The sequence below is a fragment of the Sander lucioperca genome, chromosome 7 (genome assembly GCF_008315115.2).
Source record: "Sander lucioperca isolate FBNREF2018 chromosome 7, SLUC_FBN_1.2, whole genome shotgun sequence".
Classification (NCBI taxonomy): domain Eukaryota; kingdom Metazoa; phylum Chordata; class Actinopteri; order Perciformes; family Percidae; genus Sander; species Sander lucioperca.
This window is the reverse complement of record NC_050179.1, coordinates 2,644,278-2,770,395: the sequence shown is the minus strand read 5'-3', so window position 1 is coordinate 2,770,395 and position 126,118 is coordinate 2,644,278. Positions and strand designations below refer to the sequence as shown.

Here is a 126,118-nt window from a genome sequence, read left to right as displayed (position 1 = left end):
CTAATGCAGCACTGGCACACACTCAAGCCATACTTGTAACCTTGGCGTCATCGGTCCATTGGCCGTCATTATGTGGACTGAGCTTGGCTGCGCAACAGTGAATGCATTGTTACATTCTTGAAGAAAAGATATATGCAGTAGAGAGGATGTTAAACAAGTGTGTGCATGGAAATGACCTGTATACACATCTTCAATTCATCTTCAGTTTTTACACAGAGCAGGACAAAATGTCTGATTCAGAGGCGTTCATCGTAAACACGAGATGTAATGCTGACAAGTTGAGGTAGTGCGTATGGAGTAACAGCTGAGCAGGGTGTTGTGAGGTGAAGGTCGGTGGCTAGAAGAAACTTGTCTTGCTCCCACACAAACAGCAATAACTCTACAATATGTCAAGACATTAATCTGTATTGATTTGTATATATAAATACTTTATATTGTTCTCTTCATGGAATAGTTTGTCTCAACATGAAAAAATGAGTCAGTCCATCAGAGCACTGTGCTGTACGGAGACAAGAGCGTTGCCAGGAAGGAAAATATAGGAGAGTAAACATAAAAAGTTGAAAAGACATATTTTTTTTAATCTTGTGTGATTCCTTCCCTTCACATGCAGGGCCCAAGCTGCAACTGAGGACACTGCTCATGTCCTCAGTATTGTGTCTATTCAACAGTTACAAACAAATTACACCATGTCGGTTTGGAAGGTTGATCTTCTAAGACTAAATATTATTGCATTTAATTGTTTGTTTTTAGACATATACATATTAAATAAAAATGTAATAGAGTGAATGGATGAAGTATTTCTGGTGCCAGATTTATATTCTGGTAATGTGGAGGAGGTTTTGAAACAGCTTTTACTTTGGGAACAATATGTGTAACATAAATATATGTCTCTAATCTCAAAGGTCCACTTACTAGCTTTTCAGAACTTTCAGACACATCTCATTGGCCTTCTTCACTCTTCTTACAGTTTTGTTAACGCATGACTTAAAGTTTCACACTTCGATCAAATAATGACACCAGCCAACTCTGCACGTTCAAGAATCGAAGATGCAGTTGAAAACTCTGGAAAGCGGACAAAAGTGGACAGCATGGAACATGAACAATTCACTTTATAGCAAAAGGATGAAAGAGGCATTTTCTCTGGATTAGAAAATGAAAGGGTCTTCATTTTGTAGCTTGTAAGTTGGGACTCTAAATATAGTCAAGTTGTGATTCAGACTGCAATCATGAGTCTACTTTTACATAAAGTCTTAACTTTTGTGGCCTTACAGCTCATAAAGAGCATGTCTGGGCATTTCAAACACTAATAGCACTTCAAGTTTGCTTGCACAGCTTGATGACATGTTAACACTACTTCACAGCGTTAACTTACGGGTTTGCCCAGGTATGCGTCATGGTTCATTAAGCTCACACTTAATGAGGGTATCACTCTGCTTCCTGTAAGCCACTATCGTAGGAACTTCTATCTTTGTTTCACTTCGACCTGTTGTGTCATTTCTTCAAGCGCTTTTCCCGTCAGAGTCCAATCTGACGCCAGCAGGGCGAAACACTAGTGCTTCATGTAAATAAAAACCTCCTAAAACCCAAACAGCAGAGACTACCAGGATATTAGGCAAGGCCCCAGGAGATAGTCTGATTACTAACAGTCTCCAAGATCTGTGTCATACGTGATCTATTACTTTCTGTAACTTACTTTTATTTTTCTCTGATGAGTTTGAAATATTGCAGCTATCTAAAAAAGAAAGATGGCAGCCGTGTACCTGGTGTTGAGTTTCTTAAAACCATGGGAATGGGATTATCTCAGAGCAGTGCTATTCACTGGCTCGTCTTACCGGAAAGAACCGCTTTAGGTATTTCACCTATTGGCGCATTGCTCAGGTGAGCATACCTGAGCAAATACCTCAGCAAATATAGAGACAGACTGACTTCCTCAGGTCATGGCTGAGAGAGTCTCGGGAAACAGTGAAATGCAGTTTGACGTGATCTCTCTGCAGCCTCCCAGGAGTCGGACGCCTGAGTGGGTTCATCTATGAATGGACGGACGGATGGATGAAGGGCAGGGAGCTCGAAACAAAGGAAACAGTGAAATGCAGTTTCAGTTCAAAGGGAAACTTTGATTTATTATTACTCTGAATATATTTTCAGAGCTCCAGCCGTGCACCTACCAAAGTTAAAACTGAGATCTCGAAATGCAGTGACATGGCTAAAAAAATAAGTCCAACAAATGAGGTCACACAATTATGCAGGTTGTACATTTTAAGAAAATGAAGTTCACCAGGTTTCTACGATGAACTAAACTTCTTCGGAGTCAAAATTGGGCCACAAAATAGGAAACATTCATCTGAGTGCTTGACCAAAATCCAGCTCTCCATGGTTCTCTGCTGTTTCCCATTTATCATTCCTCCATCCAAATAAAGGTCATCTGATTCCCAGATCTGGTCTTGCGGATAAATTGGACGAATTTCCCTCCTCATCTCATCCACAAAGGCATCATTCTACTAATCGTCTGTAGCCACGACAACAGTGTTTGTTTTTACTGGGACATTCATTTCTGTCTGCTGAGTCACAGGGAAAAAACTCCCCATATCTGCATCTTCAGCTCTAATATCTGCCCATACTCTCCACCGGCTGGGATTGTCTCAGTCACAAACCTGTAACTCAAATAACCTCAGGAGCTAGGGCGCAACACTGAATGTAGATGTAGTGTCACGTACACTGGGACTGAACAATTTTTAAAACCCCTTTTCAGGAATCATGGGATGACACCCAAACATCAGCAGAGTGGCAACCTAATAGCTTTCTACGTCCAGAGCACATCCGCTCCATAAATATAGAAAGAAAAGGATACAACAAGCAAACTCAACACATGTCAAAGTAAAGCGATATTTTCCCAAACATCTGATGAGTCTCTCTCTTTTCAAGGCCCGTTTTTCAACAGAATCTTACGAATGTGGCACCTCTTATATCAAGCAAGACGTGTGTGTATTGGACATGCACAACCTCACACACACATTCTGTATATATACACACAAAGTGTCGGCAGGGGCTGCAGCGCTGAGCGGAGATCATGTTGCTTAAGACCCAGCTGTCCGGAGAGAAGCCTCAGACAGAGAGAGGAGACGCTGTCAGGAATGTCTACAAGGCAGTGAGGGGGCAGACGGCCCAGGACGAGAGAGCTCCACGTGCACTCTGGGGTCTGAGGAAGAAGGCAAAGATTAGTATCAGATGAAGTAGGTTTCAAACTTTAGACTCGAGTTGGACTTAATGAAGGACAGGACTTCAGCTTTGACTTGGATTTGAAAACATTCAAGTTTTGACCTCATTAATTAATTAAATGAAAATGTGTCATTTTACAGTTTTTTTACAACTGCTTACACACAAAATCTTTACACGTCACACCATTTTTGAAACCTCTCACTCAGAGCAAAACTACACACCACATCTCCAAGACCATAGTCTATTTCTCATCCTCTCACTTAGTTTTCAATTGCATAAAACACTTTTTTCAAAACACTACACACAAATCTAACAGGAAGTACTTTCCTTTTCCAAACACAACCAACCAAAATGCTACACTTATTCACCAGGTCACACATCCACTCCTCACATGTGCAAACAGTACTGATCACTAACCAATCACTGCTTTAGTATAGGCCTATAAATAGGTCAAAGATCAGATTGCCTGTTTTGAACCACGGATAGACAGAGGGCAAGGGTAGTAGAAGGGAGAGACAAGGGACGACAACGAGGACAAATTCAAAGAGGAAGGGTTGGAAAAAGAGGATGAAGAGGAGGAGAAGGAACAAGAGGACAAGTTGGAAGAGGACGAGGGCAAAGAAGAGAAAGAAGGAGAGCCACCTCTGATGCCATCAGGGCCACACTTAGTGATCATGTGATCAACCCCGGTTTGACCATGAGAGAAGCTGGACTGAGAGTCCTGCCCAACTTGAGTCGCTTTAATTATAATAATTAATAATTAATAATTTAATAATTCAAACCTGGTTTTGTGGTTTTGTTTTCTTGTATGCTACTGTATACAACACTGTGATACTGCTACAACAGTAATGTTTTGCCAAATAAATATTTTCTGTTCCAACATTGTATTGGTGTTTACAGTATACTTTTCAATCACTCACAGCAGATTACTTTCACTCTAGAACAGTGTTTGGAAATGTAGACATAAGCCTATGAAAGACAAAAGAGTGTGTACATGGAATATCCAAAAATTTACTATTTTGAGAGGCGTGTATGGCGTTTTGAATGCAGTGTTTCATTGAAGGAGATATGATGCATTTTGCATTTTGTGTGTGCAGTTTTGGAAATTGTGTAGTTTTGAAAAAAGGAGACAGTTTCGAAAACATGTGTAAGCAGTTGTAAAAACCTGTAATGGGAAGCATTCAGAGACCTGAAAGACATGTTTCTTACTGTAACTTGGAATTTTTCACACTTGTGATTGACTTGGACCCACCCAAAAGACACAGCTCTAACTGACATAGTGAGAGAAGACGTTTTAATCATTTTTTGGCTCAAGGTTTGAGATATCCACTACAGTAAAAAACATCTTAACAAGACTAACAGTCTGCAGCGATGTTAGCGTATATGTGAGGCTGCACTTGAAATGTTGCTTCTAAATTTGAAATGCATTTTTTGAATCCTGTAAACGAAACAAAAGGAATTCCATTCTCAATAGAAGAAGTCTATTAGGAAGTCTCAAAAGACAATATTCTTAAAACCTTGACAAATAAGACAAAATCTATCTGTGTGGCTAACAGACAGATGTGGATCACAGTGGATGATGGGACTGCGAGCAGTGGAGCAGAGCAGCTGGGGTACAGGAGTCTGAACACAGAATACTGTAACTAGGCTCCTGAGGGGGGGTTTAGTTACCAACACCTGCCTGAGTGGGTGTGTGAAGAGATAACCAAGAACAGATTACAATAACATTACATTTCCCAGCCTGGTAGTCTAATGAAAGACATTCAGAATTTAACATTTTCTTCTGTTTTGGTCATTTCTGCAGACAGTGTGTGTGTGTGTGTGTGTGTGTGTGTGTGTGTGTGTGTGTGTGTGTGTGTGTGTGTGTGTGTGTGTGTGTGTGTGTGTGTGTGAGCCAGTACAATGTCTGGAGAAAAGTTGAACCCATATCACTGGATGAGATTTATTGATAAATGACATTATTTCCAAATATCCTCCAGATCCTGTATTCATTATATATAATACAACTGTGACACAATCATTAGTACCTAGTTCATTGAAGCTTATATTTGTTTTACACAAGCTGGCGTGACATTGCGTGAAGTGATGCACTTCACATTTCTGGCAGCAGCAACAGCAGTTGGTTTGTTGGGAATAAACCGAGCAAACCAAAAGAGAAAAGACAGCAAATCTGAGGGCTGGTTTCACTGTGTGGCTGACTGCTATGTGATTTCTTCAAGGTGCCACTTAATAGCTCCACAGCAGCTGATCGTCACTCACACAAGTTACCGTAAGTTACATCAGATTGCTCGAACAGATATAAATAAATAAGGCAACAACACAATGTACTTTGCCTGACATGAAACCAAAGGTGAAACGAATGGTTGTAATAACATGTAATGATGACCCCGGGTCCACAGCCATTATCAGGGCGAGAGGAAATTAGTTCACCGTAGATATTGCACAAGAGGAAAGCGAGTGAAATAGCAAGAAAGATAAATGAGCATATAAAGGGAGGTAGGGAAAATTCCAGCACAGAGAATATTACAAGTAACAGAAGAAGAATTTGCTAAGAGGGGAAAAAATGGATGCAGGAATTCCCCCGCGACACACCAAAGCCAACAACATACCAATCTAATCAACTGGTAATGCAACAGGGATACTGCATCCTGCACCCTGACTAACAATCTATCTATCACTCGGTCTTTACGTTTAGGAAACGCTTCGACACGAGCAAAGTGATGGAACAACACACATTATGAAGAAAGACACTGACATATTCATTTGTTGAAGACATATTTACAAGTTATTGTTGAGTCATAAAGTAATATGTGACATTTCCTATTTGGTATTGGCCAGTTTGGGCATTTTGTGTACTAAACAGTAAGGGTTAGAGGTGCAGCAAATCACTATTTACTTTGGGAAAAAAACACAAACCTCAATTACTTTATAGTCAGTCTATGTTTTCAGTTCTCTCTAAGTAGAATATTTTGTCAATATTACATAATCATAGGGTATATTTTAGTTTTATAATCTGTGTGAAAACCATAAAAAGATGCTTAAAACAAAAAGTTGCCTATCATGTACCTTTGTTTTGAAAGAGAAGAGAAGGGAAGAGAGATTTGTGGGAAACATTTGGAAAACGTTGTCTCATTTGGAAAAATATCTTTCTCAGAGTGATAGGACCATAAGGAGCGGGCGGAGCAAGCTGGAAAGTCCCTTTATAAGAGTATAGGTTCTCAGACAATGCATTCCTGCAGATCCTATGTATTGTTTCACTGCTTGGCTCCAGCTCCACGATCACTCCAGCAGTGTAGTATTGACCCGGCAACAAATGTCTCCATCAATCATAACAGGACAAAACAGGAGCGTATTGTTTAAAGACACAACAGAGGGTGCTTAATCACTGCTGATCGGGGTGTGGTGTGGGCTCGTGTTTCCGAGTCGGCATACCTTCGCTGAGGTGATGTGATCCCTCTGCAGCCACCCAGGAGTTGGACACCTGAGTGGGTTGATCTATGAATGGACGGACAGATGGATTAAAAAAAAATATGACAATACTGCACCCACCAGAGTAAATACTGAGTGAGATCTCGATAATGCAGTGACATGGCTAAAAATAAGTCCAACCAGGCAACAAATATGAGCGGTCACACAATTATGCAGGTTGTACATTTTGAGTACACCCTCCATCTGAGATGTGAGATGAGAACACAACATTACTATGGCCTCATCATACCTGCTGCTGCCCGAAGCTGAATTTATGTGACACTACAGAGCTCTAAGTATCTGCTTTATAAACCCCCTATAGAAGTAGGGAAATGGGAAGACTAGAGGCTGAAATAAGAGGAAATCCTGTTTGTCATGGCTCAAGGGTCTTTCCCAAGGAGAAGGGGAACTCACAATGGTCCTCTCTGTCCACAAGCTGCCCCGAGACTGAGCACAGTAGCAACCTTTTGCCAAATGGGCTACGGTTGTATTGGAGGTCAGCATTAATCAAACTAGACAGCACGCTTAAAATGCAGCACAAGCACACTTCAGCAATGTAAATACAGGCATTGTACACAGACTGCATCTGCATGGACCTATTACAGCGATAGAAATCCAGGACCTCATCCATAAAAAGGTTCTTTAATCTTTAATATCCTCACATGCAGTTGTGTAATTTATATGCAAACGAAAGCAGAATCTTCATCTCAAGGAGGGAGAAGAAGAAATATAAATTTTTCTTCAATCACAACTTTAAAACTTTCACTCAGGAGAAAAAAAATATGTGCAAGGACTATTTGCAAAACAGGTTTAAAAGTGCTGCAAGGAAGAAAATGGAACTTTTTCTCCCATGCAATGCATCTTTCTGTGTCACTGACCCTTTTATTCTCCAGCCTGTTTCACATTGAAAAGGTCTAAAAACTGGGCACAGACTGTGAGCCAGGAATTTCACATTACATTTCATACTTATTTCAATGTATTTCATTTTATTGGAAACATTTTCCCATGAATGCAGAGGCAAATTATTCTCACGTTGTGTGAATCAGGGTGTATTGAAAATGTAATTATGCTCTTTGTGCTCCAGACAGGAAGACCGAATGATGTCATCTCCTATGGATGTCATCTTTAATGAACGCACTGCACACAGACACCCAGCAGTATGTTAAAAACATACACATCTCCTGCACCAATAGCTAAAACATGGGCGCAGATGTCTGGTTTTGTCCCTTAAGAGGTACGCAGATGTGTGTTCACACTAGTTAAAGGCGGGGGTATGACCAGTGTGAGCTGTGGGAACAGGAGTTTGCGGTGTAAGTTTACACAACCCCCCAAAAAACAGAAATGACTCCAGCAGGAGAGATGGAGGCAGAGATTAGGATGTCAGGTTGGAACATTAAATATGAAAACTGTGACATTGTCTGATAAAACTACTTCCACATGCGGTTGAAACTGAGAAATATTAGATGAGCTAGTGCAGTGGCTGTGCATGTATTTATGTCAACATACATACCGATAACAGTAAAACACACACACACACACACACACACACACACACACACACACACACACACACACACACACACACACAGAGGAGTCATTCACAGTGGTTCGGCCCACACAATCCCTGTTCTGCCTAAACAGAATCTCTTTTCTTCAGTCAACGTCGTCGAGTGTGTGTGCACGGAGCTGTGTCTGTGCCAGAGGACAAGGGGCAGGAGCTGGGGCAAGGATGGAGATGTTTGGGGGGTGTAGAGGACAAGAAGGGTGGGTGGATTGTTGGGTAATGAGTCACTGGAGCCTCCTTCAAAGCCTGCTCTCCAACCCCAACGCCCCCTCCAACACCAGAGCAGGGAGGTCCACTGGAATCTGGGCCTATGGATGGAAGAGTTGATTGGGAAAGCCACATACAGTGTGCATACACATGGATGACAGTATGCACACACATGAACACATTTCTTTTCTCTATCTAATGTCAGGATCTCGCCGCGGAGGATGTGGCCCCTGCAACAAAGGCTTCTACGGTAGAAAATATGAATGTTCAGTGGTGTACTTGTGTCTGTAAAGTTTCCAAAGTGAACCTGTTGTGTGTGTGTTTGTGTGTGTGTGTGTGTGTGTGTGTGTGTGTGTGTGTGTGTGTGTGTGTGTGTGTGTGTGTGTGTGTGTGTGGCTGAACACAGACTCAGTTTTTTGCAAACTCCCTAAATAATGTGGTTCATCAAGACAGATATTTGGTTCTTTCTGTGTCTGTAACTTTCTTATTCTAATGTCACTTTCTCTGGAGTAACAACAACAATAACAACAACAAACTCCCTTGTGTCACATCTCTCTGTTAATGCCGACGATGATCCCAGTAGTATGTATTTAATTTCAAACACACACACACACACACACACACACACACACACATATATACAACAGCTGTGACCTCTTGTCACAGCTTTCACTCTCCTGTTTATTAGATCATGAGCAACTGTTTGACTGTTGGATGGAAATGAGAGAAGAGTAAGAAGTGGTATGGAATATTAACTTGGATAGCAAATCACACTTCCCTGATCTAACTGAGCAATGCTGAAAGGACAAAACAATGAGACACACACAGACAGGAAGCAGAGATCAGTCAACAGTAGCTTTTAGCGTGTGTACACAAGACATACAGAAGAACAAGATCAAGCACTACACTCCATACACAACTATATTTAGATACCATGCATCCTCATGCAGCTGAAAAATTACAGACATGCTGTATAGGTCAAAGGTCAGTCCTCTTGTGACACCGCAGTTCATAAATGTTTAAGGGATGTACTAAAAATGAACGATTCCTCTCTTCTCAGATTAATATACACTCTATTTTTGTGTTTGACGAGACAGGACATTATGGCCTATTTTCTCCAAGCAGATTTGAAGTTATAGTGAGGTGGCGTGATATAGTGATAAATCCCCTCTGAGCGAGTGTGTGTTTGTCTCGTTAAACCGTGGGACCGGGCCGAGCGCTCTGAGACAAGACTAGACAAGAGCTGTAGCTCTGCATGAAAATCCCACAGGCGGGCAACCCTGCTGCCTTGGCAACAAATCAAAGCATGACACAGCACAACCGGTAATAACAGTGTTTAAAGGTTAAGAAAATTGCTGGTTGGTAGTGAGTTTCTTACATTAGAACTTAGTGAGAGACTGCTCATTAGCTAACCTCAGTGCTCTCTAGACTTTTCACCTCAACTGTGGATGGAAATGTTGCATCCTGGGAGGTAAAAGAAGAAGATCCTCTCTGAATCCTCCTCTGTTTGTGTTTTAACAAGTCATGTCTACCTGTCTGCACAAGAAGACCACCCCGTTCCTTTTCATCACACTTACATTACATGCTGTGGGTGGTTGGCACGGCAACAGACAGGCCGGGAATTGCTGCAGCCTCCCCAACAAATCGGTACTTGCCTTTAAGAGTTTTCCTTTTAAAGTGAAAAAAAAAAATGATTCTGGATTTGATTCCTCAAAGGCCAAATTTAATGAATCGATTAAGATGGAATCTTATCTCTTAAGGTTAACAGAGATGGTCAGGCTCAGTTAATACTAAGGAAATATGCAAAGTTAGACAGACTGTCACACACTGGAAATTATGAGTACAGAAGTCCCAGGACCCAAATTACCCCACATAAATTATTGGATTAAATAACATAAAACTGAATAAGGTTAAAATCACAAACCCAAGGGCTCCATCCTGACTCTGACATGTGTTAACACATACAGTTTAGACACAAGAAGATTCAAATCAAATCAAAAACAACTAAGGACTTTCATCAGATGACATTGAACACTTGTTCTTTCATTTGAGTAAAATTATTGTTGCCTACTGTAACTCAGTGGTTCCCAAAGTGGGGTCCGGGGAACCCTAGGGGTCCTTGAGGGGGTTTCAGGGCATCCCCAACGCAAAGGGGAATCATTTATTTTCACTATAATTCCACCCATAAGTAACACAATGACAGAATGTTTGACTAATTTGGTCAAGTTTTATACACTTTCTGTATAAATGCATCTCTCCTTGTTCTTATACAGGGTTAATGTTAACTTGTGCATTGTCCCTGTTTAAATAAAATAAATAAATAAATAAAAAATTCTATTAAAACATCTCAAAGCCCGATGAGATGGGGGCATCTAGGATGTAATCTGATCAAATGGAGTTCTGTGGTAGACTGGGTAAACCCAGCCCGATCTGCTGGCGATTTGATTTCGCCCTGCAGCTCAGGCTGGAGACCTGTACGTTTAACTCATAGACAGTTAAATAAATATAATATATAATATATAATAATAATAAATAACCAACAGATCCCGTTGCTCTGAACGGAGACCAGTGAAGTATATTAGAAGCACTTTTCCGGTGATGGCTGAGCATTACTGCGCAGCCTCCAACTGAGCTTGCTGACGTAGATGTGACGTGAGCAACCTGTCTGAAAGTTGGAAGTCTTCTGGTAGCTGTGCCAAGAGAAATCTCAATCATTCTGAATCTTACAGAGACGGAGAGCGTAGGTATATGTTAGGAGATAACATAGGCACAGGCTAATTATTGCTAACTAAAATGCTAGTTAACATTAGTAATTAAACTTAAACAGCTAATGTGAGTCGAAACTGCCCGCGAGCTTCTCCTGTACTGTACGGTAATTCCTCTACTATGCGACAGAGAGTCGCGTGGTTATGACACAATCGTTAGCCTATTTTTACAAATACGCCTGCTACGGAGCCATAACGTGAGGTACATGGTAATGGAGCCTTTTATACATTGTCGTGTTTCTTTAGAAATAAACAATGGACAAATAAAGTCTTTAAACGCTTCAGATGTAAAGTTATTCATTGTCAAAGTGACGTCAAAATGAACGGCAGTCAATGGAATGCTAACGGCGGGTGAGAGCTAGGTAGCATCAAAATGGCGCCAAATGAGGTACGCGTTGAGTAGAGAGGCTTACCCCCTTGGTTTATCTATCCTGCTTCCGTTATAAATTTGCGGGAACCAATCACAAACTGGCTTATCCACCTATCCAACTATGCCCGTGCCTCTGTTGCAGTAGAAAATACAGAGCAGACTCCCCAGACTAATCTAATTTTAATCTTAAAAAATCTTAAAAGATTGCGCTTGGTCTGGTGATAGCCAGACTAGTTCTGTGGTCTAATTTGTGTCAGTTTAGGGGTCCTTGACATGAACATTTTTTGGGAACCACTGATCTAACCAAGCTCTCTCTATATACATGTATATTGAAAGTACAAAAGTGACACCATTAATACTCAAGTAAACAAGTACAATTAAGTAGTATGTTTGTAGTTACTTTCCAGAGAAGAGTTACCTGGAGCATGGAGTTCACCTGCATGACAGGATGGTTAAAATCAATGCAATGATTTACTGGTTTACTAAGTGGAGTTAAGCTGACAACATCTGATCTTGTGCAGCACAGATAAAGAAATAGACACACATTGCCTCAGGGTGCACCATACTGCCAGACTCCCTCCCTCTGTCCTCTTCTCTGCTCTCTGAAAGGCAAGTCCAGACAGGTCCTCTGTCTCCCTCTTGCATATATTGGGGACAGGCCTGAGCTGCAACAGAGTGGCAGCCCGCAGAGCGAACATCCGACCTGACTCCCACCGCCCTTCAGCCAAAACAAGCAGGACACGCCTCGGTGCAGCTGGCCTTTCACTCACTTACCTGGGGAGAAAATACATAGGAGGAAGGGCGGGAGGCCATGGATCATAGAGGGAAAATAAAAAGATTATTTTTTGTATGGCTCAGTGCTAAAGCTAAAAAAACATGACAGCTACTTAAATTGATCTCTGAAAAGAAACATATCACCATTATAGAAAAAAAATGCATTTAGGTTAATATTATTTATTATTAGTCTTCTTAATAACATTGCATGATATGATCAGTTTCAAATATTTTAGAAATTACGTGCATTTTCTTTTTTTGCTAAGAGTTAGAAGACAATACCGATAATGCTCTCATGAATGCGGGCTAAGCGTATGTTCCCAGGGTCCTATGTTCCACAGCTTAATAACTTCTTAATATGGCACATAAAGGAGACCTTTCAATGTCTTCAGGTTTCATGTTCTCAGCAAGGTTTTTACCATGTTCAAAATGTACATGTATGGCTCCCTGGGTCAATATGTTGAAATCATTCACAGCTTATAGCAGAGATAGGGACTCAAGTTTGAGACTCGGACTCGAGTTGCACTTAAGTCACACACATAGTGACTTCAAAAATGACTTGAGACTCGTCCTCAAAAAACTTCAGACTCTACTCGGACTCAAGATGCAGGACTCGTAAACAATCTTTATTTTTAGGAAATGTCTGATGAGCTGACCATTATCTCTAACCTACCTTTGTAACACTTAATATCTAGCCTAACGTATCTGCTGTGCGCAGCCACACGGGAAAGAGGTCAACAAACAAGTCGACCGCACCAGCAGCTTCTGTGTCATTCATCATAGGCGTTGGCTTTAAAAACTTCTTACAAGGCCCAAACAAAAGAAGCGCTGAATGCAAAATATGTGGACTCAGCTCAAAGACTTGAGACTTGACTTGGACTCATGGCTCAGAGACTTGTGAGAATCTCTCAACACTTTTAAAGCTAACTAATTAACATGTTAAAAATGTTGTTTGTTGCACTAAACGTGCATAAATGTTAATTTGTGGTTTTATGAGGGCTTATCTCCCGGTCTGGACTATTTCTTGGCCAGGCAGATTAACTTCTTGGAGTCTCCACTTGTGGCTTGGCAATTTGTCATTATTACACTTTGTATATTTTGTACCTTTAACAAATAAGATATATTGTGTTAATTAATGAGCTTGTAGGCAGATGTTGTTTCAGAGCCAAACTAGCTGTTTCCCATCTTTGTGCTTAGCTAAGCTAACTACTGCTAAGCTAACCACATGTTAGGCAAGAAAGTTATTTCTCAAAATGGTTGAATTGTTCCTTTAAATTTTCAGCAATGACAAATCATTTCCCCCAGAGGCATATGAGAAACATTTCGGCTGAGAAAAGAAACGTTTGAAAAATAAATTTAGTCTGATTGATGTCATATTGCTCCACTTCCATCTGACTCAGTGTAGTTTTAATGTTCCCCTCATTGTTTTCATTGATGCTGACAGTGTGTAAATACTGTGTTTGAGTAGTTTACACCCCCTCGCTTGCCCATTGCCAGGAGAAGTAAACATACACCGACACACATGGAGACAGACAAAGAGGGATCCAGGGCAGGGAAACTCAGTCACACACATTGAAAGGAACCTCCATTGATGGAGTGCTTATACTGCTTGGAAAATAAACACACCCGCACTCAGCCCCACACATACAGTTGCACAAAAACAATGGTCCAGTGTGCACCCACTCAGACCATCCAGCTAACTCTGGAGAATAGAAACAAACAACTGGGAGGGGATTACCCCTTGATCTTCAACCTGCTACCCATCTGCCCACTCTGCTGCTTCAATAGAAAACAATGTGACTATCTTGTTAAAAGAGATGGTAGAAATGTGGATTTGCTGGTTTAGATCCATAGTTAGATCTGAGCTGTTCACTCAAAGCAAGTATATCCAGGGTGACACATTGAGAATTGTTATAATTGAGATTTGTTTTAGCAAATATCTGCAGGGTCAGAGCATAATTTAAAGCCATATCAATTTATTAATTTGCTTTCAAGGTGACTTGAAGACAGAATGTATAGTACAATGTGGCATTGCTGCAGGCTGTATGTGACCCTTGGTATAATACATGGTTGGCAGTTCCTAACAATTAAATGTTTTCAGTGACAGAAAGGGAGTTAAGTTCAGGTTAAGACTCTTATGTATAGCTACAATGAGCACCAAACCGCAAACACATACCTACATGTGCAGATTGTTCTCTGTTTAAACAGACTTGACACTTTGATATGCCAGGTATTCATCACACTTCAAAGGCTTTCTCTGTAAAGCGGAAAGGAACGAGACTCCGTAGTGCCATTGTTCACATCATCTCTCTTAGAAAGGAAGTGACAGGTTGTCGACTGTGACTGAAGAAATTTGCTTTCTGAATAACTTAATACACAATAATAAAATATCATCTCATCCCATGTGCCATTGCTTCTGATTTCTTTAAGAGAAAACTTCCTTTGTAAAGAAATTAGCTCATGTTAAACGTAGATCTGTTGTACGGTGGTACACTTGAACATCAGTCACTCTAAAGGTCTCCTGCATTGTGGAGAGGCTCCTAAACACAATCTGGGTTACCCTCGCTGGGGCTTAAATCTGTGTGTGTGGCAGAGATGTTAATCCATGTGGCGTCTACCAAGAGATTTTCACCTGCTCAGGTTTAACTCTCAGGCCTGTGACAGGGCTCTGCGGTTACTGTGTCAACCACTCATCTCAATTCTCATGTAGTTTGCACAAAAATATTGCCACCAATGTTGTTACGTCTTATGTGTGAGCTACTGTTAGGATCTTGGTTGTATTTCAGGAAAGATTGTCACCTATAATTGGCTTCTAGCTTTGTCTAGTTTCTTTCATTTATACCCAGTGTTGGAGTATTCAAATAATTTACTTAAAGTGCTCATATTATGCTCATTTTCAGGTTCATAATTGTATTTAGAGGTTGTACCAGAATAGGTTTACATGGTTTAATTTTCAAAAAACACCATATTTTTGTTATACTACACATAGTTACAGCTCCTCTTTTCACCCTGTGTGTTGAGCTCTCTGTTTTAGCGTCAGAGTGAGACATCTCACTTCTGTTCCAACTTTGTTGGGAGTCGCACACGCTAGCAGCTAGGCGAGCATTATAACGTGTGTTACAAAGTAACGCACGTTCGTCACGGAAGGCTGTGTTACTACCCGATGTGAGTCGAGTGCAGATGTGAGTTGTGCATGCATCACTTTGCGACAATGACGCCCCACACAGGTAGACTAGACCAGATTTCACAAAGATCTGTTTTGCTGTTAGCCACAGAAAAATGAGATAGGTACATTCATACCTCCAAACTCAGAAGAGCTGAAAAAGGTGACACATCATCCCCGTCCCCGTCCGTTTTCAGGGCATCAGAGAGAAGCGTAGGCATTTAAGTGGCACCTAAATAAGGCACCGAAATCCGCGTTGCTATTCGGTCTGGTAGAGAACGGCCGTTAAGGCACCGGTGCCGTATTAGCACCAGGTCTCGGACCCCCGCCCCCCCACCCCAAATAAAGACTCTTCGGATCTACACGATTCACGTGGATGACATTTTCCCATTCAAAATGGCGATTTTCGCCGAAAAGCGACTAGTTTGCAGGTATGTACATTACATAGCAGTAATTTATTATTTAGCGTAAGGCATCACATTTTTCACGGCATGATCCCTGATGTCAGTTCTAGATTAGAGGCTGAAGTAGCCTACAAGAACCTGTTAACGAGAGACTTATGTAATGTCAATACAATAAAAATGGACCTACATAACGAAGTTCGTTCACTGCTGGCTACAAGTTAGCAATCAAACACAACAAAGACTGTCACTTGAATGGCGTTTTGAGCGAACTTTAGCAATCAAACAATCAGAGATAGCTAAAACGTTTGCCGGATCCGGATCCCTTGACGTTATGCCGTAAACCATTTAAATCTGAGCATGCCCAACTCACATCTGTACTCAACTCACATCGGGGAGTGACAGGCTGGACTACAATAGAGCTGTTTGGAGCAGTTTGTGAACAGTGTTTTCTGTTGGAGATGGTAAGTCCCTTTGGGGTGGACTTTGGGCTTTTTCACTTTGTAAACCTATAACATGCACAAATAAGATATATAACACAATAACAGAAAGGAAAAAAGCCAAAAAGCATAATATGAGCACTTTAAAAGTAGCAATGCCATAGTATAAAGAACTCCATTACAAGTGAAAGTCCTGCATTCAAAATCTCACTTGAGTAAATGCATATACGTGTTCACAACGAAATGTACTTAAAGTACCCAAAGTAAAAGAACTCAAAATGTAAAGTGGCTACTGTCAGTGCTATACTATTATATTACTAAACCATAATTATTGATATATTAATATATAAGCGGTACTTTAATATGGTCATTAGTCAAGTTGGAGCTAATTTTAACTACTTAATAATAATAATATACGTTTTGGTAGTTTAATCTGTCACAATGAATCACACTTCATAAACTGATGTTTTGTGGGTAAAATTATCAATTTGAAAAGTAACTATAATTCTCAAATAAAGGTAGTACAATATGTCTATATGAAATGCGGCGAAGTAAAAGCATAAATGGAAATACTCAACTAAGTACCTCAAGATTGCACTTGCTGCAGTCTAGTTATGGAAAGGGAAAACACTTCACATACTGTATGTGACCAGTGCTTTGGTTAACAGTCCCAGTTTACCCACATCAACATCTCCCTCTAGTGGAGAATATTTGACTACAGCGGAAACCATTTTCTACGTTAGTAAAGTGTTGTAAAGCCCGGTGGATAGATTTTTTTTAATACAAGACATTAATGACAACCACAGGCAGTGACAGGGTTAAAATGTTTTACTGTAGTGCTACAGTACGCAACAGGTATGAATGAAAACATTGGGCAACATCTTGTTCTCGGTAGTTTCTTTCCATACTATGACAAACATATCTGGCATGTAGAATCCCCACAACATGGCAGTAGAGTAGAAAACAAGAAAAGAATGAAAAGAACAAACAAATTAAGGTGTAAATAAAAGCATTCAAAGAGTCGACTTCCTTCTTGTGCTCTCCGATTTTCTCCCATTGGGTAGATCAGTATACTGGCAATGGAGACTGAAATTCAAGGGTTAAAAACCAGTAAAAACCAAGATCACAGATCTGGCTTTGTATAGCACAACCTTAATGGCTTACTTGCACACATGTGCTCCCTCACACTGACACACACACACAAACTCACATACATACATACATACATACATACATACATACATACACAAAAATGACAAACCCACACAACCCTGGGAGAGCGATTGTCGGCCCTGGTCTCCGTCCTCCAAGCTGGATTAGATTAGGAAAGTCAAGGTTAATCACCCAATAAATACATTCTGAACTCTCTTTTTGAAACACAGACCTCCAGACAAATATATACAACTTGATTAAAAGAAAAAAAAAAAAAAAAAAAAAAACCTCATTACTAAGTGTTTACATCTTAAAACAGTCACTTGAACGTGGTGTGGACCAAGATGGACACATGAACTCCTATTAGGTCGTAGTATTCAAATTTTGTATTTTCACTCGTTCCCTCTGTCTCTTCTTCCCACACGCTGCTTCTCTATGTAACTGATTGTACACACTAGTGTTGTGGTCTAGACCAAAAGCAGTGCTATGCTAGTATCCCTTCTGTTACAGCACTACAGGCACACAAATACAAAGACACTCTGTTTGGCTCTCTGCCCTGCCTCATTCCCATTATCCTCCCTCCCTATGTGTCACTACAAACACACACAGTGCTCCCTGTAAACAAGTACTCTGTCCTTTCGGATTATAAATACTGTTTTGGTAAAATCATCATCATTAAAAGACGAGACGGAGTGTATTTGAGCGTACATTGATACAAAACGGACAGAATTGCACTGTTGGAAGATATTCCTTCTTCATTTGTCCTGTTTTTCTTATTCTTTTTTTTTGGCTTCAGCGTTAAGGCCCAAATCTGGAGAGAAAGGGGAGTAGGAGAAGTCCAAGTGGAGATCTGCCTGCACCCTTAGGGCCTACTGTACTGTAGGTACGAACAACACACATAATGGCAGGCACACTGACAGATATACAGTATTGCAGGGCAATATAAAAAGATACTAAGGAATGGTGAAACATCCTCTTTGTCATTTCTTTTTTTTGTAAAATCATTCTTCATCATACATTTCATCTTTTTATTCAAAATCTTTTTAGCCATGCTTGTCTCTCATCTCTCCTTTCCTGTCCAAAGTGCATGGGTGCTGGCGCTGATTCAGTCTGGCTACACTAGGTGGTGCTGTTCCTCTCTGCAGATGACTGACAGGCGGTGGCTGTGGCTGTGTTTATTGCTTTAATGTCCAGTGCTCCTCCCCTCTCAGAAGAAACAAAGGGATGAAGTTGCCCTCCAAACACTGATCTGAGGTCTCTGCCCTAATCTGCTGATTTAAATCTTTTTTTTTTTTGGAGGGATCTGATGCCAGATCAGTGCCGGAGGGAAACTCCTCCCTGAGGAGCGGGCTCAGGTGAAGACGTAGTTGAGGAGGAGCTGGGAGAGGAGCAGGACGCAGAGGATGAGACAGTGACGGCCTGTTAGCGACACGCCGTCGTCCGTCGCCCTCTGACGAGTCAGCTGACGACTCAGAGCCGCCAGGTTCCTACGGGGAGAGAGAAGGGTCAGGTGAAATGTTTAACAATCAGCGGTAATTAAGTCTAAACAATGTAGAACTATCACATAAAAACAAAACTCTGTCAAAAACAACCCTCTCACAACAGAAAACAGATTGTCTGAAGTTCTGAAATGATATCTTATTATATGATTAGAGGTGTGACGAGATCTCGCAAGATTAAACGTGACGAGATTTCTCGTCAAGGTAAAAAGTGTCTCGCAATATCAGTACACAAGTGCAGAGCAGCAGCCTTGAAATTAGGATAGACGATCCCCACGTTCTCCAAAGTTGACTGAGTTTACTTTTGCAGAGCGATAGCAGAAGAAAAAAGCTGCCCAGCGTTAGAATGTTAGAGTACCTCCCTCTCCCTCCCTTTTTTTCTTTTCCCCAATAACCAAACAACATATTTAAAAGGTCCCATGGCATGACAATTTCACTTTATGAGTTTTTTTTAACATTAATATGAGTTCCCCCAGCCTGCCTATGGTCCCCCAGTGGCTAGAAATGGCGATAGATGTAATTCTGCACCAAGGCTGAATTTTGGGAAAGAGACTTCAGATACAGTACTAGGGGACCACTAAGGCCTATATAAAAGATCCAAAAAGCAGCATGTCATAGGACCTTTAAGGTCTAACCTCTTAAGACATCATGCTACCCCAATTCCCTCTACAAATGTGTGTGTGTGCATGTAAATGTGTGTTCTTTTCACCGCTGGATGTCCTGCTGTGTCTTCTGTATGGATGTGATGGAGGCCTCCATCAGGGCGATGTCCTTCACCTCTTTACTGCACCGTGCACACTGGTTTGAGAACCCTGGGCACATTACAGACAAGAATATAAGACTATTGTATCACAATTTAAGATTTTGTTAGTTTTGAGTGTGTGTGTGTGTGTGTGTGTGTCTCACCTTCATTGTCTGAGGACTCGTGTGTGGGTTCTGGTGTGGTGCTGCTGCTCTCAGTGTTCTGGCTGCAGCTGGACGGCTGGCTACTGGCCTTTCTTCGTTTCCCATTCATCTCAGCCTGGCAGGAGGCAGAAGAGTCCTAAGTGTAAGCTATTTAAACTTCACTGCAGACAAATTGACAATAAAATGCTAGCGGATGCAGCAAAGATTGGGTTTAGCTGTCTGGGCATCACTGCAGCGAATAACAAGTGAGAAAGAAAGGGGCTGGTCATGTTTGTCAGTGCTTCTGGATGCACCTAAGGGCGTTTTCACACCTGTAGTTAGTCTGCTTTGGACCAAATCAGTTGGCGAGTTTGTAAACTTGGAGCAATTTGCCCTCGGTTTGGGACCACCTGGAAAAATCCAAGCGTACAAAATGCGCCGTTACAAATCACGCAAGAACGTCCACTCCTCTTATTGGTCGGATGTATCTGGGGGCGGGAGCATGTAAGTAAATACAGGAAGAAGGTCCTGTGTTCTGGACTAGTGCATATTTCTTGCATCTCCATGATCACACCAGCTCATTTCATTAAAATGATCAGATATTTTTTCGCGAGAGACGTTACTACGTCTGCTCTGGTTACCGAGACCAATTTTAGCGGCAGCTGGTTTGACCACGGAGATGCGAGTGACGGACGGCAAGCTTGACCGCTGTCTATTTCTGCGATAGAAACACTGCAAGCTGCTACAGTTTGCTGCTCTGCTGCATCGCAGATCGCTAAACACACCTGACTACAGGAGACATTAGCTCAGACTTGCGGAGTACGTATAGTTGGAGCGGTTCGAGTGCGGATCACGTTCTCACCACAAACGAACCGCTCCACAGTTACACTGAAATAGTTTGGTCCGCTTTTGGTGCGCACGCGAATGCCGCGTTCTCATCTGCCCTGACGAACCGCGCCAGCGGGACAAACGAACTCTTGTGCGATTCAACCGAACTAAACGAGGCAGGTGTGAAAGCGCCCTAAATATCAAGTGCAGTTTGGCTTGACAAAAAGCAGTGCAGCTTTCCTTTTGATGAAATGTCAATGACACACCCTTTAATAGTAGATCAACATAGCTCTAGTTCGGAGGTGTGAGATTGGTCTGGCTAACCTTTTGTTGGCTGGCCCAGCTGTGGCTGTAGGAGAGTCCGTTGTGTTGCCTCTGGCTTTTCTCGTGCGTCTGAACCACTCCGTCCTTCTCAAACTGAACCAGGCAGCGCTCAGGGTCCCACGGCCGTGTGCTGCCAAACAGGACAATATAATAAGCTGTGGATGCAGTGGAATTTAAATTTGTTTTTTCCTGTTACTACGTTACAGTTCAATCCTCGTTATAATGACCTCAAATCTAAACTAATAAAGGGGGAACAGTGTGTGCCATCTCCTGTGTTTTATTTGCTTGGTATGAGTAGGGTTGGGTATAGTTTTTTCCGATACCAGTGCCAAAGCAATACTTTTAAAACAGAGCCTGAACTGATGAAAAAAAAAAAAACTTATTTCACCAGTAAATTGCTGTTAAACGACAAAAACAAGTGGGAAAAGGGTATTTTACAATAACTTTGAATGCACCACAAGGCTACCAGTTTCAGTCAACGCAACACACCGTCTGTGTTGTGTTTCCGACAACGGCAGCAGCACTGTTACGTCCCGGTGTTGGAATCCTCTACGGTGAAATACCGCACAGTCACACTTTACACCTTTTAACATTAGCTGTCAGCATTTTAACCTTGTTTAATCCAGCTGCTAGCTAACGGTAGACTAACGTTACCCTGCTGTCAAGGGTAGCGTTAACTAGCGCCACGTGCAGCGATGCTTCAGTTGCCTGTAACGTTCGTTTCGGAGCACCAGAGAGCAGCGCAGACGTTTAGTTGGCACCGAAATGAGGCACCGAAATCCGCGTTGCTTTTCGGTCCGGTAGATGCCGGTTGTTTAGGCACCGGTGCCATATTAGCAACGGGTTTTCGTTACCCAACCCTAGGTATTAGTGTTCATACTCCATGTGCCTGTAGGTCCACTCGCAGGTGACTGGGTCCTGATGGAAAAGTGGGGAGGTCCAGGGTTTGTCTCCTCTCTCCCTGGCCTCTCCCCGCTGAGCTTCCTCCAGCACAAACTTCTCCTGGGTGGCCCGCAGCTGGTCCCGGTCCATGATGGCACTGGTCACATGCTGCCACAGTCTGCCAAGAGCATATTAAAATGACATGAACATGGGGCATGCATATTGTACATATAAGTGTCATTGAAGTCAGCAGTAGTTTCGTCATTGTTTATTTTAATTTCGGTGTCTGTGCCAGAGCCCTGGTATTGTGCGTGTTGGTTCACTGACCTGACATACTGACACACCTAAATGGATACCATTATTAATATCATTAATTATGCCTGTGTTTTACCTGCAAAATGCATTCTGCCAGGAATGTTTGTAGTGTTGTTTGACAAACACATGATTTAACGTGAGAAATAAGCATGGGGTGTTTACCTTTCAGACTCAAACCCTCCCTGCTGGTCTCTTTGGACCACTTGTCTTTTGAGGCGGCTGCTGCGAATGTCTGAGGTCGGGTTCCACAACGTCTCCTGCTGGCCTGAGCGCTTCTCATGAATGAACACCTCGTTGTCCTGAATACAGCAAAGGCAACACAATGTTCAGTCCCACACCGCAGGAAAAACTGCAAAATATCTTTTGCCTGTGTTAACAATTTCCAGAACGTCAATTTTTAAACCTTTCGATGCTTTACTTTTTCATATCGTTCAGCCTGCTGTGAGAGCCATCTGTCTCCCTGCTGCTCCTAAATCATTTAATGACTAATGCTGACTCTAATCACTACAGAGAATCGCGGAATACTGAGTGGCAACGAGGAAGTGGCAGAGAGAGAGAGAGAGAGAGAGAGAGAGAGAGAGAGAGAGAGAGAGAGAGAGAGAGAGAGAGAGAGAGAGAGAGAGAGAGAGAGAGAGAGAGAGAGAGAGAGAGAGAGAGAGAGATTCTAAAAGATGAATTTAAGAGGGAGATTGAGATTGCAAGTGGGGACAGAGGGATAAAAACTGGATAAAAGCTCTCACCCAGTGTCCATCAACGGTGGCCAGTAGCTCCTCTCCCGCATAGATCTTCCCGCTGATCTGATTCACAGAGCAGGAGCCTCCAAGGAAAGGCTGCAGTCAAAGTGTAAACACCTTTACTAAAACTGCTGTTATCTCAGAATATACTGTTTCAATTGCTGACTAGTCAAGCAACTATTATAATGTAAGAAAAAGTAACTAGCCAAAGTATATGATGTAAACTTGTTCAAAGATATACCTTGAGTTTAAACTCCAGCTCTGTGAAACATTTTGTTTTCTCACACTCAATGGTAACCTTCCCACCCAGCTCTAGTGTCATAGTGCCGTACAGGATACCTACAGGAGGCACAGATACAGTATCACAGCATCAGATCAACAGCACATCAATGAACAGAATGTAGATGAGGAGAACAGCTAAATCCTGTTGGAAGTCTGCAGACAAATCACACCATTCCCTGTCTTGACGTACAGTTCGGAATATAATTTATGATCTAGGCACTTGCGGTGAGCACAGTCCTTGACTTGACTGTGAGACAAGATGAAGACGGCAATTTACAACATACCCATATACTGTACACTCGGAGAATAAACGGAAACCCGACCTGACTTAGATTCTACCCGTCATCCATCTCTAATTTTGGCCCTCTGCCATATGAGAGTTCATGTTCTGAGTGCTGTTTTATTTCCAGTAGCTCAGACACATTGGCTAGGACAGATAGCTGCAAAGGTTACAGCCCGCATGATTTGTCACAGAAGACAGATTTCATCGTAACCATGGAAGATGAGTTTGTGTGTTGACCTTATGCACTGTAGCTATGTTTGGCAACTCACGTGTTACAATGAGGAGCTTGGCAACAAACAGCCAAGGTCAGTTGGTTGAGACAGGAAGTACAAACTAAAATCATCCAGGAAAAAAAGCTAACTTGTTCTATAATGATACTTTGTGGTAACACTGTGTCTACACAGGAAGTGTAGCGTGAGTGACACATTAGCAGAGCAGCAGCTTCAGTGTGTCAACACAGGATGCGTTTAGGCACAGTATTGAGTGTAGGTCACCTGCGTTTTGGTTTAGTCCAACACTCAATCAGTGTAGTTATGCGTGTCTGTTACGTGCCGTGTTTTGTTGTGTGCGTTTTCCTTTTGTGTGCTGCTCTCTCCAGGTGTGCGCGTTGTGTCGCTCCCGCAGCTGAAGCTGGTCAGCGCCCATTAGGGGAGGTGCTAAATAGCTAAGCCGAGCCAGTGGCAAGGAGGGTGGGGCTTCAGTGCAGGCCAGTGTGAGCCAGAGCGCAGAAACCACAGCAAGTGTGTGCGGACCTGCGGAAGCCTGTGTGGAACCAGAACCAGAGCCGGTGGCCAGTGGTGTTGTTTGTGGCAGTTACAATCGTCTTCCGCTTGAAGATCGTTTTGTGTTTAGTTCTTTAGTTGGTACAATGAACCCTTTAAGTTAACTTTGAAGTAGGGCTGGGCGATATGGAGAAAATCAAATATCACAATATTTTTTGACCAAATACCTCGATATCGATACCGCAACGATATTGTAGTGTTGACTATTGGTGCTTTCACAAAATATTTACACAATGATATTTTTGATAAATAATCATCAGTAATGTGGGTATAATGTCTAAGTGGGTAAAGGCAAATAATAGAACAGTTACAACGTCTGGTAAGTTCAGAAAATGACATCACTTTACTGTAATGCTGCCTTTAAAACCAGGAAAAGACAACACTTATGCGATATTACGATATCCAAAATCTAAGACGATATCTAGTCTCATATCACGATATCGATATAATATCGATATATTGCCCAGCTCTACTTTGAAGCGTTTCCGCCTTTCCTTTGTTTTTCTCCCGGGTGTATTATTAAATTGTTTGCGTCCTACACCCCTAGACACAATAGGGACGTAACAGTGTCAAACAGAAGAAAATATACTTTAAGCGTTTAAGTATGCATCAGGTGGTGTGACTGTCACGCAGCCTGTGTAGACAGCTAGATTGATTAAAGATGGAGCGCATCTGTTCTATCAGACTCACGTGAGAAGCGGCTGAAACGCCTCCTGGGCAGACACATCGCCTGCTCTGTGCAAACAGAAAACTATTTCCCGAGTTCAATTTATGTTTGACTGCTGTGTAAAAACTTTTGATTGTTCCATGTGATATAAGAATGATGGGTGTATTCTGTAGACGGTATAGACTGATTGTCTGTGAAGTCCACCTATGAAACTGAACTGAGATATCAACATCCTAAACTGTCAACAATTTCAAAGGATTTATTTCAGTTGACGAGTAGTGCCAGAGGCCTTTTTAGATGCAAGGCACCTCATAATCCACAAAGAATCTTATGCACTCATTCACTCACAATATCCTATCTGCCTCTGAGAAACTGGATGATCTTCAGTTTTCTGAGCCACTCAACAATTTCCTATCCTTCCTGCAATATCTAGTGTAATATATAGTGTACTTAATGTCTGTGACAGACAGTGTGTCCTCGTTTACATGTACTTACTTACAATTGTATTTAAATAATCTACAGTAAAGGACCCCAGAAAGGCTAGCTGGTCTTCTAGGCGTCAGCTAATGGGGATCCTTATAATAAACAAAATAAACAAAACAGTACTTAAAATATTCCAACTATGTAATTAGCTGCCAGATGGATCCAATAGTATTCAAGGGGACAGTGAAGGTGACTGTTACGTTTTAAATGAACAAAATTGCATAGCAGGATTAATAGGGACATCAACACCAAAAAGGACCTTTTGTCCCTCTTTAGAGTATCTTAAAAATTTATGACAATAAAAACCTCTAAACAACTGTTTTCTGATGAAAATGATGATGCAGTATTAAGGACATTCTGGGAACCTACTGCCAATGTTAACATAGCAACAAGGACAGACTAATGAGTGATGATGATCATCATCAATATTGACTTGAGGTCTATTACCTTTGCAGTGAGCGTACGGCATGGTGATGACATACTCCTCATCCCTGCCCAGGAAGAGCAGCCTGGCTTTGCCATCCAGAATAGCCGACAGAGAGTTACCTACAACAGAGAAGCAACTTGATTAAAGACACAATCACCAATTTCCCTTGTAGATCCGCCTTAAAAAAGTAATTTGTTGCGCCTCGAAGCAGAAAAGATATCCCGTGACCACATTGTTGTGTCCTTGCAGGACTTTAAATGTGTGTGTAAATGTGTATTGGTCACATTGGACATAAGATTACATATTGTATTATGCTGTGTACCATAGAACTTGGATTTGGCCAGGATGCTTCCACTGATAGAAAAACCATCCTTCCTATTGCAGACATAAAAGGCAGAGATGGGCGGATGGTGTGACACCTGTCAGAGGAGAGAGAGAGAGAGAGAGAGAGAGAGAGAGAGAGAGAGAGAGAGAGAGAGAGAGAGAGAGAGAGAGAGAGAGAGAGAGAGAGAGAGAGAGAGAGAGAGAGAGAGAGAGAGAGAGATATATACATATACATATATATACATATGAGCAGCAGTGTAAGGAAAGCAGGTGTCAGATACCCTCTGGCACCTTGTTACACTTGTTGCATTTCACAAGTTTGCAGAATTGTGCAAAATACATCAGACAAAGGGATGAATCGTGTCCTGTGCATATACACGTTCTAGCTATAATCTGGTTTCACCTGTTCCGCTATGTAGAAAGTGCAGCTGTCGGTTTGAGGATGAAGCCAGCAGCAGCGAAACCTTTCCCCCAGGATTGGGTTGTAAGGCTTCTTCAGACCCTGGAAAATGCAAACACATACATACACATTCGTATTAATGTAAGCATCTTCTGAGACAAGGACACTTAGCCAATACCCGATGGTGAGGACCAATTACACTGCAGATAATTACTGGATTAAACTGGCCTCACCAATGACATTTCAACAGTGAAGTCACAGAAAATAAGCATCACCATGGAACACATCACCACTTGTCTGGACTCCAGGCAGAAAACCCTACAGTAGATTTCCTAATATTGATTACAGATTACAGAGCTTAACAAGTTTCTACCCATTTATCTCCAGGGAGCCTCCTAGAGGCAGTCAGCCCAAAAAGTGTTGAGCAAGCCTAGTTTGATCTACAGGCGTTAGCTGCTGTTGGGTGTTTTGCTGCCACCAAGGAAATAAATTCCTACCGAGTGGAAACAAGTGGGAAGTGTCTCCTGACGTTTTTACTGCAGAAATCGACCCAGGACAGTCATTTGTCGAGCGGCCAAGAAATACAGTGTCACAGAATGTCATGTTAGAAGGTGGTGAGCCCAAAAAGGGCAGTGTGAAAAATGCTAAAACAGAGAAAATCACCCAGTGCTCCAAAAGCTACCACTTCTAAGGGCCAGATAGGAGAGTGTGTGACTGAGAGCTGTTAGGGTTCATTCACACTAGATCAGTCTGCCTGGCGACTCGCCGAAGGGTTGTGCAACTTTTCGCTGCAGGCCGATGGTTTGTTTTTCGACACCACCCTGCGGGCATCACTGCTGCAGCCTAAATGCACTACACCCTTTCAGAGTGATCACCGGACTGCCTGAGGAGCGCTCTGCCCTGCAAAGGCAAAAGACCTTAACTCGCCCGAGTGTGAAACTGAGAAAAATGACTTTAAAGTTTCTGTTTTGTCCAGACAAAAGTATTATAGGTAGGACTCCCAAAATTTGACAACTACTTGCTATAATGAAGAAATGTTTGAATGCAAAAAATCTTGAGCTCAAAATTGACCTTTGACCCTTTTTTGGCAGTTACTGTACTCTACTTGCCTTTGTATCATGTGCCAAAAACAAGGAGTCGTGTAAAGGCAAAAGGCAGTAACTGACATATAATCAATATTAGCTTGCTGTTCACCATACTTACATCCATTATAAGAACACCTAACCAAGGTCTAGTCATCATGGTATTAGTTTTAAATTATATAGAAGACCTTTGGTTGTTCCTATTTAGTGCTATAATGATCAGGATAGTGCAGCAACACTAACACAGTTAAACAGTATGACAGATAAGTTACTTTGCAGTACAGTATGAATACATACAATACATATTTTCCTCAATAAATATAATTGAATTATAATTGAATACAAATGTATATTTATTGTTTAACAATAAATATATTATGTTTAACACTTTTGCAAGGCACTGTATCCATGTTATATTCTCATTAGGGGCTGAGCCCCCCTAAAGGTCTGATCCTAGAATCACCCCTGGTTAAGGGTTAAAGGCCACCAAACTGCTCAAGATGCACAGTCAACGAACTTGACTTGGATTACTACTTTTTAATTCTGAGATAACACAGACAGAGTTGACCGACCATTTAGGTTAGCCTACTTTGTACGGACGTTAGCGATAACTAGCTTAGTGCTATTATGGATTTGTGTAAGATCTGACATGAACACCTGCAAGAAGGAAATATGGTTCAAACACGTATGGATTGTTGTGGATACAGCAGATGACGTGCATTGCAATGGATTATATCTTCCATGGATTATATCGGATAGCATGGAAAGGTAGGATGCCTGTGTATTTAATAATTGGTTTTCGGCGTCTGATGTGAGGCTCCGCCAAGTGAGGAGGTGTGTCAGCATCAAACGTTAGCGCTACGTGACACAGTTTAAATTTAGCTCGCTTCGGGCTGTCACTGACAGATCTGAGCCATCGCCACTTTATTTCAAAGATGTGTCGTGTGTATGTTACGTGGTTTGGTGACTGGCAAACTTTGACAGTATGACAAAGCCAGAGTACAGTAACATCACGGCGGCACAGTTAACATCTCTCTTGATGCCTGGCTAAACAAAGTCAGAACACCTTAACTCAACTTCAGTCAATAGTGAAAGAAATCTTACCTTAGGCTTCTTGTAGAAGCCAGACAAGTACCATCTCAACACCTGCTTGATCCGACCGTATGCACTCTCCTCCAGTGCAGCTCTGAGGCAGGAAAGATGGCGAAGGAGACAGACACAACCATGAGAAGAAAAGCAGACAGATAATAGTTCCAGCCTTCATCTTTCCTTTGAAGGAAAATACTAAAATGTGCGCACTCTTATGGACACACACACACACACAACACACACACACACACACACACACACACACACACACACACACACACACACACACACACAGACACACACACACACACACACAGACACACACATACACAGTGTCACAATAGTGACTTTAAGTTACTGACTGTGAGAGCAGATCAGCGTGGTAGTAGTAGTCAGACAGCTTGTCCAGGAAAGAGCGAGGCTCCAGGATGAAGGTGGGCAGCACCACTTTGGACAGGTCCATGCCCGGCCGCAGCTGCTTCAGCAGGCTCCAGATCAGACCTTTGTTCTCCTCTGAGACAGTCTCCACCTGGGAAGCCTCCCCAGCCTGAAGTGACACATACAGACATGTTTTTACATTGTCTTGCTTCCTTTTTGGACATAAAACAAGGTAAAAACTACACTGAGGGAAATGTAACTCAAACAAAACCAGGCAAAGCTCCCAACATAAATACTGTAGTCTTGTATTGCCAGCCCTTACTCCACAGCGCTGTGGAGTAAGGGCTGGCTACACCAGGCGGCAACTTCCGTGCCTGAAAAGTGAAGCCAATGCTTGCAGCATGGCGTGACTCCACTGGCTCCAAAAAGAAGTCTGTTATGGGGGAAATTACCAAACTTCTGCCTTGATTTATTACCTCAATAAACATTTTCCTAATGAGTTTATGGTCTCAATCGTTAGTTTCAAGTCTTCTTTAATATAGTATACTGTTTATTTTGTAAATTATGATCCCATTTATTTTAAAATAGATGATAAAGCAGGGTATGCTATAGGGGCGTAGCTACACGCCGACCTGTCAATCATAACAGAGCCTTAGCAATGCGTATCCATGGCACTGTGTACATTTAAATAACCGTGAACTTGTTTTTGGGTGTTGTCCATGTTTTTATCTTAAACTTTGACTCTCTCACTGTGTGTTTTCACTTCATCAAAGTTAAATGGAGCAGTTAGGTCGCCAATTAATGCTTTGTTCAGTGTTCTGCTAACCAAGCTAGCTAGCACTAGTGTTAGCTGATAACTTAAAAGAAAGTCTGCTGATTTTTAACCAGCTCTGTGTACTGCCGTACATGCTGACGAACGGCACCAGTACCTGGAGGTCTGTGGTTACCTGCCAGTAAAACTCTGCTAAAACGCTGGATTACTCTCGTCAGAAGGGTTGAAAATCGGCCATTGAAACCATACACAACTCTGGCTTAAACGCGCCATTCTCCTCAGCTCCAACCTCTTGTCCAAATATGGTCACATCTGCCTCCAAAATACCGAGACGGCGACACCCAAAATGCAAACTCCTGGCTTCCAAACGGCAGTGCACAAACCAATTGGTGACGTCAGCGATGCTACGTCCATTCTTTTATATACAGTCCATGGGTTAAAATACAGATACATTCTGGGATAGGAGAAAAAATACTCTGGGTTGTTTGCATTTCTTTAAACCAATCACAATCGTCTTGGCCGGCGCTAAGTTTCGGACGCAGCGACGGGGGCTCTGCACAATGGTCTTGGGAAGGAACTTGTTTGGGAGGAACATTTGCACCCCATAAAAGAAAACGCCACATATAATATAAAGGGAAGTTAACTGCTTACACAATAAAGTAGCATGAGCTATTTAAATTAGCTGGATACATGGTTAAACGTAATTTGCTCTTACCAGTGTATCGCCGTGTGTACTTAGTCCACAGCAATCCCACCAATCGGTCCCAAATGTCCCAGTTAGATAGTAAATGCCGTAAACATATTCTTTGTAAAACTTTACAATCATTCCCCGAAAGAACCAAGCAGGCCTGCCTTGTTGCACGCATTTTCTTTAAAACTTCCTATTTTCAGTATGAGCTTGCTACCTTGAATTTACGAGTTTCCCGTAGCGTAGTCTCGCATTGCCAGACCTTCCTCTCCAGCGCTGCAGAGGAGGGTCTAGTCCACACAGCTAAGCTCCGCACGGAGCCACAGTGCCGCTGCAAAATAGCCTCGAGAAGGAACTTGTTTTGGTGGAACACGTGTACGTTCTAAAGTTGTTTTCGTCGTGCGAGAGAAAACTCAGATTGGACAGATAGTCTAGCTAGCTGTCTCAATTTACCCTGCAGAGATCTGAGAAGCAGCTAATAACCATAGTCCTCATAAATCGACGAGTTTAAAATTCCAACGCAAAGAAGGCGGAAGGAAATGGACATCGTCCAAAAAGAGGTGCATCTGGCAGAATTTCCGGCAGCACCGGAGCAATCCCGGAAGTTGAACGTCGTGGACATAGACTGCCCGTAGCGAAGGGATTTTGAGAACGGCAACACACAGAGAGCGGAAGGTGAGGGGGGCAAAACCTGACGCCACGCGCCGGATATCAGGCTTTATCCTGGAAATTAGGCCTGTAGCAACGCGTCGATGACGTCGACGCATCAACGTCAAGATTACGTCGGTCGTATTTTCGACGTGTCGCCACACACACATGTGGGACACCAAAACATTGCAGGATGGAGGACGAAACAGCAACCTCCTCACAGAATTCCCAACAAAGCCCTGCAAAAAGCCCCATGAAAAGAAAAAGTCCTAAAAAAACAGCTCGTCCTTAATCATCAAAGGTATGGGAATACTTCAAATATAGTCCCAAGTACTAACGTTGGCTAAATTAATTTCATGTTTGTGTAGTGTGTTGTGTAGCCTGCGCACTTAGGTGGTGCTAGCTAACTATCTTAGTTCTCCGTGCAGTTTGTTCGTGCTAGGTTAGTAGCTAACGTTAACGTTAGCTAGCTACTGGCGCCTAGACAGCTGTGTTTAGCTAACGTTAGTTATCATCTAATGTTGGCTTGAATGGTAGCTAGCTTACGGCTGCAGAACACAGCTATCTATAGTAGCTAACGTTAGCTAACGTGAACGTTTGCTACTAACCTAGCACGAACAAACTGCACAGAGAGCTAAGATGCGTTGGTTAGCCTAGCACCACCAAAGTGCACAGCTGCATTAGCATGTAAACCTACAGAATAGCAGTTAAGAGAGTCAGTTTGATTATGCATCAGGTTTTATGTTGGGACTGTTATGTTGTGTTAAACACTCTCAGGAATGTCTGTACTGTGCACTGCACAGTGTTTTTCTTTTTTGCACTACAACTTGATTTTTTTTGAACAAGAGAGTTATGTTGCTACTGTAAAAGAGTAAACAGGCTGGCCTTTCATTTTGTATAACAGTAAAATAATTATTTTATTTTGTGTAAAGCAGAAGATTTTTTGCTGTGCAAAATTGTTTAATGAAATATATTATTAAGATTTTTTTGGTATTTATTTGAGATACATTATGGTTTTTGTTAATCGAGCAACAGAAAAATAATCGTTATATTAATCGTCCAATTAGTCGTTACATTAGTCGACTAATCGATAAAATAATCGCCCGATTAATCGTTTAATAAATAATCGTTTACCCCCAGCTCTACTGGAAATGTACTTCCTTTGATCCAGACTATAAATACTGTAACCATAAACTGAGCAACTCACCTCAGCCATCTCCTCTGTGCTCTGCTCTACATAGGCTGTGGCCTGTAGCCCGGGGGACAGGTCGTCCGATTGGTCCATGTCACTCTCCTCTGTTAGCCTTCCACCATTCTCATTGGCCGTAGTGTCCCAGTCATCATGAGCCTCGCGCTCCGATTTGTCTGAAAAGCCGTCATGGTCCATGTGGTGATTGCCTAGCAGCACAGTGTCATTTAACCTAACAGTAAGAGAGGAGAAGTGAACACCAAGGTTAGAATTGTATTAAGCAACCGTGATATTCCACCATGTTATTGCTACTGCATGTCCAGCTTAGACAAACCTCTTCCTGAAACCTTATAATAACTTACAGATAAAGAATAATCACAGGATTTAATGAGGTAGTAACACTGTACAAAATGGGTGTGCTGATCTTTGACAGGTTGTATCTCAATAGATTTGAACTGGTATCATAGGTAGCTCTCGAAATAAAGGTCAGCAAGTCATTACCAGGGATGATGTAAGCTGACCGTGATTAGACATTAAAGATGAGTAACGTCACATGGCATTACAAACATCTTACTTGATTTTACTTCAGTGCTTCACGCTTTGAAGATTGCCTCTCCAGTCAGGCAAAGAATAAACAGCTCAAAATGGCGCAGACTTCTGAGAGAAACAGAAATGAACCTTCACGGCTCTAAAAAGCCTTTAAATGTGTATTAAATCTGTGATCAAATGGCATCCTCCTCCTCTGGCTATGAGACTATCCACTATGAAAACCTGGCAGACCAGGAGGGCCTTATGGATTAAGGAAATCTGAGCCGCCTGGTTGCCAGGACAACCAGACCACATCACCTCATTCCCCGGTCTGAATGCGATCAGGGCGCGCGCGCACACACACACACACACACACACACACACACACACACACACACACACACAGGACCCGTCATTGACATAATGCATTCCCTAGCCCCTTACCCTAACCATCACAACTAAATGCCTAACCTTAACCCTTACCTTCACCCCAAACATAACCTAATTCTAACCCTAATCCTAAAACCAAGTCTTAACCCTCAAACAGCCCTTTAACCTTGTGGGGTCCAGCATTTTGGGCCCCACAAGGCTATGCAGATCCCACAAGTATACTGTATTCCCCGGTTTTTGGACCCCACGAATATAGTAAAACAAGCACACACACACACACACACACACACACACACACACAGCAAGAACTAAGAGAACAAAGTTGAAAAAAAGTAGGAAACACAGTGAAGAAAGTCATGCATCAACTTGTAAATAGCCAAAGAAAGGAGAAGTGAGAATGAAAGAGGGAAGGAGGGAGGGCGAAGTGAAATCGATAGCTAATAGGGAACATCATGGTACCAATCTTACAGCCATTTTATAAGTCAGACAGTGGACATCTGTGCGTCACATTCAATGGGATACACAAGCAGACAGACACATAATCATATGCATGGGATTCTAACAAATACAGTCAAATGTTAGAGCAGCGGAAGATAATTGTAGTGTGTCATGAGCTTTGAAAACCACATTCAGTGATGGGATTCTGCTCAAAGAACAATAAAAGGGAGTTCAATTTTCAAAATGCCCTTAGGGCTCGACAGGCGAGAGCAGTCACATTCCTGCTCACTCTGTGTAACACTAACCAACCAGTTGTGTTATTTATTAACCCAAACACACCCTGGAACAGAGGCGGCTTTCCTTACCTCAAAGACATACAGCACGCAGACAAACTCTTCCTCAGGAATCAAAACACCACCAATGATGTGACCAGTAAATCCAAACACAGTCTGTCCTTTTCTCCTCTCCTCTGCTGTGCGTGCATTAGTGTTTTTAATCTAATGACTAAAAGGTGCAGTTTTGTTTCCTCGACTCCGGCACACCTGCTTCCTGATTGTGTGTGTGTGTGTGTGTGTGTGTGTGTAGATTTGTGTCCGTGTGCCAGTGCATGCGTGTGTGTTTGTGTGCGGACTTGCAACCGCTGCGGTGTTGCCGTCTCCTTCTGGGCGGTGTATGGTTCTCATTCTACATCATCTTCCTGCTCCTCTGTCAGTCATGTGATTGGTACGGGCTGCTGTGATTGGCTGGGAGAGGAGCAGGAGAGGAGGGAGAGCTGGGATGGATGGCCAGAACAGTACAGCCATGAAGGAGGGGAGGAGGAGGGGAGGAAGGGGGAGGGGCAGGAAAAGGGATGTCTAATGTATAATGTAAACCGCACACTAACAGTGACGCACACTTTCAAGAGGAAATGGGGAAAACAACTATAATAGATTAAGTACCAACATGTATGAAGAATGTAAGAAAGACAGACACATTTGCATTTAAAGACTTGGTGTGGCTGATAGTTATGGAGCTTTTTTGTTACACAACAGTACTTTTGTCAACAGTTAACAGATTGCCAAAGTGGAGCATGCACACACACAAACATCCACATTATTTGCTTCCCTTGTAATTCTCCTCATCACATTCATTTGGTTCCACGTTCATTACAGGAAAAACTACTTGTTCTACTTGCATTCACATTTCCTGTCAGCATTATCACTATTTAGGCAACAATTTCAGCACTCTATATTCAATTTAAAACTTTTTTATTTAAATATACTTATAGAAAAAAATAAATGTCAGCATAATATCAAACTGACAAGTTTTTAAGGCTTTAAAAACCTCAGCAGTTTGGAATACATTTCCACGCTCTTTAAAGACTCTTCTATCCTGCTAAGATAATTCATATTCTATCCAGTGCCCAGTAAAGCAGATTTTAACCAGTTTCACAAGGTGCCACTTTATACACCCAACAAAGCAAAGGTGACTACCAGAAGTTTACTGGTTCCAATGTTCAAATGCATAAAAGATGATTAATACATGAGAGGCACAAACTAGGGCAACATCACACTATGATTACACTGTTCCAGCACAATAGAATAGACTCACACTGCTCCTATGTAATCATATGTCACCACAGCTCATCAATTAACAATGACACAGCACAAAAAAAACACAGCTAATATCTCTCTCTCTCTTTCGCTCTCTCTATGCATCACACACACAAACGCATGAACACACATACAGTATATATACACATAACATTAATGACCCATGTGGCACAGCTTTGCCAATAAAGCAAAAAAACAAAAAAAACAATGACAGGCTAATTTTGGCAGAAGCATATTAAATTTAGATTCCATTTGCATAATGGATTTTCTAGGGTAAGTTAGCTACAATAAGCAGAGTGGCTACAGTAGCTACCTCCCACAAGACGACAAGATCACATGGTTTTCAACAGAAGCCTAAATGTGAAGGTTTAACAATGGTCCAAAGCTGGTTGCCTGGGGAAACTGGGCAAACATAGTCAAGGCATGAACATGATTATTAATAGCAGGATCACCTATTTTTCCTTCATGCTGTCCCTGTCTTTGTGGTTGATGTCACAGCATCACACTCTTTACTGCTCATATACACAAGTATATATGACCGCCTTGATTATGTATACCTGCATCTAACTAGTGGTTGGTATGGTTGGTATGAGTAATGTCTACATAGATTAGTTTTTTTTTTATGCAACCTACCTATAAATTCCAAGTATGAGCGGGTATCTAAAGTAATCACTGTGTGACTGTTAATTAAACTAACACAACAGCAAACAGGGAGTAGTTTCCGGAGACCAGCTGTAAAAAGAATATGTTTATGTATGTACACACAAGTTAAATTTTCTGGCACCGCATGATCTCAAATCACCCTTGTGCATGATAAAACGCTTAACAAAGAAATCAACATTTTACTAGGCTGGTGCACCCCGTTGTTCTTCAGCTGTTATTCTAAATTGATAACCACAGCCGCAGAGAATATATTTTAGACCTCCCATCTGGGATTTTCTGACTACATAAATAAGACAGCATAAATGTGTTTGGCAGAAAACCAACAGTCCTGTGCGTGAATTGGCGAGCGCAACAACTTGGAGTATGATTACAGGAAACATAAATCATCCAATAACAACAACAACTAATAAATGTAAGATGGAGAACTATGATACGTGAGATGCTTTCAAGTGTCTGCAGCTGTGTGAGTGTTGTACTTACTGTAGCAGCTCTGCATCAGTGAGTGCAGTAGACTGCAGCAGGTGGAGGATATGGGAGGACTCTGAAGACGTGCTGATGTCTCCTTCTTTCCCGCCTTTGGGTGTCAGCTTGGAGAGACTGGAGCAGCTGAGAGCCAGCTCCAAGGCATCCATCCAGCACCGCCCTGGAGAAACAGACACATTTTAGAGACGTCTTCAATACATTCTGCTCGTAAAAACAATTCATTAGAAACGCTGGAATTACTTGGACTGCTGTACCCTGTCTGCACATCAATTTGACCGTCGGGTAATAACAAAGAAACCTGACCTAACCTAAGAATGTACAATTCCAAACAAAACAACCACACACAAGCCTAACCGTCAGACTCAGACGCTGCTCTGAAGATCAGGTAGTTGCTGGGCAGAGGCTGCGTGATGGAGCCAACGTTCTCTCCTTTGGGACCCTGAGCATATGGATGAAACGGTGAGTCACGCTTCATGCCATTTTAGTCACGTTACACCATCATATTCACATGGCTCTCTCAAGGGCTACAAGCACAATGGGGCACTGAACAGGATAATTAGCACTTAAACATCTAAACTATTGGGTGAATACAAATAAAAGGTCAACTAAAAGCACAGACAAAACTGAGTGTGCATATGCACTACAAAATGAACATAAATGAAACCTAATTACATATCAAATAGGGCTTTGACTTTTGCCCAAAAATCATATTTGAAGTTCGTTTGTTTATGAATATTAATATTCGAATATATTCGAATATTTATTAATAATATTTTGACCATTAAATGCCTTTAGTAAGGCTTATATTGGTATCAAACTTCGTATATGTTCTGTCCACCAGAGGGCAGTGTATCAGTCAGTAGGCGTGCAATGATGTTGTTAGAAGAAAAACACACTGCCACCACTGTTTTTTTTTTTAAATTAAAAGTCAGACCCTGGATTAAACACAAACAATATGCTTTCAACAGGAAGGTCGGATATTTCACCATAGCCTACGTAAGTGGTCTGATGTTCATACTTTTGCGCTGGTGTGTGCGTCGAGCCGCATGTGTATGGGTGTGTGTGTGTGTGTGTGTGTGTGTGTGTGTGTGTGTGTGTGTGTGTGTCTGGGGAGTGTGTGTTGTGAGAGAGTGACGGTGATTACCGGTAGCTTCAGAGCGAGTAGCGACTCTATAGTCTTAGTGAGAGAAACAAAGTGTCTCCTCTGTTCTTTCTGACCACGGTGGGAAATCTGTAGCAGGAAAAGTTAACCCTCTCCTTGATTTTACGTTGTTTATGGAGAAAGAGAACCAGGAAATGAGTCGGGGGAAATGCGCTACCAAGCCACGGCCGAGCGACGTGCGTCGCCGCGACGTGTAGTTACATTTTGAAATGCGTGAAAAAGCCTCGGAATCTGAATTGAAAACAAGGTTTACAAGCAAACACATTTACAAAAAAATAATGCCCATAACAGGTTCGAAATTCGAATATTAAGGGCTGCCTAATATTCGTTCGAATATCAATTCTTTTTTTAATATTCAAATTATATTCGAATATCGAAGTTCGGCGTCAAAGCCCTAATATCAAATTGCTTTTGTTTTAACCTTGCAGTTTTTTCATTTTGCTAAACCAAATTTGAATAAAAACACACCACAATAAAGCTCTCCTAAAAAACATTACAGCTTCAATGCTAGTTAGACAAACTCATGAATGGCAATTCATTTCTAACTAGTAACTGTACATCAATTTGAATGTGCATTACTACTAGCCACAGTGTCTTTTTATACTACCATTAGGAGGCACCAAAGTCTGTTTGTATAGACAAACCTCTTTTTGCATGTTGCAAAAAAAAACAAATTCAGACTTAATTGATACTACTACTGTTGAAAAGTGTAGAATTATCCGAGTGTTGATGGAATAGTTTTATTTAGATCTTAGTCATGGCTGACGATGATCGCTGACGTCTTCTTGATCATCTGTTATTTATAAAATGCCAGTGAGCCTACAAACTTGTCTGACCTTGACAGCCCAGATGGATTTGTCCAGTGGGTGGTAGAGCTTGAAGCAGAAGCCGTCCTTTTTGGAGGGTCTCTCAATCAGCTTGCATGCGCTGAGCAGGATGGTTCCCACCCAGTGGTCCACTTTGGGGGTCTTATAGATCAAAAGGACTCCAGGCTTCAGGGCACACCACAGCTTGGTCCAGCTCTTCAAAGAGCCACGGATCTAAAGACGGACAAGGAATGAAATAGGAGGGAATTTTAGTATTAGAGCATAATGGGAACACAAAAAGGGTGTATATTCTGTATGGTTGTTGTGATGTTATTGCACATGACAAGAAGGTACAGGATTGAGATGCAAGGTGCAAAACAGGCTTTGTGTTTTGTGAACTGAGCATAAACATGAATTCATTATGAGCTGTAGGTGAGTTCCATTGTTACACAATTATTTGTGAATGTGCAAATTACAACTAGGAGGATAATTAGCAAAAGGCATTAATGACAGACGATACAAAGTCTAAATAGTGTGACTGTGCAGAGTGCAGAGATATTAATATTCTGGGAGTCAAGGTAACCACTCTGTCTAACAGACAACATCCCCACACCTTTAGCCAGTTGGACATAATGACAACACTGGGATCCTTTAGTGCGCTAAACAGTTCTTTAGCTGCCCGTTTCTTCTCTTGCCTGTAATTCTGCTTCTGGACCTGTGAAGCAGAAAAAAAACAACACATGAATGAGTCATCAGTCTTGCTGGTCACAGGACTGATTCAAGAGTACCAACACTAGGTGGAAGAAGAGTCAACCAAATGGTAGCAATCACACTGTTGTCTTTGGGTACCGTTAACATTACTCACTGCTAATCAGTCCTTCCAGAAAAATGCTGAGAGTTTTTTTGTGATTGTTGCGGGCAAAAATGTTTGATTATGCGGCACGTTTTCTTAAAAAATGCGATAGAATATGCGGGATATTTATGCAATTTTATGCAATGAAATTGCGAGAACTTGCAAAAACTGTGGTTTCATCATGGCTTCATTGCGGGGTTTGCAGCTTTTCGATGACGTTCACGTCGCGTAATTACGCCACTTCATAACGTTCCCATGGCAACAGGGGAAAATGGCTGCTCTTGTGTGAAGTAAACGCAACATTTTTCAAACTTTCTGCTAAGATATATGTGACTTTTTTGCAACGAAAATGCGGGGATTATGAAATCATGCAAGCCCTGCATATTTTGCTCGGAAATCGTCAAATTACGCGGCGAAAAATTATTATAATTATTATTATTATAATTTGAAATAACTAGTGCCGACTAATACGCCCTCTATGGTAGAGGCAGAGCTGGAGGATGATGGGGGATTGTCGTCAATTTCCCTGGTGGAAGTTGCTGAGGTAGTTAAACAACTCCACAGTGGCAAAGCCCCAGGGATTGATGAGATCCGTCCAGAAATGCTTAAAGCTCTGGGTGTGGAGGGGTTGTCTTGGTTGACACGCCCCTTCAACATTGCATGGAAGTCGGGGACGGTGCCTAAGGAGTGGCAGACCGGGGTGGTGGTTCCCCTTTTCAAAAAGGGGGACCAGAGGGTGTGTGCCAATTACAGGGGTATCACACTTCTCAGCCTCCCTGGTAAAGTCTACTCCAAGGTGCTGGAAAGGAGGGTTCGGTCGATAGTCGAACCTCAGGTTGAAGAGGAACAATGCGGATTCCGTCTTGGTCGTGGAACAACGGACCAGATCTTTACTCTTGCAAGGATCCTGGAGGGAGCCTGGGAGTATGCCCAACCGGTCTACATGTGCTTTGTGGATCTGAAGAAGGCGTATGACCGGGTCCCCCGGGAGATACTGTGGGAGGTGCTGCAGGAGTATGGGGTGAGGGGGTCCCTTCTCAGGGCCATCCAATCTCTGTACGACCAAAGCGAGAGCTGTGTCCGGGTTCTCGGCAGTAAGTCGGACTCGTTTCAGGTGAGAGTTGGCCTCCGCCAGGGCTGCGCTTTGTCACCAATCCTGTTTGTAGTATTTATGGACAGGATATCGAGGCGTAGACGGGGTGGAGAGGGGTTGCAGTTTGGTGAGCTGGGGATCTCATCGCTGCTTTTTGCGGATGATGTGGTCCTGATGGCATCATCGGCCTATGACCTCCAACACTCACTGGATCGGTTCGCAGCCGAGTGTGAAGCGGCTGGGATGAGGATCAGCACCTCTAAATCGGAGGCCATGGTTCTCAGCAGGAAACCGATGGAGTGCCTTCTCCAGGTAGGGAATGAGTCCTTACCCCAAGTGAAGGAGTTCAAGTACCTTGGGGTCTTGTTCGCGAGTGAGGGGACAATGGAGCGGGAGATTGGTCGGAGAATCGGCGCAGCGGGTGCGGTATTGCATTCAATTTATCGCACCGTTGTGACAAAAAGAGAGCTGAGCCAGAAGGCAAAGCTCTCAATCTACCGGTCCGTTTTCGTTCCTACCCTCACCTATGGTCATGAAGGCTGGGTCATGACCGAAAGAATGAGATCCAGGGTACAAGCGGCCGAAATGGGTTTCCTCAGGAGAGTGGCTGGCGCCTCCCTTAGAGATAGGGTGAGAAACTCAGTCATCCGTGAGGAGCTCGGAGTAGAGCCGCTGCTCCTTCGCGTCGAAAGGAGCCAGTTGAGGTGGTTCGGGCATCTGGTAAGGATGCCCCCTGGGCGCCTCCCTAGGGAGGTGTTCCAGGCACGTCCAGCTGGGAGGAGGCCTCGGGGAAGACCCAGGACTAGGTGGAGGGATTATATCTCCAACCTGGCCTGGGAACGCCTCGGGATCCCCCAGTCAGAGCTGGTTAATGTGGCTCGGGAAAGGGAAGTTTGGGGTCCCCTGCTGGAGCTGCTACCTCCGCGACCCGATACCGGATAAGCGGACGAAGATGGATGGATGGATAATTTGAAAAAATGCGCTCCCCGCATAAATATGCGGACTTTGGCTGATTATGCATTGAATTATGCGATCGCATAATCGCATTTTTCTGGAGGGACTGGCTAATCATTTGAAAACATACAAAAAGGGTACGTATTTAAAATACAAAAAAAAAAAAGGTTCGCAAACATTTATCTCACCAAGCTAAGACTGATAATGATACTGAAGCGCTAAATCATATGCACTTCATATAATATTTCCACATTGCATAATAATGCTCAAAATTGTGCACATCTGTCTCAAGCAAGGAAGTGACACGTACCTTGAGAGACTCCTTCCGGGCCAGCTTCTCTGTGGGGGAGGGGCAGTCCTTCTCAACACCATTAAACATCCTGGACTCAGACTGGAGGGAGGAGGGAGGGAGGAGACGAGAGAGTCAGTGAGGATTAAGACGAGGGGAAATAGAGATTTAAACTAAAGAAAACCATTGTTAACTAGTGCAACTTCTGTATATATTTTTAGTTATCAAATCTAGATTAATAACCTATGATTAAAAATCACAATAGCATTTTAAACAAACTTTTGGGATCACAGCCCTATTGGACGAACAACAGACAGCTAGCTCTTGTGATGTACTGCCACAAGAGTCGACTGACTTAACTCGCTTGAAAACCGCATCGTTTTAATTGTTTCCTTTGCCAAGTAGCTCATCTGATCAGCCACAAGTTTGTATGAAGCAGGCAGGTGGCCCTTTCAGTCAGGCAGTTCTGGTATTGTGACCACAAACCCACTAACTTCCTTATTTTAAACATCAAAGGGCACTGACGGTCTCCACTGATCATAAGTAGAGATTAGAATCTCAGTGGTAAATTGTACTGTGATTTCACTAGGATATGTTAGGATATGTAATTACATAACCACTTGTCCTGTGCGGAGTAAACCAATATGACTCACAATATTTTTTGGTGAGCCCACACATGCGCTTAGTCTTATCTATTTGTGTTAAAAGAAGCCATTCTTAAAAGTGTAGTACACTGTTACAACCCTGTGTAGATGACAACATGCAAGGGTAAGGCTGCACTCAGTCTCCTGTTGTCCCCTAAGAATTTTCAGGATGGAAGGGCAATAGGCCAGAGATGCAGCTGCGCCTGTAAATTATTCCACATGTGAATAGGTGATATTGCGAGACGAGGCGAAGCGACAAGAGGAGAGTAGACAAGATGAGATTACCCAGTTGCCATTGGAAACATTTATTGACCACTCCTAATTACTATTACTAAAGAATGGAAACAGATTGTTAGGACTAATACAACACAGGCAGCACCAGCACAATAAAGGTCTGGGTCCAATACATGGCTTTTGGTGCTAAAAGACACCGTTCCCACCATGGCCCTGACATATAAATTCCCACGGCTTTTATAGGACTTACATTTGTGCAGTGTCATGACCTAAAAATGTTAAAATTCCTAATATGTTAGTGCTGATTTACCAATACTTCTGGTTTCCATTTGAAATATGCTGAATGTTTAAACCAAGGCGGTAATCATCTCATATATTTAATGAAAATAATTGTAGGTTGTCTACTCTTGTTTCAGCTAGCATAGAATACAAAAGGAAAAGGTCATTTAGAGTGAGCTGCCCAATCAGGAACTTTGTTCTTACCTTGCTGCCTGGTGATTGGGCAGGACTAAGTTCATTACTCAGCATGGAGAGACCGTTCCTGTCTGTGTCACTGCCTGGTGGGAACCCACAACACACAGTCACATACAAATGAACTCCGTAAATAAACAAGCTGACAGACAATTCCAGCATGGCAGTTTGTTGATTTGTATGGAATAATTACAGCACAGCACAGCACAATATCGCTTCCATCAATTCACAGAGACTGGCCCAATCACTGAAATATCATATTTGCTTATATTCAAATTTAATTTGACAGCTTTCACCTCTGGTCCTTTTACCTGGGCTGAGGTTGTAGAGCTCGTCTTCTCCTCCATAAGACATGTTCCGGGTGAGAGTGCGGGGGTCAATTTTGGGTGGGGAGGTGGCGTTGGGGCACAGAGAAAACCTCCGATGGAACAAATTCTCCTCCTTCATCCTGACAACCTGCTCGTCCTCTGCAGGGGGAGAAGCGCAGAGGGAAGGGGACATTTGTAAAAGGAAGGAGGAAACAGAGGAAGGGAAGAAAGAAAATTCTGATTAGAACAAAATGTTAAGATTTTTTGCATGCATGCATTTGTTCATCTAATATTAGGATTTAAAAACCGTACATTTTTAATTAATCCCGTCTTTGTAGCTCTTCGTCTTTTGAATATGATCTTACTTGTTGTCTCTTCCTGCGTCACTAACTCTGAGCTCCTCAACCCTCACTCCTTCTATTTGTGTATATCTATCGGTCTGTCTGGACCCCCGCCCTCTCTCTCATCTCTAACACTAACAAAGACCTACTGTACCAGAACATGTCAGCCTGTCCACATTTTAGCACTGTGCGTGGCAGTGACAAGCAGTTCAGACTGCACATTGTCAGTGTATACGACAGAGAGCGTCTCCCACCAAGCCCAGTCACTCTGTCCACAGAGACTCACTGTCCAAGAAAACCCCCACCACCATTGCCACTACTCCTCCATCCTCCCTCTCAGCCTGCATCAACCGGCTTCAGCCCACAAATTGCTTTGCCTCCTAAATGCTGCTTCCATTCCCTTGACATCCACAAGGATCCCATCTACAAATGAGATGCACATCTCAGCACACAAAATGGGACAAATGCAACTACTGCAGATGTGGGCAGGATCAAACTGTGGCTCTGCAGTTTCATGTTCATTTACAGCAGTGAGTGGATTAGTCATGTTTTTAGGCCATCATGCCCACATAACGGAGACAAAGAAAATACACATATCAGCATAGTGTCTACAAGTCTGCACGTACAGAGACAGAACTGTGTCAAGACTTTAATTCTTCTGTGAATCTCTGTGCTGTTAATGACACAATGACGTAGTCTCTCTCTCTCTCGACAAGTGGCAAACTATTCAAAGTATTTTATTAACAATTGGGTCTCGGCTAGCCTAGAAATCTAGACGCACCCTAGCGGCAGCCAGGGTCGTCTAGCAACTCTCCGTTGGCTTGCGAGCTGGAAAAAACAAACTAGTCAGGCCAATCACATCGTGTATAGATTTGGTGGGCGGGCTTAACATAATGACGGCAGAGTTGCGACGGTTCCGCATGAATTCCCTGCTACTTGAAAACAAAGAAGATGGCTGCTGGCGAACAGCGATCTTTCAGCTTTGGCCACGACTCTGTAAGACTTGGAGTTAAGAACGGTACTGAAGTCATTCTTTAAAAAAAAAAAAATGTGTTCGGAGTTTTGCCGACCGGATACGGCAAATGTTTAATCTATCAACTAGCGTTGCTCTGCCTGGTTGTAGCGCTATCCTATTGCGTGCAGAGAAAATTTGAAAGACAACCGTTTATCCCGCCCCTCGGATTGAGCCCTGCCAACGGTGAGTTCCCAGACCCAACATCTTGATGTGGGTCTGGCTTGTCAGGCTAGGGCACGGCTGTTTCCAGACAGATTTAAACATTATGCTTGTTCAAACAAGTGGAGAGCTGACCAGAGCAAACCGGTAAAACACTGAGGTTAATGGAGCGTATCTGTTACCACCTGGGTCTGTCTGGACGGCCACACTGTTCTCTGCTCAGATCAATATAATCCCATTCATTTTCTTTCAATGCACAAACACATTCAGTAGACAAGACCCTCTGACTCCCAGCCTACAGAGCAGTCTCGCCTACAAGACCGCAATTACAACATCCAAGAACAGTGTGTTACATAAAATTCATTCATAGAACATTTTCACAGCCTGATTCATCATTTAACTCTCCCACATCATTCAACTGCGATTACACTGGTGCATGAGGAAAGTGCTGTTTGTCAAAGTGTACATACTGGTAGGTAGGGCCGCACAATTAATACAATTTGAATCACAATCACGTTTTTGGCTCCCCACGATCAAATTATATTTAAAATTAGGGCTGTGTATTGGCAAAAATCTGGTGATACGATACGTATCACGATACATGGGTCACAATTCAATATATTGCAATATATTTCGATACTGTGTGTAAGGCAATATATTGGGAAGTATAATTTAAAAAAAACAAATATTTAAAAAAAGACATGATGTGCATAAAAGTCAAAGAAGTTTACTTTAAGTAAACAATTCAGTACACAGAAAGTCAAACTGCCAGTTTGGGATTGTGGTTTACAGGTTCTTAGTGAGCAAATTTGTATATGCTAAAGTAGGCCAAAGTTCAGCCATAGCTACATTGCTAGCTTCTAGTAAAAAGTCAGGCACTGCTAGGCAAGGACACTAGTGGTGTGTCTCAGCATAGCCATCTAGTGGTAGGGGGTTTAAACACAACATAAACGTGAACCACTGTCTTACAAGAATATTTTGGCACGTAAACAAAACAAAAAAAAACAACAACTCGATATTGTGTTTTTGAAAATCGATTAGTAATTCAGTATTGCAAAATAAAATATCGTGATAATCAAGTGTATTGATTTTTTCTTATAGCCCTATTTAAAATGCGTCATTCCGTTCATAGAACACAGTATCAAACAAACAGCATCAAAGTTTTTTTTTTTTTTTTTTTTTTTGGCAAAGCCAATCTAGCGCTCCGTAAACCACTGTCTGATCACATGCCTCCATGAGCCAATCAGAGTTGTTCCCTGCACCGCGCAGCTTAGTTTCTAGATGTAGACAGTCACAGAGGACAGAGTAACGTGAGGAAAATTCCACAACAGATAGCAGTCGGTCATAAGGCTATAAACTATCTTAACAAAGAAAACAAAAAAATGTCTAACGCAGCAGAGGGCGAAGCCGAGGGGCTTGGCAGGTCATATGTAAAGAGTGCCGTAAAGTTGTGCTGGCGCCACAAAGCAACACAACAAACCTCTTTAACCACTTAAAAAGAAAAACACCATAAAGTTCAATACGATGAATGTATGAGGGCCAAGAAATGCGTTGCAAAGACTAATTATCCCACAACGTCAACTCAGGCATCCATCGAACGTGATCCCCTCGCGCAATTATTTTTCCAAGGTGGCACTGCCTGCGATGTACAGAAAACCCAGAGAGGAAATAGAGTACCAGATATATAGCTATATATATATATAGCTATATATATAGCTATATATATATATATATAGCTATATTATATATATATATATATATATATATATATATATATATATATATACAGTGTTGGGAGTAACGCGTTACAAAAGTAACGCAATTACAGTAATGTATTCCTTTTTTCAGTAACGCAGTAATATAACGCATTACTAATTAATTTCGGTAATATTATACTCGTTACAATCTCAGTAACGCGAGTTACAACGCATTTTAACGCAACATTTAGTGGTGCATTGGTTTTTTTAAGAATTCACCAACACCGCGACACATTTCTTCACAGGAAAAAAAAAAAAAGCCGTATTATTTTCCTGTCGCTGTATTCGATGGTTGAGATGACTGCAGAGACAGATACATTTGCGAGATGGATATTATTTTCAGGAGTTATTACGCTGCGTTGAAGTGAGCTGTCCTGTTCCTGTTCCCGTGGTCAGAGCCAGAACCAGAGACGGTACGGACAGCATGTATGTCCCAACAGGTGACGGTACGTCAGCGGCTGACAGATATAAACATGTCGGGAATTAATGTTGAGGCTTGCTACACTTAAATATCATTGCATTTTATCAGCCGTGGAGAGTAACTATGCCTGTAGTGGAATGGCTTCGAATGACGACCAAAAGCGTTTGTCTTTTACTGTGACCATTTACTGTTCAATATGTTGCAGTTTTACAAACAAGAAAGTGAACAACTTCAGCCTGACAGACATGTTGCTTCTCAGTAAGCTAGCAAGAGTAGGCTACACAACAGACAACTTCCGTGTAGCTTACTTCAAAATAAAAGCACTTCCTGTGACGCTTCGCAGTAAAACTAAATTACTGTTAAATAAGGTTGTGTAGGCTACCTTTTCACAAATCAGCTGTAAATCAAGTACTGTAAATAATGTTAATAGTGAGTTTTAATCACACTATAATTGAACATTTCCTTTAGAGTGTTTTAACCTAAACATGAATTTCTTATTGAAGTGCTATAAACAAACATTTTACAACAATGCCATACTTTTGAGTATTTTCATTTTCTCCTACTTGCCTATTATATGTTTTACTTATCTATTTTGTATAGCTTTAGTTACTTTGCATATTTATATTAATTATACAAAATATGAATAATCTATGATGTATTAAAGTGGATAAAGAGGAGACTTTATTGATCCGGTGGTGAAATTCACAAGCTAGCTGCCAAATCAAACTTCCCCTGTTATTTTGGTGAAAGTAACTCAAAAGTAATGCAAAAGTAGTGTAACGCATTACAATTCAGAGACAGTAATATTGTAATATAACTAATTACTCTCAAATGACAGTAACTAGTAATCTATAATGTATTACATTTTGGAAGTAACTTGCCCAACACTGTATATATATATATATATATATATATATATATATATATATATATATATATATATGTTTTTTTATTGATTGTATATTTTTAGTGTTCTTCACATCCATTATGCAGGTGCAAGTTTATATTTTGCTTCCTAAAATATATTTACACAATGGAAAATAGTGCCCTGTTGAAGTTTTGCTATATTTTCTTTATTGTTTTTATTTATCTTTATTTATTCTTTAAGGAGATGCACTGAATTTTGGTGAATAAGAGGACCTATTTTATTTTGATGCACATATTTGTACATTAGCAGGAATGTCACAATATGGATGTGAACGCAGTTATAATTAGCCTGTGTGACAATAAAATTTGTTTTGGTTAAAATCAACAAATAATCGTGATAATTAATTGGGATCTCAATATTGATCAAAATAATCGTGATTATCATTTTGGCCATAATCGTGCAGCCCTACTGGTAGGTGACAGAAGTAGAAACCTGTGGGTTGACTATAGCATAAACTGGTAATTGGAAACCACAGGTAGTGCTGGAGGAGTCCTGGCGCTTGACGAACTGTACCCTCCCTCTACAAATACATATATGCGCATATTAAAAATACACAAGTACACTCACATCCGTCCGTATACTTGTCACACCACTCCCTGCTTCCCTCCGTTTCACCCTGCCTCTGTGACTCATTCTCTCAGCCTCCTGACTCCCTTTTCTTTTCGGATCTTGCAATCACATCTGTGCATTTCTTCCTCCTGCCCTCTGCTCCTTTGTCCTTTCAAAGAGGCAGCTATGACCAACCAAGATATGAAAGGGAAAAGGTATAATTATTCTTCCCGAAAAGGAGCCTTTTTTGTCCTTGTGAAGCAGGTCTATAAATAGCATGCTGAACCCTGAGAGCGGTGCAGGCTGCATGGAAAAGAGCATTAAGCTTCAGCATTACACAACAGTAAAAAACAGGCTGCCAAACTGTATCAGAACGGACACACACATTAATACCACTTACAGTGCAGGCCCTAGGGCGGGTCAAGATGTGGGCAGACATGGAGACTGACAGGACAAACCAATCACAGCTGCAGGGCGGAGATTTGCTGGGAGAAAGACATTGAAAGCACATTGCACAGTCTAGACTAAGCATGGGTGTGGAATCACACATGCTTAATGTGTAATTGTGTGTGGGTCTGTCAGTTGAGCATGTACGGAGGCCATTCCAATAGTGTCTGTGTGGTGTTTGTTGAATGACGTAAGCATAGAAAATGTGTGTGTGGATGACTGGATGTGCATACGTGGCCGTGAGTGTGTGTGTGCGTGCCTTGTTGCTGCAGACTGAATGGAGGATTACACATGCACAGGATGTAGCGCCAAAAGAGAGAGAAAATGCTCCTCTCCATTCCCAGCAGCAGAGGAGGAGCGGGCCGCGTTGAGTGCACATCACACGGCACACCAGCAGTTGTGCTGTGAGTTACAGTCTATACTAGTCTAGTCTTACTATATTGGAGGAGGTCTATTCCATAAATTTAAACTCAACAATATGAATTGCCTAATTGCAAAACTGATATGCATGAACACATTTTAAGTTTATATATATAAAAAACTTAATTTAAACCACTTTTTTAATGTCCAAATATAAATCATAACATTAGGCTACTGTATCCTCTGAGGTTACAGAGTTCAGTGTTGTCCTTTACAGAAGGAAGAGAAGATGCAGTATGTCAAATAGAGAAGGTGCCACTGTGAGGGGACATCAATAGCAAAAGGACATTCAGATATATCAGTGGGGCCATCATAAATACAGATGCGTGGGAAATGAAAGTGGCACGTAACCTTATGTGACCTGGCTAGGAGAAACACTGAAATAGAAGAACATTTGTTGTATTCTCAGTGAGTAAAGGTTTTTCAAGTCACATTAGATTGAAATACAGTATATTGACAAAGGAAAAAAACAAACATGAGAGGAACCGGTCCAATGAGAATCCAAGGAGAAATTCAAGCACCATTTCGCTTGCTCTAAGCAGTCCTTCTCCCCTTTGACTGACCTTCTATTACAACTGAAACACAACATGCAATCGAGCTACACCTCGGCTCTCACCACTCACTGTACACAGCACCTGCAGTTTGCCAAGCTAGGCTAACATTAACTCCATCTACCGCTGTCATGCTACACAGGCGCTAGGCCAATATTTACCCAGTGATAGGAACAACTTGAAGATAAGATAGATAACACTGAGGTGGCAGCACCAGGCCAGTCAATAACATACATACCTGTTTCACACATCGACCTCGAACTATGAGAAGAAGGACAGACAAAAAAACAAAAACAAAAGCTGTCTGACCCACAGTTACCTTGTTGTGGTGAAAGCACTGGTCTTGCTGTCACATGGCCATGAGGCATGCTCGTTTTTAGTAATCATTACACCGACTGGGAGGATGAGGGAGGGAAAACAGAGGGAGGTGTCTGGAAGGGAACATGTTTACATGTTCTAACCTGTATTTTGTTAGCATGCTTGACCGATCTAACTATGAGGATGAGGTAGTTCCAAAAAGGGAAGCAACTACAGTAGTGTGGAAGTGGTTTGGTTACAAAATATCAGATGTACAACAAATAGGGTTGGGTACCGAAACGCGGTGCCAATAGGGCACCGATTCCAACGTTAACGGTAGTAACGAGGCCGAATAAGAACGAAAATTTCGGTGCCTGACTTTTTTTTTTTACTGCCCCCTGGTGTTCCGGCGTCAACTTGCGTGACATCAGTGCCGCTACTCAGCACACTTGTCGATCAGAACTGATAGTGAGAGGATCAATGAAGATGCTGAAGGCAAAACGCTCCGAGGTTTGGCTGCACTTCACGTCTAAGGATGCAGACTCTGCGACATGCAACAGATGCCTTAAACCAATGTCATGCAAGGGAGGGAACATGTCGAATTTGATTAAACATCTGGCGACACATGGAGTTTATTTAAAAGCCGAACAATGCACCGTGTTTGATAACCTATGTGACGCAAGGCAAAGCGCTTCAACAGCAGCAGCCAGTGTCGGCCTCGCCGGAGAAATTGAAGAGAGTCCCAGCCCTGCCAGTGTGGTGGTGGACATCACAGATGATGATGATGATGATGACAGCAGCCGTTCCTCTTCAGGTAAGTCTAGTAATTTAATGCCAACCGCAAATCTTGCATATCAAGTAGGCTAGCAAACACCGTTGCCATTCAACAGCGTGTTGACAACATGTGCTATGTCCTATACTTCCACTCAGTGTCAGCTGACTTTCGGCTTAATGTAAAACTCATAAAAAGTCGTGTATGTATACTACCGGTCAAAAGTTTGGGGTCACTTAGAAATTTCCATTCCACTCCATTACAGACAGAATACCAGCTAAAATCAGTTGCATTGTTTTTTTTAATCAGGGCAGCAGTTTTCAGATTACATTATGTGCTTACATAATTGCAAAAGGGTTCTCGACTGTTGTATAAAGAAGTGGCTGATCTTTAATGCAATATCTACATTGCCCACTTTAATGCAATATCTACATTGCCCATTATCAGCAACCATTCATCCAATGTTCCAAAGGCACATTCTGTTTACTAATCTGATATCATTTTAAAAGGCTAACTGAGAAAACATTGGCGAACCCTTTTGCAATTATGTAAGCACATAATGTAATCTGAAAACTGCTGCCCTGGTTAAAAAACAATGCAACTGATCTCAGCTGGTATTCTGTCTATAATGGAGTGGAATGGAAATTTCGAAGTGACCCTAAACTTTTGACCAGTAGTGTGTGCAAAATGTTTTAAGTGTCAACACTAGATTTAGAAGGCGCAATTTTGCAATTACACAGGGACGCAACAGATAGGTTAGCTAAAGATTGTAGTAGTGTTCGAGGTACACGCAATATACGAGGCTATACTGTGTGTTACTGCTCAGTGTCAGATATTTCTCTGCTTAAAGTAAAAGTCATAATACAATATTGTTTTATTTGATATTATGTAAATGTGAATTTGTATTTTATATTGGTTTATTTATTATTACCATATGTTACTTGTATTTATATTGTTTAAAGATTTAAGTTAACGGTGTTTAATTTGGCCCTGGAAATAAAAGGGTATTGTTTTTTGACAAAGTGTGTGCGGTTTCGTTTTTTTTAAGTACCGGTTTGAGAACCGTTTAAGCACCGGAACTGTTTAAAAGAATACCGAGTAGGCACCGGTATTGGATAAAACCCAACAGATACCCAACCCTAACAACAAACTATGGTAATATGTAAGAAGTGCAAGAAAACATCAAAAGGGGGCAATACAACTAACTTATTGTACTACCTCAAAGAGAAAAACAAGGTATTTATATGTCTATCTCAAATAGGTATAGGTAAATAGGTATAGAAGTACACCATTCTTAAACAGTACTCAGTAGCTAAGTTTCCATCCACTTGTCAATCGAATTATCTGAAGTTTGGTAAAAAAAAACTCATGCGAATAAAGCTGGTGAAAGTGTGTTTCCATCCAACGGCTTTAAAGGGAATAAAAACCTGTGCATAATGACGTCACAGGCTGTTTTGCGGTCAAATTGGTATATCATTTTCGCACTGAATCGCACAACATTCAAGCAAACATTTGCGAACAAAGTTTTGCTAGACAAAATGGATCGCGCCATCTACCACCAAATGATCAATATTGCACAAGTTGTAATAGTGCTTATGTGCCAGCTGATAGCGACATATCAAGCTATAATAAGAAAACGACGACGCTATCATCACATTGCTGTGATGATGCAGATGCAGGTAAATGCCCGACGACAATGGAGGCGGCCTGTGGTGTTGGAACGACAGCGTTATATTTTGCTCGTAAATTAAATTCAAAAAGTCTCTCGTCTCCTCGTTCGTCCACTTCCATCTGTCTTTGTTGACACCCGCCATGTGTGCAAACAGAGCGGAAATACTGGGCGGAAATGAACTAAAACTTCTTCTTCTTCGTTTTGTGGCGGGTTGCAACCATAAAATGACTTGCAACCATAAAACTTAATCGTAATTCATTATTTATTCGGCAAATAACGTTTCCATCAGCGTTTATCGCATAAGCTGTATATCGATCAAGATAAAATCCGATGAGACCGAACGTATTTCCTTTGAGTCGATATTCATGAAATTTAATAAAATTTTACTGTTTCCATAAGGCATTTTTCATTCGATATCACTTAATTCGGATAAAAACGTGTGGATGGAAACATAGCTACTATCATAATCTCAACTTCAAAAGGAGACTAAGTGACCAAAACACAAATGTGGCCTTGAGTGGCTTATGTGTGAGTCTTGCAAATTGCAATACTGACAGACATCAAGCCAGCTGTTGCTAATATGAAGGCATAGATTAAGTCCAGACTCTCCCTCCATCACTCCCATCTGTCCTCCCTTTAGCACCCCCAACCCTGTTAACCCCCCCGTCTCCTGTGACAACAGGACTAATGGATGGCCAAATGGCCTAGATATACACCAATAGGGTGGCACCAGCATGTGCATCAACAATTAACACTGCAGCATCCAGTAGCAGACAGACCACTTTTTTTTTTTCTTTAAATGGTATAATGGGGAGAGTGGGGATGTTCACAAGCAGATGTGCAGACATTTGTTTTTTCATTTGGATATGTGCAGTGCATTTCAACCACGGCCTCTGCTGCAGGATTGCTCAGACATTGTTTCTATCCTAACAGCATCCACCTGTTCAGTTGCCTTCACTATTCCAGTAAAAAAAAAAAAAAAAAAAAAAAAAAAAAATCAGAAACATCATGTCATTTTTCATCTACTCTACCATCCTGTAAACTATTGCTAAGAAACACATCAAGAAATGAAGAAGCAAAAGATGATATTTATGTTCTTTGTAGTCATTATCATTTACAAAAATGAGAAGGAAATTTTAAATTATAGGTGCAAAAACTAAACCATACTTCAATGTTCTAAAAACATACAAAAGTAAACTAAAAATACTATGTGCACTACAAAACATAACTGAAACAACAAACAACGAGTAACTGGCATGTTCTTCACCCGAATCTAGGTATTAAAATTGTAATAACACTGGCCTTAGGTCAGTCCTAGTAAATGTCTTAAGGCAATAGAAATATTTGAAGTGATGGTCACAGATCCATCAAGTTGTCATAGCTGCCTAAGAAATGGGAGAAGTAGCCTTAGAAAGTGAAATTTTTAACATTCTAAAACATCGAAAAATCTCTAACTAAATAAAAACAAATGGTAAATCAAAAGATGTAACTACTGTGTCTAAGAAGACATGAAGAAGGCAGAACTAGGTCAACTTTTACAGTTTTAAAAGGAGACTAATTTTGTGACACTGTGGGAGGATGTGTGGTTTAGTTGTTCTATTCTGAGTCTTGCGGGGGAGGGGTGCACGTATATTTTAAGGAACGGGCATGGAGAAAATGCCTTCCAGACAGACTTCCCATTTAATCTTACTTAAAATAGGTAACTCCCTTTGTTGTGTGCGGACTGTGGTGGTCTGTTACCATAGTATAGTTTCACTACACTACCACATTCTCCACCCTGTTCTACCCAGCATGCCCTTCACAGATGCTGCAGTTATTTTAACAATTTGCATCATGTAGCTATTATATGACCATTTTTTAACTTTCTTTGAGGTCTCACTCATCCGATTGAGCATTTAAGTTTGTATGTAGTCCAGGAAAGTTGTCAGAGGTTATCTGAGTTCTTGCCCAGATGTGACCTGAGTATTGGGGGGAAGGAGAGGGGCTAAGGATTTGTCACGTGGGAAGAGTGCCTCCACTGTTCTCTGTGTTTCAGGTTAGACTGGAAGGAGACACAACCTCCCTTCGTACACACAGCCGGCTTCTGTCAGGGAGAAGGGAAAGAGCAAGATAAACATAGCCTGAAAACGAGACCTAGGATTCCCTACAAGGGGGTGGGAAATGAGCTCAGATTCTGGTTCAGGCTGAGGGTGGAAAGTAGGGGAGAAAAGATTAACCAACATGTATCTGAAAACAGAGCCAGAGATAAGGTTACAACAAAACACAAGCACAGATCCCATTTGGTTTATTGAACAGGATCTCATCAAGAATCTTTTTGTGCTCCCCTGCCTCTAATATCCATGTGTGAACCAATCACATACCTACTTTGAGCCCTCAACGTCCTAATACAAATGATCACACTTCACAAAATGTCTGACCTAACATGCACACTGCCTGAAATCTCAAACAAGAACTGCAGTGTCTAAAATTCCCATCGCTACCATACAATACACCAGTATCTGTATCATTTTTGTGTTGTACCATGTATCTTGACAAATATTTAGTCCTCTTAAAGTGATAAGAAAAACCCCTCTCAGTGAAAGGTCAAGCTTAGTCAGCCCACCATCAAGAACTTATTATTTATATTCCTAACTGTTTTAATAAAGCAGCCATGTCCCCCTTTCTTAAAAAAATCTCAATTCACCAATCCATTTCCATTTCACACACTAGAACCACATTTGACCTGGTAGATAGACCAAGCCAGCTGGCTGTCTGCACGGTTGGATCCAGGCCAGTGGCGGCTGTGTGTGAGAACCAGCAGGTCGAGCTGATGAATACAATGCTGCCAAGCATTGCCACTTTGTTTACATACAAATGCATCAACATGCAGACACACACACACTGATCTGACCTGGTTTTAATATCCGTCCTGAGTGATCCGATCCCAAGTGGACAGCTCTAAGTATGTTAGTTCACACCTTTGAGGCAAATTCTCTGCCTCGAAGCTTCATTTAATTCCAATCAGTCGCGTTATACGGCCCGCTCCGCTCAGTCATTGTTTCACACGGACTGTTATTAACGCCGCACACAACATTCAGTGGTGCGATGGCGGAGAGCACGGAGCTAGCGGCAGAAATGACCGAAAACGTGATAAATTATGGACATCAAGTGGATAAATCTAGGATGTAAGAGTTTGGATTTATTGCTCAACAACTCTGAAAAAAGGCACAAGTTCCAGGCTGGATAGAAAAACTCCTGTGAAGGCTAAAAAGACACCAAAGACACCCCCGTGATGGCTAACTCCTTAGCTTTTAGCAGGAAAAATCGGTAAGAAGCTACGTTTTATAACTATAAATTCTATAAGTTCTATAAATCATCTTATGCTTTGTGTGTGGGCTTAATTGAATCATGAGAGACTAAGCTTTCAATTGTTGTGTCGCATGACTGTATATTTTGAAGATTTAATGCTTTAAAGTTATAAAAACGTTCATGAGTGGAGGTTACAGCGACGCCACAGCCACAAAGTGTGCCGTCCACGGTACAGTGATCCTTGAGGCAAAATCATTTTTCATCCAATTACTCGATTAATCGATGAAATAATCGCTAGAATATTCGATTACAAAAATAATTGTTAGCTGCAGCCCTAGTCTCCACGTGTCTTGAGTGACCACTTGTGATCGGAGCTCACTTCCCTGCTCTGTATGCAATACACAAGCATGTACATAATTTCTGTATGCATATAGGCTAGTTGCGTGTGTATACGTTTCAGTTTTTATTCTCACATAACTAAATCATACATTAGAAACCTGCAATGACTAATGAAAAAGCACTTCCTACAATCTTTGTCTGTGTGCAAAACGGACGGAACCTTTCCCTACGCAAACGGAATCGCAGAATTTGATGATAAAAAATGGACTCGCACAGAACATTGTCCCAGTAACGTAACAGGTCATTCAGGTTGCCAATTTAAGATGTACAATGTGATGAATGTAGTAGAGTGTCCGTAACCAATATTTTTGAAGTGTTTTGTACAGAATAAGGGACAATTCACCACTACCTACAATTTTAAGTAATGAATGGGAAAATCTCCCTTGTAGTAGAACCACTTCTTATTTGGATTTTTATTATTGAGATTATTTAATAAGTATGCCAATTCGGAAAACAATTATTTAAGTGTTATTAGTTTACATTTATTTGAGTGTATTTGTCTTTGTATTTGTTTTTCTTAGCATTGTATACACTTTTATTATTATTTATTGGGCATTTTAAGGCCTTTATTCGACAGGACAGCTGAAGACATGAAAGGGGAGAGAGAAGGGGGAATGACATGCAGCAAAGGGCCGCAGGTCGGAGTCAAACCCGGGACAGCTGCATCGAGGAGTAAACCTCTATATATGGGCGCCCATTCTACCAACTGAACTATCCAGGCGCCCCACTGTATACACTTTTACTCAAAAGTATTACACACAGTCTGTGGGACTGGCTCAACCATTTAAATTCTCCTCATATCACTAGTGAGATAGAACAGAAAAGAAGTGGATAGTGAAGACACAACCAGAGATGGGACATGACTAACTAAAGAAAGTAGGCTGGTAACATCAAAGCTGTTGATCTGAATGTCCTGCCTGTGGGAGAGGTTCAATTTATTTTCTAACTAGGTGCCCTTCAGTAAGGCACTTAATACCAAACTGCAACAAGGAAGAGTAGGGGTTAACAGCAATTTACTTGGGGCCACCCTCAGTTTCCGTGGCATAGCAGGATGTTGCGGAGAAAGAAGAGGCGGCATAAGAAAACCTTCCGTGGTTTCATAAAGGTGAAAACAGAATATATGTCATGTGTAACACATGATTCTGCTCAGATGACAAAAAAGCAGTTTATTTATGAAAATACCCATCTAAGAGTTTGACAGTATCAACAACAAATTTCACATGTAGCTTCCCTCCAGCTCTAAATGCCATTCCCGTATTTCCACTCCTATAGCTGAAAAAGTCAACGCACAAAAACGCAATGTATCAGCCATTTTTACTTATCATGTTGCACCTTGAATTATATATAAAGGATATGCAAATTACAGTCTCTCTTGTACTCTACTTTAAGTCACTGCAGCGATTTAAAAGGCTCTGTTACATTATGATAAGACATTTTTTATAGAGCTGAAGACCTCTGCGGCAGAAAAGGAAATGATAAGATGTGGAGGTTGCGTAGAAAAAGAAATAGATACAGAAAAAAAGGAGCAGAAAATGAGCCGGTGTGTGATTAAGCCAGCACAGGCTGCGGGCTGGGCAAAGTGTGGTACTCAGGGGAGTGAGTGTGGTGAGGGTATGCCTGTCTGCTGGAGACACAGGAGGAGTAAGGGCCTGGGAGGAAGATAGCTGCCAGCTTAGACCTGGAGGCTGCCTATCCTGACTGGACAGAAGGAGGGTCATTAAGCAAGGGATAATCGATGACAAGGTGTGGGATAAATAACTTGAATTAATTATGCGTAAGCAAAGAGCAGCGCAGTGGGAGGCAGAGGATAGGAGCCCATTACAGACTCCTCAGATTGTAATATACCATTTTAATCTCACCAGCTGCCAAAGATGAATAAATTATGGCTTATACATTTTCTGAAATAAATGTTATTTGGGCATTTTAACTGGCAACTTTGAGCTAGATTGTTTTGAGTTCTGCAATGGTATCTCTTGCCAACACAAACCTGCTGCTTCTACCTTCCCATCAACTCAAGAGCAAAAATACTATGGCTATAAACATTTAAAACTGCTTTGCCAGTTAAACTGTGGTGCAAAACCTATGAGAAGTATCAAGCTATACTGCAGCTGAAGCGCAAACTGGAGAAAAAGGCAGAGAGTGTAGGGAAAATAAGCACTACTGCTCCTGGGAAGTTTTGAAATGAGTCAGAGTCTGAGCTGTCAATCACACACCTACAGATGATGTCTGTATTTTCAAAGCGTTGCAAAACATTTTAGCCGTCAAGTTAGTACAATTAATCAAACTACAAAGCACGACTTGTACTAAACAACTTTAAACATACTATCAGGTCTTACATACGTCCCTGCAAATGCTTTAGTCAAAACACTTTAAATACACATCACTCTGTCCTGCACATTAAAGCTAAAAAAAAAAAAATAAGTCACTCTTGAAATGGCCCTATTTGGTAGAAAATGTGTGATTATGGAAAGATTATGATTTGTATTTAAGCACTACCATACTATTATACGTTATCCTTTTCACAATGTCCATGTTAGTTTATCGTCTTCCAGGTTTCATCTTCCAACTAAAGAGCATAATGTGTTTCCCAACTTTCAGACACCAGAGCCTCTAGCAGTTTTTCAATGCATGCAGCATACAAGAGACATCTTACATCATAAAACTGATACTAGGGGAGATCCTCCTCCAGCCTCTGATCTCAGCACGAGGCGCGTGTATAACTATCCTTCCCAGCGAGGAACGGTGAGAGACGGAACAAGCCAACTTCACGTCACCTCTCACCAAACCCCAAGCCCCTCTTATCTGGGGGAAAAAAAAAACTTTTACCAAAGAAAAGAAAAGTTGGCTGACTGTGCGTATTGGACTGCTGGGTGCCCTCACAACCGAGATGAATGAATACTGCCACACCAAGACCTGCTCATGATTTGTAAAAAAAAAAAAAAAAAAAACAGTCAATGGGAAGTAATTGGGTCAATCTGCTTAGGGTGCAAGTTCTGCCCTTTGTTGAAGTAGTCACTTGATAGTCGTGTCACAAGCCAGCACAGGAGCTAAATTAATGTAATGTAATGAGGATAGACTTTTTCAATAGGTCTGATGACTGAACAGCCATTGTGCTCCGCTTACACTCCTGTCTAGATATATTTAAAAAAAATAAAATAAAAAAAGAACTCATTATTGTCCAGCGTTATCAAAAAACAAATGCAACCAGTGCTGTTCTGACATCATTAATAAAAATGAACAAACCTCTGGAACCGTTTTATGGAGTTATAGTTATTAGTTGTGGTGCCCATCACTCCCTTAAAGCTGCAGTAGGTATTTTGCAAATAAACGCCAGAATTTGAAGTAGAGTGAGACCTCCTGCTGCAGCTTTCTCCCTCTCGCCTCTCTGTCCAGCCCCTCCCATCAGACGAGCAGGGGCATCATGCACCGGCTGCTTCATACAGTAGCATTTACGAGTATTAATCATTCATATCAGCCCGGTGGCATATGCAGTTATATAGTGACAATTCTATGAGAATGACCATCCTGTTTTCTTTGTAAAGCCCTTTGAGATGACATACGGTACTGTGATTCAAGGCTCTAGTTAGCTACGTAAAACGTCAACTTGAACTAGCCGCAGCCGTGAGCTAGGCTTAGCAGACTAAGCCTAGCTGCCTAGCTAAGCCTAGCAGCCCAACCAAACTACTGGCTGGTAGGGTTAGGCAGTATATCAACTTTTTAAATTATATCAATATATTTTTAAACAAGATATGGGATGAGAAATTTCCATTTATATCGATATAGTTTGATGTTGCGTTACATGATCTACTTCTTCTGTAAAGCCGTGCCAGTTCATCTCTCTGACACACTCAGCATAACCCCACTCTCCCGCTGCTTCTGCCCGGCTCACTCACTCAAAACAGGGTCCAACAATGAGGATTGCCCAATGCCCCGGCCGGAGCTAGTAATAAGTTACAGCGGACCAGAAAATACAATTAGCCAGGTGCCAGTGCTCGAAGAAGTGAAAGAGCGAGCGACGTGTGTCTGCTCTACTCTCTAAGACTTCCCTCTGCTCTGTCAGACAGCGCGAAGACAGACACAGGCAGGCGTGTTTACTTCATAGACAAAATGGCGCTCAATCATAAAACAGCATACAAGTTAAAGATATGCAAGATATCATTCATTGCGTCTTTGAGAGAAACATAAAGGTTGAGAATGACGACTCTTGTTATAGGAGTAAATGGCTCCTATAACAAGATTAGCTTAGCGTGTAGCCTACTGTGTGCAAGACAGAGCCGGTGAGAGACGGTGGATGCGCCAAGAGCAGAGAGCTGTTGGCGATCGGAGCAGACGAGGAATTAACAGTGAAGTTGTCAAGTTGTACAACTTCTGTACAACTGTAACTAATGCACAGAATGAGTTTCAGATCCAACACAAAAGGTGGAGAACGCCACTCTCCAACCACCAGGGGCACAATAAATAAACATAATACTCCGTCTGGCTCCCTCAGTGTTGATCTCATTAAATTACACTTTGCTTTGCTGATCAAAAGAGACTGCTGGGTCTAAGATAACATTAAGTACCAATAAATAGGCCTATGGTAATTTAGGGAATAGCCCACACAGTATATCTCATTGTCCCATCCTATTCCTCTCATTGTCATCTCAGCATTAGAAGCTTAGGAAAGACTAAATATGGAATAGAGAGCAGTTCTGCTATTAAAAACAACTTCCATATTTATCGTGTTATTCCTGTAAGTCAAAGTCCAGGTAAATCTGTCTTCTAAATTCAATTAACAGTTAGTAAAGGCTATGAAGTCTCCTTAGTTATTATAATAATGAAGTTTAAAGTTCAGTTGTTGGAGACATTGAATAACTTGTGTAAACCAAATTGTGATCATCGTACTATTATTAAATGAAGCTGATGTGGTAAATTGGAAATGTAGAGAGAAATTACAACATCCTGCAACTGTTAAACAACAGTACATGATTTTCTTAAATTATTTGCCCAGTAGACGGACACTACATTGTGTGCACTGTACTAAGCCTTAAAATGGAATGCAGAACAGATAAGGGAACTATGTGACCAGTAAGTCACAGAGAGATAGACTATAAAAGTATTTATAACCATAATCTCAACATTGTAGTAAATCAAAGTTTGAATGTGTGTGGCTTTTGAGGCAGACAAAAAGTGAGAGAAAAAAAAAAAAAAAAGAGTAGGCCCTGGGTGTGGGCTGCTGGGTTCAGGTTGAGACATTTTGCCGGGTTAATGTGTAATTTGCAGTTAAATCTCAAACGTTTCCATGCTGCGAACACATGCCAAGATTAACAGCTTGGGCAAGGCTGAATCCAAACGCTTCCTGACTGATATGCAAGTGGTGTTTTTTTCACGGCTACCACAGTACAGTCTGTGACCATCTCAGGGCTGTACGTAATAGGAAAGCAGACACAGTTTCAGGATATCAAAACCAGAGCATGCAAGTTAATAAGGGACAGTAAAAATGTAATTCACACTATTATTATGGTTAAACTTTGTAATGGATCCTCGGTTCACATGTATTCCTAACCGCCAGTGTTGATCCGGACGGACCACGGATCACCGTTACACCACTACAAGTTAACTTAACTTAATCAGTGTGATTCAACCACACCAAAAGAAAAAAAAAAAAAAAAAAACATTTACAGTAAGAAGGGTAAATTCATTTGAGTAAGTGTAATAACAACACCTGGTTTCCATTAGTTTATCTGGTTGTTTTATCATTTTCTTATAAACGTTTGGCGCTTACCCACTGCTAGTATCAGCTCTACTCGGCTCGGCTCGACCGCGGTGCCCCGTCCTCCTTTTTCCATTGCAGATTTAGCACCGACTCATGCGTGAGGCGAGCGCTGGCTGGTCGTCATAGCGATGCCGCAGGAAACTGCCGTGACCTAACGCGACACACACACACACACACACACACACACACACACACACACACACACACACACAGAACGTCGAAGGTGTGTTGTTGTTTTTTTATGTTGCCACAGCCAGAAGACAAATTTTGTTTCAAAAGAAGCTGGAGGCGTGTGGCCGGGTTGGGCCAGTGGTGGAGCGGGCGCACATATACTGAGAGGTTTATGCCTCGACGCAGAGGTCCAGGATTCGAGTCCGACCTGTGACAATTTCTTCCGCCCCTCTCTCCCCTTTCTCACCTAGCTGTCCTGTCAAAAATTAAAGGCGGAAAAGCCCAAAAAAATAATCTAAAAATAAAAAAAGAAGCTGGAGGCAGCAAAAACAACACCGCTGGCTAAACTATTTAAAAATGACGGGTTTGTTCAGGACACCCCCGTCTGTCGCTAGCAATGATGACGCAGTGATTAGTGACGATTCTCTCCGACCAATCAGTAGTCTGCAGGTTTTCACGTCACCTTTTGGTATCGCTCCAGCTCGCTTGGAACCTCGACGGAGGTGATACTAAAAAAAGTACCCACTGGCAGGTCCCAGGGACTTTTTTTCATAATGGAAAACCAAAAAAGGCGAGTAGAATGGAGGCGAGTCGAGCAGGTACCATGTAATGGAAAAACATCATTACTTTGCCCGCATCTTTATGCCCAATGGACAGATGTGCTAGACAGCTGACTGCCTCCAGTCCTGTTTATACAACTAACCAACACGCATAAAGACACTCATACACTTATCCTTCCAGGAGAGACCAAAATACACAGTGTGCTCAGGGTGGGAGGCTGAAACAAGAAATAGTAGCTAGTCATTACACTTCCCCTGCCACTGAATGAAAGATCAACATGTACTCCAGGCAAACTGCCTGTTTTAGGCCTTTGCCTATCTCTCTGAAGTATCCTTCTGTAGCCAACTGTCCTTGTCCAACCCCAAACATTTACTCCCTTCTAACCCAAATGAATCGGACACACCCTGTAAGCTGCTGATCTTATTTCTGTCAAACCGTTTCTTTCAATGCTGCACTGCGCTACAACTTTTCAACAGTGACACCCAACTGCTCACGTGGAAATGCAGAAGAAAACAGCACAAATGTAAGCTTTAGAGCACTGACTGACATGATCAAATAGCTGCAGAAAGCAAGTATACTTAAAACGTAATAAAAACTGACATACACAGAAAGTTAATCTACTTTACACATTAAGAGACATGCCCTAATTCTCTCTTCTGCTCAAAAAGTGAGTTATCCCTCCTGGCAGCAGCACTGGGTAAAATGTACTCGCATTTGTGTCAAATGTTGAGAGTACGTTAAAAAATGAAACCATAACCTTGCGACTGTAACATGTGAACGGTGACGGCAAACCATTTGATTAACTGAAGTTAAAACAGATAGCTAGCCAATTTAACTGAGCGTATGCATTATTAAGACAATAAAGAGTGGGCCTGCAGGTGGGAGCTCAGCTTACCTTTCACCTGAGCCGCGGGAGACACCGCATCCAGAAGCCTTTGTTGGAGCAACGTGTCTCACCTGCAGAGGTACAAAAGTAAGAGTAAGGTTTCACTTTAACTCACACAGTACAAACAGACAAACTGCCTCCCGGTGTCTCTCCTTCCCATGCTCCTCCTGGTCACACCACTGTGTGAAGGAGGGTGGAGCCCCACCTGACTCAGTCCCACTCATAAGGGATCCGTTAACTCTGTCTGGGCCAAATGCACTTGTCTGTTTGCCACCTGCACACACTCTGTTGGTTACAGCTAGTCTCTAGCTAATGTAGATTTTGGAGCTAAAGAGCTACTTGAACAGTCTATCCTTCATCCAATCCAATACGAAAAAAGGTCATCGAAAGTAACAGTATAACTGATATCACTCACTGATTTTTTTTTTTTTCATGGAAAGAAACAGGATTCTATTCAGTGTGTGTTTACTGAGTCAACAGAAACACTGCAGGAGTCACAGCTAGCTAACCACACACACACACACACACACACACAACTTGTACACTAAACAAATACACACCCTATTAGGATGTGAATCCAGAAAGACTGAAGTGAATGTACATTTTCAATCCACTTCTCATTTTGATGTACATTTTGACTCTCATTCTAATTGGTTGCACTGATATTGTTTATTGTTTACTGCTAAAAATGCTGTTTTCCACACCCCATTCTGGTCTTACTTTTGTTTTCCCTTGAAATGCCTCTTAATTCTGCCAGTGCAAAGAACAACGCGTTCTCAAACAGCTGGGATGTGTGATAAGCCACAAATCCAAATACCAAGGCAAAACAATACATCAATTCACACAACAACAGACACACACATGCAAACACACAACACATACATGAATATGATTCCTAACAGATGCAGAGTCACATTCCCAGTAACAATATTGTAACCACTGTGACCCCAAGCAATTTAGCATTGCACCAGTCTTGCTGCAGGGCAACGCTCACAAGACGTTATGTTGTCACATTGCAGGACTGTTCAACACGTAGGCCTACCCTCTACGATACAGGCGATTTGCACATTAGAGGAACGTCTCTCTTAAAGTTTAACTATATTTTCACCAGGATCATATAGCCTAACATGATATTTTTTTTTGTTAAATTAATACCATTTCTTGAGTAGGAGAACTTCACTGACTAAAAAAGTATCCCCAATTCTCTGACTTTACCAAGGTGTTCAGTAAAAGACCTTGGCATGGCTCTCTGCCGATGGCACTCCAGTTAATGATCTACCGGCAAACCAACAAGTGTAAAATGGGTTGGGCAGAAGAGATGGAATCTGTGCCTTTAAGTCCTACCGCTAAGCGAAGGAGGAAGCCACAACACTTGAGTACGTCTAACCTAAATAAGAAGTGAACTGAGAGAGAATCCCTGAGCTGACGGGCGCTTGGGGGCCAAAAGCAAAAGGGGGGGAGGCAGTGCAGAGGACATGTAAGCAGAACACCGATAGCAAGTGGAGGAAAACAGAAAGACATGCGGAAGATGGAAGGAAGGGGTAGTCTAAGATTGGCTGACAGGGCCATGGCATCTTCAAAATAACCAAAACAGCGCTAATTTCTATTTACGTCATTTCTATTTACGAGAGCATCTCGAGTATTCTCCTACCGTGCCCCTCATCTTTGGAATGGCATCTCACTACATGTTAAAGAAGCTCACTCAGTTGACATTTTTGCATCTAGATTGAAATCCCACCTCTACTCATTATACTACAGCCAACCATAACACACCATCCTTTCTGCCTCCTTCACAAACCTTTTTTACTTATTCTCTTATGTTGCTGGTTTTGTATTGTTTATTATTACTGATTTAGTGCTGTTCAATTCTTTTGTTACGGTCTCTGTGTTCCTTTAATTTTAGGTGCACTGAGACCATGTTTAATGGTGATTTTACACTTTAAAAAAAAACATTTGATTGATTGATTGATTGATTTAAGCATTTCTTGTCCTACATAAAAGAGGGATTTGTATGATACGCAGGACATATGGAACAAGAGCAATACAGTAAGTGACGTAAGACACTGTGACCCATATGTGGCATGGTTGGATCATCCAAAAGTGGTGTAGTTCTGGAGTCCATCCAGGATGGAAGGACTCCAGAACTACACCACTTTTTAATACACACTCCTAGCTGTCCTACGTCTTCTCATTAGGACCAGACCGTTTAAATCTGTTCTTGCAATAAAACAAACTGCGTGCCATGTAGAAGTGCGTGAATATGAGGTTGCATTCACCACATGACCTGTATTCCTTTCTACCGCCACTATGCTGTCCAACAACACAACAATTACCCAAAAAAGTAACACGATAAACCCTTTAGTGGTGGATTTTGGTAACACCCAGAGCCAGGCATGTAGAAACTACTGGTCACTGTGACAGCAGATGTACAACACTATCACTTACTGTAGAGGCTTGTGGGTTTGCCAAAGTCTTTTATTTTCAAATTCTACTCGTTCGCTTCAAGTAACTGGGCCAAATAAAATACAGCGAGGGAACTAGGGCTGCAACTAACGATTATTTTCATAGTCGATTAATCTGTCGATTATTTTCTCAATTAATCGATTAGTTGTTTGATCTATAAAAATGTCAAAACATGGTGAAAAATGTGGATCAGGGTTTCCCAAAGCCTAAGAGGACATAATAAATGTCTTGTTTTGTCCAAAACTCAAAGATATTCAGTTTACTGTCACAGAGGAGAGAAGAAGCTAGAACATATTCACATTTAACAAGCTGGAATCAGAGAAATCTTATTTTTTTTTAATAAAAAAATTACTCAAACGATTAATCGATTATCAAAATAGTTGGCGATTAATTTAATAGTTGACAACTAATCGATTAATCGATTCATCGTTGCACCTCTAGAGGGAACGATTAGCCACAATAGGCCTCCATTGAAAACTATATGGTTATGGATGGGTGAAACCCTGCCACATACATATTGTATAACCAGTGCTCTCTCCCTCCCTCTTTTCAAGCATCGAACTAAGTAACATCTACATCAGGACACTGTGGGCCCAATTTTCCCAGCAGAGAGCCAAGACTGACTCATAGGAAGGGGACCAGGCCAGATCCTGCCCACTGATTTATAGTTGTGTCTCTGGCTCGATTAAGGGAAACAATAGGAAGGGTTTGAATAAAAACTTGAGGCAAGTAGTAGGTGCTCCAACTGGGAAAATAGTAGACTGAGGTAACACTGATAACTAATAAAAACTGGCTGACATTCTGACCTACGATTTTATTGATCTATTCAAAATATACCAACATTTCCTGACTGTGATACACAAAGTCATTGAACATCTATCCATCTACAGTTTTTAAAATTCTGCACATCACTATTCAGATTGTGCCTTCACTTCCTTAGGCAATCTTATTAAAACATTCTAATTGTATTTATGTCCTTCCTTTACCTGTCCAACTTTCCCACAGTTCTTTTACCTATTAATAATATAATATGTAATTTTATCATTTTCCTGAGGGGTAAATAGTGTACCTTCACATTGTGGGCATTTCATTGTCTTAAAAGACCAACACTTAAACTTAAACTCATACAATTAAAGGACTGTTTGGACAAAAAAAGTGTGTGCAACAGAAAATGGAAAAGGAAAAGTTTTGTTTTAAAGTGCTCATATTATGCTGATTTTCAGGTTCATAATTGTATTTAGAGGTTGTACTAGGATAGGTTTGCATGGTTTAATTTTCAAAAAACAGCATATTTTTGTTGTACTGCACGTTGCTGCAGCTCCTCTTTTCACCCTGTGTGTTGAGCTCTCTGTTTTAGCTACAGAGTGAGGCATCTCATTTCTGTTCCATCTTTTTTGGGAGTCACACATGCGCAGTAGCTAGGTAAGGACTACCAGCCAGTCAGAAGCACAGTATGAGGGCGTGCCACGCTAGCAGCTAGGCGAGCATTATAACGTGTGTTACAAAGAGTTTGTCACGGAAGTAAAGGCTGGACTACAATAGAGCTGTTTGGAGCAGTTTGTGAACAGTGTTTTCTGTTGGAGATGGTAAGTCCCTTTGGGGTGGACTTTGGGCTTTTTCCCTTTGTAAACCTATAACATGCACAAAAAAGATATATGACACAATAAAGCAAAGGGGAAAAGCCAAAAAGCATAATATGAGCACTTTAATACAGGAAACATACATATGTATGATGTGGTTCTACTGAACCGTACAGTACATAAGTACCAAATACATTTTAGTTTTAGTTCTCTCCATTCTGTTGCTCTCTCTTGCCTTTTCACTCTCTCCTGGGAGTTGGTTAAATGACATCAATATCATTAAATTAAGTTCCCAGCCCCTGATGGAGATGCCTTTCCACCAAAGTGACAGACAGTGTCTGACCTGCATTCAACCCAGGAAGGGAGAAAAACCTGTGGACCAAATTAGATCAACCACCATTCAGCTTCACTGTGTATATCTGGATGGTATAGATAAGTCAAATCACCCAGGGCTTGGAGTTTGATGTGTGTATTTGTGCTGTTACGGTACCGATAATTGGAGCAGCCAAAAGGGACAAAGGAAGACTCACATTTCAGCAATCATTCTGCTCAAAATGTTCTTGTCTATAAGCATAACTAATTTCACTGTACATTAATGTACAGGGGAAGTCAGCACAAATGATATACAATATAATTGGTGTCCACGTCCATCACCTTTTAAAGTGCTCATATTATGCTTTTTGGCTTTTTCCCTTTCCTTTATTGTGTCATATATCTTTTTTGTGCATGTTATAGGTTTACAAAGTGAAAAAGCCCAAAGTCCACCCCAAAGGGACTTACCATCTCCAACAGAAAACACTGTTCACAAACTGCTCCAAACAGCTCTATTGTAGTCCAGCCTTTACTTCCGTGACGAACTCTTTGTAACACACGTTATAATGCTCGCCTAGCTGCTAGCGTGGAACGCCCTCATACTCTGCTTCTGACTGGCTAGTATGCCTCACTCTGTAGCTAAAACAGAGAGCTCAACACACAGGGTGAAAAGAGGAGCTGCAGCAATGTGCAGTACAACAAATATGGTGTTTTTTGAAAATTAAACCATGTAAACCTATTCTGATATATAACCTCTAAATACAATTATGAACCTGAAAATGAGCATAATATGAGGACTTTAAACTAATAAATTAATAATATAAATGCTTTCCCTTAGAGGTTTGCTGAAATTTCCAATGTAATCCTCTTCAGAGTGAACCTTAACTGTGACCATGTAAAAAGTTATTTTACTGCATAGTTTTGGAGACAATTAAAGGGGAATTAAGCATAATTTACATAATAACATTAATAATTTCCACTACGGAAAATTGAATTGAGATGAACAAACAGAGAAATGTATCTTTTTAGATAAAACAGATGTTGACAAAGTTTTCATTTGGGGACATTATTTGAAGTTGGAAAAAAGTAATAAATTGCAATAACGAATAATATCGCAGTACGTTTAAAAACGCAATAATATGGTATTGTGACCCAAGTATCATGATAATATCGGATCGTGGAGCCTCTGGTGATTCCCACCCCTATCACAAACAGTGGAGGGAGGGAGCACGGAGAAATGAATGCTTTGATTAAAGTCAAAGCTAAAACCCATTTACAGTCATCCTTTATATACCGAGGGTGAGTGTTAGGGGTGCACAATATATCGACTCAATATCGTTATCGCGATATCACGTTGCGCGATATTATACCGAAAGTCTCGCGATAATTACGCGATATTTTGTTTGCGTTGCATCCCGCCCGACATGTACCCAAAGAGTATAGAAGCAACAAGAGGCGAAGCTCAATAGAACGTTGGGTTACATTCAGTCTAAGATGGCGGAGCTGCAGTTCCATTGAGTTTCTCCTCTTGTTACGTCTATACTCTTTGATGCACCTCTCGAAAAATACACATCACTTGGTAGCGTTGTATTTCCCCCGAGCAAAAAGAACACAAAAGTAAGAAAATGAGTGTTGCTCTGGGAGATGACGAAATAACAGAGATTGAAAGGAAACCTGCCTAGCCTACCCCCGGTTGCTTGGCAACAGTAAACAGAAATTCTCCGGTGCTACCTTAAACCACGTCTTAAAAGTTACTTCAGAGGTATTGTTAAGTCACAAGAACAATGTTTTTGGATTTAAAGTGCCCATATTATGAAAAAAACACTTTCTGGGATTTGGGGTGTTATGTTGTGTCTCTGGTGCGTCCACACACATACAAACTTTGAAAAAAATCCATCCATGCTGTTTAGAGTGAGATACGGTTTCTGAATGTGTCCTGCCTTCAGTCTCTGAGTGAGCTGTTCAAAATCGGCACGGCTTGTGACGTCACAAGCCGAAACGAGCAGGCTAACCGCAACCATTAGCTCGTAGCGTTAGCATTAGCGTTAGCATGCTAACGCTAGCATGCTACCTCGTTCTCAATAGCAAAGCACTGCTACAACACACACAAGTTCACCATAATCTACAAAAGAATTACTTCCATGTGCGCCCTCATTTAGAAGTCTCCCAGCTAATCCTGCCTTGTAACTGACCGAAGTTGTAGAAACAGCCTTTCTTTTACTGTCTATGGAGCTAGCTAGCTGACATGATCTACAGCTGAGCTACTGGGCATGTGCAAGTGCAATCAAAGATAGTACAGAAGAAGAAGAAGAAAAGAGGTCTCACTCTGTAGCTAAAACAGAGACCAGCTGAAAAGAGGATCTGCAGCAGTGAGAGAGCACTGCAGTACAACAAAAATATGGTGTTTTTTGAAAATTAAACCATGTAAACCTATTCTGGTACAACCTTAAAATACAATTATGAACCTGAAAATGAGCATAATATGGCTGCTTTAAAAGTATTTATTTCTCGATAAAAGTAACACAATATATGAGATTAAATGCCAAACATATCAGATATATACATAAATACGATGTCCTGAAGCGTTTTCCGCCATCTTGAATTATTTTCTTCGACTTGAGCCACTGACATACGTCACGCTGCCCTCACGCTGCCTTCACTCTGATTGGCAGTCGCTCGTGGCCAAACGGCCACTCCCATTGAAAATGAATGGTAGCTGTCTCTTGTAGCTAATGTGACTGTAGGGTAATGCCTCCTCCTCAGTAGCTTGGAAATACTTTGGCTTTAAGCCAACAGATGTGCATTGCATTGTTTTTTATACTGTAGTGTATATACAACCAGTACATGTCTTGTTCTACAGACATGCTCTTTATTTATTTATTTTATTTTATACTGTCCAACCAGTAAAACATGTCCTGTTCTGTAGACACATGTTGGACCAGTCCAATATGACAGTCAGTTGAAATAAACGTTGTGTTGTAAGAAAACTTGTTTTATTTGTTATAAATCTATTTTGATGTGTTTTCCCATAACTTTGGTAATTTTACATATGTTTAAAAATATCGAAATGAATATCAATATCGCAATATTCATTATCGATATCGCAATATCACATTTCTTTCAATATCGTGCACCCCTAGTGAGTGTTAACCCAAAAGATAGATTTTGGGTACAGTATCACTTTAAGACTGAAGTCAGATGACGGTCCCATGTCATGGAAACTGCCCATGCTCTGAAACCTGAGGTCTTTCTTAAAGGTTAAGGTGATGCTTGTTTTCTTGGCATAGACAGCTACGACTGAGTGTCACAAGTAGCCTTTTAGTGTCACTTTCTCCCCTTACCTGACTACACCATTAGGACAACAGATACTACACACAGTACACAGCCTCATAAATACAATGCTGACACCTGGGTATTCATTTTCTGAAGCAACAACATTTCTGATTTGTCTGAAAAATGAAATTCAATGACATGAAAACATCAGCTGGCAGATGCCAAACATTTGAGCCAATCTAACAAAGTCTGCACAAAGCACAATGTTGACCATCCAAAAAGGGCTTTAACAGGCTGACATTAAAGTGCTCATATTATGCTCATTTTCAGGTTCATAATTGTATTTTGAGGTTGTACCAGAATAGGTTTACATGGTTTCATTTTCAAAAAACACCATATTTTTGTTGTACTGCACATTTCTGCAGCTCCTCTTTTCACCATGTGTTCAGGTCTCTGTTTTAGCTACAGAGTGAGACCTCTCACTGCTGTAACACCTTTGTTGGCAGGACCTCGCACATGTGCAGTAGCTAGCTAGGTAAGGATCACATCATCTAGCTGTTTGTTTCTACAACTTCAGTAGTACAAGGCAGGATTAGCCGGGAGACTTCTTCTAAACGAGGGCACACTTCCAACTTTGTGTGGAATACCTGCAGAACAGGGACAGTAGTAAGTAGTTCTTTTGTAGATTATGGTGAACTAGTGTGTGTTGTAGCAGTGTTTGGCCATTCAGAACGAGCTAGCATGCTACGGTTAGCCACCTCGTTTCGGCTATTTTGAACAGCTCACCCGGCGACTGAAGGCAGGACACATCCAGAAACCCGTATCTCACTCAAAAAGGCATGGATGTTTTTTTTCCCCAAGTTTGTATGCGTATGGAAGCACCCGAGACACAAAATAATCCCAGAAAACGTTATTTTTTTTTCATAATATGGGCACTTTAAACCCATGATGCAATCAAGCCTCTCAGAATCACCTCTTTCGTAATAAAACACTCAATGTAATAAAAGCATGCCAAAAACCTACATCAAGCCCTCTGTAAACTGAACACAGACATTGCAGTTTATCCCTTGAAACTACAGATTATCAGCATTTAACATGGGCTGTCCACAGTGCCAATCCATCTCAGGGACTGGACGAAGTCTCTGTGCAGGGCCTGCCACTAAGTAAAAAAACAGATGCAGATCGTGACAAGGACATGTGTTCCTTTGCCTACTTGTACTGCAGGTCATTTGCAAATGTGTACATCAAAACAAAACATCTACATTCAAAATGAGCATAGCAAAGACAGGATGCAACAACCCTCAGTCTGAATGCTCTCTTATCATCTAATAACACAATAATGTAGCTGTTCTCCGTGTACACAAAACCTGCGAGCGTGTATCATACACACACACAGAAGCCTTACATATAACTAAACTTTGCATTTGTGTGATTTTATGTAAGATGTTTTGCGACTGTACCTACAATTCCCTCAAAAGTAAAAACACTGGGTCCAGAGTGAAGCTGGCGGCATTTACATAAGAAACTCCATACATTGAGCCAGCGATGAGTGAGAGGTGGATATTGATTGCAGAGGCGCTAGCTACCTTGAGAATGCTCCAGCTGCCACCGCCTCTGTTAAAAGGAGAGCAGTGGCTCTATGATGTTAAACCTGCTCTATAAATACACACACCATCTACCCAGCAGACTAGGAACAAACGTCAAGGGGGTCACAAGGTAAATCACAAAAAAACTAAATTTGTGTGTTAAAGAATAAAGACAGGATATTTGAAGATATGCATGCAACAAGGAGAGAAAAAAATGCCTGCGTTTTCAGTTGCAGTCAAATATCTCCCAAGTGACCCCACTTGAACAAGTGTTTAAGAGTAGGAGACAATTCCCAAGCCGCAGAACAACACTGGGGATAAAATGTCAGGCCGAAGGCATGCTGTTAAAAAAGGCTAAGGTAAATAGCAATAAGAAAACTTAGAAGACAAATTATTAGTTTTCATATTATAATTATGCAAATAATATTGCCAACACTGTTCAATCTGTATGAAAATCTCATACATTAATGGGGGAAAAAAAAAACTTATTTAACTTTAACTTATTTCCGGTTACATAATAAAATGTTGTATCTGAATCATAAATATGGTTTCAGAGGTCTTTAAACAGTTACAGTTTGTCTTTGTCTCACTTTTGTAACGAGAAAAGGGAAAGCTGCTTCCCCAGATTAGTGTGGTACTAACACAAAAGACTACTGTCTACAGACATTTCACTGTGCTATAATCCAGGGGGTAAGCGAGCGTCCACAAAGCGTACCAAGCACTCACCCGCCGTTAGCATTCCATTGACTGCCGTTCATTTTGGCGCCACTTTGACAGCGAATAATTTTACATCTGATGCGTTTAAAGACTCTATTTGTCCATTGTTTATTTCTAAAGAAACACGACAATGTATAAAAGGCTCCATCACCTTGTACCTCACGTTATGGCTTCGTAGCAGCAGTTTTTGTAAAAATAGGCTAACGATTGTGTCATAACCACGCGACTTTCTGTCGCATAGAAGACAAATTACCGTACAGTACAGGAGAAGCTCGCAGGCAGTTTCGACTCACATTAGCTGTTTAAGTTTAATTACTAATGTTAACTAGCATTTTAGTTAGCAATAATTAGCCTGTTATCTCCTAACATATACCTACGCTCTCCGTCTCTGTAAGATTGGGAATGATTGAGATTTCTCTTGGCACAGCTACCAGAAGACTTCCAACTTTCAGACAGGTTGCTCACATCACATCTACGTCAGCAAGCTCATCTACGCAGTAACGCTCAGCCATCACCGGAAAAGTACTTCTAATATCCTTCACTGGTCTCAGTGAACGTCTACGGCATGGCTTTGTCCATTTCTTTAACTGTCTATGGTTATAAAGCTGGTGTCATCACATGGAACAGTTCATATTATAGCAGTTAACATTGCATCTATACAGACAGGTGTAACTAAAGTCAATGATTGAATGATTGAATGATTTTATACTGTGAAATCTACAAATAATGCCTCCATTTGGGTATACAGCATGCAGTACTGTCATATTGTATTTGTAAACACAGATGAGGTTTCTCTGGAAACAAAGTGATATTCTGTGAAAAAGGTACCTGTTTTTAGATATAAAGGCCAACATACAGCTGTAAAGTAACTTAGGACAAAAATACTCTGCAAGAGCATGGGAGGAGAAGAAAATCCTGGCACGATAAAGGCAGCTAAAAGTGCGTTTGCTCTCTGGGGACAGAGAGACAGATTCAATATGGAGCAGTATTAGCCTAGATTCCCACACTAGGTGTTGGGGAAAGCATTTCATATCTCAGGGGAACTGGAACTGCACTGAGCCATTTATCAAACCCTGGAGTAGGACACTACCATTGTTAAGAGCAGTCCGATTCAACTAATAGTTTATAGGGCTCAGTATCTTTTGGAAAATTACTAGGAAGACGTTTCACACTCCCATACTGACAAACAAGAGTTTTTGTATAGTGTAAAGTGACAATCTTTTTCACAATATGACCTGCTTAGGAACTGTGTCAGTACATTCTTTTCACCTTGTACTGATATTTTGTCATTCAGGCAAAAGCTTCACTTCTTATTGGCATTCAAAATGATCAGTTGCCTTATCTCTTCTTGTCGCTGCCACTATTAATGCACGGCTATGGCAATGCGTGTCAGTGGTGAGACATACCAAACAATCACACGGTTTGAATATTGAGGAGGCTGCAGAATTTGCATTATGACATGACAACAACAACTCAGGACAACTAGCTTAAGTTCAATGACTATTCTGTTGTCAGTAAAATAAACATCTGAATCATTACGTGGGCCAAATAAACCATTACAGCTCTGACATCAACATCTGAGCTTAACAGAAAGCAGTGATGGTCCAACCGGCTAAATGAATGAAGAAGCCCAGTCAAATTCAGAAGCTAGGTGAGGATCTATTCATGGAATCTTTTGACTGGCATTTGTGCACTGCCAATTGTTCTCATTCCACTAATATCCTGAAAATAAAATCCCAATCCTAGCTGATTGGACATTCGGGGGAGAGACGAGAGATGACCTGTAACAAAAGTCCCCAGCTGGACTCAAAACAGGGACACAGCAGTCAGCATGTTAAGGCCAACAGGACGCCCTTGGGTGGCTTCAAGGGGTGTCACGATACCAGATATTTCGGAAGAATTGCATTGTACCTGCGGTACTGTAGAAAAACGAGTACCGCCTCGTTTTCCAAATGTTGGCATTGACTTGGTACCTTAGTATCGGTTCTTTCGACATCCCTAATGGCTTCTCCTATAGTCCTGAGTCAGATCGACAGAATATGTAGCCTAGTTGGACGTGGAATTTTACTACTTTCTGAGTATTGCTCATAGCACAGCATGAAAGTTAGGACATCTGTTGCTGTGTCTTCCTGCTAGAAAAAGCAGTGATAAAAAAACAGAACTAACCACCCACAGAAATAGCTCAAACAGCTCTTCACATTCTCACCACCCTTTTTTTTTTTTTCCCTTTCCTTCATTCACTGCTACTCTCTACCCATTTGTCATTCACGGCAGTGCAAAGCCACAGTTCTAGTTGATAGGCTTAGGGACCAAAACCATTAAATATCCCCACCTGATTAGTGCAAGGTAGCTGTCACTGTCACATGGCATGTCCAGACTTTGGGTGTTAAGCGATCGGCACAGAAAACCTCCCACCATTATGCAAGCTAAGATGGGAAAGCTCAGGAAAAAAATGGAATAGACTTTGATTTGCTTGGTTATGGAGGAGTAAGACTCAACACATCCATGATAAACACCGACGTACCGCCAACCATTACAATTATCTATTCAAATTATAAACATGGCGGTCGTTTATCTCCAAATCAAAATGACTGTCTGCCTCTAATTCTGTAAAGGCCCAGACACACAGAGCCGACGGCCAAACGTCGGCAGAAAAGGCAGTTGGGCTGATCAGTCTCCCCAAATTGGTCAAAAAAGTGCCTCGGAACACACCAAAGCGACGAGATGCAATACGTCTCCATAACAGCAGGCGCCGCTAATCTGTATTGTTGCCCAAAAATGAAAACCGGCAGCTGATTGGACGAACGCGTCACGTGGGTCTGTTTTCTCCAGAAATTCAAAGACAGACTGTCATGGCGGCTTGTTCAGGATACGATCTCATATTGTAATAAATTAGTTCACCGAAATGTGTTTCTGAAAACATTTTAAGCGAGAAATAGGCCATGCAGTTGCTGCATCTGTCTTCATTTCAGATCGACAAAGGTCAGTTTAAAAGATTTTCACCAGATTTTGAGAGACTCTAGTCACGCTTATTCTGCTCCCCGTTTCCGGGTTAGCACTCTACCAATCAGATGGGTCATTTGAGTCTGACTGCCGGCAGTGCCCGCCCCGCCTATTATACATGTCAAATCGGCCAAAATGAAGGACGACGGCCCCTCGGACGGACGATGGCACGGAACACACCGAACAGACTCGAGTCACTGACCTCGCCAGACTGTCCAACGGCTGATTATCGGCTCTGTGTGTCCGGGCCTTTAAGAACACTCTTTTTTATGAGGCCGTTTTTTTAATTTTGACAAAGCGATCTCTCATGTTTTTCCACACTCTCCAGCAAAATGCTGCTTCTTTTCCCAGTGTGGTGGCTCTCGCTGACCACATATTTAACGCTGTTTGACTCCCCGTGGTCTGTACATGAGGAATCATACAGATGTTTGTACAGGCCAACCTGCTCGGCCCGTCTTCCCAGCCGACCGTGTTGAACTGGAAGCACAGTGTGCCGAGGCGCACGACCGCGCGCCTCGACAACTTGCGGAGCCTCTGTCCTGGAAACAACAGCTGTGGTGATGTCATTTTATGGCTCCTGCACCTCGTGCCGGGAACACCACAGCGGCCATAAACCTCGCTTAATGAGAGCATCAGACATGGAGTATTTAAAGCAACACAGACTTGATCAAAACCAGATATGCAAATATGAGTAGTCTGTTGTTATTGATCTCACAACCTATTTTCAATGGCCACACATTATTATTTGAGACACACATTATTAATGACCTTCAAATGCCTGATATGTTTCCTCCCTGCTATTGACACGACTTGCAGTCTGACATTTTGCGGTCATTCAATATCAGATAGATTTTTGTCACAGTGCCTGCCGGTCTGACAGAGAATCCTAATACTGGATATCAGGCCTTTATTGTTCTGTATAACCCACTCTGAAAGATGGAGTAGGGTTGCACGATATTGACAAAATGTGACATTGCGATATCAATATTAATTTCAATATTTTTAAATATGTAAAATTACAAAAGTTACGGGAAAACGCCATCAAAATAGATTCATAACAAATTAAACAAGTTTTCTTAGAACACGTTTATTTCAATTGACGGTTATATCGGACTGGTACCACAAGAATAAATAAATAAATAAATAAATAAGGACCATGTCTACAGAACAGGACATGTTTTACTGGTTGGACAGTATAAAATAAACAAATAAAGAGAACAAGGCACAAATTTTCTTTCGCTTCTCTGATTCGTTCCGTTTTGTTGTCTCTATTTCTTCACTTACGCTGTCACTCTGTCGAAATGTGCACACGCGTCATGGGTACGCTCCATAGGGTTTGTCACGTAGTGGTCCCGTGCGCTGACGTGTTCTAACATGTGCAAGTGGCACGGTAACTGGCCAATGAAATGATGATCATTACAGCATTCCAAGCGGGCTCTAAATCAAACACAACTAAGCCACACAGCCAACGGACGGGACGCAGCGCTCCACAAAATAAACAAACTATTGCATACTTATCGCGACACTTTCAATATAATATTGCGCAACGTGATATCGCGATAACGATATTGAGTCGATACATCATGCACCCCTAAGATGGAGTCAACTGAAAGTACAGACAGATCACAGAAACACTGAGACAACAAAGCAAGGACTTTGCAGAGCTTTGACAAAAAGAGAAAGTGGGGAACTGGTAAAGACTGGTAAGCTGTCTCTTCTCCCTCAGCTGCGATTTCCCAAATATCACCCGACATTTCACTTCTGGCACTCTGGTAACCATTTCCTCCTGTGCTTGGATAGCCTGCTCATAAGTTTTGTTTGTTTTTTCAGTATTTTGAGTGACACATCCCAGTAACCCTTTTAACTATTAACTAAAGTGCACTTCTGTGCTATTCTCATCTCTAGCTAAACCCAGCTCCACATAATACCACACGATTAAAGATGGTGAGCTCTTCTATCTTTTTCTGCACTGGGAATAGACAGAGATGGATGAGGCAAAGAGGCACTGTAAAATCTCCACATTTAGTCATTATCTCATCAAGATCTAATATTAAAGTACACTATAGCCCAAACCACACTGGATTTTTGAGGCTGACACCAATGTCAGTATTTGAGAGTTTTAAAAAATCTGATTATGATATAGGCCTATTACTTTTTTTTCATAAACACATACAATAAACAAACATTTTTGATAAGGATTCCTCAAATTAGCTTTTTTTTAAAGTTGTGACTGGTACCAATATGTCTGCAATAAGCCAATACTGGCCAATGTATCCATCTAGTTCTAATCTAGACTGGGTAAACCCAGCCCGATCTGCCGGCAATTTGATTTTGCCCTGCAGCTCAGGCTGGAGACCTGTAAGTTTATCTATCCTGCTTCCGTTACAATTTTGCGGGGACCAATCACAAAACTGGCTTATCCACCAGGCGCGCTATTGGCTGGTTTAACACGATGACGGTAGAGAAGCGACCAAGCAGCTTTTTGTTTACATTCAACATAGCAGCCACCGAAGCGCCGCAACCCGTTGATGCCGCTGTCACGTCACCCGGATCGTTGGTCTGATTGGTTGAAGGACTATCCAACTGCGTACACAGTCATTTGAACTATGCCCATTGATCAAGCCTCTTGTGCAATAGAAAATACAGAGCAGACTCCCCAGACTAATGTTCAATCTTAAAGGAACACGCTGACTTATTGGGACTTTAGCTTATTCACCGTAATCCCCAGAGTTAGACAAGTCGATACATACCCTTCTCATCTCCGTGTGTGTTGTAAATCTGTCCGACGGCCCCACCGCTACCCTGGTTAGCACAGATCCTGAAGGTAACCAGTTCCAACTAGCCTACTGCTCCCAATAAGTGACAAAATAACGCCAGCATGTTCCTATTTCCATGTTGTGATTTGTATAGTCACAGCGTGTACAAATAACAAGGTCACGTGAGACACAGCCGTCTTCTAACCGTATACAAACTGGGAACTATATTCTCAGAAAGGCGAAGCGCTGCTACTTCTGCTACTTGGGCGGAGTGATTTGCTAGCAGCACCTGAAGCCCTGTGGTGAGGAGCAGAGAGTTCACCTGGAGTTCACTCAGAGTTACAACAAGCACGGAGATGAGAAGGGTATGTATCGACTTGTCTAACTCTGGGGGTTGCGGTGAATAAGCTAAAGTAACAATAAGTCGGCGTGTTCCTTTAAAAGATTGAGCTTGGTCTGGTGATAGCCAGACTAGTTGCAATCACAAGAACACTGCATATTAGTAAAGAAGGTCATATTCAATTAATTTAATACTTTCTTGTCATGTCAACACAGTTGATAGGAGATGCCTATACTCAATATAAAGGCTGTTTGCTTAATTTTGTATAATATACCACAAAAAAACTAAATTATCCAGTGCTCTTGATATACATTGAGAGGAGTCTCTGTAGAAAAGGTTGTTGACAGTCATATGGTAAGGAAACATGCCAAATGTTACAGCTTTGGCATTACACCAGAAACACTGGAGTTGAACCATGCTGAAGATGTCTCGGCCTGTACTACAGTAGGGTACCGGTATTTGACATTTAAATGCCTACCAGCCTCACAGCGCTCTCCTACACACCGCATTACGTTATATACTGCACGTCGCGCCCTGCATGGCATTACGGCGATGTTACGTTACTGGTATTATAATTTCTTTGAGTAATGTGGAGGTTGTTTGGAAGTAGCATTAATCGCTATATGGTTATTGCTACGGTGATTGCTCTAACGTTACTACACGCGCTGTTAAAACGTAGTAACGTTATCGTTATCGATTTTTGATTGGTCCAATACACAAAAGCAGTCCACCGTTACACTAGACGCAGGTGATGGCAGGATGGTTAACAGAATAAATACGAGGAAATCATACAGAGGTAACGTTACAGGTTCATGGTTGCCATGCAAACAAGTGACAGCCAAGCTGCAGCCGCATGGGGCATGGTCTGCTAACAGGGTGATGAGGTTGGGTTTTACTTTATGTAGCTAGCTAGCTAGCTTATAACATTAGCCAATACCCGGGCAGACAACACACCACACAGACACATAACGTTACTACCACCACTGACTGACCAAATTCCTCCAAATAATGCGAAGTTATGAACCCCAAAAACTACCGAAAAAGCAAATCCTCCTTATTCTACCAGTTAATGCTATCTGAGCTCCGCTAGCTAACGTACGTTAGCACATAAAACATACGTTAGTTGAACAAATACAAATGATGTTCGCTAAAAATAGCAATGTATCTTCATCGACGTGTCGGCGTGGTGTATTAGGAGATCAGTTAAATGTAAACTTACTCTGTGTCGACTAGCGTGGTGCTCATACAGTTGTGTCCGAGCTTCTTTTCCAGTCCAGCTTCATAGCACGGGACTGTGTGAGATAGCTGGGTTGAGGGGAGCAGCAGGCGGGCTGTGGTGGCCCGGTAGGAGTCGGCTGGAGGAGAAGTTGCTCCGTTTCAACATGGAGAGTGTGGAGTGGACTGGATCCTCCTGCTGCGGACCGTTCATCTGGCTGCTGCTGCTGCTGCTGCTACACAGGGCGCCCTGGCGACACCTGTGGCCGCAGCAGCGTACAACACCTGCTGCAAGTCGTTAGGCCTATGTAATATTGCCTACAAGAGCAAACATGATCCTCATACATTTTTATTATCACAAATGTAGTATTTAAGCCCAATTGTTAAGATTGTATAGAGCATTCACAACTTGTCATGATTATAATTCAAAGTTTTTACTCCTCAAACTGGAACAAGAAAACTTGTAATGGACAGTGTATTTCATAGTGGTTCATAAAGTAGCCTATTAAGATTTGTATCTTCATTAAGTGTAGCACTACACAATGTGAACATACTCTATTACAAGTTGTATCATACTGTTACAAGTAAATGTCATGCATACTATTTTTTTATCAAGTAAAAGTACATCAGTATTATCAGCTAAATGTATGTAAAATATCAAAGGTAAAAATACTCATTAGGCATCACAATTGCCCCTATCAGTGTTACATATACTTAACTTAAAGGTCAATGCAAGAACCTTGCATAGCTGTGTGGTTGTGTGTCCTTCCACTTCTTCCTCATTTGTCGTTAAATTTAGGTTCACCCAGTTATCTTATGTCCTATTTTAACTTTGTACCGGAAGGTAAGCACCATCTCTCTGTATACATTTTAATGCAAGACACAGCATAGGGAACTAGAAAGAAGCATTCAAATACCGCATCTATTTTTAGATTCAACTTGTGCATCTGAAAGATATGAAACAATGATGAGTGAGAAATATCAGGCTCATTGAATCCGACATGCTGACAAAATCTAATAGTACCACCATGCCAGGAGTGCCCTGTGTGTGAAAATGATTGCCCTTAAAACACCTCCATATTGCACAGAATCCCCAGAGTGTAGGCCTGCTGTGAGCTGTAAAATTAGAACTTTTTGAAGTCTCTGTGTAAAAGGTTTTTTTCCTCATGAAGTCAGAAACAGAAATGGCATTATTTATTCATTCTTTGAGGGTGCACTTAGCTACCTGCAACCTCAAAGTTGCTCTGAATAATGCAGAGGTGTGCCAGCTCAGTCCTCCTCTGCAGCATGCAGCTTATTCTACGGTTTGCTTCTTTTGATCTTTCCATTTGACTGAAACAATTCAGAAATAATATAGGTATCAACAGTGCAGTGTCTAGCGTAGCTGTCACACAGATTGTGCAAGGTATGCTTTTAATGATATTAGCTTGTAAAATATTTTGTAGATTTGTAATTTTATTAAATATAACATTATGGTGAGAGTAAAAAGCGTTAAGCTGTTGGGTTATAGCAACACTACCACACAATACATAGCCATACACAAATGTGAAGTTAAAAAGTAATAACACCTCCAATCACATTTTGTTTTACAGATTGAAGGGTACACACATAAAACATTCTTGCTCTTTTTTACATTTATTTGCATTGTTCCAGCAAACATCACATAAAGCATTTCAAAAACATCCTACAACTTTGTGACTATTCATCAAGTGCTTTGAATCATTAAGTGCATTATGATGAAATACAAAGATGGAATATTCATATCTACAGGCTAACCACACACACATCAATTATTTTGAAAAACGTACCTGCTTCATGGAAAAAATCTGCCCTTTAGAAGCTGAAAAAGAGCTCCTCTGGTGATTTTAACATCACAGGAAATGTCCTTAGATAAACCAGATATGCTGCAGGAAGTGACATAACATGGTTGTTTCTTTGAGGAATGTACAATAGTAGAGAAGGACATGTATAAAACCAGCACAATCGGTGTGACTTCAAAGTACACACTGGTGCAGTATGGATTTTCTAACACCATACCTCCCCAGCAACATGTTCAGTTTTTTTGATTGTTTAAGTTCCTGAGCTGTTGTGTAATGTGATCCATCGCTTTAATCAAAAGAAGAAGAAAAATGATCAAAGTAAAATTGTAACAATGAAATGAGGGGTGGGTAGCAAAATGTTCCATCCAGTTTCACAAAGCACATGGCCAAAATGTAATCAACAGTACTGATCTTTATATATTAAAAAAGTGGACAGTGTATAGAAAAACAAATGCATCCAGTGCATTATTCACAACAGTGCATACACATACAAAAGTCTCTAAAATGAACAACAAAAGTCCTTCATTTAAAGGCATTGCACAGTTCAGATTGGTTTAAAAGGTGCACATAGAATTGGCCTGATGATCTGACAAACATCAATAAAATATGATGTATTGAGAAACTTAATCATATGGTTCCTGTAACAAGGCTAATATCATACAGTAACAGTCCCTTTTTGTCTTTTTCAGTTAGAAGACAAACATAATGGAGTGCCACCTACTGGCACTAAATCATACAGGTTTTAAAAAGGCACATAGTATTTATACCTGCAAATCATTGTACAAGGCAATACCAAAGGTTCAATTAATTACAAGTTTTTCTTTGTCAAAAGGGTAATCATACAGCATCCGACATATTACCTGAGAAAAATATTTAATCATCAGTAAGTCATATACAGTAGTAAACAAGCACAACATGAAAAAAAAACTGAGCAATACAAAAATCTGCAGTTATAAGAGGGAATCCAATTTTATAGTTTACCAAAGTTTACATATAATCCAAATATCTTTGGTCAGTGAGTATGTCCCCTATTTTATCTCCACATACAGTATAGCTCCCTCCATTGTCAAACATTCACCATTTTCACCAAATAAATACGACAAAATAGAAGTTTACATTCAGAAAGCTACACGATTTTAGGCCTTTATTTATATAGGACAGCTACATCCTGTAACGCCCTGCAGTGCCCTGCTATGATATGAACTACTACGACTACCATTTGTAGTCACTGTTCCATTATCTTTATTGTGACTACTATTGTCACTGTTCATCACACCCCCAACCGGCACCATCAAACACCGCCTACCAAGAGCCTGGGTCTGCCGAGGTTTCTCCCTAAAAGGGAGTTCTTCCTCGCCACTGTCGCACTAAATGCTTGCTCTTGGGGGAATTACTAGAATTGTTGGGGCTTTGTAAATTATAGAGTGTGGTCTAGACCTACTCTATCTGTAAAGTGTCTCGAGATAACTCTTGCTATGATTTGATACTACATTGAATTGAAATTGAATTGAATTGAATTAAAGACATTAAAGGGGAGAGAGAGAGAGCGGGAGAGAGAGAGAGAGAGAGAGAGAGAGAGAGAGAGAGAGACAGAGAGAGAGAGAGAAAGAGGGAGAGAGAGAGAGAGGGGGGGGTGCAAAACCATTTTTTTTAGCACAATCTGCATTCCCTTTGCAAATGTCTGCTCAGTTTCGTGCTAAGAGTAAAGAGAGAAGTGGAAGACCTGAGTGGTTTCTCGGGCCTATGCATTGTGGTACCCCTTTTTGGGAAAACCTTTTTTTCGTTCTACGTTCTCGTAAATAGAGAGTGCAGCGGCGTTTTGGTAGATTAGATCCACGTTGGTTCCAGTTCTTGATCTGATGATGTCCATGGCACACTGGTTTAAGAACACATACTGGTCCTGCAGGGACGTCATATATAAAAGTTTACTGAGCTGCAGCACACTTTGTATACTCCTCACATACTGTATTTCAAACAACATGTACCAGTAAGTAAATGTGACCGTTTCCTACCTCTGTCTGCACCATGAGGGGCCGGTGCATGCGCTGATCGTGGACGATTCCGAACACGTCCACAATATTTTCCCTTTCAATCTGGAAGATCAAACGGTCAATGGCTATGAAGGTGCCTGTGCGTCCAACACCAGCACTGAGTGTAGACAACAAACACAAGGAAGGGAGGAGAGACAAACAGAAAATCCGATGAATTGTTTTGTTATTTCCGAAACAGTTCTATAGAATTGAAGGCAAAGGAGTGTGTGTGTTCTGTCGGACCTGCAGTGGACCACAGTAGGAGAGTGTCTGGAGTATTGGTCCATGTGCTCTCTGACCAAATGTCTGAAGCTGATGAGGAGCTCGGTGGTTTGTGGTACGCCATGATCTGGCCAGGCTGTGAAGTGGAAGTGACGCACTGAACGGGTCTCTGCTGTTTTCACCTGAAGGACAAACATGCACACATAGTTGTGACGAAAAAAATCAATGTGTAGGCTACAGACACATTCGAAAATGCTGTAAAAAGTGTATAATTTCATTCAATTACAGCCACTGGCTGTGATGCAGAGAAACACATTTTCACAATTATTGACAAGTTAGATCACAGTGCCTTGGCTCAGAAGGTAACTGGATAACTAGGTAACTTTTTTTAAAATTGTAATTTATTGGTTGCAAAGATTCATGTTTTGTGAAATGTGTCTTTTCATCAGACTGCACATTCTTGAGATTATTGACAAGAGTTCAGTAGTGTTGTTTGTTCACTCATAGAGCTGATATGTACAAGTTTTCCAAACTAAAGGTGTTAAATAAGCACTAATGGGTGATGACTTCTACTGACACACAGTGATTTTCACCCTCTTCCAAAGGTTTTTTCTTTGGCCACTTACATTTTTTATGTCAAAGTCCCTGATGGTCCAGTCTTCAAGTGGTATCTCAGAGGTTGTTGTTACCGTGATGTTTTCAAAGTGCTTGGTGCCATGATCCCAGTATTGCTCGCATTTTACCTTAAAAAAAAAAAAAGACAATTGTTTAGTTGTCACAGACTGCATTCGGTAATACCACTTTTTAAAGTGCAGGTACATTTTAAAGAGAAAACCTTTTTTTCATTTTATGAGATTTTTAAACCAGCAAGGCAACACTGATATTTGTGTCAATCAGCTGTAGTGCTTCTTTTAAAGTGTTTATAATAGCACTGTGTGAGATGTGGAAATTCATCATACTTTTCATTTAATTTTCCTTCTTATTAACCTGGTACAACATTTTAGTGGTCAGGTCATACATGTTTCATACTACATTTATGAATCGCTGCTTATGGAGATGAACTACTTTACATTAAAGGTGCTGTAGGTAGGATTGTGAAGATCCAGGACTTAGCCAAAAAATTTGAACATCGACAACTTCTCAGTCCCTCCCCCCTTTCCGCTAAAGCCCAAAACGGTCTCCTAAGGGACCGTTCGGTATTTATGGAATGGACCACCAGAGGAAAATAGGGGAGGGTCATGTCTTTTTATTTTCTGCTGAGGGGAGGGTCACCCAACATTTTTTATTCATGAAAAGAGCAAAGTTTCAAAGTGGCTTGTTTGGTGCATATTTATCCATGTAGCTCTCAGTCTCGGCCCCCTAGCAGATGGTTTTGACCGCATACGCGGAGTTTGCTGGGGGGGACAGGAGGAGCACTGCTCCCTGGTGGCTCAAACGGGTAATTGCATTGTTTAAAATATTTGTGGAATAATTACATCTGGCATGACCAGATATTTTATAAATATCTTAAATAACACAAAACAACTAAATGGTGGTAGGTAATACATCAGAGTTCATATACTGCTTTGGTAAAAAAAAATGATTACCTGGCTGACGATGGGAGCAGCAGGACGCAAAAAAACGAAAATTACTGTTGCACTAGTCTGGACATCTTGCCGTGCCAACCTTGCAATAAAGGTTTCCTAAATGCCATGTATATAAATGTGATGTCAGCTTACTAATTGATTGCGGGTTTTGTGTAGATTTGGACTTTTATACGTTTATTCCACTTTGTTTAAACGGCGAAGTGGAGAGGCCTCGTATGTGACGCTCGTATCGGCCTTGCTGGATACACCGTATCATTTACCTTTTTGTGGATCTCCTGATCGCTGTGGATTACTTTTTTTTCGTGTCATTGGATTACGGCAAAATACGGATCTTTTTTCTCAACGTGTCTTAACGTTTTATGGTGTGACTGCGCTTGGTTTCTGCGTTTGGAGAGGCATCTCAACAGACTGTAGGTCCAACACTGATTGTTCACTGTTACATTTTAGTTGAATTTAAGCGTCTGTCTATTGCGTTCCAAAACAGCCGTGCCGCAATTGGATTTCATAAGGGCGAATTGTTAAATTGTTACAATGTAACTTAAAAACTTTAAAAATAAACATATGTGTTTTGGAATATAATTTTCAGCTTCGGCAGCTTTACCTATGTGCTAAAATATACAATGACGATAGTGACAAGTCCATAGCAACCAGTGTTGAATTGGTTATATCCCAGCGTCCTTTGCTGAATGGTCTCAATGTTTTATTGTTTTATTTCATATGAATACTAGTTTACTAGAGGAGTAACTTAGTATTTGAAGTAATGCAGTAATGCATGAAGTGTGCATTTAGTTTCCATGCTTACTGTGTTTCCACAACAATGTTAGTGAGTAAATCTACTGAAATGGCCACCACACCATAACAGAGGAGTGGGATGTGTAAGATGAGAATGCAGAGGTTAATTCTTGTACATCATGGCTGTAAAAATGAAATGGTAAATGTACTTCTTTGCTAAGTGCAAACTTGCACGTGAGGGGAGGGTCGTGCCTTTTTTTTCAAATTGTTTTGGAGGATCATAGGAAAATTATTACTGACGAGGGGAGGGTCACGTCTTTTCAGGTTAGAGGCCACAAAACTCCTCCGGTGGCCCCTTAATTAAATAACGAACAGTCCCTAAGCCCCTCCCCCCACTAGGGAGAATGAATGTGTGTGCATGAGAAGTGATTGACAAGCAGTTAGACCCCCCCACCCCCCCGGCCCTGATTGGAGCATCTGAACAGGGAGTGGTGGGTTTTTGCAAATCGCACCATAGGCTGTAGATGATGCAATAGAGGAGCCGAATTTTTTTTTCTCAATTACTAGCTTCATGTAGTTCTACTGGAACATAGGGTCAGTTTCAGCAAATATGACAGAAAATTAGTTTTATAAGTCTTACCTACTGCACCTTTAATTAAGCAATCATAATGTAATGCATTAACTTTCCGCAACATGTTTACATAAAGATGATAGCGCGCAATTGTTTTAACATGAAGAATGCATTCATGGACTATGTTACTGATTACATGTAGGATGAGATATCAGACACAACAGTATGCTAGCTAACACTAGCGAAGACACGTGTGTCCATGCATGTAAACATGCACGTTGCTGCTAGGCATTGCGTTTGTGTTCGAACTCACTCGTCCCTGTTCATTACAGCGTGTCAGCATGACCAGAGTCAGTACGTTCTTCTCCCAGATCATCCTCCAGAACTCGCTGACTGTGCTGGGCAAAGGACCCTGAGCTGCGATGTACTCCTTCCTGGAGTCGTAACCCTGTCAAATAAAACAACAGCCCAGACTCAGAAAACAAACGTTCGTTCCGTTTAGTTTTCTAGGAGATTCTCAAGTGTTTCCAACATCACTGTGGATGAAGGTGGAATAGTTTGAATGGCATGGCATTAAGCGAAAGAATGAGCAGATATTGTTGTTCAGCAGGATGTTTACTGAGACTGAAGCAATGACTGAGGCAGAGAGCTGTTTTAAAGAGGGTAAGTACGCACCGGCATGTAGTTAGCATTGATGTAGTCATCATATGGACTCCCATGGATAATAGAGAGTTTCACCCTAGAGGAGTCATCTGGGAGGTGAGAAAAAGGGGGGTAAGTGAAATGAAGAAATGCTACATGTAAAAAGGTTGTACTGATGCGTGACTGTGCGAATGTGTGACCATTTTTGATTTAATGTCTACTTAAAAAAGAGATAATGATAGTAGATACAGTATGATAGGCGATGATGTAGTTTAAAGAGTGAGGAGGGTTATTGTCGAAAGCAGCAGAGGTTGACTGGTTAAGGTAACTAACAGGGAAGCACGTTGTTGTAGCGGTTCTTGGGCTTGTTCTCCAACATCAGAGCATGTGTTTTCGACTGAGCTGTACCAACAAGCTTCAGGTCCTTTTGAAAGAAATAAAAAAAGTGTGATTGATGACTGGATGGCACCAAAAAAACAGCAACTTAATATTAGTAAGGAATCGGATGCACAATCTCAACAACTCATATTGTCCAAATGAATAAATGGCATGATTCAATATAGATTAAACTACATAATATATTGGACATTGTTTAGATATTGGTTCCAATGACAACTAACTATATTTCTTAGCAATAATTGCCTGCTACGGATAGGCTAATTTAAAAATTTTTTTTTAAATTAATTGGAATATTAAGCTCATGTTTCACCTCAAACTCTTCAGCAAAGCCACAGTTGGAGTCTGCTTTCTGCTTCTTGTAGTAAGCTTCGTAGTCCTCCACCCTCACAGCCACACTTCTGCTCAGATGAACACCAGAGGTCAGACAAGAGTCAGAAGTTTTGTTCAGAAAAACACTGTCTCTTTATTTCATAATGTATAACATTTGGTAGATCTGATCATACTTTGGTAAGTACAAAGGATTTGTACTTACACTTTGGCTCTGGAAAAACGAAGAGGGGAAAGCAATGTTGACCAACAGTTAAATAAACAATTGTTGTCCATTTACTTTAAACGTATAATAAATGTAAAATAAAAAAAAAATTAAATAAAAACATCACCTCATTGAATGTATCTGGATGTCGGGCGATTCTTTTTTGGATAACCTAAAGTACACGAATAGCGAGTTTAGAGTTTAGTCCTATAGACAGTGACTCAGTAGTCTTTTTTATTTCTTTTTTTATTAATATGACGATGACAAACCTTTTCCAGTAGATAATGAAGCCGATGAGGATGATGACAAGAATGCAAAAAATCCCCAATGTTGCTCCGACAGCAATGCCAATGACAGCTAAAATGTTGACAGAGATTACGACAGAAAGAGGCCAGTGAGCAATTTTTTTTTTTTACTTATGGGAGCATTTCAGAGCAGAAACCTATGTTCTGAATGTTATACTGTACCTGGGTTCTGTGGCAGTAAAACAGGATTATAGAAGGTTGTAACTGATAGCAGTGACCCTTGAACATTCACAAGGTTGTTCTGGAGAGTCAGTTTGGTGAACAACACAATAGCAAATCTGCAGGATTGAACAAATCAGTTAAGAGACATACACATATCTGAGACTTTAACTTTTTAATCCGTTCATCTCTGTTACTGAATATCTTAAAAATGTATTATAGAGAAGTTACTTCTTTATATTGTCTGCTTCTGGACACTTATTCATACAACACAATATTGTTTGTGCTCTTACTGGTAATTTCCAGTAGCGTCCAGAGCACCGTTAGTGTAGCCGTTCCATATGGATCCATCTCCAATTTCTAGGTTCAGATGGCTCTCTACACTGCGCGTTTGGATTTGCTGTGTCCGATTGTTGACTGTTGCCATGTATGCTGGAGTTTCCCCTGCCTTCCACTGATCATAAGTTGTCTCCACGTACTTTAACGAATCAGAATTGTTACCTGGAAGGACAGAAATTACAGTAATTGGCTTTTGACAAGGAAGTTGTTGTCATGAGTCTGATTTATTTATCATATGAAACAAATGAAGAAAACAGAGAGAAATACTTAAAGTAGGCATACATTAACTGATGTCCAGCAAATGGTCACTTCAGCACTAACGGATTACAATAGCACAACATAATATTATGCTTCCTGACATTAAAAAGAGAACAAGAAACCCACCAGAAAAGCTTTTTGTCACCAGCACCCCAACTTGTGTGATTGGCCCACTGGTGCTATCCAGCAGGATAGGGTCAATCTGAAGGGTGAACTTGTTGTATAACATGGAAGTCACCACCACCAGTGACTTATAGTTCAATGGAATGGGTGGATCTTTAAAAATAAATAAAAGTGAATTACATTTTGAAACATTTTTTTACTCAAATACATATTAGTATTTACATGCAGTTTTGTAATTATAATGTTCACGGAGCATAATGTCCTACTTGTGATGCCTGTCCAGCAGGAAAGAGACCAAGGAGTGCTGGGTAGTCCACAGCTCTGAGTCTCCACTGTCAGATTGTATTCAGTATAGTGACGAAGGTTGGACACAGTATACTCGCAGCAGGAGGTGTTTATTGAGTTGTTCTCGTCGTTGTTTACAGTGACCTGGAAGCCAGAGTATTGGCCATTGGGTTTGGTCCAGGACAGGTTGATTTCTGCGTTTTTTGTGTTTGGCCCAGTACATGTAAGGGATGTCACCGGGCTTGCATCTGCAGCATCAAACAGAAATGAACACATGTAGCATTGTTCCCCTTTTTTTTTTATATGTGCTCAGTTGAAAGACAAAATGATTTGAAAATATGATTGCAATAAGTGTATTGAAATTAATCAAGCTGGGATGACCATACTTGTGCATTTGGAAATCCATCTTGGAGCACCTTTGGTTCCATCGGAGGTCACTGTCGTCACATTAAAGTAATAGCTGCTGCCAGGAACTAGATTATTGAAAGTATAACGTGTTTCTTGAATTGTTATATTACTAATAGGCCCATCTGAGCCTTGCCAGGTCAGATAGTAACGATAGCTTTCCTTGTATTCGTCGGGATTGTTCCACGTGACTGTGATGTTCTCCCCTTTTGTAGAAGTCATAAGATTCGTCACACAGAACGGTCCTGATTGTTTGAAAGAAATTTGAGCGATATAAATGTTACTAGATAGTAAAGGTGAAACATAAAAGTGTGTGCGTCTGCACATTGCTTGGGTACATAAATAAAACTCTTACTTGTAGTGACCATGTAGATCTGAACCATTTCACTCTCAAAATTCATCGCACCCACTGTTGCAACGGAGAAGTTGTAAGAAGTTCCAGAAAGCAGGGAACCAAAAGTATGACTGGTGTTGGTAGTGATGTATGTTCCTCCCTGAGCTGATAGGTTAGTCAACTGGTAGTAGAATGATGCACCGTTCATCAGCGGTGCTTCCTTCCACCTGACATGAATGGAGCTGGTTGTCTTCAACAGGATCTCAATCGGCCCAGGAGGGTTAGGGACTGGAGGGAAGAAATTGCAGAACGTGAACTTCAACAAGCAGACTAACCAAAATATGAATGCTTAAAGGGCCATACTGATAGTGTTTTATGATTTCTATTATGTATATAACACAAAGATTTTCCAGAATCGCAAGCCATTTTTCGAAGCATGCCATAACTTTTTAGTTGCCCTACATGACTACTGTATATACATATATCACATTGCAGAAATGTATAATCAATTTACAACAGGTAAACCATTACAGTAAACATTTCATTGCATTTCATTTTTTGGGCTTTGTTATAATAATGCTGTTGTGAGAACTCCCTGTTTATGCAATAAAGGAAGCTCTGACGTGATATTTAAGGTTGCTGAGGAGCAACATTATTTATTTGTGAAATGACCACACAGTCACATCATTACAATACACTGACTTATATTCATTGGATTTCTTTTGCCAATCAATAACAGCTGATTAGAAAGATATTTTTCTTGCATTATTGTCTTGTGTGACCTGTGTGATGCCAGAGAAGGGGCCGTTAAGTCATTGTGCATCAGCTCCTTGAAAGCACCATGAAGGTTTGAGCATCAGCTTTGCTCACAACTGCAGTGCCACAATGATGACTCATGTTAAACTGATTATTAAAAATTGAAGTCAAACAATGTTTCACTGTTGTGGATACCAAATGTCACACATTTTCAAGGTCAAGTTAACTTAATAAAAACCACTGGATGCCCATGGAATGGAAGATAGGCGATCCAAAGGAAAAAAAAAAGACTGAAAAACTGCTGTAAAGTTTATGCAATTTTGCGAATTACTAAATGAAAATGAAACAACTGAAAATCTAACAAATGTATCATACTTACAGGTTGCATTAGTAATGGATTCAGATGATGCATTGAAGGGTCCACTATATGTGGTTACCATGGCAGTGTAAAGCCTCCCAGCTGACAAGTTGTCAAACAGAAAAGAGGTACCGGTGGAGTTCAGGAAAGTGGAACTGCTGTTTAGGTAAACCGTATAACGCTCCACTTTCCCAGGAGGTTTGGTCCACGACACCAGGATTGAACTATTGGAGCCCTGGCTGGAGATACGGGGTTGCACTGCCTCAGGCTCTGTTGATATGCGGAGGAGGAAGGATTAAAGCTGAGCAATCACCATGACAATAAAAAACAACAACCAAAAAACAGAAATGACAGGTCTTACTGGTGTACTGGGAGGTGCAGCTTGCTTCCCCTTTGATGCCATTTGCTGCTCTGACAAAAACACAGAAGGTGCAGTTGGTCCCAGGGGGAAGCTCTGAGATCTCTGCGACTTCTCCTGCGACGGTTTGGTTTTGGGACACACAGCCCATAGTCCTGACCCAATATGTGTATTCAGGCTTGTACTCCAGTGGTTTCTCCCAAGTCAGACGTACAGCAGTTGTGTTTAAGGTTTCAGGTTTCAACTGTCCAATTCTATATGGACCTACAAACAGAGAAGAAAGTGTTTTTTTATGAATCAACATAAAGCACATAATCTTCTTTTATATTCTCTCGCTCTATTAAATATGCAGCACTCGCCTCAGTACAAAGGCTACAGAGATAGCTAAAACATAAAGGAATAATAAAATGATAAACTTAACTTGTTATGTTTTATTGTTATTCACTAAGGTTGTTTTGCTTATTTGGTTTGGGGTTAATTTAGCTACTTCCCAGGTGTAGGGACAGTATCTTGGATATGATATACAGTATATACATACGTGTAAAGTAGGACACTGTCACAGGAGCTGCCTTAGTGCCATCTAGTGTCTGTGTGGTGACAGTAAAGTTGTAATTGCTCCCAGAGAGAAGTCCAGTGATTATTATCTGTTTGTTTGAGACTACTTCAGACGCAAAAATGGAGTCGTTGGTGGTCTGCACCACATATGAATAGTAAGGTTTGCTCTCTGGCTGATCCCACACCAAGGTCACTGCATTTGTGGTGATGTCTGTCTGTGTCAGATTGGTTACAGGAAATGGTCCTGAGGAAATGAGACAGAGGAGATACAATGGATATGAAGAACAGATATGTGTTTTTATGTGTCAGATTTGGGCAAAATAATATAAATAACATATGTGGTTCGCCACACAGGCATGAGGAGTTTGGAAGCCATGCTGTCGTAATTAGGTGCTCAATATGTCAATTGGCACTTCAGAATGGCCTTGATATCTGTCAGAGTGTTCATGTACATGTACAAAGGTTACTACATAAAAAAACTAAGATTTAAGTAGTTAAAAGTAAAATTAAATTCAAGTCTTGTTTTGTTTAGCTTTTGTTTTTTAGCATCGTTACTTAATTATAATTGAGAAACTATATAAATATATATATATATATATATATATATATATATAGTTTTCTTACAAGGCTTTATCATTATTTGTTAAATACTATTATTATGTGCAAAAATATCTCTTTAGGAACCTGTCACTGTTACTATATCACAATAATAAAAATAATCAGAAAAAAAATAAATCTAAGTATACCAGTTAACAAATAACAAAATTCAAAGATCAAATTTGTAATTAGATGAATGACTAAATTAGAAACCCACACTTAGACAAACTTTTGAAAAATAGAAGTAATAAGTAATAGCCCTGGTGTAATCGAATATGTGTTAATCACACTCACTGGTATAGCTTTCTGTTGTCACTGCAGTGCTCTGATAGTTCAACACGCCTTCAGTAACAACAGAGATACTGTAGAGGCTTCCAGACTGGCGGTTGTCCAGCAGGAACCAGTTGTTTCCACTTAAGGTAAAGCTGGACGTGAAGTTGTACTGATTGTAATCCATGCCATGTAGAAAGGGCCCAGTTCCATTTAAGGAGCCATTAAAGCTGGACACGCTGAAGTTGTACTGATTGTAATCCATGCCATTTGGAATGGGCCAGGTGAAGTTGATGGACTTCACAGTCTGAGACGTCACCATGATGGGTCCAGGAGGGTTGGGAACTGAACAGAAGAAGGAATACTGTTTTGTTAGTGCCAGATTCAGACGCTACAGCCATTTCTAAAATAAATATTTGGCAAAATACGGTACAACATAAGGTTTATAAATCACAATGTCGATGTAACTCACAAGTTGCGTTGCAAACAGATTTGTTATTCTCAAAAGGTCCACTTTTTGTGACCACTACTGCACAGTAAACCACTCCTGGTGTCAGGCCCTGAAACTTAACAGTAGTGTTGCTCGAATTCGTGCTGGTTATCCCCGACTGCACCATGTCTCTGAACAGCTGGACAGTGTAGGAGTCCACCTGCCCAAATGCTGGTGTCCAGCTCACTAACATGGTTGTTGTGCTTCCTATGGCTATGATGTCAGTTACAGCATCAGGCTCTGTAAAATAAAACATTTAACGTTATGTAATAAACAGTTAGAAAATCCTTAGTTTTAGCTCTGCCTGAACATGTTAAATTAACTTGAAGAATTGAGAATACAGACCTAGAGAATACAGAATAATTCTAACACAGTTATGTATTCTATATGCAATCAAAATGTAACTGTATTCTGACCGATTGGTATAGAAACATTTTAAAATACATTTTCTAAACCTGTAACTTTTCCACTTTCATTATCTGTGCAGTAACTTCACCTTTAATTCTAGCATGTTATTTTCAAAGTGCACTCCAGCGAATTTACAAATGAAGCTCAGATTAAAGGAACCATAGAAAATAATAGTAATACCATACACGCTTAAGGATATTTAGTTTTCTGGTCTTTCAAAACACTTTCATTTCTGTATTCCTTTGGATAGTGCTGATTGCATTTTTGATTAAGCAAATTCAACTTTTTAGCCAGCCACATTTCCAAAGCTTTGAATACATACTTGTGTAACTTGATGTGTTTACAACTGCGGACATAACGCCTTCTACAACTGTAAACACTTGAAAAGAGTACAATTTTCCAGGGGTCAGATTGAAGAAGGTGTAAGTCTCATTCTCAGTCGAATCATTCTGAACCATCGTGGCGTTCTGGAACGCTATCACCAGGTAGGTGTAGGAAGGCTTATGATCACTTTGTCTGAACCACGTCAGCCGGATCGCCGTGGTGCTCACATTCTCCACTGTGAGGTTGGTCACTGCTTTGGGCACTGCAGCAAATACAGCAGAGAGTTATGTGAGACCAAAGGCCACAATAAAAAAAGGGCATTTTACATTTTTGTGGTATCCTCAATCTTTTTAAGTATATGGGATGTTTCTACAGAATCCATTAATGCATGTTTAAATGTAAGGCCTTACTTGTGTAACTGAATGTATTTTCCACCGTGGATTCACTTCCTGTTGCTGCTATCGTCGTAACACTGATATTGTATCTAGTTCCCGGCTCCAGGTTGGGTACATCAATGTTGTTAATGCTGACTGTTGTGTTAAACAGTGGTCCTGCAGTATTGTAGGTTTGAACCAAGTAGTTGTAATACATCTTGGCTCCCTGCGGGTCTGACCATTTCACTTTTACTGAGGTGGTGGAACTAGCGCTGGCTACAAGGTTCAACACAGGGTTGGGCACTAGAAAAATGACAAACAAGTCAAATGTTAATTAAAAAGTAATTAAATTAGTAGATCATCAACATCACTTATTATATATTTATAATATATGTTATGTAATAAACAGTAATATTCTTAGGTGCTGGCCGGATAAAACAATGGGTTGTTAAACAAACAATTGCATAAACTACAACATGAATTGAATCACTCCAAGTAATAGAGACACTTCTACTTCCTTTGTTTTTTCCTGTTGTACTTACACGTGAAAGTAGAATTATAGACAAATGTGCTTGATAAATTCATGGCTCCAACTGTTTGTACAGTTATATTGTAGGAAGTTCCAGAGAAAAGCGAGTTCAGCGCTGTGCTATTGACCAAGGAGCTTATATATTGTACGTTGCCACCATCAGACTGGTAGGTGATACTGTAGCTGATGTTTGGAGCATTCTCCATCAAAGCAGGAGTCGCCCACTTCAGAGAGATCGAAGAGTTTGTCCTCTGACTGAAGATGATGGAGCCAGGAGGTGTGGGATCTAAGAGGTATGAATAACAGGTGCACACACACTTATAACTTGTGTTTCTGTCATTATTCATGTTGATTGGTTTTAATGGTTTTAACCCACAAAACTAAATTCAATTGCAAAACATTGTTAGAAAAATGACTCTTATATCGAGCTGCAAAAGATCTGAAAACTAAATCATTAACATCATTAGTCAATAACAGCATAGGTTGTTAAACTTACCAGTGGCAAATGAAAACTGATCAGACATCTCACTAAAGTTTCCAGCTACAGCGGTCACTGTGATAAAAAAGATTCTCCCAGGATATAAATCAGTAAAAAAGGCTGTAGTGAATGCTGCTGTAGTGTTATACAAAGTATGTCTCTCATTTGAAATGGTCACAACGTAGTTATCAACTGTCCCTGCAGGCAAAGTCCAGCTGATCTTCACGGAATGGGTTCCTTTTGCTGTAATCTTGATGTCCACAGGCTTTTCAGGCCCTGTATAATAAAAAAGTAAAAGGTGGTTTGGTTCTTTGTCATAATAAATTAAATACATAATATCCATTTATGATGATAATAGAAATAAAGTACATATATTCTTCTGCTTCTGCTGTTAACGCTTATTTCATCAATGAAAAACATCAAATATTGCAATGTGATCTATATATATATATATATATATATATATATATATATATATATATATATATATATATATATATAAAGTAATCCATACACCATACTTCCAATCCATGTATTCCTAAACTATCTATGTTCTAAAATATGTTGTATATATTCTAAAATAGTGCCAACACAAATAACATTGACAATATATTAACTCAAATTACTAAAAATGAATCAATATAATCAATCAATTATGATATTATATAAAAAATTCTAATATTTGACAATTAAGAGTCTTTCTATCAAGTAATTAATTAAATAATTAATTAATTAACCAACTAATTGTTGCAGCTCCACATGCATCATAATTGTTGGTTAATACGGGTTTTAGCTGCCTTTTATGAACACCATTTCCCACAAACCCAATGCAATTACAGGTTAAAGTAACCTGAACCTGTAATGTCACACTTTACTTTAGGTCCTCCAAACCCACATCCTGTTTTCGATCACTAGAAAACCATCCTCAATGATATTTGAGTCTTGAGCTTATTAGACTTAACATAAAGTGTTCAAACACAGCACACCAAGCGTAACATGCCACAGTGGCTAGTAGCAAAATACCACAGCATGCCCATCATGGGAAGTCTTCTTTGTACCAAATTGTTTTGGGCTTCCCAAAGAAAGCTGACCAGTGTAATTCCTTTGACAGGTAAAATGAACCCTTTGGTTAATTTGTTTTAAAAAGATTAAGGCCATTGTTGCGCCTCTGTGAGGCCGTACTTTGAGCTAGATGCTACTGTCAGCATGCTAACATTCTCACACTGACAATGCTAACATGCTGATGTTTAGCAGGAGTAATACAGTAGTCACCATGTTCACTACTATAAAGAAAGAGCTGTTTCCATCTGGTTTAGTCCATACCATGTTCACTATCTTAGTTTAGCATGTTATCATGCTAACATTGACTAATTCATAGAAAAGACAAAGTAGAGCTGAGGTTAATGATTGTCATTAGCTTTGCAGGTATTTGGTCATAAATCAAATTACTGGACAAACTGGAATTTTGACCTGATGATAGCGCTAGAGCAAAAGTAAGAGGATCACTAAGGTTATTACGATTTATCCTGAAGGGGGGTATGTCTACCAAATTTCAAGGTAACGTATCCAAATGTTTTTGAGATATTTTACTCAAAACGACATGGCAAACTCATGGTGATGCTTGAGAAAAGGTCAGGTGATCGCCAACATCAGTCGGCTTCATCCTCTGGAGACTATGACTGTCTCTACAAAATGTCATCGCAACCCACTATGTAGTTGTGGAGATATTTCATGCCACTAACATGACTAAAAACAGCATATCCAACCCTGTCTGTCAAGCCAAAACAAATTGGCTGCAACACTAAAGAGATGTGCCATCAAAAACATCCCTAAATTGTCCAGAGCTACAACCCAAATCCAGCACAAACAGAACAGCTCTAATGTACAAGTTGAAACCATCGCAGAGACTTCTCCACCAGGTATCCTCAACAGACGTCCTGACAGTAAAAACCACATATACTGTAGATGCGTACTTACTTGTGTATTGAGAAACAGCTGAACTCTGTCCAACAGTACTGCCATCACCTGCCACTGCAGTAACAGTAATGTTATACTGGACACCAGCAGTCAGGTTAGTAATGTTTTTCTGTCTTTGATTCACACTGTCACTGCCATTTACATTTCCACCAGTCCACTGTACTCTATAGGAGGAGCTGTTTCCCTCTGGTTTAGTCCACATCAGAAATATAGACGAAGTTGTGACTGCAGTGACAGTGAGGTTCCTGACCACTTCAGGCTCTGTGAATGCAAGAAAAACACAAGGTGAGGGGAATACATACAAAACAAAATGTTGTTAATCTAAATGGAAATACTCTAAAGTGACTTTTTATTTTTTATTAATTTTTATATAATTTTTATTATATTATTTTATTTTAATTAGATGTTCAATACAGAACGTGTGGCTTACTTGTGACTGAGATGAATGTGCTACATTCTCCTTTTGTTCGATTGTTTCCGGCGACGGCAACGATTGAGATTGTGTAGATGGTGCCAGGGATCAGGTCTAATAGCACGGCAAAGGTACTGTCTGTGTATCTGATCATCAGCGCTCCACCATTATCCCACTCCACCCTGTACATGAACACCGCACCAGGAGGTGAGGTCCAGTTCACAGAGATGGAGGAGGTGTTTGTGGACACAGTAGGTTCCCCAATTTTACCAGGTCCTAAAGTAAAGGGGAGGATATGAGAGGAGAGGGGAGGAGAGAAAATGACAAAAAAATCAAAATAAGAAAACAAAAAGTTAATGAAATAGCCGTCCTCGTGTAGTCGTTCAGAAACACATCCCAGATCCAGCACATCCATGGCGCGATTTAAATCACTGCAGTGTCCTCAGCACATCAAATGCGTACTTACTTGTGTATTGGAAAATATCTATCCTCTGTCCTTCAGTAATGCCATCACCTGCCACTGCATTGACAGTTATGTTGTACTGGACACCAGCAGTCAGGTTAGTAATGTTTTTATGTGTTTGAGTCACAATGTCACTGCCATTTACATTTCCACCGGTCCACTGTACTTTATAGGAGGAGCTGTTTCCCTCTGGTTCAGTCCACATCAGGGATATATAGGATGTTGTGATTTTAGTGACATTGAGGTTCCGGACAACATTAGGCTCTGTGACAACAGAGAGGTGAACGCAATAAAGAAAATACGACAGTCAAATATGAGTTATGTCTATGACAAAATACAGGAATAACTTCATCAGAAAACCACTAACTCAAGTTTAAGTCTAATACAGTCTTATACAGTTAACCTGGAGGATAACTAAAACTGACTATGATATTAATGTAGATAGTGAACCACTGCACATCTTACTTGTATACAGTGAAATTGTCTTTGCCTCTCCAAAAGTTGCCTTATCTCCAGCCACTGCTATGACAGTAAAATTGTACTGCACCCCAGCAGTCAGCCCAGTGACATTTATGTTTGTTTCAGTAACATTATCACTCAAGTTAGTTGTTCCATCTGTCCATTGTACTGTAAAGAAAGAGCTGTTTCCCTCTGGTTTAGTCCACATCAGGGATATATAGGATGTTGTGATTTTAGTGACATTGAGGTTCCTGACAACGTTAGGCTCTATGAGAACAGAGAGGTGAACGCAATAAAGAAAATACGACAGTCAAATATGAGTTATGTCTATGACAATATAAAGGAATAACTTCATCAGAAAACCACTAACTCAAGTTTAAGTCTAATTCAGTCTTATACACTTAACCTGGAGGATAACTAAAACTATGATATTAATGTAGATAGTGAACCACTGCACATCTTACTTGTATACAGTGAAATTGTCTTTGCCTCTCCTAAAGTTGCCTTATCTCCAGCCACTGCTATGACAGTAAAATTGTACTGCACCCCAGCAGTCAGCCCAGTGACATTTATGTTTGTTTCAGTAACATTATCACTCAAGTTAGTTGTTCCATCTGTCCATTGTACTGTAAAGAAAGAGCTGTTTCCCTCTGGTTTAGTCCACATCAGAGATATAGAGGATGTTGTGATTTTAGTGACATTGAGGTTCCTGACAACGTTAGGCTCTGTAAGAACAGAGAGGTGAACGCAATAAAGAAAATACGACAGTCAAATATGAGTTATGTCTATGACAAAATACAGGAATAACTTCATCAGAAAACCACTAACTCAAGTTTAAGTCTAATACAGTCTTATACAGTTAACCTGGAGGATAACTAAAACTATGATATTAATGTAGATAGTGAACCACTGCACATCTTACTTGTATACAGTGAAATTGTCTTTGCCTCTCCTAAAGTTGCCTTATCTCCAGCCACTGCTATGACAGTAAAATTGTACTGCACCCCAGCAGTCAGCCCAGTGACATTTATGTTTGTTTCAGTAACATTATCACTCAAGTTATTTGTTCCATCTGTCCATTGTACTGTAAAGAAAGAGCTGTTTCCCTCTGGTTTAGTCCACATCAGGGATATATAGGATGTTGTGATTTTAGTGACATTGAGGTTCCTGACAATGTTAGGCTCTGTGAGAACAGAGAGGTGAACGCAATAAAGAAAATACGACAGTCAAATATGAGTTATGTCTATGAAAATATAAAGGAATAACTTCATCAGAAAACAACTAACTCAAGTTTAAGTCTAATACAGTCTTATACACTTAACCTGGAGGATAACTAAAACTATGATATTAATGTAGATAGTGAACCACTGCACATCTTACTTGTATACAGTGAAATTGTCTTTGCCTCTCCTAAAGTTGCCTTATCTCCAGCCACTGCTATGACAGTAAAATTGTACTGCACCCCAGCAGTCAGCCCAGTGACATTTATGTTTGTTTCAGTAACATTATCACTCAAGTTAGTTGTTCCATCTGTCCATTGTACTGTAAAGAAAGAGCTGTTTCCCTCTGGTTTAGTCCACATCAGGGATATATAGGATGTTGTGATTTTAGTGACATTGAGGTTCCTGACAACGTTAGGCTCTGTGACAACAGAGAGGTGAACGCAATAAAGAAAATACGACAGTCAAATATGAGTTATGTCTATGACAAAATACAGGAATAATTTCATCAGAAAACCACTAACTCGAGTTTAAGTCTAATACAGTCTTATACAGTTAACCTGGAGGATAACTAAAACTGACTATGATATTAATGTAGATAGTGAACCACTGCACATCTTACTTGTATACAGTGAAATTGTCTTTGCCTCTCCAAAAGTTGCCTTATCTCCAGCCACTGCTATGACAGTAAAATTGTACTGCACCCCAGCAATCAGCCCAGTGACATTTATGTTTGTTTCAGTAACATTATCACTCAAGTTAGTTGTTCCATCTGTCCATTGTACTGTAAAGAAAGAGCTGTTTCCCTCTGGTTTAGTCCACATCAGAGATATAGAGGATGTTGTGATTTTAGTGACATTGAGGTTCCTGACAACGTTAGGCTCTGTAAGAACAGAGAGGTGAACGCAATAAAGAAAATACGACAGTCAAATATGAGTTATGTCTATGACAAAATACAGGAATAACTTCATCAGAAAACCACTAACTCAAGTTTAAGTCTAATACAGTCTTATACAGTTAACCTGGAGGATAACTAAAACTATGATATTAATGTAGATAGTGAACCACTGCACATCTTACTTGTATACAGTGAAATTGTCTTTGCCTCTCCTAAAGTTGCCTTATCTCCAGCCACTGCTATGACAGTAAAATTGTACTGCACCCCAGCAGTCAGCCCAGTGACATTTATGTTTGTTTCAGTAACATTATCACTCAAGTTATTTGTTCCATCTGTCCATTGTACTGTAAAGAAAGAGCTGTTTCCCTCTGGTTTAGTCCACATCAGGGATATATAGGATGTTGTGATTTTAGTGACATTGAGGTTCCTGACAATGTTAGGCTCTGTGAGAACAGAGAGGTGAACGCAATAAAGAAAATACGACAGTCAAATATGAGTTATGTCTATGACAATATAAAGGAATAACTTCATCAGAAAACAACTAACTCAAGTTTAAGTCTAATACAGTCTTATACACTTAACCTGGAGGATAACTAAAACTATGATATTAATGTAGATAGTGAACCACTGCACATCTTACTTGTATACAGTGAAATTGTCTTTGCCTCTCCTAAAGTTGCCTTATCTCCAGCCACTACTATGACAGTAAAATTGTACTGCACCCCAGCAATCAGCCCAGTGACATTTATGTTTGTTTCAGTAACATTATCACTCAAGTTATTTGTTCCATCTGTCCATTGTACTGTAAAGAAAGAGCTGTTTCCCTCTGGTTTAGTCCACATCAGGGATATATAGGATGTTGTGATTTCAGTGACATTGAGGTTCCTGACAATGTTAGGCTCTGTGACAACAGAGAGGTGAACGCAATAAAGAAAATACGACAGTCAAATATGAGTTATGTCTATGACAAAATACAGGAATAACTTCATCAGAAAACCACTAACTCAAGTTTAAGTCTAATACAGTCTTATACAGTTAACCTGGAGGATAACTAAAACTGACTATGATATTAATGTAGATTGCGAAACACTGCACATCTTACTTGTACACAGTGAAATTGTCATTGCCTCTCCTAAAGTGGCCTTATCTCCAGCCACTGCTATGACAGTAAAATTGTACTGCACCCCAGCAGTCAGCCCAGTGACATTTATGTTTGTTTCAGTAACATTATCACTCAAGTTAGTTGTTCCATCTGTCCACTGTACTGTAAAGAAAGAGCTGTTTCCCTCTGGTTTAGTCCACATCAGGGATATATAGGATGTTGTGATTTCAGTGACAGTGAGATTCCTGACTACTTGAGGCTCTGTGAGGGAAAAGGTACAGAACTGCTCTAAGGTACAAGTTGAAATCATTGCAGAGACTTCTCCACCAGGTATCCTCAACAGACGTCCTGACAGTATACACCACATCTACTGTACATGCGTACTTACTTGTGTATTGAGAAACAGCTGTACTCTGTCCAGTAGTGCCGTCATCTGCCACTGCAGTAACAGTAATGGTATACTGGACACCAGCAGTCAGGTTAGTTATATGTATGTTTGTTTTAGTGACATTATCACTCCAGTTAGTTGTTCCATCTGTCCATTGTACTGTAAAGAAAGAGCTGTTTCCCTCTGGTTTAGTCCATATCAGAGATATAGAGGATGTTGTGATTTCATCGACAGTGAGATTCCTGACTACTTGAGGCTCTGTGAGGGAAAAGGTATTATAGGAAAATAAAGACTTTTTAAAACCATTTCATCGCACAAATTCTTCTTTGAGTCAGTCACAATAGTAACAGTGCAACCAGAGCCATGTTGCCTCAGCAACATTATCAAGCTGCCTCCATGCAGCTGGAAGTTTATCTAGCATCTTTGTGTTGTGACACTTCTTAAGGCACTTGGTCATAAATCAAATTACTGGACAAATTAGAATTTTGACCTGATGATAGCGCTAGAGGAAAAGTAAGAGGAGCACCAAAGTTATTACGATTTATCCTGAAAGTGGCATATGTCTACCAAATTTCAAGGTAACTTATCCAAATGTTTTTGAGATATTTCACTCAAAACGACATGGAAAACTCATGGTGATGCTTGAGAAAAGGTCAGGTGATCACCAACATCAGTCGACTTTATCCTCTGGAGACAATGACTGTCTCTACAAAATGTTATCGCAACTCACTATGTAGTTGTGGAGATATTTCATGCCACTAACATGACTAAAAACAGCATATCCAACCCTGTCTGTCAAGCCAAAACAAATTGGCTGCAACACTAAAGAGATGTGCCATCAAAAACATCCCTAAATTGTCCAGAGCTACAACACAAATCCAGCACAAACAGAACTGCTCTAAGGTACCAGTTGAAACCATCGCAGAGACTTCTCCACCAGGTATCCTCAACAGACGTCCTGACAGTATAAACCACATCTACTGTACATGCGTACTTACTTGTGTATTGAGAAACAGCTGAACTCTGTCCAGTACTGCCGTCATCTGCCACTGCAGCAACAGTAATGTTATACTGGACACCAGCAGTCAGGTTAGTTATATGTATGTTTGTTTTAGTGACATTATCACTCCAGTTAGTTGTTCCATCTGTCCATTGTACTGTAAAGAAAGAGCTGTTTCCCTCTGGTTTAGTCCATATCAGAGATATAGAGGATGTTGTGATTTCATTGACAGTGAGGTTCCTGACTACTTGAGGCTCTGTGAGGGAAAAGGTATTATGGGAAAATAAAGACTTTTTAAAACCATTTCATCGCACAAATTCTTCACTGAGTCAGTCACAATAGTAACAGTGCAACCAGAGCCATGTTGCCTCAGCAACATTATCAAGCTGCCTCCATGCAGCTGGAAGTTTATCTAGCATCTTTGTGTTGTGACACTTCTTAAGGCACCCAGCGTCATCTTTAACAAGTGACCAAAGCCCCTCATCTGACTTCTGCTATAACAGAGTAAAAGCAGCTTGACATAAAGACATCCCTGGATCACTAGTCCAGTAACACAACAGCAGAGTGCAGGATAAATACAAGATGAGGGAGACAGAAATAAATAGAGCAAATGGAAAAAAAACTACTGACTGTGGCAAGTGTGTTTCAGAGCACAGTTGCTCATCTAAGAAGCTACAAAAGTTAAAAAAAAATCTGTATTGTAAAATAAAACATTTCCTTAATTGTGACTGACTACCAGGTCCAAAAACAAAGAGGAGAGGACCAAACCATTATTTATGAGTAAAATCTGTAGGACTTTTAGTATAATTGTGATGTGCCTTGATTTAAAATAAATACCACACAGAGCGATTTCAGTGACAGTGAGATTCCTGACTGTGAGTGACCAAGAGGTGGATGCAAAGAAAACAACGGCAGCAGAATATAATTCATATATGACAAAGTACAGGAATACTACCATCTTACAACATAAGCCAAATTTAAATGTCTACTTACTTGTGTACTGAAAAATATTGGCTTTCTTTCCTTCAGTACTGCCATCATCTGCCACTGCAGTAACAGTAATGTTATACTGGACACCAGCAGTCAGGTTAGTAATGTTTTTCTGTGTTTGAGTCACACTGTCACTACCATTTACATTTCCACCGGTCCACTGTACTGTATAGGAGGAGCTGTTTCCCTCTGGTTTAGTCCACGTCAGAAATATAGACGAAGTTGTGATTACAGTGACAGTGAGGTTCCTGACCACTTCAGGCTCTGTGAGTGAGAGAGAAGTCGGAGGGAGTAAGAATGCATTTGCCATGTTCTTGTTACTCATCATTAGTGTAACACAGTATAATCATCTTTGTATTTGATATCTGTGGTTAATTCATGCTGAGAGATCTTCTGTTTGACAGACATGCTCAATCTGCAGCAATGCTGCTGGTACTATACTGTATAAAAGCATTGTTGTAGACATGGTAAAGGTCAGGAATATAAGTGATTTAACAAAGTAAGCACACTTACTTGTGGTGGCCTCCTTACAGCAGTTCAAACAACTACTGAAGATTTGATAGACTACTCCAGGAATCAAACCAGTTATCAAACCATTTTCAGTGAAATTGATCGGGATTGACTGATTGATGATGGAGAGGGTGCAATTTGGTCTGGATCCAAACGTGACTGTTGTTGTCGTCGTTGTAAATGTTTCCGTTTCATTGCTGCTACATTTAATACCTAAGACATAAAAGACAAATAAGAAGAAGAAGAAGAAGAAGAAGAAGAAGAAGAAGAAGAAGAAGAAGAAAAAGAAGAGAAACAAAACCAACAATAATAAATGAGTACAAACACATTTAAAAAAGCTCCATTTCCGCAGAGATATTGACAGGAGTGACGTAATTAACAAGCCTATATTACATTAAAAACAAAATACAGTATTTAAATATAAAGAGACAGCACACGTGTACTTACTGAGGCATTCTGCTTGGGAGATCTGTGGAGAGAGAAGAGCAAAAGTAAATAAATGATATTTCACCAGCAGAGGTCAGCATTGAGTTGAAAACAGCTTCAAAGCATCAAACCCAACCACCTGTTTAATGTCGCAGGGCATCTGTAAATTTAGCAACAACTGATAGTACTGTTAAATAGGTCGTGTCTCCTCACTTTCTTAAACACCAGCCTTTTGTGATCCCGTCCTTCCAGTGAAACCACATGTAAGGCATGTTTCCCAATGTGAAGGTCTAAATGCTGTTTCAAAGCCCTTCCTAGACTCCCAGGAATTACATTCTGGTATATTAATAATGAGCTCTTCATAGGGCTGCGTATCAAACATCAATACATTCTGAGACAATAGCACTGATTATCAAATGTGTGAAGGGTCAAACGTGCTTATATTTCCAAAAACTAAAGTATCATATAGGCACAGCTATTGATGTCTAGCACTAGTTATTTATTAGTTCATTTTAATTGCCCAAGATTAGTCAAATGTTAGTACATCAACTCTAAACATACAGTAATAAGCATGTAAAATAACCACCATGTGTGAGTTTTAAATTAGAAAATGTAAACTTCTAATAAATAATAATAAACTTGTAGTCCATATAGCTCAGAAAAAAGAGCTTTGGTTTATTCATCAAAACACGTTCTTTTCAATGGTGCAAATAAATGCACAAAAGCTCAGTATTATGGGAGAAAGTCCCATTGTAACTGATGAAAAGATCATGTTTGTGTGTCAGTTAGTACAAACTAAAAAGTAGACCCTGTTAATACCCGACCATCAGTAATCATTCTGTGGCCTTAGCTAATGATCAATATGTGGAACTGTTGAAAATACTGTTCTTCCTCCTTCCTCTGGATAGCTCATAGCTCTCATGCTCCAAAACAATTGCAAACAAGTTCTGACAGTAAACAATATCATTACGCATGAGGACATATGACTTCATGTCCATAGAAACTCCAACTCTGTATTTCTACCGTGGTTACCATCCTAGTCCTGGTATCTGGACTAAACACACAGCTCTGATACCACATTACTTATTAGCCAAAACGTAATCAGCCCAGTGTCTCTCACTGTTGCCTTTCAGTCTGTTTACCACACAGCTAAACATTAAACACATAGCATCATAGTTTAAAACTACATCATTCTCTCCACCACAAAGATAACCAATCGGATCAATCATTTACTCCTGATGATAGAATAGATTTTACAGCAGTCCTGCATCACACAAGACCTAATCAGATCATACTTTTAAATGAAATAGGCTATGTCAATGTTAAATATTACATTAAACACAATAATGTGTTCAATAATAACAATAATGTTCACTGCAGCTTTAATTAAAACTATCATGAAGGTAGGATTCATTACACTGCCATTGTGTTAAACTGCGTTATTTAAAGTTGGGTGTACTTAATTAAACCATAATAAGCAGCTGAGTGTAGCCTATATCTCTTGTATTTATTCCTATTCAGAATTATACTTACATTGTAAATCTTGAACATGTTTTGGCAATATTGTACTTAATTACAGTCATGCTAATAAAAGCAAATTTGAATTATTAAATGTATATACAATAGAACGGAATAGGATAGGTCTAACTACTCAAAAATTGTCAGACCATGAAACCGAGAAAGAAAAGGTTCATTCTGCATCAAATGTTGCCCCCTTCACCCACCCGTCCCTGGAGACCGGTGTCCGTTCCTTAACATTTCTTTTTCTATTCACAACAGTGACCCTTCCCTTCCTCCCATTCCTCTGGGACTCTATTCTTCTTTCTGAAGTACAGCAGTGTCACACGGTGCACGGGGAGTTCAAGGGCTTTGAGGATCTGGTGAAGGCTTTGTACATAGTGTATGAGAATATACTGTGTGTTGAGACACGTTATCATCAGTAAAAGTATGACATACATTTTAATGAAATATAATTCATGTGTTTCACCTTTTACGGAAGTCAGCATTTGATTCTTGAAAGTCCTCATGAAACCTCAAACATTAACCATCCAACCACCACCTTTGAATTATCAGGTAGTATTAAAAAAATCCTGTCACTCTGTGTGGATTGTGTACATTAATGGGAAGAACAGTCTGTATGAGGAAGTATACAACTGCATGACTATACTTCTGCTGTTTGTGCAGTGTGTTAGCACGGCTGAGCTTCACATTATCGCTCTGTCAAAGAAAGTGTAAATGGTAAATGGCTGACAATTTTTTTAGATATAAAAGAGCATTCCCCACAGCGGTATGATCCCCTCTGTCTAGGGTTGTGTTCGGACAGATAGTTCAAAGATACCCACTGCTCCGAGTCCAACAAATTGCTCAAAACTTATTTTTCTAACTAACACGTTCTAAAAATGTATTTATATCTATAACCTTTGCTACTTAAAATTGTTGAAAGCCAAAAATGCAATACACTGAATAGACTGAAAGGGGAATTGAAAGGATTTAGATTAAATTATTGAATTTAATGCTGGATCAAAAATGAATGAAATAATAATATAATAATAAAACTTTATTTATATAGCATTTTTATTTATTTTCTTAACAAAGTTACAAAGTGCTTTACAGAGAGCAAAATACTATCAAACCTTTTAAACTGTTTTACTGTACTGATGGTGTGGGCTCATTGCTTTTGCACATACAGTTGATTTTACTGACATTTTACAGTGATATATCTTCTTCTGCTTTCTCTGCCAATCCAACCTTAAACGCAAACTGCTAACACAGACATGCATCGTCATAACACCAATGTGGATGAAGATAATGAGTGTACGTATAGAGACAAATGTTACTTAAAATTATACACGTCTGCCAAATTCACAGTTGAGTGTGAAATGACCTTGGAGAGTGATAACAGTACAGTTTGTACTAAATGTTTTTGTCGCTGTGGAGAACAGTATTTAGTCACTCAAGTCCATATTTACTTAAGAATAAGACTGGTAAGGACTCCACTTTTCTTATTGTTAACAAATCCACTGAAAACAGTGAAAACCACAAAGTGATCCTACCAACAAGTAATGCCAGTGTAGCCAAAGCACCAGCTAAGAAACAACAACAAAAACAGTATTACTTTGTATTAAGTTCATAATGTTAAGTTCTTGTATTTACTGTAGGCCTACAGTAGCTGGTAAAGCTTGTTGTGTCAAACTGCACTGAGGCTGAAACCGGCTACAAGGAGGATGCTGCAGCTTCACATGCTAACCAAACGTAACTAAACTTCAAAAGCATAACACTTTCAAAAGATAAAATTATGATTTAAAATAATTTAGATGAGTTTCTGTAATGACGGGGGTTACTTGCCTTAATGAACTACAGATAAGTATCACCAAGCTCTGCAGCTCTAGCTGTTAACCTCTTTTAGCTTTCCAACCCTGTCTTTAGGTTAGTTTGGGTTGTACGGCCCGCAAATTTCCCGTATGGTTCAGTCTTCCCTCTCTTCAAACCCATTTTCAATGGAAGCAAGCAGATGTTTAAGCTTAAAGGTTTGATAAACACACTGTAGTGTGTATGTACAAAGTGTCCAGCACCAAACTGCCGATACAGTAGACCATAGATATCAATACGTATGACAGTAGACAAGCTACGTTAGCTAGCAGGATGTAGCTAGCAGCTAAAGATATTTTTCTCAGGACTTGACTAATACAAAGCAAAGAGGAGAGTAAATATTAGACTTACAGTACATTCATCAGGTGGTCAGAAACATGAATCTAAATGAATGGTAATACGTATCTGTCTTGGCTGGATATGTAAATAGGCAACTGTTTGCTAATATATTAGCCATATCAACCTAATAAGGCAATAATATAATAATAGACCTTTTTCACGGCAGACATTGTAGCTTGTCATGGCAGAGAAAGCACAGGTGTGACAAATTATATTAATGATGGCTGCATTCCATTTAGGTATAACAGAAAACCATTCAGTGAGTCTGCATGCACAATACCAGGGCCCAGGAAAATAAAGAACCTAAATAGAGTGCATGATTACAATAATCTTGTTTGTTAAAATGGTGCTTTTCCTGCTATGACATGTTAAGATGCCATGAAAGCAGTCACAAAAGGAAGACATTTTCAAACATTAGCCGACATAAATTGTATCATTTATGTTTTTAACATGGCCTGTTTAATTAGATTACGTCCTACCAATTGGACCTTGTGGTGAGATGTTTTCTAAGCTGCTGTTAACAAAAGTCAAGAATGAACTCTACAAATCTCAACAACTATACATTTAGTATTTGGTAGGTGTATATACTTAGTAAGCTCTATTTAAAAACTAGTTTGTGCAGTAAACGTACACGGTACATTACAACTAGACCAAGTTTGAGCTTAAGAGCAACTGTTGCTGACTCTAGATATAAAACGGCTTGCTGTCTGACAAACTAAACCTCCTCATGCTCCATCAAGAATATGGTACAGGTCACATACCAGTATGTAAAAGCCAAGTATGACAAACTCATGTTTTCATAGTCAAGTATTCATTTTTAATTGACCTCTGTGGATGTGATTTCTCTGAACTAAAATTCCCAAATGTTTTATTTCCCTTGGCACTGTTCCTAAGTATCAATTATTTTCCTGACTAAATAAACAAAACAACGTCTCAAGCCATTATACTTTGGCTCTGACTCAGAGAGCCGAAATAACCCAGGCTCAAAGTCCCATTTGGGAAATACTGCCCTAGAAATACTTAAGTTCAAATAATGATTCATTTTTTTCATGCATCTACTGGTACTCAGCCCCACACATCTGTACATCCTCCCTCCCTGCTTTAACCCTCAGCTGTAGTCTGTCTCTTATCTCAGGACCTTATTGATCACTTGGACAATTATTGGGCAAATCATTATGGTGTTAGATACATGTATACTGATGTGTACAATGACTAGTAGTACATATTTTTATTATATGGAAGCCACTAAAATCAAAGGAGAACAATGCCTTTGCTTGCCAGCATTAAGTATTCTAACCATTAGACTCACACTTGAGGAGCAATACTTAATGTTCATTATGAAACACACTTGGCTAGGACTCAGCCAACGACCCCTTTGCCCTGTGTACAGTATCTGTGACCTTTGCCTGGGCCTGTCTGCATGGGGAGGAGAAGGAAATGGCTGTACTGACCACTATATAAACATTACATCAACCCAAAAGGCAGCCAGCCTGCCACTCTGTGATTCCCTTTCATTCCCAACAGTCTGCCTTTGCTGCTGATAATGCCCCAGTTCCTTCCTCCATAATAACACTCCCAGACCTAATAACAGCCAAGAAATCACCTTAAAAGTTGTTTGCTTAGGAATCAGTCCATTTACCTTATCTCCTCATAATCTGATAACTTGGAACAACAATGTAAAAGGGAAAAAAAAGAACAATACTTCATTTCTGTTCCTCGAATTACGCTTAAGTTCCATAAGGTGGAGGAGGTGCTGGTGGTGCCCTTGTTGAATTGCTGAGTGGAGAAAGTGAATTTCTGTTTCTGCGAAATCATGTTATCTGACTCAATCCAAAACATGTGTGTGTCTTGATGATAGCAACACAAAACAAGGTTCACAAGGAAGAAATGGAGAAATGCATAATGTTGTCAAGTCTTCTACTTTCCTTTGTTGATTTTTCCTTTCCTTTTTCCATTTGACCCTTTCCAGTCTTTTGTACAGTAATAGCTTTTTGTCAGCTGTCTAGTGTATGTCATTGCCAGTGACGCTTCACTTCACTTTACCCTTTTTTTCCCTTCTATTTTCTTATTTTCTCCTCTTGCAGGGTTTGTGTGTCGACATCTGTCCTGTCCTCGACTTGATTTTGTTGTTGTTTTTCCATGATGTGTGGTGAGAGCTTTTGAAAGTTGTGATTCTGACTTTCTTCTGTCAGCCATAAATTGGCAGCTTGTTCACTATTTAAAGTTCATTGCCTCAATGGCTCATGAGCGACCTACTCATTGTTTCTGTTCTAACATAACTTCCTGTCATTTCCTGAGCCCACCCAGAGACCACTGATAACAGATGTGAACAACATAAAGGACTATTAAGTTAAGCCTGATGCTGTACTTCATACCCCAAGCTCATTAATGTCAAATAAAGGAAGACAAGAGCTACATGACATTTGGCTTATAAATCAACGGTTGTCTCACTTAAACTGGTATTGGTTCCCTTAAAGCATTGCTGTTGCCAAAACATCACTTGAAAGACTGTCCTGTTCCTTCCTCCACAGTGTGCCATGTGTAATTATCTCATGTCAACCCGTACCTTGAGGGTTGTTTTCCATTATCTATGTCCCTGAATAATGTGTTATAATGCAAGTTTAAGTTTTTGTATTGTAATTTAAATTCAGTCATGGGGTTCAATGGAATACAATTGATAGTAACTAGGTTTGGTCATGTATTAAAGTTTGTTTCTAACTGTATCGTCACACATGACTGATTCTGCCATGCAACATTGCGATCTTTGCTTCCGATTTATTCACAGTGTCAGCGGAACCCATGGCCTTTGACCTCTTCTAAGCTACAAGCACTACAAGATAACCTGTGCGGCAGTTTACCTCTTAAAGGGTCAGTTCACCCAAATTACAAAAGATTTTTTTCTATTTACCTCTCTAGTGACTAGTACTTATCTTTCAGTAGTCTGTATATATAAATAAATGCCCAGATCGTTACTAATATTGCCCCTATATTCAATACCACAATACATGCATCTACATGCATAACTCTGGATTGGTCCTAAAGTGTTGGTCCTAAAATATACTACCCTACTAAAAAATGACTATTGGGAGATAAAAGATAAAATTAAAGTATATTATAATCCACTTTATGGGAAGACCTGGAGACTCAAGATTTAGATTCAGTTCAGTTGTTCAGGAGTTTTATGGGAAATTCACATCCTTATAGAGGTCTTTTTTATTAGTGTCAGTTAAATCCAGAGTCACTTATTTTCATGAAAATACGTCATCCTTTTTTGGTGTGTTCAGTTTTCTGCCAGGACTGATAGATTGCAGCAATATAACTATATGCATGTAAGTTAGTAAGACATCAAATTAACTACAGAACATTTTAATTAAATGTTTTATTAGTCTACTGTTGATTTATTTGTTTTCTACATGCAGATGATACCTTTAGATGTCTGTGTTTAATGTATTTGTATTCTGTATATGACATAGCATTTGAGAGTGATAGCATTTCTGTGAGAATACAAATGGCACAAAACTCCACAAGGGAAATTCATAAATGAGTGTCCTCCTGCTGAAAACTATAGGAACATGAATCATTAAAAAAATGCGAAAGCCACGTCTGAAAATATCCACTGCCTCCAAAAACTCCCTGCCCATGACGGCTTTAGCTATGAGTGTGTTTGTCTCCAGGTACAGTATCAGCCTCCCACACCACAGTCCTGCTGCTGCTATCGCGGGCCACATCAGAGGCTATGGAAATGATGTGACGTAGTATTGACTGTTCCCAGCACTGTGCAGAGTGCTGAGCTGCTGCAGATACCCATCTAAGTACAACGCACTTGTCATTAGAGCTTCCTTCTCATGCTGCCAGCCATACAACAGGAGGAAGATGTGCATGAATGCATACATACCAACACCCACAGATTCTGGACACAGAGGGCTGGGCCATTATGCTCAACATAGAAGTGTGATCAGTGTGATGTTTGAAAGGTGTTAAAGTGGAGCGTGGGGTGTAATGTGTGCTCGTCTGCGGGGAAGGAAGAGCAGAGAAGGCATAGTGTGGGTTTTGTATTATTAGTGACTGGCTTCTTTGTGCTGTATTCAAGGATGTAATTAATGCCTTTAAATGATGAAAGGAACTATGGCTATATATGTCATTTGACTTTTTAAATGTAGACTCAGAAGAAGAATGCATTCTGGGATAGACTCCTGCTCCATGTGACCCTGGACAGCATGATCGGTTTCATCCTGAGGGGAACATAAATATCTGTATTAAATCTTGTGGCAATATGTCCAATAGTTGATGAAGAATTTCACTTAACCCTTGTGTTGACTTCGGGTCACATTGACCCGTTTTAAATTTTTGTTTTATACCAGAAAATATGGGACGTAGAAATAAGCGCTGAAAATGTGTAGAAGAAAAATTAAAAAATTTAAAACGTTGGAAAAAGCAAAAACAAACTGTTAAAAAAAGGAGTCAAAAACGTTGAAAAAAAAGTGTTTTTTTCAAGGTTGAAGGGAAGACAACACATAAGAAAAATGTCAACCTGTAGAGAGTAATGTCAGGAGGTCATTAGGATATGTCCCCTGGGGACCATGAATACCTGTACAAAATGTCATGGCAATGCATCCAACAGTTGTTGAGATATTTGAGTCTGGACCAAAGTGGTGGACCGACCAACAGATTGCCTTTAAAAACACTCCTCAATCAACATTTCAACAACTGCCACAGCCAGCCTGTTATATGATCATTTTTGTACTAACAGGTCATTAAAATTCTTATTTAAAGCACTCTAGCCCTCCATCTGGAAAGGCAGTGTGATCGAGTGGGAGAGAGAAAAGTGAAACAAAAGAAAATAATAATTTTTCATCCCCTCTACAGCTGTGCATGGTCGTGACTCGCTCAGAGGCCACTGGTAGAATGATAGCAATCTGCTGACAATAAGGCCTTTGAGGCCGAGAGAGGAGCCTGTGTCTCATTTACATGGATTGGGGAACTGTGAGTCTTTGTAATTCATCTTGTACACGCTGAGCTTCCAGTCACAACCCTGGTTGACAGCAGCCTGTTTGGGGATTTAATTTGAAACTGGACTGTCCTAATACGTATGGAGGGGGGTTGGGAGTGGGCAGAGGCTGCAGCATTCCACAAAGGAGAACTTGACTTGTGACTTTTGCACTTTAGATCAATAATGGGATGCAAGCTTTCTAATCTGGATACAGTGAGAACAATACATTTTGGAGAGGGACACTTGTGTTCACATCAGACGTCATGAAGTCATCACACGTCATCCACATTTTATAGTAGTGCAAGGCATTAGAATAGCACCTCGCCAGAAAGACAGTGTTCATCTGTCCAGAGCCACAGACGGGCCAGTTCTTGTAAGTGTTAGAAAATGTCATGTTTCCTTGTTCCGAGATGTCCTCTATTGATAGCAAAGTTACCATTTCTGCATGCTGTCAGGAGGCCACAGACAGAGAAAGTGTGAGAAACAGATATGGATGGGAACAGAGAAAGGCTTCATAATCATGCAAAGTGTTGTACTTTTCCTGGGTCACTAATGTGTCAAGCTGTGACTTTGCATGCACTTCTCTGTACCCCAACCCGCCCACTCCGCATAATAAAGCATTTTTTTAATCCCATTTCCAACTGATTGCCATGATGGCCAGATAAAAAGCTCCTAAATATAAAAAAAACAAAAACAGTATATTTACTACTGAATGGACATGTTATTTCAAGCAGAAGAGCTGTCTTTATACTGTAGACTGGAAGTCTGAAGTCTATTTAAAAACTGAATTATGCATTAACATGTTAATGTGCCAGTTCTGTTTAATTTAGTGTTATATATTAATTTAATAAAAAACACTGCCTTTTTATTATCACGAGTATAATGTACATACATGTCGCTACTGATTGGGTCTCACCTGTGACACACCCACCAAATGAGAAAAAACATCTCAAAGCCTGTTGCACACCGTTCCGAGGAAACTGTAGTAAAACGATGCACACCGTTTTGAGATTGAACGTGTGCCCCAGGTGTTTTCAATTATTCTGCCTAAGTATACCTCTTCCTCTTCTGCCTAAGTGTTTCAACCCTGTAGGTGCAAACTCCAGACAACAACTAGTAAGTGCAAGTACATTAGCTTTAAATAAGCAATTTAGCCTTTGGCGGAAGATGCGTAGGCTTTCGACCATCCTGATGTAGGGAGCTCATTCCACCATTTAGGAGCCAGGACAGCAAACAATCGGGATTTCGTTGAGTGATTAGTTCTCCCTCGCTGTGAGGGGTCAGCAAGAAGGTTGGCTGATGCAAAGCGGAGTGGGCGGGTTGGGGTATAGGGTTTGACCATGTCCTGGATGTAAGCTGAGGCTGATCCGTTCATGGCCCTGTATGCAAGTACTAGTGTCTTGAAGCGGATGCGGGCAGCAACTGGTAACCAGTGAAGAGAGCGGAGGAGCGGTGTAGTGTGAGAGAACTTGGGGAGGTTGAAGACAAGTGCATTGCCGGATGGCACATGCAGGCAGGCCAATCAGGAGGGAGTTGCAGTAGTCTAGACGTGAGATGACTAGAGCCTGAACCCAAACCTGAGCCGCCTTCTGCGTTAGAAGGGGACGTATCCTTCTGATGTTATGCAGCATGTATCTACACGATCAGGTAGTTGCAGCAATTTCTAGCAGTCTGGGTGGGGACTACCACAGAGTTGTCAATTGTTATAGTCAGGTCTTGGGTAGGAGAGCCCTTCCCTGGAAGGAAAAGGAGCTCAGTCTTGTCGAGGTTGAGTTTCAGATGGTGTGTGGACATCCAAGAAGAGATATCAGTCAGACAGGCCGAGATATGTGCTGCTACTTGAGTTTCAGACTCCGGAAAGGAGAGAATTAGTTGGGTGGCATGCTCAAGAGTTTTGTATAGAAATTGAAGAAGGGAGACAGGTCTGTAGTTATTTACCTCAGACAAGTCGAGTGATGGTTTTTTGAATAGTGGGGTCACTCTTGCCTCTTTGAGGGCGTCGGGGAAACAGCCAGTTGACAAGGAGATGTTGATGAAATGGGTGAGGAAAGGAAGAAGGTCAGGAGCAATAGACTGGAGAAGGTGAGAAGGGATAGGATCAAGGGGGCAGGTGGTTGGGCGGGCGAAGGTAATCAAAGTAAGAATTTGATTTGGAGATAGAGGGGTAAAAGAGGAAAGAGTACTGGATGTGATGGATGGAAAGATTATTTCAGGAAGTGTGGTGGAAAATGAAGAGCGTAGTTGACAAAGTGGGTTGGTAGGAGGGAGGAGGGAGGAGGTGGACTGCGGGAATCTAGGAGGTTAGAGAAGATGGAGAAAAGTTTGTTGGGGTTGGAGAAAGAGGATTCAATTTTGGTTTGATAAAAATAGCTTTTTGCTGCAGAAATAGAGGCAGGGAAGGAGGAAAGAAGAGACTGATAGGTAAGCAGATCATTTGGGTGTTTAGATTCCCGCCATTTCCTTTCCGCTGCCCGTATAGTTGATCTTTCAGCCCGCACTGAGTCAGATAACCACGGAGCTGGGGAGGACTTACGAGCCTGCCGTGAAGTAAGAGTACAGAGAGAGTCAAGAGAGGAGGATAGAGTAGAGAGGAGAGTGTCTGTGGCAGCGTTGGGAGGCATGAGTAAGAAAGAGTCAGACGGAGGGAGGGTTGATAAAGTAGATAACGCCAGAGAAGAAGGAGAGAGTGAACTAATGTTACAGCGGACAGGTACAGTATCTCTTGAGATATGGTTGTGAGCTTGGGAGAGTGGGAGAGAGTAAGAGATGAAGAAATGGTCTGAGGTATGGAGTTGAGTAACAGTGAGGTTGGATGTAGAGCAGTTTCTGGTGAGTACGAGAGGTGGTTGAGTGGGAAAGGCGAGAGTGAGAGGGCAAAAGAAGAGAGAAGATGTACGAAGTCAGTTGATTTCTCTGTCTGGATGTTGAAGTCGCCCAGAAGTACCAGCGGAGGGCCAGTTTCAGGGATGACTTTGACACATAGATAACTAAAATTAGACTTCAAAAGCTGGGAAAGTAGTGGCCGGTTTAGCTCAGTTGGTAGAGCAGGCGCACATATATATGGAGGTTTACTCCTCGACGCAGCAGCCGCAAGTTTGACTCCGACCTGCGGCCCTTTGCTGCATGTCATTCTCCCTCTCTCTCCCCTTTCAGGCCTAAAAATGCCCCAAAAAAAATAAAATAAAAAAAAAAAAGATAGGAAAGTGTCATTTTTCTTGGTACTGTTCAGTCAGCCTGTCATAGCATCATCAGGTGTAGGACTGTGTAGGTTGGTGAACAGAGTTGGTCTATGAGATACAAAGACTACTGACAGGCGTCATGGTGTAGACAAGCTTATCAATCTCTGACAATTAAGGTCAAAATCTAAAAAAGTATGGTTTGAAGGGGAACTGAAATTTAAACCAAGATACAAACTAAATAAAAGAGAACACCAGAAATATTCACTGTAAACGGGTAGTCAACATGCAGACTGTGATGTGTACTGAAGAGGATTGGTAATGTTGTTAACGTATTCAGAACGGAAAATGTCACTATGCAAAAAATAATTCCTTTCAGGGAAGCAAAGTATTTCCTCTTTTTCTAATGTAACTTCCTTGCTTCTGTGCTTTTAGTGACTATGTTAAATTTACATAAAAAAAAAAAAAATCTGACTAAATAAGCGACAATCCCATAATGAAACGTTGTGGATATAAACTGTATGATGACCCAAATGCAGCCAGTACAGTATACTGTTTATGAAAGCAAAGACATGCAGTTGTCCCTAAATTGCTCCGGTATTAAGTTTAATTTATTATTAAGATTATGATCTGCAACCTCTCTGACTAGTTTCCTGACCGAAGAGGGGCACAAAGGTATAACGCCCCCACACTGTAAGAAATGATTCTGTGGTCATGTAGATTTGAATTAATGTATTAGGTAAAATATAGTCAATATGATTGTGTTTTTGATTTTGAGGCAAATATTTAATTAAATTTCAAATAAAAATATTTGGAATAAAATCCAACCATTGTAGTTAAATAAAACATAAGCATTATATTTATCTAATCCCAAATAGAGAGAATATTGAGTTAATTCAAATCAATGTAATCAGGCTAATTTTAATTGAAAAGCACTTCCTGTCAACCTAGCTAGCTAGCAGCTATAATGTTACCCAGCATGCCGTTCGGCTGTGTAAATTTGTAGGCTATTTGTAAAATTATTAGTGTTAGAAATTTTTAAAGTTACAAATAGTTGTGTGCTATGGTGTTTTATCCTATTAAAGAGAGTTAGTTGTGGGTTATTAATTGTCGTAAATTTACAACCATGAGTGAGAAGGGTACGAAGTTAACAGGGCTCCCGTTCTGAAGTCACTCGCAGATCAATTCGGCCGTAGCGTTTTCTGCGGTATTACCGTATTTGAAAAATTCATATCATATGGGAAATTAATACCCGTATACCGGTATACTGCCCAGCACTACTACAATGAGTCGAAAGCACAAAAGTGAATTGCTAATAAAATTCTTATTTGAGTATTTGTTAAGTTCTGTACTTTCTGGGCCATAGACCAGTTATTCCTGAGAAAGAATATTTAGATTTAATTCATTGCATTGATTAAATTCAAATCGATGTGCAGATTAATGTAGATGATTATTACTCAATTATATATCATTGATATGTAGAATTAAATTAATTTTTATTAGTACTATTTACACATTAGGGAGTTTATCTTTTTCAAATCAACTCACTATTTTTGTTTAGGTTATAATTAATTCTGTACTGTTTTCTATTCGAATATACTCATATTAAATGGATAACTATTAAGGGTCTAATTTAATTCATATTTACTCAATACCAAACCATGTGAAATTTAATAAATAATATTGCTTGTAATCTGTTGCCTCATTTTTTGAGTAGATATGGTGTATCTTTTCTTACAGTGCATCACAACAGTCACTTCCTAAATTCTGCAGGGAAGTGCTGACAAACCCTCAGACCCAGATTGAATGGATAAGAGAACTGTAATGAAGCGACAAAAAAGGAGCGGAAAACAGACAACAAGCAGTCAACACTCCTGTGTGGTGTTTCCGTGGTCATCTCTTAATTTGTGGCAGGAGGCGACATAATCAGCTGCTAGGATGCAGCAGTTTGAATTCTCGCCTAAAACAAAGTTCAGTTTGTCCTTGTCTGAAAGTGTCTCGAATTATTTACATTGACTTTTAAATTTGGGGAAGAAGATTTGTCTAATTTGTTTGTATTTGTCACAGTAGAGTAGAAAGTGATGCTCTGTCTCTACTTGTCTAGTCCAGTCTGTCCTCCCTTGGTGTCCAGGTCTGTCTGTGGTGGCCGGTTTCCACAGCCAGACTCAACTCAGTCTGTACCTGCTCAGAGTCTTTCTGAGTCTTTGCTCTCATATGGTGCTCAAGTATTCTGCTACTGTGTATTGTGTCGTTTTAGGGCTAAGTAACAATCAATTTGGCTCTGATGTTTTGTAGTGTCTTCCCAGTGTGTGATGTATTTCTCTTTTTGTCTGCAGATAATTTGGTTGGGCTGGATGGTTTCGGGGAGGGGGTGGGGGTCCTGAGGTTCTGGGGGCTGTGTTGAGGTGAGGGAGCTGAGTGACAGGCCTAGCTGACTGAGGGGTCTTTTCTCTAAGTTTCTCTCTTGGAAGTGTATTGCTTTGCTTTGAAACTATGGGGGTCGCTTGTTTTCAGGCGGTTGTAGAATTTGATGGCTCTTTCAGTTGTAATTTGTTCTGCTCGGCAGGCATTATTTGGAATGTGTCTTAGCAGGCGTAATATATTTTTACAAAATGCTACATGGGAGTTCTGAATTAGGTGATTGTCCCAGTCAGTAATTTATAAATGTCTACTGAGCGGGCCCCATATTTTACTGCCATATAGAGCAATGGGTTCTATTACCCAGGGCTCGACATTAAGGCTTGTCCGCTTGTCCAGGACAAGTGGATTTTTTGTAGGGCAAGTGGAAGAGAAATTTACTTGCCCCTCTGGACAAGTTAAAACTCAAACAAAATAAAATGCCATGTTACTTCACGTTATGTGCCACTCATTACGTCTATGTTACCGATTTGAAACAAATAAATTTTTTTCCCCACAATCCGGGGCAGCGGACCCAGTGGCAGCGGGTCAGCTGGCCGCTAAAGTAGACCCAGCCCGCTGTTCAGCTCATTCTCTGTAAGCGATGCAGCATGAAAGCACAGCGAGCCAGCGGGTGTTAGTTAGCTAACGTTAGCTTGCTAACTCCGCCTTAATGTTACCCCCTCGCCACATCGTTCACAGAAAATGAGCCAAATACAGTTGTCACTCTTGGCGATAGCAGTGTGCTTTGTGTGGATGAAGCATGAAGTTAATTTGACTCATTTAGCGGCTGGCTCTCTGCCTCGTAACATTACTACTCCACTGCTCGTTTGTCCGTCAGTTATTGTAAAACCTCAGCTCCGCAACTTGCCGGATTAAATATCAGGTAATAATCAAGTAGCTACACCTTTTATAGGATCCCTTGGTAAATCAGCCTCTGCCGGGTAGAAAGTTAAATTGTATAAAAAAAAAAATAATGTTTAATGTAACAACATGTAGTGGCAAAATCCACTGTTATGTCTACAAAATTATTTTAGATATAGTATAAGTTCAAGTTCAAGTCACCACTACCTCTGGTCAAAATATTGACTTAGTATCTCAATATATTAACTCAGTATCTCAGAATATAAACTAAGAATCTCAAAGTAATGACAAACTTTAAAATATTGTCTTAGAATCTCGATATATTAACTTCTACACACCGGCGTGCAAAGTATTACTTTGTATTATGGAGTCTGAAGATCGCTTTTTCTTGTTGAAGGGGAAATCTATTCTTGGGACATGTTTCTTTCTACTGTTTCAACTGAATTTTATTAATGCTGATAGTGTTTGGATGCTTTGAACGGTTTGTTTGAATTCTGCATTAGCAAAACTTTAAATAAATCTTTACCCGGACAAGTGACTTTTGTGCATGGACAAGTGAAACGTAAATGTACTTGTCCAAAGGACAAGTGCCTCAAAAAGTTAATGTCAAGCCCTGTTACTGATTAAAAAATGTTTAACCAAGTTTTAATTAATAATTGGAATGTCTCTCTCTCTCTCTCTCTCTCTCTCTCTCTCTCTCTCTCTCTCTCTCTCTCTCTTGTTGCCACATTGGATTAAATTATTTCAATGTCTGTAACATACATTTGTTTTCTTTTTCTAAATTTAAAATGTATTTTCCCCTTTTACAGTAGGTGGTTTGCCCTGTGTGTGGTGAATAATTCTTTGACACATTTAAATTAGAATATACAGCCACTAGAAACTGACTGACCACATATTATATAATATCCTGTGTCCAGAAGCTGCAAAGGAGACAATCAGGCCTCTAATCTGTGATTTAATCCAACCATACGATGTTAGAGAGCAGCAGGCTCTGTCTCTAAACGAGAAAATCATGACCGTCGTGTCTCTTAACTATTAATTACTGACCACAACTTTAGGCTCAACAATGTCAAATTTAAAGTGAAACAACACTGGATTCTCTTTCTTACAACATATATTAACAATCCCTGAAAATGTGCTGTCATAACTGTACAACACAACAAAATATTCTCTTTAATACCAAAACATGCAGTTAAATCCATTTTATATAGACCATCACCAGAGTTTATATAGACCATCACCAGACCAATCACCTGCTTTTCTCTTCACAGTATCAAACCCAACTGTGGTGGTGGCAGGTTACCATTTGCGTGTTCTCTTCATATCAGTTAATTAAGTCAATAAGCCATTACCTTTACTTCCTCCAATGTAGTAAACATTGGTGTTTCACCATAACACAATAAATTACCACATTTGACAACCAATAAGACAAAAAAAGATCTTGACTTAGGCATTCTTACTTGTATTTTCTGGAGCTTTCAACTTTACAGTCTTCATCATGATTATTTTGTCTAATAACTAATATTTCCGAGGTCAAGAATAAACTTTGATGTTAAATAAATAATATTCCAATCCGTGGGATCATAGTCTACAACTGTTGCATGTGTATTTTGTAGTTTCATTTTACCATGACAGAACAAACCAATACATGATAATACGTAAAATGACGGGCCAATCATTCACACACCATGCAACAATTTTCAACAAATGCTGCACTTCAACTACTACTTGAACTAAATTCCACTTTGAGCTTCAAATCTGCTGATAGGAAGTGAAATATTGTTGGTGCCCAGTTTGACTGCAACAAGGAGTAAATAATTTAATTTTGTGTAACTAATAGTTATAATATTGTACACTATCATCATAGCAGGATTTCGTTGATTAAATTTTGGATGTTGGCACCAGGTTAATCAATGCAAAGTGTGTATTTTAATATTCCATTTTCTGATTCAAATGAGGTCCACATTCCAGTCTGTATACATGTTTAAGCTTTTTTTGCATGATATGACGCCATTAAAACCTAGCACAGTAACAAGTTCTCATACCGAAAAGGGAAAATAGGTTGTTGTTTTTTTTAGCGCCTTTGTTTTCTAATCTGATGCTTCTAATGAAGTTCTGGTTAAGATCTGGCAAATATTGGGGTTATCGTTAAAGGGAGCAATCATTGACCACTGGTAGGAGAAGTTACTTAAAGCGCTGTCTCTGGTGTCAAAGTCACACAATTTACATTTTGTACACATAAATATCCACCCAAAGCTCCTCACCTACAGGTTTTGCGGTAAGTGTGTTGTTGTGGCTGCAGGAGTGACAGGGACACTGAGCTGCACTTCATTCCATTCCTGACCCCCTTTGTGTTTGCCACACACATCCTCACATACCATTCTCAACCTTTCTCCCCCTTTGTCCCCCCTTTCTCACCCCCCTCTCTCTCTACCCCCAGAAAGACTAGTGGGACAAGTCAGGTGGGTCTTTGTTCAGGTGGATGCATTTTAACACAACACCACAAGTGCAATCCTGAATAAACAACTGACCAAAAAAGATATTTCAAATATATTTAGTATCTCGTTAGAGTACTACTTAAGCATTTCAAAATAATGCATTTTTATTTTCACAAATAAATCCTACATCGTTAGACTTAATATAGGCGCACCACGTCTTCCAATAAATAGCCCACCATTGTTACACCTCTCCAACTGAAGGTTGGCGTATTAATTACTTGCTGACATAAATTTGAATCCAATTAAAACCCTCAAAGGACTATATTCTTCTCGTAGAAAGCCATGACACCAAACCTTCCTTGGGTGAAATTGGTTTGTAACAGTTGATAGTTGCTTTCATAAACTTTTCTCATAAGTGTAATCTGTAATAGCACCAACTACTCCTGACCAGAGAAGTAAATCACCTCACAGCACAGCAGCTACCTGCGCAACAGGTGCACTCCCACCCGCGTGATGAAAACTGACCTTCATCATCCAAACAAAGCGCCCCGTTGTCATGAACAAAACAACACCAGCTGGTTCAATTCTGCGCAAAATGTAAACGAATAAAAGCCTTCTTTTTTTTACCTTGAGGAGAGCGCTGAAGACCAGGAGAGTCCACAGAGAGACGCTGCAGCTCAGCAGTGGCTTCATCGTGCCGCACGCTTTGGGAAAACAGACTCAAGTGACTTTTCAGTTCAGAACTTTCATGTCCAAACTTTCTTTGTCGCTTGAAAAGATTCTCCACTATCGCTACATGAGGAGATTTAAAAGTCAGAACTTTCTCTTCTCGCTGTTAAACGGGGAGGAGCGGCGGCCAAGCGCGTCATTTCGGGAAGTTTTAGTGAAGTGTGCCACTCCTCTCATCATCAGTTTCCCCCCTCTCTGGGGCGTAAATACACACAGTGGTGTGAGTGCAGGGCTCTGACTACGTGTTGGGCAGAGAACCGGCCCTTGCGTGTGATTCTATGAAGAAGAATTTGCATTAAATTAAAAAAGGTGCCATTATGTCCTTGAAAATGCAAACTCATCTCTTTATTATTTGTAAAATAGTCAGTATCAACCTATAACAAAATGATATGCTTATTCTAGATCAACTATAAATAAATTATATATATATATATATATATATATATATATATATATATATATATATATATATATATATATATATATATATATAAACTATTCAATTAATTGAATAATTTGTTATTTTCTTTGGCATTTTTGGTTTGCAAGGGTTAAACTGCCCCTTAAAAAAACTTTGTCATACAGATGTGCAATGATGATTGCTGGGTAATATGTATGTTGACTTGTCCAGTGTCAAGTCTTGAGCATGTAATGAGATGATAAGATGAAGCCTATACGGTAGCTAGTTTAGGCACTATATATATATATA

At 40.5% G+C, this 126,118-nt stretch overlaps 2 protein-coding genes across 13 annotated transcripts; both read right to left on the bottom strand.

The window, feature by feature from the left end:
- Positions 1-17,181: 17,181 nt before the first annotated feature.
- Positions 17,182-81,267, bottom strand: osbpl5 (oxysterol binding protein-like 5). Of its 10 annotated transcripts, XM_036003094.1 has the most exons (24): positions 81,028-81,260; positions 63,788-63,849; positions 48,960-49,044; positions 43,393-43,548; positions 43,094-43,161; positions 41,754-41,834; positions 39,157-39,258; positions 38,574-38,777; positions 36,930-37,014; positions 36,573-36,735; positions 32,500-32,713; positions 29,169-29,353; positions 28,822-28,903; positions 26,639-26,737; positions 26,234-26,330; positions 25,932-26,030; positions 23,229-23,326; positions 22,994-23,083; positions 22,416-22,552; positions 21,937-22,116; positions 21,057-21,186; positions 19,926-20,040; positions 19,729-19,831; positions 17,182-19,007 (listed from the first exon to the last, which is right to left on the bottom strand). In XM_036003094.1, the coding sequence occupies exons 4-24, from the start codon at positions 43,526-43,528 to the stop codon at positions 18,872-18,874; spliced, it is 2,604 nt and encodes an 867-aa protein (XP_035858987.1). In that variant the 5' UTR covers positions 43,529-43,548; positions 48,960-49,044; positions 63,788-63,849; positions 81,028-81,260; the 3' UTR covers positions 17,182-18,871. The 10 variants fall into 10 exon arrangements, with proteins under 10 accessions (XP_035858987.1, XP_031138696.1, XP_035858986.1 ...); XM_031282836.2 differs by lacking the exon at positions 48,960-49,044 and having other exon boundaries at positions 43,094-43,167; XM_036003093.1 differs by lacking the exon at positions 48,960-49,044.
- Positions 81,268-84,442: 3,175 nt separating this feature from the next.
- On the bottom strand, positions 84,443-125,543 carry ptprjb.1 (protein tyrosine phosphatase receptor type Jb, tandem duplicate 1). 3 transcript variants are annotated; one of them, XM_036003294.1, is made up of 34 exons: positions 125,308-125,543; positions 107,129-107,150; positions 106,685-106,894; positions 106,175-106,435; positions 105,180-105,437; positions 99,670-99,927; positions 99,240-99,500; positions 97,281-97,538; positions 96,798-97,070; positions 96,292-96,558; positions 95,880-96,143; positions 95,132-95,389; positions 94,873-95,004; positions 94,684-94,806; positions 93,776-94,036; positions 93,241-93,501; positions 92,901-93,149; positions 91,787-92,053; positions 91,413-91,676; positions 91,008-91,274; positions 90,745-90,894; positions 90,315-90,522; positions 90,025-90,140; positions 89,827-89,914; positions 89,685-89,729; positions 89,558-89,566; positions 89,336-89,423; positions 88,960-89,050; positions 88,660-88,736; positions 88,298-88,432; positions 85,722-85,838; positions 85,117-85,277; positions 84,856-84,991; positions 84,443-84,743 (listed from the first exon to the last, which is right to left on the bottom strand). In XM_036003294.1, exons 1-34 carry the CDS (start codon positions 125,371-125,373, stop codon positions 84,585-84,587), a joined length of 6,060 nt encoding a protein of 2,019 aa, XP_035859187.1. In that variant the 5' UTR covers positions 125,374-125,543; the 3' UTR covers positions 84,443-84,584. The 3 variants fall into 3 exon arrangements, with proteins under 3 accessions (XP_035859187.1, XP_031138584.1, XP_031138589.1); XM_031282724.2 differs by lacking the exon at positions 105,180-105,437 and having other exon boundaries at positions 94,684-95,004; XM_031282729.2 differs by lacking the exons at positions 105,180-105,437; positions 106,175-106,435; positions 106,685-106,894; positions 107,129-107,150; positions 125,308-125,543 and adding an exon at positions 100,118-100,645 and having other exon boundaries at positions 84,444-84,743.
- Between the last annotated feature and the right edge of the window lie 575 nt (positions 125,544-126,118).

Coding starts and splice junctions, on each gene's coding strand:
- osbpl5 (XM_031282841.2), bottom strand. CDS start 43,528: ATGAAGGAGGAGAATTTGTTCCATCGGAGGTTTTCTCTGTGCCCCAAC. Junction 23,327..25,931: donor GCCGTACGCTCACTGCAAAG/GTAATAGACCTC, acceptor TGCCTCCTGTAG/GTATCCTGTACGGCACTATG. Junction 19,008..19,728: donor ACACAGCAGGACATCCAGCG/GTGAAAAGAACA, acceptor CTCTCCCCGTAG/GAACCTGGCGGCTCTGAGTC.
- ptprjb.1 (XM_036003294.1), bottom strand. CDS start 125,373: ATGAAGCCACTGCTGAGCTGCAGCGTCTCTCTGTGGACTCTCCTGGTC. Junction 94,807..94,872: donor CAGCTTTAATGGCTCCTTAA/ATGGAACTGGGC, acceptor CCAGCTTTACCT/TAAGTGGAAACAACTGGTTC. Junction 85,839..88,297: donor GCTGTAATGAACAGGGACGA/GTGAGTTCGAAC, acceptor TTTTTTTTTAAG/GTAAAATGCGAGCAATACTG.